Here is a 144,179-nt window from a genome sequence, read left to right as displayed (position 1 = left end):
ATAAAAGCCTCCAACTGCTCTCCCTGCCTCTTGTCTTTGAACCCACTAGTTCATTCTCTACATTCCACATTCCTGATCTTTCTAAAGCTTAAATTGATTAGATTACTCCTCTGCTTAAAAGCTCAATTATTCCTCACTACTCTTAGGATAAAATTTAAATCCCCAAGGGGTCTTATGAAGCATGTCCTCCCCATCCTCACCTGCCTCTGCCACTTCCTCTTCTCTCTCCTGATCCCTACCCTCTACCCTCTACCTACCAGTTGAGGGTGATCCACTAACATCCTGCATCAGAACTACCTTGAGAGACTTGTTAAGAAATCCAGATCTCTGCATTCTAACTAGTACTGGTTGGACCAGAACTCCAGGGGACTCCCAAGGGGAGTCTTTTAAGTGCCATCTGGAGAAACATCAGCCAGGCCATTGAAATTCCTGAGAGAGATGAAATGCAAGGCACCTGGACTGCACTGAGTGAACCTGTTCATTACCCAGAGTAGCCATCAGAGGATGATTTCAGAGGTCAGAGGGGTCTGGTTGGACAGAGATATTGCTGGCTCTCTGTGGCTAGTATGTCTGATATCACCACACTTAGAAATCTGAAAATCCTTTGAATACCCTTGAAAAGTCTCCTTTTAAAATACAAGCTGTTTTAGACATGTAACTTGCAAAAAATTCTTAAGTTAGACCTTCAGAGATCTAGGTAGAGTACAACGCAGAGGATGTAACTTAGAGTCGGATAACCCACGTAAGGCTTGAAGCTGTCTTCACTTTTCTTTTAAACTTGGGCAAGTTGTTTTAATCTCCTGATTAAGTTATAGTTTCCTCATCTGTGGAATGTCACTAATGGTTTTGAGAGGTTTAAATGAAGTGAAGAAATGTTTTGTAAACTGCTGATTGCCATCACTCAGGTTTATAGTTATTCTTCCTCTGGCTTTGGGTTAAGAAGAAGGTGAGTAATAGACCCCAAAATGGGATACTTGGGATTCAGAAAGTATTCTGAAGTGGCTTTCAATGACATCATGGTATATCAAAATTTGTGGAATACAGCTTAGAGAGAGATTTACAAAACTAATATTGAAAATGTTTGTTCTTTAAAAGTAAACTCTTATGAAAATGAAAACACAGGGCACAGAATGGGAGATAATATCTGTTAAACATTTATCTGACAAAAACTTATATCTAGAGTATATTAATAACTAAATAATAGGATGACAAATGACCTAGTTAAAATGGGGAGAATATTTGAACATTTAACCAAGAAAATATATGGATGACTAGTAACCACATGAAAAGATGCTCAGCATAATTAGTTATTATGGAAATGCACCTGAAACCACAATGTGATATTACTACATGTACATGTATAATCACTCAATTGTGACCAACTCCATGTGACCCCATGGACTGTAGCCCACCAGAGAGGTCCATGGGATTATCCCAGCAGATTACTGGAGTAGGTTACCATCTCCTTCTTTAGATACTACTGCATACTTAACCACTAGAATGGCAAACAAAGTTTGATCATATCAAGTGTGGGCAAAGATGTGGGCCAACCAGAACTCTTATCCACTGCTGGTGGGAATGCAAAATATTAGTACAAACACTTAGAAAAAAAGCTTGGCAGTATGGGAACCCATTTGGAACCACAGAGTTGGTATACAGATTATTTTAAACTGAAAACATTTGGGATTCAACAGATGCAGAAAGAAGCCTGCTTGGAACTTTCTTTATCTGACTAAAATGGACACTTCTGAGAAATGAAAATTGCCATAAATTTCCTCTTCGGGGCAGCTTCTATTTCCAGGAGGGAGCCCAAGAATAAACCTGTCACAAACCCTTCCCTGGAGGACAATTATGATAGCAACTGGGGACAAGTAATGCGGGCATGATTTAATTCACCGAATAAAATAGGAATCCATAAAGCCACACTGATATAAATAAGTAAATAAAGAGATATAAATGGAAAGTTTGATTAAAATAGGATAGTTACATAGTTTCAAAGTACCTCCCCACAAAATGAATTACAGAGGGAAAGAGGATAACCTCAGGGTGGAAAATTCTGGCGCACAACCCTCATCAGACGATCTAAGTGAACGTCACCAACGTGAAGACAAATCAAAAGTATGGGACACTTGGTGTGATGGAAAGTATTTCTGTGATTTTCCTGCCACTGGTGAGTAATCTGAATCTAATCATGTGGAAACATCAGACAAAGCAAATAAAGGGATGTTCTTTAAAAAAAAACAAAAAAACTTGTTTATAATATTTGAAAGTATCAAGGTCATGAAGTTAAAGGAAGACTGAAAAATCATGCCAGGTTGTTAGAAACTAAAGGGACATGAAAAATAAATGCAACACGTAACTCTGCATGGAATCTTTTCCTATAAATGACGTATTGGGAAAATGGTGGAAGTTGAATGGGATCTATAGATTTGGTGGTAGCAATGTAACAGTGTTAATTTCCTGATTTTTTTTGCTGTCTATTCTTTTTATTTTATTTTTAATTGAAGTATAGTTGATTTACTAGGTTGCTTTAGTTTCAGGTGTACAACAAAATGACTCAGTAATACACAAATATACACATATTCTTTTTAAGATTCTTTTCCCTTATAGGTTATTACAAAATACTGAATATAGTTTCCTGTGCTGTTCAGTAAATTTCCTTGTTGTTTATCTATTACATTTTTGGTAGTGTGTATATTAATCCCCAACTCCTAATTTCCTGGTTTTGATAGGTGTATTTTGGTTATATAGGTTAATTCTCTTGTTTGTAGAAAATGTGGTATTCAAGGATGATAAGCATCATATTGACAATTTATTTTAAAATGGTTCAGAAAAGTAAAGTTCTTTGTACTACACTTGCAACTTAAAAAAAAATAAATTTGGGATTGTTCAAAACAAAAATTTGAAATATTTTATACCAAAGAATCCAATGGAAAAAAAATTTTATACAAAAGAAATCATCTTGTAGAGTGGATTAGTATAGGGCAAGAGAAGTCAGGACACCAGGTATGATGTTTTGCAGTAAACAATATACAAAGGACAGTTGTTTCAAACAGGATAGTAGCAATAGAAATGAAAAGATGTGGGGACAGTTTTACTGTGCTTAGGAGCAACTGATGGCAGGTGGAGCTTGAAAGAGATAATTCAAGTATGATTTCTAGGTTTGGGGAATAGACATCAGAGTGGTTAGTGATGCCATTTTCTGAGATGGGGGAGACTGGTTTGGAATTGAGTTTGGGAATGAAGCTAAGAGTTCTCATCTAGCTATGTTAAATTGGAGAGTTTCACAAGATGTCCAAGCGAAGATGCTGAGTAAGCAGTTGGAAATACATGTATGGCACTTAGGGGAGAGGTGTAAACTTTGGAGTCACCAACACACACAGCTTCAGCCATAGAACTGAGTGTAATCACTGTTTAAAATAAGGTTCTTGGCTGAAAACATCCTCCAGTATTGTGTTGGCAATTCTGGGTACTACTTCTCATTTTATTCCTCCTCCTCCCTCCCTTCCTCCCTCCCCCTCCCCTCCCTTTCCCCCCTCCCTTTTTTTTCTTTCTGTCTTTAGAACAGTAGTTTTTCCCTCAATGATACCCTTAACCTCAACATTTGAGATTCACTTTTTTAAACACATCTTTGCATTTTGACAGAAGGAAATGGGGAGGCTATTTGTTCCTTACTTTTATGTTATTATTAAATCCACAAATATGAATTTCCTGTGACTTGTGATCTTAAGAACTTAGGACTCTTGAAAGGGGACCATGAAAAATCTGTTCTGTTGGTGACATTTCCACCCTTCTCTTATTACTTAGAGGCTTCAGTATAAGAAATATATTTTAGAAATTCATCTGGAAAGTAGTTTTTTTATTCTGCAATTTTGCCTTCAAATGAAGCTACGGTTCTCCTGGGCTGACATCATAACCATTTCCTCACCCTTGGTTGTAAAGGCCCCTCAGAGAAAATTGTGTGATTGTACGTATAAATCAGGCCAAGGGAAAAGATTGGCTATTTGGATTAAAAAACAATGTTTGCCCAGTGACTGTATTGCTTGTCCTTCATTCTAAAGTGCTTTTAGGAAAAGTGACTGTTAGATTTTTCTCATGTTGTATTTGCCTTTACTTATGGTATCTTGATTTGACTTTTTGAATAAAAATTTCACCAATCTATCTATACCTAAAATACTGCTGGTTCACCCTTGCAGTAAGGAAATGGTGAGAAACCCATTCTTACCCCCTTTTCCAGAAGAATCAGCATCTCAAATCTCAAGTATAAGTTTTGACTTTGGAGTCAGATTGTTAAGGTTTAAACCTTGTGCAAACTCAGTTAAAAACCTGTGTGATCTTGGGTAATTCACCTAAGTCCAAGTTCCTCATTTGTTAAAAGGGTATATTGTGAGGATCAAATAAGTAACTCGTGGAAAATTCTTACACAGAGCTGGTTCATGGTAGGTACTGACTATGGGAACTCTGTCCTTATTATTCACCATACTGTTCTAAAACCACCCTCTTTGAAGGGCCAGATTCTGACCATGTCATAGTTAGAATTTTTTTAAGCTCTTGTAGCATCTTTTCCTAAAAAAATTTAAATTGTTTATTTGGTCACACCAGGTCTTAATTGCAGCACAGGCAATCTTAGTTATGGCATGCGGACTTTGAGGCCTGTGGGATCTAGTCCCCTGATCAGGGATCAAACTTGGACTCCCTGCAATGGAAGAGCAGAGACTTAACCACTGAACCACCGGGGAAGTCTCTCCCATAGCATCTTCTCGAGACTCCTGCAATCATTCTTACCATGTAGTATTAGAGGCAGGGCTGGCCTGCAGCCAGGGTGCCCATGTGTACTGGCCAACATCTCCCTGACTGGTTAGTGTCCATAATATGAAGTTAGTTATATATTTTGAATATTTCCCTGATTATAGATGTTACATTTCTGTCTTCCCTGTTGACTGAGAGCTCCCAAGGGCAAGGTTTGGGCCTTATTGATTCCCAGTGCCTAAGAACATGCTTGGATTCTATATAACTCTTTGTTAAATCAAAAGACGTTGTGGGACTTTGAGTTACCATAGTGGACTTGAGGTGTTATAGGAAAGCTAGGTACTCTGTGGGTGGGTCCATCAAAACAAATAATGTGGAGGAGCGGCATCTAGGGAAGAATGTGGCCACGAGCCCCATTTAAAGTCAGGTCTGTTTGGAGTGCCGCCAGCCACGTCGTGCTCCAGCCTGTGGCGTGTTCCCATCAGCTTTAGCCACAGTCAGGACATTCACTCTCAGACGATTGGAGGTTCATTTGGGAGGCATTTACTGCTTGTCTCCACTGAGGTGTTTAGCAGCGCCAACTGGCCTCCAGCTGCTGCTGAGCAACCTGTGCCCTGTTGTCACATGTGCTTTTCTTGCCTCTATTCCCACCTCCCTGCCTCTATCCACCTTCCACATGTCATGGCTAATTTAAGGGCTACAGACAGCATGCAGGCTCATCTAACGTGTCAGCATAGCTGGAGGAGAGGAGAGATTCTGAGGTGGTTTTCAAAACATACATGAGGGAGACTTCCCTGGTGGCCCAGTGGCAAAGCATCTGCCTTGCAATGCAGGGGACTTGGGTTCGATCCCTGGTCAGGGAACTAATATCCCATAAGCTGCAGGGCAACGAAGCCCACGTGCCTCAACTACTGAGCTCTTATGCTCTGAAGCCCATGTGCCGCAACTGGAGCCTGTGCGCCACATGGAAAGATCTGGCATGATGCAATGAAGACCTGATGCAGCCCAAATCAGTTAATCAATCAATCATAATTGAGGAAGGAATAAAAAATTTCCAACTTGTTCAACTAGTTGAAAAAATGTTCCATACAGTCTTTTAATACTGAGAGGCTTACACATATAATAAAATAATCTTTTTAATTCCCCGGTTCTGTGGTTGGGGTTGTGTTGCATAGCTTCTAGGCCAGAAACATCTCAGCAGTGCTTTTCATTTTGAGGGTATGGAGGTGGGGTCCAGTTGTATGTATGATGGGGGTAGCTGTAATTAGAAACCCCAAGAAGACACAGTAAATACTGATTCATGTCTGAAATGAAAGTGAAAGCTCCACTGATCATACAAACTAATAACAGGAGCCTGAAGGTGGGCACAGGGCCAGGAGGAACTTTGTGAGACTCCTCTGAACCCTAGGACTCACTTCAGAAAACAACATTATCACCATGATAATGAAAACACCTAAAGCCACATAAATAAGGTGCAAAGCAAGACAAAATTTGTGTGTGTGTGTGTAAAATAAACAGAGAAATGGAAAGAGGAAGAGACAAAGAGAAAAACTGAAATATAAATCCTTAAAGTAATTTTTTCTTCCTGGGAAAGGAGACTGAATGAATGGAAGGAAGTTTGGATCAGAAATTAGGAGACTTGGGTTTGGGCCTGAGCCCACAGCTTATCTGCCTGAACCCTGGCTCCATCAGCTGGGAAGACTCCACAGGGTTACTGTGAGGCGATAACTAACAGAGGGTGATGTTGTAGACCTCGACACACTGTCTTAGGCTGGCTGTCTACTCAAAGCTATTTCTATCATGACTAAAGCACATGCCAAGTCTCCTGGCTGCTGGATCATAACAAAAAGGTATAATCATGTTGCTAAGATTATACACCAGTAATTATCTCTTAAAAGGAGATTGATAAGAGAATTAACTCAGCATTCTAAGAACAACCTGGGAACATTTTAGAAAATAAACACTGTAAGATGACCCATGGTAAAAATTTAATAGCAGATGTTAAATTTTACCTTTCCTCCCTCTCTCCCTTTTCCCCTTTCTTTCTTTCTCTTTCTTCCTTCCTCCCTCTAGTCCTTCCATCTCAGGTCACACTCTGTAACTCACTTCTTTAAACAACAATCAAGTACCATCACGTAAGATACATGCTAGGCTCTGGGAAGACTACCAAATAAATAGGGAGTGATCCCTGTCCTCAAGAATCTTACTGTCTACTCCAGGAAGCATTAAAACTGTCCCTCGGCAGTGTATTGGTAAGACAACATCAGAGCCAGGGCACAACATAATCATGCTTTGCCTATACTGCTCTTTCCCCGATAAATGCCACGCCCTTTCCTTATTAGGCGGTGGATTCTGTACAGGACAACTTAAGCAGTCAGTCAGTCAGTCAGTCAGTTCAGTCAGTTCAGTCGCTCAGTCGTGTCAGACTCTTTGCAACCCCATGAATCGCAGCACGCCAGGCCTTCCTGTCCATCACCAGCTCCCGGAGTTTACCCAAACTCATGTCCATCGAGTCAGTGATGCCATCCAGCCATCTCATCCTCTGTCGTCCCCTTCTCCTCCTGCCCTCAATCCCTCCCAGCATCAGAGTCTTTTCCAATGAGTCAACTCTTCACATGAGCTAGCCAAAGTATTGGAGTTTCAGCTTTAGCATCAATCCTTCCAATGAAATCCCAGGACTGATCTCCTTTAGGATGGACTGGTTGGATCTCCTTGCAGTCCAAGGGACTCTCAAGAGTCTTCTCCAACACCACAGTTCAAAAGCATCAGTTCTTTGGCTTTCTTCACAGTCCAACTCTCACATCCATACATGACCACTGGAAAAACCATAGCCTTGACTAGACGGACCTTTGTTGGCAAAGTAATGTCTCTGCTTTTGAATATGCTATCTAGGTTGGTCATAACTTTCCTTCCAAGGAGTAAGTGTCATTTAATTTCATGGCTGCAGTCACCATCTGCAGTGATTTTGCAGCCCCCCAAAATAAAGTCTGACACTGTTTCCACTGTTTTCCCATCTATTTCCATGAAGTGATGGGACCAGAGGCCATGATCTTCGTTTTCTGAATGTTGAGCTTTAAGCCAACTTTTTCACTCTCCTCTTTCACTTTCATCAAGAGGCTTTTTAGTTCCTCTTCACTTTCTGCCATCAGGGTGGTGTCATCTGCATATCTGAGGTTACTGATATTTCCCCCAGCAATCTTGATTCCAGCTTATGTTTCCTCCAGCCCAGTGTTTCTCATGATGTACTCTGCATAGAAGTTAAATAAGCAAGGTGACAATATACAGCCTTGACATACTCCTTTTTCCTATTTGGAACCAGTCTGTTGTTCCATGTCCACTTCTAACTGTTACTTCCTGACCTGCATACAGGTTTCTCAAGAGGTAGGTCAGGTGCTCTGGTATTCCCATCTTTCAGAATTTTCCACAGTTTGTTGTGATCCACACAGTCAAAGGCTTTGGCATAGTCAATAAAGCAGAAATAGAAGTTTTTCTGGAACTCTCTTGCTTTTTCCATGATCCAGCAAATGTTGGCAATTTGATCTCTGGTTCCTCTGCCTTTTCTAAAGCCAGCTTGAACATCTGGAAATTCACGGTTCACGTACTGCTGAAGCATGGCTTGGAGAATTTTGAGCATTACTTTACAGTGGTCCCTCTGAAATGTCTTCACTGCTCACCCAGATTTATATAACAACCTCCTCTTCTTTATTTCTGTGGTACTTGGGGTCACAAAGATCCAGATACAAATGTGGGCTTTGCCCTTTAGCAGCTAATTTACCTGTGTTTTGACCTCACGTGGGTAAGTTACTTGACCTCTTGATCATCAGTTACATTATCTATAAAATGAGGGTAATAATACTCCCCTCCAGGTGGTGGCACTGTGAAGGTTAAATGAACTAATTTAATGTGGATACCTACAACCATTGGTCATCCTTAAAACATGGGTTCAATGAATAAATGATAACATGTATAATGCACTCTGTTAAAAATATTTGTAAAGCTTGACTCCCACACTAGCTCAATGTCTTGCTTCCTACATGCATCTCTGAAGCTTTGTGCATAGAATACTCTTCATAAATATTTGAGGAATAAACTAATGAAAGAATGGATGAAAAGTGATCATAGTAGGCAAGTAAAAGAGATGACAGAGTTAACGTATCACTATGGTCATGATTAAATTATAGTCCTGTGAACTCATTAACAAAGTGGAAGTGTAGTGGGAGCAAGTAATTGATTTTGTTAGAAAAAATAAAGCAAATGTCTATGACCCAGCAATGCTGCTGATAGAGCAGCCTGATGTTTTTGACAGCTGGAGTGAGTTAGCTTCGAGCTGGGTATCTCATGGGCCTGTGCAGCTGCCACAGTATTTGGGTGAAGAAAGTAGTTTTTCCAAAACATGACACCTTGTCATGTTGCCAGCTTGTTTTCTCTCTTAATGACAGAATATTTTAATGTTTCAGGGTGAAAGTACTCCTCCTGTTATAATATGTTTATAATAGATTAAAGTGATCTGTACAAATGTGCTCATCATAATTAAAGTGACTTTGAGATTATGATTTCCTCTATTAATTATTCTTTGGTGGCTTAGCAGGGCAAGAGTTCAAGACATCAAAGATTGCTTTGGTTTTATGTATTACCGCCCCTTCTTTTTACATCCTAAGAGTAACCATTTATTAAATGGATATATACCAAGGTGAAAATACCCTCATTTTCAGAGCTAGTATTATATTAATAATTTCTCCCAGGGCAGGAACAACCTTTGATTAGGGAAAAATATATCTTGATAAATCACTTGGGGGCAAAGTGAGATCCTGTGAGTATGGGATGGCAGGAACTAAAGAAACAAAAAGACAACAGGATTGGACAGGAATTGGAGAGAGAGACAAGAAAAGGGGTGGGGAAGGATGGAGAGAGGAGGGCTGAACAACAGGGCAGGAGGCTAGAGCCCAGGCTGTGGAAACTGCCCAGGGACTTACAGAAACAGAACTGTTTGAACTGCAAGCTGTTTGTACTACAGGGCTGTCTCTGGAAGCCTTCAAAAATTCTTGGGGTGGAAATCATGGGTAGTTGGAGTCCACTTCTGGGTTGATAGACCCAAACAGGGAGATGGTGAGCAGAAAATGAGAGCCAGAGGGAAATTGGCAGAGAAATGTCCCTGGCTCCCCCTGCCCTGTCCCACCGCCTGGGTTTTACAGGAGTCCTGGAGAGAGGTTCAGACTTTCCACATTTCTCTGAACAGAAAATCTTATCTGGACTTTAAGGGAAGGGTGAGTAAAGAAGCAGCTAAGAGTGTGAGTTCAGATCTCTGTTACAGTTCTATATTACCTGAAGAAAGTTACTTAGTTTTTATGTCTCATTTGTAAAATGAGGCAAATCATGATAATAGCAGCTACTTCTCAGGGAGAATTAAATTAGGTAAAACTAGTAAAGTGCTGAGAACAACCTCTGGCACATAGCAAGTATTTCATAAATGTTAAGTAGTAGTTTAGTTATTGTATATGTGAAAACGATCCATTTCTGTTGTGTTTCTGGTCAAAATTATCCCTCTGTTTAGAAGATTCAGGCAGTGAACCCTGCCAGGACTTACCCCTTCCAGGGCACTGATGGGCCTCAGTTCTCTCAGTTCTTGGCAGAGTCTTTTCACTTTACTATGTTTTCAGGGTGGCAACACACAGGCGTTATATGCAGAAAATGTCTTCCTTCCTAAGGCTGGTGGGTCTATGGCTTACCAACACATGGTTCCCAACATTAAAAAAAAATTTATTTATTTATCTGGCTGCATTGAGTCTTCACTGAGGCATGTGGGATATTTGTTGTGTCATGAGGGATCTTTCCTTGTGGTGCACCGACTTGCTAGTTGCAGATCACGTGCTCCAGAGGGCACAGGCTCGGTTAACTGCAGCGTGCAGGCTTTAGTTTCTTTGTGGCATGTGGGATCTTAGTTCCTTGACCAGGGATTGAACTATGTCCTCTGCACTGCAAGGCGATTTTTTTTTTCACTTTTTAGTCACCTATACTTTAAATTTTCCCCCATTCTTTAGACTTTTTATATTGGGGTATAGCCGACTAACAATAATGTGGTAGTTTCAGATGAAGAGTAAAGAGACTCAGCCATACATATACATGTATCCATTCTCCCCCAACAACCCCTCCCATCCAGGCTGGCACATAACATTGAGTGGAGTTCCATGTGCTGTGCAATAGGTCCTTGTTGGCTATCCTTTTTAAATAGAACAGTTTGTACCTGACCTTTCCAAAGTCCCTAACTATCCATCCCCCCAGCAACCATAAGTTCATTTGCTAAGTCTGCAAGTCTCTTCCAGTTTTGTAAGTAAGTTCATTTGTACCATTTCTTTTTAGATTCTACTTATAAGGGATGTTATACAATATTTCTCCTTCTCTGTCTGACTTCACCAGTATGACACTCTCTAGGTCCGTCCATATTGCTGCAAATGATGTTATTTCATTATTTTTAATGGCTGAGTAATATTCCATTGTATATATGTACCACATCTTTATCCATTCCTCTGTCAATGGACATTTAGCTTGCTCCCATGTCTTGGTTATTGTAAACAGTGCTGCAATGAACACTGAGGTGTGTGTATCCTTTTGGATCATGTTTTTTTCTGGATATATGCCCAGGAGTAGGACTGCAGGGTCATATGGTAGCTCTGTGTTTAGTTTTTTAAGGATCCTCCATACTGTTATCCATAGTGGCTGCACCAGCTTACATTCCCATTTGTAAGGCAAATTATTAACCATTGGACCACCAGAGAAGTTCCAGTTCCCAAATTTTTGATGGTGACAATAATGTTTTGAAAATGTGCCTGGACCATCATAGTAATTTTAGAGGTTACAAAAGGCTATGCACACCAACCCTGTGAAAAAAGATACCCTTATTCTCATTTTGCAAATGAGAAACTGTGACTCAGAAAGGTGGGTAATTTATATCACCGGATTCAAGGTGGCTGCAAATTGGAGTCCAGGTTTTTGAACTCATTTTTCATTAATTTTGGGGAATATGAAGGGATGTTATTTATCATCTAAAGTGGCTCTAATATGTGCAAACTCCTTCCCAGAAAGAGAAAAACAGGAGGATAGTTTTGAACTTATTTTACATATCAAAGGAGTTAGTTCTCCCTGTTTAAGATCAGAAGTTTATGCCTGAGTTAAATGCAAACTTCCAGTGCTGATCTTATATTTCCTTCATTTGAATTCTCTTTGGAATTTGTGATTTGCTATAGTCAGGCAACTGATTTATGGAAAGAAAATCATAGACTCCATCCTTGAAGCAATTCTAGCAGGGTTTCCTTTATGTACCAAAATACACAGTTCCCTTGAACTTTCCAACTCCCCTCTTCTCATAGCCCAAAATATCACCCCAACCCTTGTGCCAGAATGCATATTCTTTCCAATTTAAAAGAGAGATGCTGCTGGCTGCTTCAGCGACTCTATGTCCTCTGCTGTCTATTTTTATCTTGTTTATGTGATCATGAGATAACAGGCTATGATCTAAAATGCCTTAAAAGACAATATATTTGGGGAGGAAGGGCTGGTGTATGGTAGGAAAGAAGGGCAGGCAAGGGAGAAAAAGGGCCCCAGTGAGGATACTAACTTTAGCTGGGGAAGAAGCCTGATTGGAGAAGAAACTAGAAACTCATTTTGTAAAATCTCACTTTAAGTATCTGTTAAGAAAACTGAAACTGAGACTTCAAAAACTCAAGTGGAGCTAGAAACCCAGGGCTAAAATAAGTGTCTGTTGGAATAATTGTCTAACATTTGTAGAGTGTAGAGGAGAACGCTATGCTAGGGAGGATGGCTGTTCAGTAATTCTAATGCCTTTTCCCTGGTGATCTGAGCAGGTTAGAACACCTTTGTTTGATATGCCTGTGGATACCCCCGCTGTATGTTTTTTGTTTCAGTTTTTATGGAAGTTTTTCCATCACTTCACTTTCAATCTGTGTGTGTCTTTAGATCTGAGTCTCTTGTAGGCAGCATATAGATGGGTCTCATTTTTTCAGTCCATTTAGCCACTCTGTCTTTTGATTGTAACATGTATTTTATTTACAATAAAATTATTATTGATAGATATTGACTGAATGATTTCTGCTATTTTGTCTTCCAGATTGCTGATCAGTTCTTCTGTATCATCTGATCTGCTGTTGATTCCCTCTAGTGTTCAGGTGATCGTAACAAGGAAAACAGTGGAAACAGTGTCAGACTTTATTTTGGGGGGCTGCAAAATCACTGCAGATGGTGACTGCAGCCATGAAATTAAAAGACGCTTACTCCTTGGAAGAAAAGTTATGACCAACCTAGATAGCATATTCAAAAGCAGAGACATTACTTTGCCAACAAAGGTCCGTCTAGTCAAGGCTATGGTTTTCCCAGTGGTCATGTATGGATGTAAGAGTTGGACTGTGAAGAAGGGTGAGCGCCGAAGAACTGATGCTTTTGAACTGTGGTGTTGGAGAAGACTCTTGAGAGTCCCTTGGACTGCAAGGAGATCCAACCAGTTTATTCTGAAGGAGATCAGCTCTGGGATTTCTTTGGAAGGAATGATGCTAAAACTGAAACTCCAATCCACCTTATGCGAAGAGTTGACTCATTGGAAAAGACTCTGATGCTGGGAGGGATTGGGGGCAGGAGGAAAAGGGGACGACAGAGGATGAGATGGCTGGATGGCATCACTGACTTGATGGACGTGAGTTTGAGTGAACCCCAGGAGTTGGTGATGGACAGGGAGGCCTGACGTGCTGCGATTCATGGGGTCACAAAGAGTCGGACACAACTGAGTGACTGAACTGAACTGAACTGAAGGTGGCATTTCCACACACTGAAGAGTCTGGAAACATACAGGCTTAAAGATAGTGAGGATGTGTGTGTGTGTGTGATGGGCTGGTTCACAGAGCATGTAGAGGTGGGAAAGTGTCAGAGAGTCCTGGTCAAGGGGAAGTTCTGGGAAGTGGGCAATCCCAGAGAGCATTTAACTTCTATGAAGGACAGGTTACTTAAAAAATACATGTGTAAATTCACTTTGTGTTTTCATTTAACACCTTCCCTGGGTTTCTCTCCACATACTAATGTGGGGAAACGAGACACTAATGGATAGGTTTTCTTGTTGTTGTTGTGTAGCTATAAAAGATATATCTTCTACCTTTGACTTTGCAAACTGACTTGTATCACCCTGCTTTACTATCCCAACTGAAAGAGGGAGAAGAAAGAATGACCCCAGAACAGAATGCTGTTCTCCCAACTCTCGATTTCAGCAGTGCAGAACTGGTTTAATGAATTAGGGCTTTTAGATTAAACTGAATCTATTCTCATCACTCTGAATATGTAATTAATGATGCCAATGCCTTTTGAACAAAGAAAGATGGCAATATCTAGTAATACTAATTAATAATATATAGATTTCAAATGTGCTCTTCTAAAGCTTTCAAATCAAGTCTAAAGGATGCTAAGGGTCTTCAAAAGCAATTAGGAGAAAAACATATCAAGTTGACCTTTGCCATCTTCATTAATGAATACTTATTGGATATCTACATATCTTGCTTGGTGTTGAAAAAGGAAAAGAATCTGGAATTTCATGATAGTTGATGAAATACTTATGAGTTCAATGACAAGGTGAAAAAGGGATAAATGAAGCATTTGAAAAATTTTAGAATTTATTGAGGAGATCTCATTAATAGCATCCTGAAAATATGTTCCTGGAACTATTGGATTATGCTTCTGAAGTATCAGTTTATTCCTTTAAAAAGAAAGACAGTTAAACCATGGCAGAATCTTTGGTTAGTATTTGAATGTCAACAACTATCTCTCCCTCTCACTACTCTCTATAACTCAATGCAATTCACTTTTATTATATGTATCATGGGGTAAAGTCCAGTGCTAGACTTTGCTGGGGAGATAGAAATTAATAAGATAAGGTCATTTACTCAAAGAAAAGATCTAGTGGTTAAGAGACTTGGATCCTGAGAAGTCTGACTCCTGGCCGGGAAAACCAATGTGTGTTTTTTGGGTCCAATCTTAAGGCAATCACCAAGGCTCTTCCTGACAGGTTTCACCTGTGCACAGCCTGTGCGAAACAGTTTCTCTGAAGGGAGATGCTGTCAAAGCTTCAGTTCCCTCTGGCTGGTCATGTTCTTTGCATCTGTGCATTCCTGACCCAGGTACCTTCAGTCCGAGGTCTCTTTACTTGTGGACTTGGTCTGAGATCTTCAGATGCCTCTGCGAAGGTCTCTTTTTGGGTGGGGTAGGAGGATGGAGAAACCCTGAAGACACTTTCCCCTTACTCTGACTCAGTACTCATTACGTTCATACTCCCAGCTCTTCCCACCTCTGCCCAGGCCCCAGGAGTCTTTTGTCTGGGGTCCCCAAACAGTAAGACCACCTCCAGATCTGTACTAATTTACCTGACTCTTGAGCAGTGTGCCATTTCAGGGGAGGAGGAACAGGGGGCACTCTATGCTTTCTCTGGCTTGAGCCTCTTGTACTATTTGTGGTAGTGAGTAATTAAAGACTCACTGCCACTTCCATTTTTGCTTGATGGTTTAACTGGCCACTTTGACACCTGAAAGCTTTGCTGAGCTCCTGACATGTCCTGGTCCAGGTTCCATCACTTCCTAGTTGTATAAGATTGGGCAAGTCACCAAACTTTCCCAACCTTCATTATGTCCCAATCTTCACTCTGTTTGTGTGCTCAGTTGTGTCCAATTTTTCAGCCTCATGGACTGTAGCCCGCCAGGCTCCTCTGTCCATGGAATTTTCCAGGCAAGAACACTGGAGTAGGTTGCCATTTCCTACTCCAGAGGATGTTCTCAGCCCAGTGTTGAACCTGAATCTCCCGCCCCTCCTGCACTGGCAGGCAAATTCTTTACCACTGCACCACCTGGCAAGCCTCCCAACTTTCATCTTCCTGCTGTAAAATGAATGCAGTGTTATAACAGTATGCTCCAGAGGGTTTGGGGGAAGATTGCATGAGATGATGCATGTGGCTTGCATATAGTGAAGTTTTAAATAAATATTCTTGTAATATATGCTGCTGTATAATAATATATAATAATATTGACAGAAACGACAACTTTCTGAAAAGACTGACTGGTGAACAGTCATTCTTCACATGCCTTGCACCCCTACTCTGTACCAAGCCCTGGTTCTAAAGAGACATAATGCACTGTGTCCTCTTGGCTCTCAAAGAGGCTTGGAATCTGGAGGAAAGATAGATTTTCAGCCAATGGCAGTTGAAAATGAGGCACATACAGGATGATATAGAAGCTTGGGGATAAAGGTAGTTCATTGGTGAGGCTGGCTGTGAGGCTGAAAGAAATAGAAACTCAACTCAAATTGTCTTAAGTAATTTGAAAATTTATTGCACATGACTATTTTGGAAGACTGCTGCCCAAGGATGCCATCAACGACCCAGATTCTATCTTTCTGCTCTAACAGTGGTGGCTTAATTCTCACAGTGTTTAGTAAGGAGACACAATATCCAAGCACATCCAAATACGACAATGTATAGAAGAACAAGAAAAAATATTTCTTTCTTTGTCTTTTTTCAGGAGCAAAGAATTTTTTTCTGGAAGTCCACTAGCCGACTTCTCTCATCTCATTGGCCAGACATGGGTTATGTGCCTATCCTCTATAAATCACTGCCAAGAAGAATGAAATTACCCTTGGAATCTGGAGCAGGGATGCGATGAGCCTCTCTTGAAGTACGTGGATGCGTGGGGAAGTGTTATGCTAAAATGAAGGTTATGTTAGAATTAGGGACAGGACGCACGTTTGCAGGAACCAGCCATACTCACTTTTGTTGTTGTTCAGTCGCTCAGTTATGTCTGACTCTTTGTGATCCCATGGACTGCAGCACGCCAGGCTTCCCTGTCCTTCTCTATCTCCCGGAGTTTGCTCAAACTCATGTCCATTGAGTCAGTGATGCCATCCAACCATCTCATCCTCTGTTGCCCCCTTCTCTTCTATAGGCACCCAAATGTGCATGAAAGAGTCAAGGAAAACTTACATATGAGCCAGTGCCCTGAGCTGAGACCGAAAGATGTAAATTTTGACAGATGGATGACAAGAATAGGTGTTTTGGTGGTGGAGTGTATACCAAACAGAGGAAAGAGTAAGTGCAAAGTCAAGGAACCATAAAACAGCATGGGTCTTTTACTCCCTTCCAAGATGGAATAACAGATACTAGATTTACTCTTCCACCTGGACCAACCAATAAAACTGGGAAAATATATAGAACAACAGTTTTCAAGACACAGAACAAGGGGCAATAAAGGACAGTGATCCATGAGAGATGGGAAACTAACAAGTCAGTCATGCAATTGTTTCAGTTTACTGATATAAAAGTTTCCAGGTCAAGGTATAGGGAAGATGTGAGATTATAGAGAAAATATGTTTATGTTTCTACACAGTTAAGGATTTCTTAGCAAATTTTACTTAACTTGGAATATATTCTGAGAGCTAGTCTTAGAAGTTAATTTACAACTGTATAGAGTGAGAACTCCAGAGAGATTTACCTACTGCCAGAGATATGTGTTTACATTTCAAGAGGGGATGGAACTTAGAATTTGGATACATCTCTGAGTTGTAAATCTGGAGACATAGGGATTATTTTTCCCTGGAGAAATTTATTTACATTCCAAAGGGTTAGAGCAAGACCTAGGAGATTCTCAGGTGTGGAAGAGGAGGCAGTTGCCTCTTTCTCTTGTATGCAAGAACAGGCAACTTGTTTTCTGTGTTCTTCACTTATGAGTTGACCTTGTCATCCACATACCACAAATGTTTATATCTGGTTCTCATCAAGTTACTTTGGAGGCATGGGGGAGGGACATTGTGCTATTACTCTACTGATTTTGCTGTGAATATAATAAGAAATCCATCTCTGATTCAAAAACATCAGTGTGCATTAAGGAAAAAATTAGTAAAAGTGAATATTAAAACATCACTGACAGGGAACCCAGGCAGAGTTTGGCAGATTCCTAAATTGAAGAGATGGAGCTGTGAGCCTGGGGAGACCAAGGCAGCTAGAGTTTGCAAGACAAAATAATAGAAGGAATTGCTACACATAGGAAGAACCCTGGAGATTTGCAGAAGTTTTCTTTGAATAATCAGGAGATTGCTTATCAGTGCATGTGTGTAAGAAAACTACTCAAGGTGGATGGGTGAAGTTGTTCAGTCACGTCCAACTTTGTGACCCCATGGACTGTAGCCTACCAGGTTCCAACATCCATGGAATTTTTCAGGCAAGAATACTGGAGTGGGTTGCCATTTCCTTCTCCAGGAGATCTTCCTCACCCAGGGATTGAACCTGGGTTTCCTGCATTGTAGGCAGATGCTTTACTATCTGAACCACGAGGGAAGTCTTAAGTCCCACTCAAGGTGGGTAGAGGAGGAAAATTTTTTAAAAGGATTAGGAAATAGTTTCTAGCATTAACACAGTTCTAGAAATGTTTTTTATTCCCATAAGCCAAACTGGCGAGTTTATAGTTTATGGATGATTGTGTAGAAAACTCAGTAGCAGGGATTAATTAACCCTAGATGGGAATACCAATTGGGGTCTGCATAGCAAATCATAAAAGCAACACTCAATGAAGACAAACTATTTCTGAATAACTAAACTGCATCCTGGGCAAAATTCACAAATATTTATATGAGTAAAAAAATACTCAGCACCCAGCAAGTTAAAATTCACAATGTCTGTCATTAAAACAAAGATTACCAGGCATACAAAGAAGCAGGAAAACATGACCTGTGACAAGGAAAATATTAATCAATCAAAACCAGTCTGCAACTGACACAGAGGTTAGAATTAGCAAACAAATACCTTTAAACAGTTACAGTTATTCCGTATGTTCAAACAGTTAAATAGAGAAATGGAAGACATTAGAAAGACCCAAACTGAACTTCTAGAGATGAAAACTATAAAGCTTGGGATAAAAATCACAATGTATTTAATGGCAAATTACACATGAGAAAAGATAAGTAAACTTGAAGACCCGAAAATAGAAACTATCCAAAATGATGCCAGATAGGAAAAAAAATGTTTTAAATGCAAAGAGCATCAGTAGCTATGAGAGAACTTCAAGTGGTTAATATACATGAAGTTGGAGTCTCATAGGAGAGAAGGGATTGGGGGATGGGGACAAAAATACTCATATTTGAAGAGATAGTTGCTGAAAATTTCCAAAATTTAATAAAAACTTTAAATGAAATCTGAATGCAAGAGATATGAAGAAAGCCACGTGGAGGCACATCATCAAGTTGCTGGGGGTTCCCTTGTGGTTCAGTGGTTAAGACTCCCCACTTCCACTGCAGGGGGCACAGGTTCGATCCCTGGTAGGGGAATTAAGATCCCACAAGCCAGGATGTCCAGGAAAAAAAAAAAAAATCAGATTGCTCAAACCAGTGATAAAGGCAAAATCTTAAAAGCAGACAGAGAAAAAGGACATGTTAAATATAGATGAACAAAGATAAGAGTGGCAGCAGGTTATTTGTCGGAAACAATGAAGGAGCATGGTATCAGTATACCTAGCGAATTACAACAATTGGTGTTGCTAGTGCTTAAGGCCGGAGAAGGCAATGGCACCCCACTCCAGTACTGTTGCCTGGAAAATCCCATGGGCGAAGGAGCCTGGTAGGCTGCAGTCCATGGCGTCGCTAAGAGTCGGACACGACTGAGTGAATTCACTTTCACTTTCATGCATTGGGGAAGGAAATGGCAACCCATTCCAGTGTTCTTGCCTGGAGAATCCCAGGGACAGGGGAGTCTGGTGGGCTGCCGTCTATGGGGTCGCACAGAGTCAGACAGGACTGAAGCGACTTAGCAGCAGCAGCAGCAGCAGCAGCAGCAGTGCTTAAGGCATGGGAGGGCATGAGGCAATGAGGAGGAGACTGTGACAAGAGATATGTCTGCTTTGGTTTGCTGAGATCAGATGATAAAAATGTTACATGCCCTATTACAGCTGCTAGAATTTATTCTGGAAGTTATAGGGAGCCACTACAGAATTTTGGGCAGGAAAATGTCATCAGACTTGAAGGTTAGATCACTCTTATGGCATTGATTGCATGGATGTATTAATAAATGGATGAATGAATGAAAGAAGATGGTTTGGAAGATTGAAAGTCTGGAGGAAGGGAGTGCAACCACATGGAAGTTACTGTATTTGTTTAATTAATTCATTTGTTTAAGAGGTATTTGTTAAGTCCTCCCATATCTCAGACTTTAAGCCAGCTCCTTAAGATACCAGAGCAAGCAAAGTAACTATCTATATAAAAGGCATACTACTCTGTATTAATATGTTGCAGACATCTTTTCATGTCAGTAAAAGTACAGTTGTCCCCCTTATCTGTGGTTTCATTTTCCACAATTTCAATTACCCTTGGCCAACTGCAGTACAAAAATATTCAATAGCAGACTGTAGAAATAAGCAATGTATCAGTTTTAATTTATTTGTGCACTGTTCTAAGTAGTATGTGATGAAATCTCTCATCATCTGGTTTTGTCCTGCCTGGGTCATGAATCATCCCTTTGTCCAGTGTATCCCACACAGTAGTCACTTAGTGGGTTATCAAGTCAACTTCCTTGGTATCAGAGTTCTTGTATTCAAGTCACTCTTATTTTACTTAGTAAAGATGGTAAAATCAGTGTTACTAAGAGTAGTAACACTGGCAATTTATATGAGCCAAAGAGCAGCCTTAATGCGTTTCCTTAAAAAGTAAAGAAAAAAAATTATATGCTGAATTTGCTATCATAGGAACAAATCAACCTTTGAAATTGTGAAGAAAGAAAGAGAAATTTGTGCTAGTTTTGCCATAGCACCTCAAGTTGCAAAAGTTGTGGCCACAGTGCAGGATAAATGCTTAGTGAAGACGAAAAAGGCATTAAAATTGTACAGCAAGGTATTTTGAGAGAGAAGGAGAGAGAGAAGGATCATATTCACACAACTTATATTACAATATATTTTGTTGTTCTGTTTTATTGGTGTTGCTAATCTAGTGCTGTGTCTAACATAAATTAAACTTTATCATAGGTATCTATATATAGAAAAATACATAGTATACATATGTGTATATGTATAGAGTATGATTTGGGTTTGGTTTCAGGCATCGACTGGGATTGGAATTTATCCCTTGTGGATAGCAGGGGACTGTCATAGACAGTTTTTGTTTTTATAACAGCTGCATAGTATTCATTCATTCATTTGTCAAATTTTACTGAGTGTCTTCTATGTGTTTGGTTTTTGGGCAAAGCATCTAAGATACAACAATGAATTTAAAAACTCAGTGCATTCATGAAGCTAATATCCTGGGTAGGGGTGAGGACACACATATATATAGGAATGTCACAGAGATCATCCTTTGGTGTGCTGCCAAGATCTTTTTATCTTGGACTCTGCCTTCAAAGCCAGATAGCGGGACCTGCTTCACTGTGATTCTTGGCATCTCTGAACTTTGTGTGATCAATAACCTCATGGTTACCGTCACGCATGGCCAGGAAAGCTAAGTAATTCAAGGAGGTATGAATTTCAGATTTATTACGGACATATAAATTCACTGTCAAATATCAGCAAGCACTTTTTTGGGAGGGAAAAATGTCACTATATGTTTTACATGCTGAAATTTTATCACTTGATTGAAGTATAAATGTATATATATTATAAGGGTAAAATAATTAGTGATGGTGGTCAAAGTTGTTAATTTTATGTAAAAAAGCAAACATTAAGTATTTTCAAATGGTTTAATAAGAAAAAAGATTGACACCTAATAAAATTATGAGAGAATGTGCTATCTATATAATTTTAGGAAGAGTATTATATATATTTCTACTAACATGTTTATAAAAATATTGACTATTACTAAGCTGATAAAACAGTTAAGAGTAGTAGTAATAGTAATAATGATGAGAATACTTAGCTATATAATTATAATCTTTGTAGTTTATATGCTCATATTCATAACAATAAACAAAATAATTTTTGAGATCTGTATTAAAGTTGTAAATATTTAAATATTTAATTTCATTTAGTCCATGGATGTTTCATAGAGATGGTTTATTTGGGATTTCTTCTCATCTTGTGAGGATGGATTAAAAGCAGAATGTTAATTTCAGCACCTCAAAATTTCATAGGGATGAAAGATTCTGTAATCATGCTCAACAACATTCATGAAAACTAATCTTGATTCAGTTCAGTTCAGTTCAGTTCAGTCGCTCAGTCGTGTCCAACTCTTTACGATCCCATGAATCACAGCATGCCAGGCCTCCCTGTCCCTCACCATCTCCCAGAGATCTTGATTAAGACATGCTAAAAACTAGGAAGAAAATGAGTTAGAGAAAAATGAGGTACCTAAAACACAGTTTGTTTATATGACAAGTCTAGAAACACAGACTTTGTTAGAATCCTTTTAGAAGATAATTCCTTAGACTTAGGAACTTGTGAAGCCTAAGCTTTTAAATAAAAGAATTGTGAAAATGACTGTTATAGCCTGTTGAGAATTTTTCATAGTCTATTTCAATTTTCAATAGAAGGATTTTTAAGGTATGCGCATGAATCTTAGATTAAAGTTCATTCTACAAAACATACTGCTGAAAATCTCTTTTTCTGAATTATATCTGCCTTGAACACAAAGGCAGTAACATCATCATTAAGTGTACTACTTTAGTAAACCATACATCAGACATTTCGGCAAGCAGAGACAGCCAGATGTCTTTTTCAAAGTTTGAGAGCCTGGTGGATTAATGATAAATTCAACCCTGTTTCTCTTTGGTAGTTTGCTGAAAGATGTTAAGTCTCTCAACAGCCAACAACATAGTGAGTCTCACTGAAGAAATATTTATTGAATAGAAAATGAGAAGAGAAATTGTCATGTGACATGACTGTGGCACTAGAGAAGACTCTTTGAGAGTCCCTTGGACTGCAAGGAGATCAAACCAATCAATCCTAAAGGAAATTAGACCTGAATATTCACTGGAAGGGTTGAAGCTGAAGCTGAAGCTCCAATACTTTGGCCACCTGATGCAAAGAACTGACTCATTGGAAAAGACCCTAATGCTGGGAAAGATTGAAGGCGGGAGGAGAAGGAGACGACAGAGGATAAGATGGTTGGATGGTATCATGGACTCAATGGACATGAGTTTGAGTAAACTCCAGGAAATAGTGATGGACAGGGAAGCCTGGTGTGCTGCAGTCCATGAGGTTGCAAAGAGTTGGATAGGACCTAGCAACTGAACAATAATGTGATTGTCACTGACAATGAAACTGACATGGTGAAGGCTGTGTGTGATCTGAGAATCATAATCAATATTTTGAATCACACCTTTTGGTGTGTGTTCAGAAAGTAATTACCACCTGGATGAATATAACAGGATTTCAACCCATCAGCAGACAGTAGGCACTGTCAAGATTTCTCTTCAGCCAAAGACAAGTTTCGTGAGCTACAAGAAATCTTTGCACTTCATTGTCAAGAACTTATGCAAAGTGTTCAAACAGGGTACTTAAGAGAAAGGTTCGATAATATTTGACAGACAAAAATATCAGCATGACAGGATTCACTCAGTCAAAGGGTTGCTTGAAGATAAAGTAGTTTGTTTTTAGACCCCACTGAAGAAATGACTGATATGAAGTATATTGATCATGCAGATATTTTACACACTAGGTTACATGATTCTTCTAGCACTAATATGAGTGCTCATGAAGCAAAAACTGATATAGATGGAAAGTCAGAGCTCATTTCATTGTCTCAAAGGAAGTTATATTATTCTGTTGCCATCTTTTTAGATTCAAGGTTTAAAGACAGACTTTTTAAGTGATTGTGTGAAATGGCAAATACATGCAAAAATATTAGAAATATCAGATACCAGCAAGGGCGACAATCTTACAAAAAGCCTCTGAAGTTTGTCAGGAAGCATCTTTCTCAGGCAATGCCCAGGGTTTGTAGAATTTGTTGAGGGACAAGTGATCACTACCCTCAACCAAATCTTCAAATTCAGGAGTTAAGGAGGTAAGTCTTATGTGAGCTACTGTTAGAAAAGAAGGAAAGGACTTTCTTGGTAGTGCCGTGGATAAGAATCTGCCTGTCAATGCAGGGGACATGGGTTCAATCTCTGGTCTGGGAAGATTCCACATGCTCTGGAGCAACTAAGCCTGTGTGCCACAATGACTGAGCTGTGGTGCTGAAGCCCAAGGGCCCTAGAGCCTGTGCTTTGCAACAAGTGAAGCCAATACAATGAGAATCCTGTGCACTGCAACGAAGAGCAGCCCCTGCCTGCTACAACTAGAGAAAACCTGTGCGAAGGCAATGAAGACCCTGCACAGACAAAAATAAATAGATTAAAAAAAAAAAAGATGTTACCTTGGTGATAGCATCACTATCAGCCATGTCCTAAAACAGAGAGTTTGCCTTTACATACTATCCTCATTTAAAAGTGATTTCATTTAAAATGTGTCCTATAGTAATAAGAAATTATAATTCTTATACTATAATGTCAAGGTTTAAATATTTGAATACTTTTACCCTATCACTGACTCGGTGGACGTGAGTTTGAGTGAACTCTGGGAGTTGCTGATGGATAGGGAGGCCTGGCGTGCTGCGGTTCATGGGGTTGCAAAGAGTTGGACACGACTGAGCAACTGAACTGAACTGAACTGAAATAACAGAAAAAATATTTTTGAGATTAAGTTTAATATTTACTTTTTAGCCCAGGAGTTCAGTTTATGTTGTTTAGCCATTACTTTTAATGGATAAAATTAGTGATTTGGGTAGATATGGCAGCATTGGGCAGAGTGAGAAGTGATTAGAGTCTGAGTACATTTTGAGTACAATTGACAATGTTTGTTTATAATTTAGTGTGGGATATGACAGAAAGAGGGAGTCCAGGATGACTTCAAGGTTTTTGGCTTGAGTAAATGTCTATATTGAATAGAATGTCTAGACCCTGAGAAATAGAAGACTGCAAGGGGGTATTTTGGATTGGGTGTGAGAGGTGATGGATGCAGGGGTAGGGTTCTCTTGAACATGTTAAGTCTGATATTTTGAGCAGCCTTCTCAGCATCTCTCCTTGCCCATCTTGACATCTGCAATCAACATGTCCCAAATGGAATGATTCATCATCTCCTTAAACGTATCTCGTGTGCTGTGTGCTCAGTTGCTTCAGTCGTGTCTGACTCTTTGTGACCCTAAGGACTGTAGCCCATCAGACTCCTCTGTCAATGGATTTTTCCAGGCAACAATGCTGGATTGGATTGCCACTGCCTGCTCCAAGTGATTTTGTCTTACCTGCTGTCTTCTCTGTGTCAGTTGATGGCAACTCCATCCTTTCAGTTGACTCTGACCACAGACTTTGAGAGTCAACCTTGAATTCTTCCCTTCCCTCTCCTGTTCTCTCCTCTCTTGCTTCCTTCTCTCCCTCTTGTTTTTTCTTCTTTCTTTCCTTCTGTCCCTCTTTTTCCTTCTTTCCCTTTCTTCCTTCCTTTCTCTCACACATCCAATCTGTCAAGACATCTTGTGGCCTTTACCTTTGTTACCAAACTCAGGTCTGGCTGCTCACCGCTCGATAGCCAGTTCTCGGGAGACAAGGGGAAAGAAAGGTAACTTTATTTTGGAGGTTGGCAACCCGGGGAGAAGGTGGACTTGTGTCTGCGAACCAACTCCTGATTGCTGCTCAAGGAGCAGAAGTTTTTATAGTGGAGGTTCAAGGTTGTATGCGTGGAGGGAGGGAGCAGGGTGGCACAGTCAGCTCTGACAGTCATCTCAGAATCAGTGATGTGGCGGTCCGATGAGCATCATCTTGGTTGCTTTGAGTACAGTTAATCTCTAGTTGCAGAGTGTGTTCCTGCTTCTTGGGGATAGTTCTCGGAATTGTGTGAAGTGGAGTAGCTTATGTCACAGCTTTTGTCTGGTCATCGTGTAGTCATCCTCTCTTCAGACTCATCTTCTTCTGCCTGGTGAGGGGGCTTCAGTATCTGCAAAACAGCTCTCAGGATATGGCTCAGCATATCTGTCTATGACTCTTAAGGAGTAACTAAAGGTCCTTGGCTCTGCTTAATGACTAAACTATTGTGTTTTGTCTTATGTAAAGACTTAGAGTGTGAGGCATAACTGAGCTTTAGGGTGAAGGTAGTGCTTATACCTTTAGGATTGCATCCATAATTTAATCAATTCTCACTGCCTCAATTGTCAAAACCCTGCTTGCTAGCCCAGGCTTCCCTGATAGCTCAGTTGGTAAAGAGTCCACCTGCAATGCAGGAGACCCTAGTTCAATTCCTGGGTCAGGAAGATCTGTTGGAGAAGGGATAGGCTACACACTCCAGTATTCTTGGGCTTCCCTTGCGGCTCAGTTGGTAGAGAATCCGCCTGCAATGCTGGAGACCTGGGTTGGGAAGATTCCCTGGAGAAGGGAAAGGCTACCCACTCCAGTATTCTGGCCTGGAGAATGACATGGACAGTCCATAGGGTCACAAAGAATCAGACATGACCGAGAGATTTTCACTGCTTCCTAGCCACCAGCATCTCTCTCTGGTTGCAAAGGACTCCTAACCAGCAGTGTCCTTGCTTCTCTCTTCCTCTTCTATAGCTTATTTTCAATATGACTAGTAGAATTATATTTTTAAAACATAAATCAACCAGATCATATCAGTCGTGTGCTTAAAATCCTCTAAGGCCTTCCTTATTCAGAGTAAAACTGAATTCTTCTGTTGGTCTATAAGACCCTGTGTAGTCTGGCTCTTTGATCCTCAATCCCCCTGGCCCTGTGTAGTCTGGCTCCTTGATCTCCGATCCCCCTGCCCCTGCCTCTCTGACTTCATCCCCTCTTTGTTCCCTCTTCCTCCTCACTGTTCCTTAAGAGTGCTGGGCACTCTCTCACCATGAGGTCCACCCCTAGCTGTTCCCTCTGCATGAAAATCCTTCCCCTATCTTTGTCCAGGCTCACTCTTCACCTCTCGTGAGCTTTGTTCAGCGGGCACCTTCTCAAGGATGTCGATCCAGATTGGCCCATGGAAAGTGCCATCTTGCACACATACCTAGCCTGTTACACACCCTATCCTCTCACTCTGTTCTCCTTTCTTTTCCTGTTGTTGTAGCACTTTTTTTCTTCTTAACATACTTATAATTTATTTTAACGTATTTTAAATTTATTGTGTCTCCTTCCACCAAACTATAGTATAATTACTGAGGGTAAGAAGTTTTGCCTGTTTGTTCACTGTGTTCCCTGGATCTGGGATAGTACCCGGCATACAGCAGGTGCTCTATAAACACTCACTGAACGTTAAAAGTTGAGGCTGACTCTCTTGAAGCACTCATGTCTTTAATCTGGATGACACTAAGACGCGTGAGAAGCCCAGGCTGATGATTAGTTTGGTTCCCCTTTAAATAGATATTAAAAAATAACTTATTCATTCTGTTTGTTTAGAAGGCAGGCACAGTACAGTAGGGCTATTTGTGGGAAGGACTAAAACAGGAGTGGGGCTCAAATTTCCTTTTCTTATTCCAGGCAGTTCAGCTCTGGCCCCAAATATATCTGCTGCTCCTGCTAAGTCGCTTCAGTTGTGTCCGACTCTGTGCAACCCCATAAACAGCAGCCCACCAGGCTCCCCTGCCCCTGGGATTCTCCAGGCAAGAACACTGGAGTGGGTTGCCGTGTCCTTCTCCAGCACATGAAAGTGAAAAGTGAAAGTGAAGTCACTCAGTCGTGTCCAACTCTTAGCGACCCCATGGACTGCAGCCCACCAGGCTCCTCCGCCCATGGGATTTTCCAGGCAAGAGTACTGGAGTGGGTGGCCATTGTAGAACAATTAAAAAACAGAGCCCTGTAGTCACCCCCACCCTCCTTACACAGGTCATCTTTTGGGGGTCTCACTGTACCCACTCCAAGTGGTATGCATATCCAGTACCCTTCCCAAGAGATCATCTGGCAGGTAGAGATTTTTCCATTTTGGAATAGTCTCCGTGGAATTTAAATTGATGGCCCAGGGAGCTGGCTGTTTTTCTGAACTTAGCCCCAGGGGATCTCATTTTGCAGTGCATTTTGTTCAATCTGATCATTTGAAAAGCCCTAATTTGCCTTTTTTGACATCCTGCTCTGAGACCTCCTGCTTTGGTTCTCTACAGGTCTCAGCAGAAAAGTAGTAATAGTTGCAAAAGGTGTCACTGTGTTTGAGAAAGATGGACACTCTATATACCCTAGGTTTTCCTCAGTGACAGAATGCTCTTATCAGTTTAACTCATCTTTTTGGAGATATAGAGTCTCCAAAGCTGGCAACTACTTTTTCACTATTTTACATCAAATCTACTTTACTTCATTAATAACTTGTTGCTGCTAGCAAGGTCTGAGTAGAACCTAATGTTAACTAGAAGTTCTTTATTGTTTTTGCTTGTAAAAATGGGGAATTGTGAATACAATTCAGGTCTGAACAGTGAAGCTGGTTTCATTTTATTCATTTGAAAAAAGAGGGTGAAAGCTCATTTTCTACAGCTCAGAATTATTTTGAAGCTTACATGAGATGAATTAGTATATGGGTCTAATTATACTCTTTTCCATTTTACTGAGGAGATTCTCTACTGAGCTAGAAAGTAATTAGTATAGGAATAGAATTAGAATTACTTGTTTAGTTGCTAAGTCCTATCTGACTCTTGTGACCCCATGGACTGTAGTCCACCAGGCTCCTCTGTCCATGGGATTTTCCAGGCAAGAATACTGGGATGGGTTGCCATTTCTTTTTCCAGGGGATCTTTTCTACCCAGGGATTGTACCTGCGGGTCTCATGTCTCCTGGATTGGCAGGTGGATTCTTTATTTTTGAGCCATCAGAAATGGCTCAAAGGTAAAGAATCTGCCCATCAAAGCAGGAGAGTTGTGTTCCATCCCTGAGTGGGAAGTCCATGGGTTTGCAAAGAGTCTTACATGATTTAGCAACTAAAAAACAACAACATAGAATTACTTGTTCTAAACTGAGAAGTTGAGGAGAGAAATGGGGTGTGGTTTAAACTTCTTTTGTTTCTAGGGAGACGCCTGTGTTCTTGTCCACTGAATGTGAAATGGGGGTGCATAGGCTAGGAAATCTGTGTAAGATCGGGGTGGAAGAGGGTCTCTTGGACACCCTGGGGTTCCCACGGAAACCCTGCCTCACTGCTTCCGGCCACCTGCCCAACCCCCACTCTCACCTCAGGCTGAGAAAGAGGGAAGCTGGTGAGGGGAGGCCAAGAAGGGAGCCCATAGGTTCCTCTGGAGTTTGAGTATCATTGTCAGCAGCAGAAAAGATATACACGCATACACACACACACACACACACACACACACACACACACACACATATATACATATATATATGCCAAATAGCTTTATTGTTTGGCTTCAAAAAGCTTTATTGTTTCCATTTGGTCCAAGGCTTGAGAGGGGGCTCTCCAGGGTGTTAAAACGCTGCCTAGTGGATGTAAAGAGGGGCTTCAGGCAGATGCCCTGATGTTAGAGGGCTCCTCAAAGGCTGCTGGGCTCCAGAGGCTCCTAGTCTTGCTTGAGGGTAAGACTTTCCAAGAGATACTCGCCCAACCCAGCCTGGGGGCCAGCCAACCTGCGGAGGTATGTCAGGTGGTCACCCATCTTCTTGATGAGTTTCGCTTCCTCATCTAGGAAGTGGTTCTCCAGGAAGTCACAGATGTGGGGATCTGTGTGGGCAGAACCCAGGCTCTGCAGACCCCAAAGGGCCTGGTTCAGATTCTTCTCTATGAGAAGGGTGGCTTCCATAGCATCCTTGGTTTTACCTCACTCATCTAGAGACGCTTCTGCATGTCTAGGAAGGGCATGTGGCCCCTGCACTGATTTTGCATTTTCAAGAGATGCCCTGGGCCGTTGTGCTTCTCCTTGGCCCATTCATGAAAAAAGTGGCCCACACCCTCCAGAGCCACATCATCAAGGTCGAAATAGAAGCCCTGAGAGAGGTAAGTGTAGGAGGCCTGCAGATGCATGTTGCCCAAGCAGTGGAGGGAAGTCTCCACCTAGGTGGAATAATTCTGATGAATCTGGAGTTTATGGTTGATAGGTAATAAGGAGTTAAGCTGAAAAAATGGTGGCTGTTCCCAGTAATTGTGGACAGCTGAGTGGCTGATTCTGAATGTTGTGACTGGAAAAAATGTTGGAGGGTGGTCAGAGGCTGGAGCAAGGGGTGTCCCTGGGTCTGTTCCCTCCAAGCTCTGTTGAAGCAAGAGACAGATACGTGGGACTGCTGAGCACACTTCCAGAAAAGAGATCCTTAACTGCCGGGGTCCAGCCCTGGTGGATCCAGGGAATTCGAAGGGGGGACGGAGTCGGCGTCCTAGGAAAGAACTTATTTAATTACAGCTATAAAGAGGGATTAGGAAAGTATAGTGTAGTAGGAAAAATCAGTGGAGCAAAGAGACTGAATAACTTGGTTTACATGGAATACCAATAAAACCTCGAGACAAGAGGTTTGCACCACCTACGTAGGCCGCAGGTGTCCTCCCATTCTCTCGAAGGAGAGGAGACACTAAGGCCTCCCCAGTCGGATCTTAGAAGCCCAGGCATAATTAGCAGGCTTGGTGGGCATCCACGCTCCAGATGGGAATTCAGCCAGAAAATGAGAGAAAGAATGACATGAGGAGACCAGTCTTTCCAGGAACTGATCCGTTTTCTTTATTTTCCAGGTTTGCTTATATACGTTTTGTTATACAGAGAGATCGAATACACAGTCATGTGGGGTCAGCAGACCTGACCTTTATCAAAATCAGGTGCTTCATATAAATGTACACAAAAGGTCTTAGGTGGCTTTACATCATCTTCTGGCTATGAGGCCTGCTGACATTTTATGGCCCTTTCTTTCTGATAATGGTCAGTCAACCAGAAAACCTATTTTTTCCAGGGGTGAATTTTCTTAAACCAGGCGCCACCCTCCGAAGGCACCAGATAAAGTTGCATTCCTATAGGGTGAAGGTGCAGTGGGTTACAATCGAGAAAGGAATTTACTTAGCCTAAGGTTTAACATGATTAATCTTAAAGGTTAATACTTATTTCTCCTATATGCTAGTTGTGTTCATTAATGTGTATAAGGGCAGCGGATATGGAGACTTAGCAGCAAATATTGGCCCAACAAATGAAAAACCCTTCATCAATATAATTCCTAATCAACCCACTATACTATACTAATAATTTTTCTAACTTCTCAAAAGAATCTGTATTTAGAAAGTTTAAAGCATCTCATGCCTCTCACAGTTGGGAGGCTGTGAACCATCGCATGTGGCCGGACGAGCCTGTCAGGCAGGCTAGAGAACTTTCAGAGGAGTTTGTGAACTGAAACACTCTTGTCACGCCCAGGAATTTTATTAGCTGGAGCCCTAAGTTAACTCCTTCTCCGAGAGAGGTGGTAGGGGACAGCCCCCTGTAAAGTCAGAGGTGTAGGTGAGAGCATAAAGCAGTAAAGTAGGCAGACTCTGGTTTTGGGGGTAGATGCTCAAGAACAGGGGGTCTCCTGAGGCTCGATCCCGCTGTTGCATATGCCGAGCCTCCTTCCTCGTGACCTTTGCCACGGGCAGAGTTCCTCACGCTGGCTCCCAGCACTTAACCCCTAATTATTTCTTCTCTCACCCCTCACATGTATCCAACCTCTTTTTTCTCACCAGTCTTAAGGCTTGTGTGTCTCTCACTAGCTCTTTGCTCCTCATGAATCTTTGTGGGTGCACGCTAAGTCGCTTCAGTCGTGTCCAACTGTTTAGTCACACACCATAAACTGAAAGTAACAAAGGCTTGAGGCTGGTTAAAGTACTTCCAGTTACTTGTCTCTCAGGCGATGTCCTCCAGGGAAAATTCTAGTAAACTCCTGTTTATCAACATTTTTCTGTCAATAATCACTCTACCTCCCACCAATGGATTCTTTTTAGAATCCATACTCCACCGGCTTTGGCTTCTGTTAGTGCAGGTCATCAACCCCTGTGAATAAGGGAATCAATCACATGCCCTCCTCAGCTATAATCAACCACAGCCCATTGTCTGTCCTTTCGTTCTTCTTCCTTTTTGGCACCTTAGAGTTTAAGAACCCTATTCTTAATGATTCATTTAGAGAACAGAATCTAGAATATCCTGTTTCGATGAGAGCCATAGTCATCCCATGGGATTAACTTGAGATGAAGCCAGGATATGAGTTAGGGAAAAGAGAAAAGAAAGAGAAATTTAGACCTTGGAGTTATTAGAAGTCAGGTTTATGATATGGGAGGTGTGTGAATATGTGTGTGTGTGTGCTCGTGCACGTGCACACAAAATGAACATCATCCCACTGGATTTAAGGTGCTAGAGGACAAACAAGAGAGAGAAAGAGACCCTCCTTCCCTACTCACTGAGAGCAGACAGCCTGCAAGGAAGCAACAAGAGAAATATGGAAAATTTTCCTGGAACTCCATCTGGGCCTGCTTTAGGAGAACGAAAACCATGTGTCTTTCTCTTCCATGTTACAGAGTTGCTGGGGAAGAGGTGACATGCTTTGTATTCTCTACCCCCAAAGCTGGGTAGGTCTTTCTCAAATGAGCTGAGGACGTTGCACTAAACCTGAGGTCTGTGTCTGAAAGGTTATTCTCCATTTTTCTTCTTTATGTTAAATCGAGACAATCAGCTTGTGGATTTTGCAAGTCATCATTGATCCCACCCCATGGCAGAGGAGTCAGCAACAGAGCCATCTTGAAAACCAGATGCTTGAAAATAAGACCAAATAACACATCTGTTGGGTGAAGTTATGGAAAGGATTACATGATGTTAAGTGCTGCATTTGGAAACTGTGGAATTTAGCATATTTCTTACATTTTTCATAAAATTACTTATTTAATAAGCAACTAGTAAATGATTAGGTTTATGCCCATAAATATATGTATGTGGTACCAATTCCAACAGTACAAATGTGTTTCTGATGGAAGGCAAGTTTCCCTCTCATTCCTATCCCTGCAATAATTTAGTTTTCTCTTCTGATGCAACTATAGTTACCAAGAAAAGTAGTTTAAAAATATATGTGTGTGTGTTAAGTTACTTCAGTCATGTTTGATTCTTTGAGAGCCTATGGACTAAGGCCTGCCAGGCTCCTTTGTCCATGGGATTCCCCAGGCAAGAATATCGGCATGGGTTGCCATGCCCTTCTCTAGGGGATCTTTCTGACCCAGGGATCGAATCTGCATTTCTTATGTCTCTTGCCTTGGCATGTGGGTTCTTTACCACTAGCGCCACCTGGGAAGCCCTTAAACTATACATAGGAGAAAATTATTCACTTTACAATAGCCAAGACACAGAAGCAAACTAAATGTCAGATAACAATGGAAGTGGATAAAAATGTGGTAGTAATAGAATATTCAGTTCAGTTCAGTTCAGTCGCTCAGTCGTGTCCGACTCTTTGCGACCCCATGAATCGTAGCACGTCAGGCCTCCCTGTCCATCACCATCTCCCGGAGTTCACTCAGATTCACATCCATAGAGTCCGTGATGCCATCCAGCCATCTCATCCTTGGTCATCCCCTTCTTCTCCTGCCCCCAATCCCTCCCAGCATCAGAGTCTTTACCAATGAGTCAACTCTTCGCATGAGGTGTCTGAAGTACTGGAGCTTCAGCTTTAGCATCATTCCTTCCAAAGAAATCCCAGGGTTGATCTCCTTCAGAATAAACTGGTTAGATCTCCTTGCAGTCCAAGGGACTCTCAAGAGTCTTCTCCAACACCACAGTTCAAAACCATCAATTCTTCGGCTCTCAGCCTTCTTCACGGTCCAACTCTCACATCCATACATGACCACAGGAAAAACCATCGCCTTGACTAGACGGACATTAGTCGGCAAAGTAATGTCTCTGCTTTTGAATATGCTATCTAGGTTGTTCATAATTTTTCTTCCAAGGAGTAAGCGTCTTTTAATTTCATGACTGCAGTCACCATCTGCAGTGATTTTGGAGCCCCCCCAAATAAAATCTGACACTGTTTTCACTGTTTCCCCATCTATTTCCCATGAAGTGATGGGACCAGATGCCATGATCTTCTGAATGTTGAGCTTTAAGCCAACTTTTTCACTCTCCTCTTTCACTTTCATCAAAAGGCTTTTTAGCTCCTCTTCACTTTCTGCCATCAGGGTGGTGTCATCTGCATATCTGAGGTTATTGATATTTCTCCTGGCAATCTTGATTCCAGCTTGTGTTTCTTCCAGTCCAGCGTCTCTCATGATGTACTCTGTATATAAGTTAAATAAGCAAGGTGACAATATACAGCCTTGATGTACTCCTTTTCCTATTTGGAACCAATCTGTTGTTCCATGTCCAGTTCTAACTGTTGCTTCCTGACCTGCATACAGATTTCTCAAGAGGCAGGTTAGGTGGTCTGGTATTTCCATCTCTTTCAGAATTTTCCACAGTTTATTGTGATCCACACAGTCAAAGGCTTTGGCATAGTCAATAAAGCAGAAGTAGATGTTTTTCTGGAACTCTCTTGCTTTTTCCATGATCCAGCGGATGTTGGCAATTTGATCTCTTGTTCCTCTACCTTTTCAAAAACCAGCTTGAACATCAGGGAGTTCACAGTTCACGTATTGCTGAAGCCTGGCTTGGAGAATTTTGAGCATTACTTTACTAGCGTGTGAGATGAGTGCAATTGTGTGGTAGTTTGAGCATTCTTTGGCATTGCCTTTCTTTGGAATGAAAACGGACCTTTTCCAGTCCTGTGGCCACTCCTGAGTTTTCCAAATTTGCTGGCATACTGAGTACAGCCCTTTCACAGCATCATCTTTCAGGATTTGAAGCAGCTCAACTGGAATTCCATCACCTCCACTAGCTTTGTTCGTAGTGATGCTTTCTAAGGCCCACTTGATTTCACATTCTGAGATGTCTGGCTCTAGATGAGTGATTACATCATCATGATTATCTGGGTCATGAAGATATTTTTTGTACAGTTCTTCTATGTATTCTTCCCCCCTCTTCTTAATATCTTCTGCTTCTGTTAGGTCCGTACCATTTCTGTCCTTTATTGAGCCCATCTTTGCATGAAATGTTCCCTTAGTATTTCTAATTTTCTTGAAGAGATCTCTAGTCTTTCCCATTCTGTTCTTTTCCTTTATTTCTTTGCATTGATCGCTGAAGAAGGCTTTCTTATCTCTCCTTGCTATTCTTTGGAACTCTGCATTCAGATGCTTATATCTTTCCTTTTCTCCTCTCTTCTTTTCACAGCTATTTGTAAGGCCTCCCCAGACAGCCATTTTGCTTTTTTGCATCTCTTTTCCATGGGGATGGTCTTGATCCCTGTCTCCTGTACAATGTCATGAACCTCATTCCATAGTTCATCAGGCACTCTATCTATCAGATCTAGGCCCTTAAATCTATTTTTCACTTCCACTGTATAATCATAAGGGATTTGATTTAGGTCATACCTGAATGGTCTAGCGGTTTTCCCTACTTTCTTCAATTTAAGTCTGAATTTGGCAATAAGGAGTTCATGATCTGAGCTACAGTCAGCTCCTGGTCTTGTTTTTGTTGACTGTATAGAGCTTCTCCATCTTTGGCTGCAAAGAATATAATCAATCTGATTTCCGTGTTGTCCATGTGTAGAGTCTTCTCTTGTGTTCTTGGAAGAGGGTGTTTGCTATGACCAATGCATTTTCTTGGCAAAACTCTATTAGTCTTTGCCCTGCTTCATTCTGCATTCCAAGGCCAAATTTGCCTGTTACTCCAGGTGTTTCTTGACTTCCTACTTTTGCATTCCAGTCCCCTAGAATGAAAAGGACATCTTTTTTGGGTGTTAGTTCTAAAAGATCTTGTATGTCTTCATAAACCGTTCAACTTCAGCTTCTTCAGCGTTATTGGTTGGGGCATAGATTTGGATAACTGTAATATTGAATGGTTTGCCTTGGAGATGAACAGAGATCATTCTGTCGTTTTTGAGATTGCATCCAAGTACTGCATTTCGGACTCTTTTGTTGACCATGATGGCTACTCCATTTCTTCTGAAGGATTCCTGCCCGCAGTAGTAGATGTAATGGTCATCTGAGTTAAATTCACCCATTCCAGTCCATTTTAGTTCGCTGATTCCTAGAATGTTGACATTCACTCTTTCCATCTCTTGTTTGACCACTTCCAATTTGCCTTGATTCATGGACCTGACATTCCAGGTTCCTATGCAATATTGCTCTTTACAGCATCGGATCTTGCTTCTATCACCAGTCACATCCACAGCTGGGTATTGTGTTTGCTTTGGCTCCATCCCTTCATTCTTTCTGGAGTTATTTCTCCACTGATCTCCAGTAGCATATTGGGCCCCTAATGACCTGGGGAGTTCTTCTTTTGGTATCCTGTCATTTTGCCTTTTCATACTGTTCATGGGGTTCTCAAGGCAAAAATACTGAAGTGGCTTGCCATTCCCTTCTCCAGTGGACCACATTCTGTCAGGCCTCTCCACAGTGATCCGCCCGTCTTGGGTTGCCCCACAGGCATGGCTTGGTTTCATTGAGTTAGACAAGGCTGTGGTCCTAGTGTGATTAGATTGACTAGCTTCTGTGAGTATGGTTTCAGTGTATCTGCCCTCTGATGCCCTCTTGCAACACTTACCATCTTATTTGGGTTTCTCTTACCTTGGGTGTGGGGTATCTCTTCACGGCTGCTCCAGCAAAGCACAGCTGCTGCTCCTTACCTTGGACTAGGGGTATCTCCCTACCGCCGCTGTTCCTGACCTTCAATGTGGGATGGCTCCTCTAGGCCCTCCTGTGCTGCGCAGCCACCACTCCTCAGGTTGCTCCTCCTGCCGCGGCCCTGGCCTCAGGTGTGGGTGGCTCCTCAAGGTCACTGCCCCGGCCTTGGGTGCTAGGTGGCTTCTCGTGGCCGCCCCTGATGTCGGACGCAGGGTGTCTCCTCCCGGCCGCTACTGGCCTTGGACATGGGGTAGCTCCTCCCGGCCGCCACCCTGACCTCGGACACGGGGTGTCTCCTCCTGGCTGCCACTGGCCTCGGACACGGGGTAGCTCCTCCTGGCCGTTCCTGTGCCGTCGCAGCCTGGCACTCTAGGCCGCTGCCCCTGACCTCGGATGTGGGGTAACTCCTCTTGGCTGCGCTTAGTGAGCCAGCTCGCAGCCGCCTGTGCTTAATATTACTCAGTCATAAAAAGGAATGAAATAATATCATTTGCAGCAATGTGGATGGACCTAGAGATTGTCAAACAGAGTGAAGTAAGTCAGGCAAAGAAAGACAAATACCATATGATATATCTTATATGTGAAATCTAAAACACAATAATATAAATGAACTTATTTTAAAAACAGAAATAGAGTCACAGATGTAGAAAACAAACTTAAAGGTTACCAGGGGAAGAAGGGGGGAGAGAAATAAATTGAGAGATTGGGATTGACATATACATAAAATTGTATATAAAATAGGTAACTAATAAGGACCTACTGTATACTACAGGGAACTTATGCAATATTCTGTAGTAATCTACATGGGAAAAGAATCCCCCAAAGTAGATATATGTATATGTATAACTGATTCATTTTGCAGCACATCTGGAACTCACACAGCTTTGTAAATCAACTATACTCCAATTAAAATTACTAAAAAAAGAGAAAATTATTTACACCTTAGTTATTTGATTTAAAATTGGAAATAGCCTCTTCTCTCTTGAATGACAACTGCAGAAATGGTTTCTTGTTTGATTTAATCATTCCCTTGTGTTTGATATTTTTCACCCTATTTAATATAACTGTCTTTAACACAACGTTCCTAGAGTTCAAAATTATCCCTATTCTGGGATAATGCCTAGAAATACCTTAAGGGTACTGGAAGTGTCTCCTGCTAAAAAGTGAATCACAGGATTTTCTTTCAGACTTCAGACTTATGGACAAAAACTTGAACTTCCTAATTCAGCCCAAGTACAAAGCAATTAAAGGATTAAAATGGAGTAGAGTTTTGAAAATCACAGGAACCCAAACTAACTCTTGCTCTTAGCTAAAAATGTTTGAAATAGCTTCTTTCATTCTAATAGCAGTTCATAGGAATGTTTGCTCTCAGGTTAATTGGGTGTTTTACTGTCTTTTTTTCCTAGGGAAAGAGAGTGTGGTGACAGTATTTTATGAATTTTTTTTTGTTTGTTTTAAATCACAAAACACTCGTCAGACTTCCCAGTCTGTTCCCCGTGTCCTTTGTACTGAGGTTGTTAAGGGAGGAAGTGATTACACTGAAGAGAGGAGACTAGGTTTGCTGCCCTGGGTCCTCTGTCTAACTTGTTTCTAGTCATTGCAGTCCCAAAGAAGGGCAGTGCCAAAGAATGTTCGCACTACCATGCAATTGTACTCATTTCACCTGCTAGTAAGGTTATGCTCAAAATCCTTCAAGGTAGGCTTCAGCAGTAATGTGAACTGAGAACTTCTAGATGTCCAAGCTGGGTTTTGAAATGGTAGAGGAACCAGAGATCAAGTTGCCAACATTCATAGGATCATAGAGAAAGCAAGGAAATTGTGGAAATACATCTAGTTCTTCTTCATTGACTATGCTAAAGCCTTTGACTGTGGATCACAACAAACGGTATAAAATTCTTGAAAAGATGGAATACCAGACCACCTTACCTGCCTCCTGAGAAATCTGTATGCATGTCAAGAAGCAACAGTTAGAACTGGACATGGAACAACTGACTGGTTCAAAACCGGGAAAGAAGTACATCAAGGCTGTATATTGTCACCCCGCTTATTTAACTTATATGCAGAGTAACTTATATGTGAAATGCTAGGCTGGATGAATCCTAGGCTGGAATCAAGATACCCGGGAGAAATAATCAACAACCACATATATGCAGATGATACAACTTTAATGGCAGAAAGTGAAGATGAACTAAAAATCCTCTTGGTGAGGGGGAAAGAGGAGAGTGAAAAAACTGGCTTAAAATACAACATTCAAAAAAACTAAGATTATGGCTTCCTGTCACATCACTTCATGACAAATAGAAGGAGGGGAAAGTGGAAGCAATGACAGATTTTATTTTCTTGGTCTCCAAAATGACTGCTGATGGTGACTGTAGCCCCTTGAAATTAACAGACGTTTACTCTTTGGAAGAAAAGCTATGACAAACCTAGGTAGCATATTAAAAAGCAGAGACATCACTTTGCCAACAAAGGTGCATATAGTCAAAGCTATGGTTTTTCCAGTAGTCATGTATGGATGTGAGAGTTGAACTATAAAGAAGGTTGAGTGCCAGAGGATTGATGCTTTTGAATTGTGTTGCTGGAGAAGACCTTAAAAGTCCCTTGGACTGCAAGGAGATCAAACCAGTCAATCCTAAAGGAAATCAATCCTGAATATTCATTGGAAGGACTGATGCTGAAGCTGAAGCTGAAGCTCTTATACTTTGGCCATCTGATGTGAAGAACCGACTCATTGGAGAAGACTCTGAAGCTGGGAAACATTGAAGGGAAAAGGAGAAGCGGGTGGCAGAGGATGATATGTTTAGATGACATCACTGACTCAATGGACATGAGTTTGAGCAAACACCAAGAGATAGTGAAGGACAGAGGAGCCTGGTATGTTGCAGTCCATGGGGTTGCAAAGAATTGGATGTGACTTAGCAACTGAACAACAACAACTGCTGCCAGGGCACTGGAGTAGAGAATTAACATCCCTGAAACTGTGTGATTATGAGACAATAAAAAGTTTATGAAATTGGACTTCTGGTTTCCAATCCAGCATCAGGTGTGTAAGGAACTTGGAAGTTGTCACTGCCACTTTCACAACAATAACAATGAAAAAGTGTGTGACACACTAAAAAGTCAACAACTCATATCCTCCAGAGACTTGTGGTCACAGGGCAAACTGCTGCCTCCCAAATTGGAGAGAGGTGGATACACAGGATCATAATTTACCAGAGCAGAAATCCATGAGCAGAAACGTTTGCAGGAACAAGTGCAAGGGTAGAAAAACTGAAGGTGGCATTAGTGAACTGCTGGAGGCTTGGTGTGGACAAGTTTGAGAGTAAAAACTCCACAGGGTTTAGGCTTAGTGAGTTTTATGTCTAGGAGTTTTACTACTTTCTCACAGTGAATAATTGGAATAGCCATTCTGAAATATGCCTAGAGTATTCTGTTCTTCACAATGCCTACATCAGGGAAAACTATTTCATAAGAGCCCAACAGACTAAAGTTTTGTCAGAGTCTAATCCTTCTGGTGTTGGAGAAGACTCTTGAGAGTCCCTTGGACTGCTAGGAGATCCAACCAGTCTGTTCTAAAGGAGACCAGCCCTGGGTGTTCTTTGGAAGGACTGATGTTAAAGCTGAAACTCTAGTACTTTGGCCACCTCATGTGAAGAGTTGACTCATTGGAAAAGTCTCTGATGCTGGGAGGGATTGGGGGCAGGAGGAGAAGGGGACGACAGAGGATGAGATGGCTGGATGGCATCACTGACTCAATGGACATGAGTTTGGGTGAACTCCGGGAGTTGGTGATGGACAGGGAGGCCTGGCGTGCTGCGATTCATGGGGTTGCAAAGAGTCGGACACAACTGAGCAACTGAACTGAACTGAACTGAACCCTTCTGGAAGAAAGGAAATAGCCAGTCCTGCCCTTTGTAACCTTGTTGTATCACCTAGGGAGTAGAAAAACAAACTGAGAAGCCCTTGTGAAAGTCTTAACTCTGGGACACAGGCTCACTAACAGGCTAAGACCTCTTTGTAGAACTGCCAAATGCTTTTTCTCCCTACGTACTTTACCACCATGTCAGTAGGACTCCTATAAAGTAACAAGGGGTTTCATCTCAAAGAACTGTATGTCTCAGATCTTATTTAAGAGGAAGTCTTTAGGGAAACTCAAAGACAACAGGGGCTACAAAAACACGGATGAGAAAATTTTAGCCTCTGATACCTACTTTAGCTTCAGCAAACACTAAACACACCTAATTCCTAGCCAGATAAAGCACACAAAAGACCTATTTACTACATTTCCTTTTATGCAGTGAAGTTTTAATTACAAGGCATACTAACAGACTGGAAAAAACACCCCAAAACAACAATGCCCACAGTATGACCTGATGGAGCAAGCATCAGAATCAGCCTCAGATATGGCAGAGATTTTGAAATGATCAGACCTAGAATTTAAGACACCTACACTTCCCAGGAGGCCCTAGTGGTAAAGAATCCATCTGCCAATGCAGGAGACCCAAGTGTCATGGGTTTGATGCTGGGGTCGGTAAGATCCCCTGGAGTGGGAAATGGCAATCGACTCCAGTGTCTTGCTGGGAAAATTCTATGGGCAGAGGAGCCTGGTGGGTTACAGTCCATGGAGCCACAAAGAGTCAGTCAGACATGACTGAGTGACCGAGCATAGGTTTAATATGCTAAGGGGTCCAATGGAGAAAATGGACAATATGCAAGAATAGATGAGTACTAATAATGCCCAGGTCTTTTAGTTATACTTGGAGGAAGGGGTATGGAAAAGTATATCAGTTCCAGCTTCCTGAAAGTAGAACTCTTAACTATAACTTAAAAAAAAAAACCAAAAACTTCATCTTGTTTTTCTTCATCATTTGTTTCCTCTGAGTTTCTATTTCTGAGTATTTATTTCTTTTTTTTTAAATGCTAAAAACTTTCCTCAGAGGTATGGTGATCCTTGGCTGTCTACTCTTATTTAGGATTGAGTCCTATAAAACTGAAGCAATCTAAATGTCCATCAATGGACAATGGATAAAGAAGATGTGGTACATATACAGAGTGGAATATTACTCAGCCATTAAAAGGAATGAAATCGGGTCATTTGTAGAGATGTAGATGAACCTAGTCTGTCGTACAGAGTGAAGTCAGTCAGAAAGAGAAAAACAAATATTGCATATTAACACATATATGTGGAGTCTAGAAAAATGGTACAGATGAACATATTAGCAGGCAGGAATAGAGATGCAGACATAGACAATGGACATGTGGACACAGGGGGAAATGAGAGGGAGGGATGAACTGGGAGAGTATCAATGACATATACACCCTACCATGTGTTACATAGATAGCCAGTGGGAAGCTGCATATATACCCTACCATGTGTTACATAGATAGCCAGTGGGAAGCTGCTGCAGACCCTGGGGAGCTCAGCTTGGTGCTCTGTGATGACCTAGATTGGTGGGTTGGGAGTGGTGGTTGGGAGGAAGGCCCAAGAAGGAAGGGATATATGCATACATAGAGTATATGTATGATTATAGCATATGATTCACTCTGTTGTACAGCAGAAGCTAACACAACACTGAAAAGCAATTATACTTCATAAAAAAAAAAAAGAAGAAGAAAGAAAACTGGTAAGACGTTACATCAGAGAGGTGTGGGACCTGCCCCTCATTGTAAGGTTATTGGACAGGGATCCAGCCATTTCTTGAGAGAATGTGCAAACTTATTAAATGCCAATTTCTAAAGGTTTTTTCTCTTAAGAGTGTCTGTTATTTCCAGCCGGTCATCCTCAAATATCCTATCTGGGGTTGAGCCTGACATTCTAGTAGCTGAAGGAGGCAGAGAGTTAACTGTCCCACTATAAGAATTCAGACTTTTATTTCATCTCTTTGCTTGGAGTGTAGCTCCTCACTCTGTTCTCTCCAGGGTTGTGCTATAGTTCCCTCGGCTCATGAAGTGTAAAGGTGATGCTGGTAGAGGCTTTTTCTGGTCTTTGATCATCAGAGCACATACATCACAGCAGAGTCATCGCCTGTTCCTGTCTCCACAGGGCTGCGAGACAATTCTCTACCAATCATGGTTTCACGTATTCTACTGTCTTAGGAGCAGAGGCATAGATAGTTTATTCTGGATAATCTTTTCATATACCAAGTAGCCTTGGATGATAGTGTCTGTCTCTGGAATAGAGAGAAGATTAGTTTGATTCTTAGTGTAATAAAGATAATACCACTCTCCAGAATGAAGACTGGGCAGGTTTCCTTGTAGCCTCCTTAACGTACTGAGGTTTACTAAAATGGAGCAGCTCAGCTGTGTGCTATGGGCAACACCCATTTGTGCTGTTCCATTAGTCCCTGTGGGACTGTGAAACAAGGTAAATCAATGTGAGCATGGAGATAATGTTGCCTGCTGTGCTCGGAGTGATAACATCTTTAGCCTTTGTCCCTGGTGACTCGTGTTTTCTGCTGGCACATGTGGAACTGTGGCCATTTAACTCATAAGCTCACAAGTAGAGTAAAATCTCAGAGGCTCAATTCTATGGTGTTTTCTATTGCTACCATACCATGTATGGGGCTCAGGAATTTTATGAGCCTGTCTCTCTTCTATCTTCCTTGATACCTCCTTTAGTTGTTGCAATTCTGGCCTTTCTGACTCCTTTTTGACAACTAGACAGCTGGGTTGAATCCTGATGCTCTGGGACCCACAATCTCTCCCTCTCCCAGCTTGGGAATATCTCTTTTCATTATAAGGGAAATCCTTGTCCTTTCATGTTTATTCAAGCTGCTCCTTCTACTCTCATACATTCACATATCCTAAAGATTTAGGTTTTGCAAAACAAAAGCCAAAAACATCTTCTGATAATTTTCTTCTTCCAACCCTACCACTCAGCTCACTGGAGACAAAGAACAGCCTCTCTGATGTCTGGGTGTGGGACAAGAAAGGGAAATTCAGGGAAAAAAAGGTTCCTGTGCATTACTATCTCAAAATGCCATTCAGTCACATTTATTCTGTGCTTAACAAGTGTCTCCAGTTCTCATGCATGCTCTTTCTCATATTACTAGAATCCAAGTAATTGGATATTACACCTACCCTCCTGCTGACTTTTCCATGGGAGTTCAGTAATTCTCTAACAACTTGCAGAGAGAACAGAGCCCTCTGTGCATGGACATGTGCTCAGTTGCTCAGCTGCGTCTGACTGTTTACGACCCCGTCGACTGTAGCCCACCAGGCTCCTCTGTCCATGGGATTCTACAGGTGAGAGTACTGGAGTGGGGTGCCATGCCCTCCTCCAGGGGATCTTCCTGACCCAGGGATGGAACCTCATCTCTCACGTCTCCTGCACCAGCAGGCGGGTTCTTTACCATCAGCACCACCTGGGAAGCTGAGGATAAGAGTCCTCCGAGGACAAGACAAATCTTGAAGAAGGAAGCAAGTGAAAGGGTCTATGTTTTTCTGGGAAAACAAAGAATGAGATGAGGAATGGATAGGGTAGAGATATTTAGTTTCATCTGAAAGACTGAGGAGGGGGAAGCTGGGGATGCCATCCACTGGGTTTGAGCAGTATGGGACCAGGAGGGTTAAAGAGAAAAATTATTCATCTACCCCTTGAGGAGATGGCCTTTGACCCCAATTCAGGAAAAAATGGCAGTAGGGAAATCATGCTTAATATTCAGCTGGAGCTAGAAAAATAAATGTGTAAATGAGAGTTGGGAGGAGGATGCTAAAGGGCTTATAATTATGTCATTTTGTGTCCCGGACTGACCCAGTGACTTCTTTGAAGGAATTGTCCTGAGTTACCCTCTTTGACATTAGGTTTCAAAAAATAAGTTAATGTTTTCCCAATCATCTTTCAAATTAAGACATTTAGTAAATTCACTAAATTTATACATTTAGTGAAGAATGTCTTTGGACCTATGCTTTGAGAAAAGTTATCATCTCAGTATTTTGACAGTTAAAATGAACGCTTAATTCATCCAGAGCCATATAATCTGCACTTCGATTTCCAGCTTGTCCTATGGCTGTTGGAGGATCATCTTCCCTTAGGGACTTCTGCATGGAGGGCAATCAGATTTCACCATCTTGAGACATGACCTCAGACCTCTAACTCATGGACAGAAAACTGGCCTCCTTAATTGAATGCATCACCACAGAGAAATGAAGGGACTAATACTCATACATGATTAAGCATGTAAAATGAAATTCTTCCCGAGTCTAATCTAAAGGCTTCTTTTTCACTAAAATAGTTGATTACTTCTCATCTTTTTGATAGATTGTAGGGATATTTTCCAGGTTTGGTTGATGTCTATTTTGGTCTTTTATCAGTATGGGGCTTAGAAAGGAAAGAAGATGTAATTAAAATAGTAATCTGATTTCAGTTTCATCATTAAAATAAGGTTTCCTTGTGATTCCCCAACTTCTGTGTTTCCTTGCCCCTACTCCTTACTCACTCGGTGCTGAGTCTTCTGCAAGTATTCAGGTCTATGGTTCTCTCTCTGTTGTAGCATAATTTTCATGCCAGTTTATGTCAACAAAATGTTTCCTTTCACTCTGTGTAAAAAATCCTGTTCCCCACTAGCAATACAGAAAAGAAGAAAGGAAATAAGTGATTGGGAGGAGAAAAATCCTGTTTTGCCCCTTTAGAATATCTGGATTTCATTTATTTTTGTCCTGAGTCAGATCCAGAGAACCTAAGGGAGAACCACATGCTGGTAGGTGGGAGAGGTGATGGCAGAGGCAGAAAAAAGCAGAAAGGAATCTTGGTTTTGGGGAGCTGGATTCATTTGCTGAGCTTCATAACAAAACACCAGAGAGTGGGTGGTTTAAAGAACAAAAATATATTTCTTTACAGTTCTGGAGGCTGGAAGTCCAAGATCAAAGAGTTGACTGGTTTCATTCTGAGGCCTCTCTTGCTTTGTAGATACCCATCTTCTCTCTCTGTCTTCACATAGTCTTTTCTCTGGGTGTCCGCAGGTCTGTGTCCTAACCCCTCCTCTTATAAGGACACCAGTCTTATTCGATTGGAACCCACCCATATGACCCTATTTCCCCTTAACTATCTCTTTTAAAATCCTCTTTCCAAATACAGTCACACTTTGCAGTGCGAGGAGTTAGGACTTCAATAATTTTGGGGAAACACAATATTCAGCCTGTGGCCTTCTCTGGTGGCTCAGACAGTGAAAAATCTGCCTGTAATGCAGGAGACCTGGGTTTGGTCCCTGGGTCAGGAAGATCCCCTGGAGAAGGGAATGGCAACCCACTCCAGTATTCTTGCCTGGAAAATTCCATTGACAGGGGAGCCTTGCAGGGGTTGCAAAGGGTTGGATATGACTGAGTGGCTAAGAACACACACACACAGACACAACACACAGACAGACTGTGACAAGGACCTAGAGGTGGAGGATGAGGAGCTGGCAAGGTCATGTGGCTTCTTTTGTGTGTTGGTTGGAGGAGAGAAATTCACCTATCTGGGGCCTGAGGACATGATACAATTTCAAGTATATGGTCTCAGCCCTTCTTCTAGTATAGTTTAAGAGCTTGAGGGTTACAGATATTCTACTTATAACTTAAAAATTTACCAAAAATGATGGGAAGAAGTAAGGATGATTTGGGGTGAATTATTTTCTTACAGTGCTTTGAACATCTTTTTCTCTCCGATCCTTTAAAATGGAGATGTTATAGGAAAGCAAAATGACTTTCACATTTTGGAGATGAGAGGAATTGTCATTTCAGTTGCTTTAAAATCAGTGATTCTTTCCACCACTAGGGAGTCTTACATTATTCCCTTGGGAATACCTGGAACTAGTGTTTTAAAAAATCTCCCCTGGTGATTCTCATGTGTAACTGTACTGAAAGGCCAACAAGTCATAGTCTCTTTGGTGTTCTACTGTCTTCTCAGGAGAGAGCAACGTGGAGACTTCTAGAATCTGGAATGGGTGCAAATCCTTCTAGGAGAATTCCTATGGGGAGGGAGATCCACGTGTGCCCAGAGATAGTCCGTGTTTTCTTTCCTTTGCAATGCACAGAATACTCACCTTGTACTCAAGAAACACACATTTTGTCTTCAGACAGATCAAACACACATTTGATTGGGCAAAAAATCATGGTAAGGATCAGTGAGATTTGCAAACATAAAGCATGTTTTCTGTTTCTCCAATGAAACATGTAAAATGGCCTTTCCCACTTTGTACAAGTTTGTAGACATGTTTCTAATGTCATTTTGCTCATCTTTTTGAGGTAGACATTCTCTCCTGGTTCGTGTTTCCAGGCTGACCCCACCTTGGAGCAGAGAGAGATGGGTATGAGTGCCCCAGTCGTGGGGAGGGCCGCAAGAGGAAGCTCTGGCTTTTCAACTATCATCCATGGTTTCTCGCCTTACAGCAGCATGTAGACCTTTAGTTTTAAGATCTAGAGGGACTGTAGAACCTTTCTTAAGGAATGAACCAGGACCACATTCCAAAGACTGAGCCAAAGGACAGGTTGCCATTAGATATCAATTTTGAAAGAGTGTAACATTTTCTATAAACAGGCATAACAAGATACTCACTGGTATATTGGTGGGGGTGGGATGGAACAAAAGACGATGTCTTCCTCCATCTTTTCTCTAGAACAGGAAATTTCATAAATGCAGAGTCAAATAAAGTTCTCTTTGGATCCCCTCTTCTTTTTTTGACTTTAAAAAATTATCTCACTTCTGCACTCATTTTCTTTCCTCCCTAGTGATTTTCAAGACCAAAATGTCCTCTGTAACTTATTTAGTTTGAAAAGGCAGTTGTTTATAATTCCAGAAATTAATTTGCACTTTGAAATTAAAAGGCCTGGTGTGCTGATCTTGACACATCCCTGAGCATCTCCACCTGAGGCTCTGCAAGCCTGCCCAAGCATGGCCTGGAGCAGGAAAAGGGCGGGGGAGGGCTCTGTCCGTGGGTCTGTGAGGTCTTTTCAGCCTGGACGGCCAGAGAATTGAATTGGGATCTTCGAGAGAGTGTGAGTGTAAAATGGTGATGACATGAATGTAATTTTGAAATTTTAAAATACTCTATTAGGGACTTCTCTGGCAGTCCAGTAGCTAAGACTTCTGCAGAGGATGTGGGTTTGATCTCTGGTAGGGGGCGTCTAAGATCCCACATGCCTCATGGTCAAAAGACCAGAACATGAAACAGAAGCAATATTGTGACAAATTCAATAAAGGCTTAAAACAAACAAACAAACAATGTTCTGTAAGAATCCAACTTTCATTCAGAATATTTGAAATGGTCCCTTCATCTCTGAATATGAATTTGGGATGTTTCGTAGGCAATCTTGTTGCCTATTTTGGGTTTGATGTTCTCTTTTGTCTCTGCTATCTCTTCCTGAAATGTTCTTAGGTTCTTAAGCTACCCACTTCCATTCTAGTGGGGCCTGAATAGTAGTATTTCCCCCTCATAGGGACTGGCCTGGAGATTTTTCCTCCTGGTTTATGATAAAGAAAAATGTGATAAAATTATACTGACGTTGCTGTCCCCTAATCTACAAAAGTAATCAGTCTCTTGTTTATATAGCCATTTGATAAAGCTATCATAGCCCATGAGACATTTTAATTTGGCCTAAAACTAAACTGTTAAAAATTTAGCCTTTTTTTTTTTTTTACCCCATCTGATAATCGTATTCAAATCCTAGGCCTTTTTATCCCTTCCTTTACTCTATCCTATTACTATGGGTATCATGAAGAAAAGTTTGCATATAATGCTGGTTAATTAAAAAAAAGAAGTGTTTTAATAATTTGAGTTGGCTAGTGCCAAATTATCTTCACTAAGCATCCTGTTTCTACCCTTGCTATAAACTTCAGTCCCCACTAAGGTATGTACAGAGACATCTACCTGTATAACTGTCACCAGCATTTGAGTCTGTCTGAGATGCTCCATAACAGCTGAATAACAGCTGTTATCAGCTCACAGATAACAGCTCATCAGCTGTTGAATGAGCAAGGGACCCTTTGATAGAGCAATGAATGTTGTGGGCAAGGAGTGAATGAGAGGAATCTTGATTCTGAATGATTGAAAATGGAGTTTGTTAGTGGTGGTGGTCGGAGAGGTGGGGGTGATGATAAGAGGAATTTGAAAGATTTATTTTCTCCATCTTCACCATTATTAGGGATTTTGGTGAAAATGATCTCTACTATGGGATAAAAAGCACCTCTATTTCTTCATTAGAAAATCACCTCTGTTCTTGGACAGAAATGTGGATCATTCAGAGACCATGTTTATGTTATGGATCTGGTTTTGAAAGACATGCACAGTATTGTAAACCTTCCCTTGTTGTTTTGGGAGGAGAATCAGGGAAGAAAAGACTGAAGGAAATCTCCACTTTCTCTAGCTGGTGGGGCCTCCAGGGAGGGTGGAGGCTGGGCAGTGACATTTTGATCTCAAAAATTATAGCTTGATTTTTTGTTTGTTCTTCAAATGAGGACACGAAATGAGTAAAAACAAATCACCAAAAGTGACTTTGGTTTTCACTGGGAGGAAATTTATTATATCAAATGTTTTATAATGAAAAATCCAGCTTCACTGTTTTGTATTGTCTGTCCTAAATCTCTACTTTCTAGACTTTCCAGGTAAAGGGTACAGCTTTTAGCCTTTCATCACCAGTCATGGAAGAGAATCCTCCCTAAGGGACATCATTCCTATGGGGAGAAAAATGAATGACAGACAAGAGCTTCTGTACCCAGAGTAAATCCTATCTGTAACATATCCAAGCCTGACCCCTGACCCTTGAAAAGAGAAATGGGCTTTTAATAGAGCCCACACATAGAATAATGAGAGAGCTAATGTAAGCTCAAGATCAATGAAAGAAAATCAAAATTTAGGAAACCTAAGTTCTTCCCATTGCTTAAAACTTAAGAAAGAAATTTTCCTCATCTTGAAGAGTAGAAAGAAGTTGACACCTTGTCTTTATGAATCACAAACAGAAGCCCTCATATTATAAAATGGTAATTTACAATCAGAACTTATCTATGACATTTCTATCTTTTAGCTTTACCCTAAAATGGGAACAGTAGGATTCCCCTATCCATGTAGGGATTCTAACTTGGGTGAGGTTTAATATTAGACTAGTGGTATATGCACAGAAGAACTTCAAGATCAAGAATAAAGTGTGCTGGTGACCTCAATGGAAAGGAAATCCAAAGAAGAAGGGATCCACATATACATATAGCAGTAAAGAGTCCATCTGCCATGCAGGAGACACAGGTTCAATCCATGGGTTGGGGAGATCCCCTGGAGAAGGAAATGACAACCCACTCCAGTATTCTTGTGTGGGAAATCCCATGGACAGAGAAACCAATCCTCTGTCCACCTGACTTACATGTCATATGGTCACAAAGAGCTGGACATGACTTAGTGACTAAATAACAATAGCTGATTCACTTTGCTGGATGGTAGAAACTAACACAACTTTGAAAACTAAATATACTCCAATAAAATTAATTTGAAAAGGAATCAAGTGTGCTCTAGTCCTTTATTATGGATTTTCATATTGAGACATTTCTTTTCCTTAAAGCAACAGTTATTATGTATAAAATTAAAGAACTAAAACATGCTCCACAGCAATAATCATGACATTTGAAAAAATAGGACACAAAGAAAAAAAATCTCTCCAAGGAAATCTTCCTGAGAGTTCATCTTGAATATAAAACTGTTACAACCCAAGGTACCTACCGAGGGTAGAGGGCAGTGTGGAGGCAGAAGAAGCAGTGGGAGGGAACAATTCTGTTCTTGACACTGGAGTTGGTCAGGGCAGACCCTAGGGTTTTTCTCGTCTTTGAATAGAGGACATGGAATATCGTTTCCATGGTCCAGGAAGAATTGTGACCTAGGGAATAAGAGGGAATATATTCCGTTTCTCACTTCCCTTCTATGTTGGCAAAATTGCAAGAATTTCAGCAACACACTGGGTTTCTGAAGGTGAAAGTCATGTGGAACACTGATTGAACTGAACTCAGATCTGGAAAACTAGGAAGTACTATAACTCTCTTGGTTATATAGACTTATTTTTGAAGTTATTACATAAATATGTAAATTATGTATAATATAAAAGATATCTTTTAACCTAAAAGTGCAATGTATACATTTATTTCTTTTTATTATCTTTCTAAAATGAAAAGATTTTCTGTGACAAAGATAAGATTGTTGTAAATATATAACTATATATACATATAACTAAAGATAGTTATATGTATATATATATATCTATTTTTATATATATGGAGAGAGGAGAAATGTTTTGCCAATGAGATATTTAGTAAGGTTCAAGTTAACTCTCTGTGTACCGTTCCTTCTAATTTCCCTTCACTTCTCTACTTCCAGATCCATGAGATATCTCATGATTACATAGAAATCCTTTCCCTACAGTTCTTACCTCGCCATTCTCAGAATGATTCCCTAAAGTCTCCCGTGATGGACCGAAGTCTGGCCTCTGACCTGTGAACAGAAAACTGAACTCCTTAATGTGATTTCTGCTTACAGTATTCATTGGGCAACTCTAATCCTTAAATATTGCATTATCTGTGTAGGAGACCCACTTATATCCCTTCTTATGTTTAGTGCATTTTAAATTGTCTCTTTTCTTCATTTTGTCTTTTATTATATAGCTAATTTTACTTTGTTTTCTTTTGCAATTACTCTCTGTCCTAAATGATATGACTCTAATGGTCTTGAGGATTAAGTCTTATAACCTTCTAGGGTCTGATGGGTTTCTCTCTACTTTCCCAGTTTCCTGGGATATGCGTGATGCGTTTCACAAATGGAGAAGAGAGAAAGTCAATGTCTGTGTTAGTTACTTTTTTTTTTTTCAGCCTCAAACTCCAGAGTCTATAAAAAGAGCCCAGAAGCAAATTCTGTGCAGAGTCACTTCTAAGAATACCAGGATAAAAATTGGATGAAAGAAAGTTATATGAAGAAAAGGATAAGTGAGAGGAGGAAGTGTTGAAGAAAATTTCAAGTCAGGGGGAGCTAGAAATTCTAGTTTGGACAGGTGGTGGGAGATGGAAGTCCCTCCAATGTATCTTGCCCTTAGGGTGGGGAAAAATGATACAACCCAGGAAGGAATGGTCCCTAGGAAGCCCAGTGACTGAGAAAAACCAATGGGACAGGTTGGGTGGAGACCCACCTATTACCATGTTGATGAGACCGTTGGATGATTACTTATAGACTCTCCAAAGGCATCTGTCAGCTGAAATAGCTGTAGTTAGGAATGCTTGAAAAGGGTTCAGGGAACACTCCAGTAGCCATGAGAGCATGTAGGACCCAGATCTTGGCTTCTAAATATTATTCTCCACTGAAAGAATACAGGGCTGTTTTGAGAAGTGGCTAACTCAGAGTCTGGAACAGAAAAAGTGCAATGAGAACAAGGAACATTTCTTGTGCCAAAATGCAGGGAAGTGCTCAGAGGAGGGCGGGCACGTGCAAAGGACAAAGGAGGAAGTTTGAAGGGGCTGCCACTGGCCAAATCTGGGACAATTCAAGCATCCTAATGACTGTAGTAATGGAGTATAGCCCAAAGAATAAAATAAAAATCCTTGAGTCTATACTAACATAAGTAAATGAATAAACAAATAAGAGGGGTTGAAGAAATTTTTCTTCCTTATAGTAGAATTCCAATTAACAAAGTCAAAAAGATGATGGAGTTAGAAAAATCACCTCTTGGCAGCCACTACAATGATAATCGTTTAGGCAAAAATCAACGATGACTCCTAAAACCAGAGGGTGAAAATATGATGAAGTATCTCCCCATGATACACTTACTAATTTCAAAGAAAGTAGGAGAAAGCAATGGCATCCCACTCCAGTTCTCTTGCCTGGACAATCCCATGGACAGAGGAGCCTGGTGGGCTGCAGTCCATGGGGTCGTGAAAAGTCAGACACAACTGAGCGACTTCACTTTCACTTTTCACTTTCATGCATTGGAGAAGGAAATGGCAACCCACTCCAGTGTTCTTTCCTGGAGAACCCCAGGGACGGGGAAGCCTGGTGGGCTGCCGTCTGTGGGGTCACACAGAGTTGTACACGACTGAAGCAACTTAGCAGCAGCAGCAGCAGTGTGTTTAGAGTGGAGAAAACCATCATACACCATTTTTTAAAGGATGTTTTATTTATTTGTTTTATTTTTGGCTGTGCTGGGTCTCCGTTGCTGTGTGGGCTTTTCTCTAGTTGTGGCCAGCTGGGGCTACTCTCCAGCTGCCAGTCACAGGCTTCTCACTGTGGTGGCTTCTCTTGATGCGGAGCATGGGCTCTAGGGTAAGAGGGCTTCAGAAGTTGTGGCTTGTGGTCTCGGTAGTTGCAGTTTCTGGGTTCTAGAGCTCAGGCTCAGTAGTTGAGACACACAGGCTCAGTTGCCCTGAGGCATGAGTGATCTTCCTAACCCAAGGATCAAACCCATATCTCCAGGATTGGCAGGTGGATTCCTACCCACTGTGCTACCAGGGAAGCCTCTGCATAAATCATCTTAGAAATGGGACTCATCGACATTGTGTGCCACCTGAGGCCATAACAACATGTCTATAATGTTTTTGTCAAAAGTACTTACTCTGAACCTAATCATCAGGAAATACCAGATAAACTCAATTAAGGAACAGTGTACAAAATAAGTAGCTTAAAATCTTTAAGCTATCAAAGTTATAAACTACAAAAAAGAATGAATGGTTCTAGATTAAAGACGATTGAAGAGATATGACAACCAACTGTAACTGGTGATCCTGGATTTACTTCTGGACTATTTAAAGTGCATTAATGGGACAGTTGGCAAACTCTGTTCAAGATCTGTCTACATTCATGTAACAACACTAGTATTATTAATAATGATAATGGTATTGCATCCATGTTAATTTCTTGATTTTGATGATTGCTCTGTGATTATGTATGAAAATAGGCTTCCTTGGTAGCTCAGATGGTAAAGAATGCCTGCAATTCAGGAGGCCCAAGTTCAACCCCTGGGTTGGGAAGATCCTCTGGAGAAGGGAATGGCAACCCACTCCAGTTTTCTTGCCTAGAGAATTCCATGGACAGAGAAGCCTGGCCAGTTATACAGTCCCTGGCATTGCCAAAAGTCAGACATGACTGAGTGACTAACACTTTATGCATGAAAATATCTTTATTTTGGGGAAATACAACTGAAGTATTTAAAGATAAGGTGACATTCTGTCTAAAACTTACTTACAAATGTTTCAGAAGATAAATATTATATCAATGGATATAAGAGAACAATAAAGCAAAATGTGATAAAATAATAACATTTGAGGAATCTTGGTGTTGTATAGTGGGAATTCTTTGTCTTATTTTAAGAACTTCTCTCCCTGGAAGTATGAAATCATTTCAAAATTGTTACTCTATAAAGGCCTTAGAGCTTCCCTGGTAGCTCAGCTGATCAAGAATCTGCCTGCAATGCAGGAGACCCTGGTTGATTCCTGGGTTGGAAAGATCCCCTGCAGAAGGGATAGGCTACCCACTCCAGTATTCTTGGGCTTCACTGGTGGTTCAGATGGTAAAGAAACTGCCTGCAATTTAGGAGACCTGGGTTCGATCCCTGGGTTGGGAAGATCCCCTGGAGGAGGGCAAGGCAACCCACTCCAGTATTCTTGCCTGGAGAGTTCCCACGGACAGAGGCACCATCCATGGGGTCACAAAGAGTCAGACACGACTGAGCGACTAAAAACAGCATAGCACAACACATAAAGGCCTTAGCGAGGCAGTTTTAAAAGTGTCAGTTCTGAAGTCATAGGTAATGTAGCTTTTTAAAAAATTTATTTTTAATTAGAGGATAATTATAACATTGTGATGGTTTCTGTCATACATAGACATGAGTTGGCCACAGGTATACATATGTCCTTCCCCTCTTGAACCCTCTTCCTACCTCCCTCCGTCCCCATCCCTCCAGGTTGTCACTGAGACTGGCTTTGGCTTCCTTGTGTTACACATTCAACTCTCACTGGCCATCTATTTTACGTATGGTAATATATATGTTTCAATGCTATTCTCTTAAGTCATCCCACCCTCTTCTTTCCCTACTGTTCTCTATGTCTGGGTCTCCTTTGCTTCCCTGAAAGTAGGATCTTCATTACTATCTTTCTAGATTCCATATATATGCATTTATATATGATATTTGTCTTTTTCTTTCTGACTTACTTCATTCTGTATAATAGCTTTATATAATGTTGGGCTAGAGATTCCAGGGATAAAAGGAGACAAGTTTAAAATTTAAAGACAGGGTTTCTGGACTCTGGGGAAGATTACATTTCTTTTATAATAAAAAACCGAATGATCAAAAAAATAGGACAAAATATATTCTGCAAGTGTGAAGACAACAAAAATGTCAGGTTTAACAATAAGAATTGTGGATGAAAATGATCTAAAAATGTAAATACAGTTTGTAAGCATATATTTGTTACAAATGTGCTCTAATAATAATGTTTAGAGGCACCCATCTCCTTACTGTCATTAGTATGATGTCTGGGGTCTGTCAAGTCAGAGAGAGATGAGAGATTTGCAGAATTCAATCAGATGCTACTTAAATATCTATAAGATTTCTGTGGGAGCCCACAGAAAAATATGAAAAGTGTTCAGAATGAAACCAGGCAGTAAATGGATTAGTGAAATCTAATCAGGCACTGAAACAATCTTGGTGGGGATTTGCAGACTCAAATCAGATTGAAGAAATAGAAAATGTGTAACTTGAATTCAGGGGACCATGGAGCTGACCTATTTGGAGGGCATGGGCTCAGAATTCCTCTTGGCAGAGGGGCTCAATGAAAAAGGTCCCTTTGTCCTTCAATGGCCTGTGGAAATTCAGTTCTGGCCAAAGCCTTTGTCCAAAAAGCAACCTCAGTACACTCAGACTGTCACTGCAATTCACTTAAGATGTCATACTCTAACTCCATTTCTTTGTATGTACACAAAATTCATTTCACCCAAGGGAAGCATAATCTTAGAGATAATGTGTGCATGTGTGGGCTTCCCCATGGCTCAGTAGGTAAAAAACCCGCCTGCAGTGCCGGGATGCAGGAGACTCATGTTTGATCTAAAATCATAATAGTAATTTTTTTCTGCTAATTAAGCTAGACTAGGTGCAGATTTGGATTTAAAGAAAATTGAATACATTATACACATCAGCCTTGTGATTCTTATTTAAAATATGTAATTCAGTAGCTGATTTAAACTTATGATTTTAAGTTAAAGGAATTGAATATTTTACTAAGTTTGTAAATATTATTGACTAACAGAGCTTAGAATTCCCTGTATTTTAAATTTGACATATTGAATTTTGCTAAATTTTTAAGGGCTTTGAAGGTTTTCCTTATCAGTTCAGTTCGGTTCAGTCTCTCAGTCATGTCCGACTCTGCGACCCCATGAATTGCAGCACGCCAGGCCTCCCTGTCCATCATCAACTCCCGGAGTTCACTCAAATTCATATCCATTGAGTCGGTGATGCCATCCAGCCATCTCATCCTCTGTCATCCACTTTTCCTCCTGCCTCCAATCCCTCCCAGCATCAGAGTCTTTTTCAATGAGTCAACTCTTTACATGAGGTGGCCAAAGTACTGGAGTTTCAGCTTTAGCATCATTCCTTCCAAAGAACACCCAGGACTGATCTCCTTTAGAATGGACTGGTTGGATCTCCTTGCAGTCCAAGGGACTCTCAAGAGTCTTCTCCAACACCACAGTTCAAAAGCATCAATTCTTCGGCACTCAGCCTTCTTCACAGTCCAACTCTCACATCCATACATGACTACTGGAAAAACCATAGCCTTGACTAGACGGAGCTTTGTTGGCAAAGTAATGTCTCTGCTATTTAATATGCTGTCTAGGTTGGTCATAACCCTCTGTGAAGACGTACAAGGCCTTTTAGAACTAACACCCAAAAAAGATGTCCTTTTCATTACAGTGGACTGGAATGCAAAAGTAGGAAGTCAAGAAACCCCAGGAGTAACAGGCAAATTTGGCCTTGGAATATGGAATGAACCAGGGCAAAGGCTAATAGAGTTTTGCCAAGAAAATGCACTGGTCATAGCAAATACCCTCTTCCAACAACACAAGGGAAGACTACACATGGACGTCACCAAATGGTCAACACCAAAATCAGATTGATTATATTTTTGCAGCCAAAGATGGAGAAGCTCTATACAGTCAACAAAAAACAAGACCAGGAGCTGACTGTGGCTCAGATCATGAACTCCTTATTGCCAAATTCAGACTTAAATTGAAGAAAGTAGGGAAAACCACTAGACCATTCAGGTATGACCTAAATCAAATCCGTTATGATTATACAGTGGAAGTGAGAAATAGATTTAAGGGACTAGATCTGATAGACAGAGTGCCTGATGAACTGTGGACGGAAGTTCATGACATTGTACAGGAGACAGGGATCAAGACCATCCTCACGGAAAAGAAATGCAAAAAAGCAAAATGGCTGTCTGGGGAGGCCTTACAAATAGCTGTGAAAAGGAGAAGCGAAAAGCAAAGGAGAAAAGGAAAGATATAATCATCTGAATACAGGGTTCCAAAGAATAGCAAGGAGAGATAAGAAAGCCTTCCTTAGTGATCAATGCAAAGAAATAGAGGAAAACAATGGAATGGGAAAGACTAGAGATCTCTTCAAGAAAATTAGATATACCAAGGGAACATTTCATGCAAAGATGGGCTCGATAAAGGACAGAAATGGTATGGACCTAACAGAAGCAGAAGATATTAAGGGAACGCATGTACACCTGTGGTGGATTCATGTCAATCTATGCCAAAACCAATACAGAATTGTAAAGTAAAAATTAAAAATAAATAAATAAATTAAAAAAATAAAAAAAAAATAAATAAATAAATAAAAAAAAAAAAAAAAAAAAAAAGAAGAGGTGGCAAGAATACACAGAAGAACTGTACAAAAAAGATCTTCACAACCCAGATAATCACGATGGTTTTCTTTATGGCAGCATTCAAAAGGTGCTTTTGAAATATGTGATTATATAAAATATGTAAATGTAGTAAAATGTTTGTGTGTTAGTTGCTCAGTTGTGTCTGACTCTTTGCAACCCTATGGACTGAGCCCGCCAGGCTTCTCTGTTCCCTGGGATTCTCCAGGCGAGAATACTGGAGTGGGTAGTCATTTCCTTTTGCAGGGGATCTTCCTGATCTAGGGATTGAACGCTGATCTCCCACATTGCAGGCAGATTCTTTACCATCTGAGCCACGAGGGAAGCCCAGTAAAATGTTTAAGAGATCTTAAATTTAACACAGAAACTAAACACATTGAGCTGATCAAAGATTAATCAAATATTTGATTTGACTTCTTGGGAGTGACTATTGAAATTATTTCATTTTTTAAATTTATTTTTTCTAGTTTTATTGAGAAATAATTGACATATTATACTAGTTTAAGATGTACACCATAATGATTTGATGCATGTATATGTTGCAAAATGACTACCACAAACTGTTTAGCCAGTAGCCATCATCTCACAGTCACATTTTTTTCTTGTAGTGAGAACTTTTAAGATTGATTCTAATGGCAATGTTCAAATACACAGTGACAAATTGTTGGCTGTAGTCAGCATGCTGTTTACTTTATCCCCAGAATTAATTTCTTGTATAGCTGGGAGTTTGTACCTTTTGACCACCTTCACCCATTCACCTATCCTCCACCCCTGCCTCTGACAATCACCAATCTGGTCTATGTTTCTGTGAATTTAGTTTTTTTAGATTCTGCATGTAAGTGAGATCATAGAGTGTTTGTTTTTCTTTGAATTATTTCATTGAGCAAAATGTCTTCAAGGTCCATCCATTTATAAATAGAATAAAACATAAAAACTGAAATTAAAAGCTCAGGGAAAATTATGTTTCTGACTTGGTTACTTTAATAAACTGAATAATAATTAGGGGAAAAAAACCAAAACCATCCTGAGTTGTTGAAGTAGCAACTCAGAAAAACCACATTGACACCTACAATAAATCTCATGCAGACAAATTTAAGGAAATTTATCTTTGAAATGGAAAGTGAATTTATAAATAAAACATTAACAACAGTGAACTAAAATGCCCATTAAGATATTTAAAGATGTATAATGTATACCAAATGTTCAAATGAAACTTGTTATTGGTGAAATAAACTACACAACACATGGAAATATACATAAATACCTCTTTGCTTCTCCAAACCTAGATTTTATCCCTAAGTAGTCATGTCATTGAAAATAGAAAAGGAATAAATAAGACTAGAAACCAGATGTAATATGCTTCATTATCATTCATAAATGTGAAATTCTGGCATAGATAAACTATATGGAAAGCAAGAAAATGGATGCCAGGTAAGTCCAAAGTCCTATATCAAATTAATATAGAATATCTGGGGAAAAGTTTTTTTTTCCAGTGAGGTCAATACTTTTATATGAAGTAACAAAACATAGGCTCAAGGTGAAACTTACATACTATTGAGGGTGCACTTTATTTATTTAGCCACAGGCTTATGGAATTTCAGTTCTCTGACCTGACTGAACCCAGGCCACAGCAGTGAAAGCCCAAAATTCTAACCACTAGGCCATCAGGGAACTCTCAAGTGTACACTTTACAAAGGAAAACAAAAAAGGATTTAAATCAAAGGATTGTAGTAACAAAAATTGCATGTCTTAATTTAAAATCAGGACAGAAATAAATTCCTTTAAAAAGAATACAAAATAGATGAGTGTACTAGTTAGGAGGTTGTTGGCGTTCAGTTGCTCAGGCGTGTCCAACTTTGCAACACCATGGACTGCAGCACGCCAGGCTTCCCTGTCCTCCACTGTCTCACAGAGTTTGCTCATACTCATGTCCATTGAGTCAGTAATGCCATCCAACCATCTCATCCTCTGCCTCCCATTTTCCTCCTGCCCTCAATCTTTCCCATCAGCAGGTCTTTGCTAATGAGTTGGCTCTTTGCATCAGGTAGCGGAAGTATTGGAGCTTCAGCTTCAACATCAGTTCTTGCAATCAATGTAGTTAGGAGGTAGATTCAGTTCAGTTCAGTTCAGTTCAGTAGCTCAGTCGTGTCCGACTCTGCGACTCCATGAATGGCAGCACACCAGGCCTCCCTGTCCATCACCAACTCCCGGAGTTCACTCAGACTCATGTCCATCGAGTCCGAGATGCCATCCAGCCACCTCATCTTCGGTCGTCCCCTTCTCCTCATGCCCCCAATCCCTCCCAGCATCAGTCTTTTCCAATGAGTCAACTCTTCGTATGAGGTGGCCAAAGTACTGGAGCTTCAGCTTTAGCATCCTTCCTTCCAAAGAAATCCCAGGGCTGATCTCCTTCAGAATGGATTGGTTGATTAAGTTCATGTAAAAGAGAACCCAAGTTACAGTGGATTGAACCATTTATGTTATTTTTTGATTGATATACAATCCCAAGGGAGGGGGGCCAGGGCTGCTACAGGAGCGCTGCTCTGTGAGATACTCCAGAGAACCAAGCTCCCTCTGCCGCTTCTCTGTCTGAACGTTGCTCTCAGCCACATGGTCTGAGTTATCTTGCCACCAAATTTATAGTTTAAGCTTCAGGTCCGAGGAGGACAGAAAGAGATGGTTCTCCTCTTAAGGGTACAATCTGGAAGTGGTGTGGTGCGCATCACTTATATCCACACCCCATAGCCAGAACTCAGTGACATGGCGCTACCAAACTGGATGAGAGGCTGGGAAATGTCGTCTTTATTCTAGGGACCGAGTGAGCCCAGCTGGAATTCTATTGCACTGGGAGAGGGGAAGAACGGATTGCTGTTGTTTAGTCACCAAGTCATGTCTGACTCTTTGCTACCCCTTGGACTGTAGCCCGCCAGGCTCCTCTATCCATGGGATTCTCCAGGCAAGAATACTGGAGTGGGTTGCCATTTCCTTCTCCAGGGGATCTTCCCAACCCAGGGATCAAACCCATGTCTCCTGCATTGGCAGGAGGATTCTTTACCACTGAGCTACCAGGGAATAATGGACATTGGGGAACAATTAGCTGTGTCTGTAACAGTGAACAACCTGAGATTGAAAAAGGAAGAAGAAATACACCCAAAGAGAGAAAGTCCTTTGTCCCTTTGCATCACCACCGCTGGGCTTTGAGGTTCATGCTGCCGCATTTCCCTGATAGTGCCTGAGAGTGGGGATGGGGATGCAAAAGGGATTTCTCAAGATATTTGGATCATGCACAGGTTCTCAGAGACAGATCTGGCTTGTGATTAGACTAACCAGTGTTACCAATACTGAGGGTTATTTATAGAAATTTAAAACTGTTTCTGTCTAGGGAAAAGTCTAATTTTTTGAGAGGAAAACTGCCTGTATATAAGATAGAGTTCAACACTATGCTGTCAGATTGGAGGGTGGTTTGGAGGAAGGGAGGAGAGGAAGAAGTAGTGGATGGTGAATTTTATTTGATTAGGACCTTCTGAAGGAGAGTGATAGGGAATAAGAATGTTTCAGTATTAAAAGAATCTTTCCTCTGAGAGCAAGGGAGGACGATTGTTCGGAATAGTAAAAACAGCAAACATGTAATGTGTTTTAGGAACTGTTTAGAAGCTTCGCTTGAATGCACTTGATTCTTACAATGACTGTGAATTAAGTACCATTATTATTAGCATTTTGCAAAGAGGATAAATGGGGCATCAAGTTATTAATTAAGGACATACACATGGTTGAAACTAGAATTTGAACCTAAGCATTCTGGTTTCAGTATCTGTGCATGTACCTGCTTTACTGCATTACTCAGCAACCTTTTTTATTTTTGTCTTTTAATTTTATATTGGGGTATAGCTGATAAACAGTGTTGTGACAGTTTCAGGTGAAGAGTGAAGGGACTCAGCTATACATATACATGGATTCATTCTCCCCCAAACTCCCCTCCCATCTGGGCTGCCACAAAAACATTGAGCAGAATTCTCTGTGCTATATAGTAGGACCTTGTTCATTATCTATTTTAAATATAGCAGTATATATATGTCCATCCCATGCTCCCTAATTATCCCTTTCCCCCCACCCTTCCCTGCAGGCAACCATGAGTTCTATCTCTGTGAGTCTGTTTCTATTTTGTAAATAAGTTCATGTGTATCATTTCTTTTTAGATTCTGCACATAAGGTTTGTCATACGATATTTCTCCTTCTCTGTCTGACTTACTTCATTCAGTATGACGATCTCTAAAACCATCCATGTTTCAGTAACCTTTTTTAAAGAAAGGAAATCATCTCATGTTTATCCCAGTCCAGACTGTGCATAATTCAATGTTGGGAAACACGGCCGTCATGCTGAAAGCCTAGGCTAGGATAAAAACTGGATTGTGAGTTAACAGGAGGTGGGGTGTGAGAGTGAAGGAGTTCAGCGAAAAACAACCTTCAAGAAGATAAATTGTCTTTCCTGAAGCAAGGAGCATCAAACCAGGGTTCACAGTCCTGGCCAATATCCCTGGATATTCTGGTCATTTTCTCTTTCGTTAACTCGGGCAGTGCACTTAGCCTAGTGCTAGAAAACTTTCCTTTTGTAAACTTCCCTGTGCCTCAGTCTGTGCATCTATGAACTGGAAATACTTCTTATCCCCACAGGCATATTGTAATAGAAATAAATGCTGGAAAGTCTTTGGAGATTTTGATCATAGCATTTAAAGCAGTCACTCCAAGTAGTCACATTAGTTCTATAAAGAATGGATTACCCAAACAAGCACACACGTGTCTGATAAATGCCAGAGGTCCTGGCAAAAGCATAAAGTAGTGAAGAAGAGATGAGTGGAGAACTATAGAAAGATACAGTTTTAACTACAGGGACAGCTGGTTGTTTAGTGATGGAGGAATAAGGCTTAGAATGTGCGTGCTGGCTTCAAACTTTTCAAGTACATAATCAAGGTGGTTGATAATTTATTGGCCTTCTTCATAAGAGAACAAACATGAAGCTACCACAACCCCTACCCAGGAGGACTCTGAATGTGATAGTGCCAATCCAAATTCTCTGGATTTCTTGATTCTGTTAGCACAGAAACATTTGGGAGGTGCTGGGTTTTGGGGGTTGAGGCTGTTCTTTTTTTAGGGCAGCTTTCCTCTGTGCACAGATATTTAACTAATATGTGTAAAAGGTAACATCACCAAGCGGTGAGCAGGGACGTTTGGGATCATTCAGCTTTGACTTGATTTCTGGTCCCTCCCATCAGCCAAGTGACCTTGAATAAATGACTCATCCTCTCTACACTTCCCTGACTATAAAATGAAAATAAGAGGCCCTACCTCTTTAGATTGTTGGGAGGGTTATGAGTGTGCACGCTCAGTTGTGTCTGACTCTTTCCAACCTCATGGACTGTAGCCCGCCAGGCTCCTTTGTCCATGAGATTCTCCAGGCAAGAATACTGGAGTGGGCTGCCATTTCCTCCTTCAGGAGATTTTCCCATCCCAGGGATCGAACCTATTTCTCCTATGTTGGCAGGCAGATACTTTACCACTGAGCCACCTGGGAAGTCCCTGAGAGGGTTACAGGAACATGTAAAGTGCTTAACACTGTGATGGAGTGCTAAAATCACATTAGCTATTATTTGTAATACTATCACTTGCTGGAGAAAACTCTTGAGAGTCCTTTGGACAGCAAGGAGATCAAAACGGTCAATTCTAAAGAAAATCGACCCTGAATATTCATTGGAAGGACTGCTATTGAAGCTCCAACACTTTGGCTACCTGATGTGAAGAGCCAACTCATTGGAAAACACCCTGATGCTGGGAAAGATTGAGGGCAAGAGGAGAAGGGGGTGACAGAGGATGAGATGGTTGGATGGCATCACTGACTCAATGGACCTGAGCTGAGCAAACTCCAGGAGATAGTGAAGGACAGGGAAACCTGGTTGCTGCAGTCTATGGGATCACAAAGAGTCTGATACGACTAAGCATGTGTCGTGAATGCTAACAACAACTCTTAGAACAACACTCTTAGGAGACCACTCAGCAAGGGGCTACACAGAGCTTGTGATAATACCAGCTACCCATGTGTCTTCCATGAGCATCTGCAAAAGATATGATTGATTACCCAAACTGTGGCAAAGTTTCTGTGTCTATGGCAAGACCTGGGGATAGGAATGTGAGTCAGCCAAAGCAATCTATAACAATTTTGAAGTTCCTGGCACATGTTGGAGCTACAGAGTAGCTTGATGCTTATGAGAAAATCTTGCAACTGTTCTGCTATAATTATATGTAAATCCGAGACTTGGCACTAGTACATTTCCATTTAGCAAATGTGTCTAAATAAATTGATCTGCCTTGTGTAAGACAGCATGGATAGCTCCAACCATTAGTGTTTTTCTGCCACTGGGTTGATTTTTGTCTAGCCTGGTGTAATTCCAGGCAGCAGGCCATTGTCCCAAATGCATTTCTGATTGATTTTCTGCCTAACAACTGACAACTTAACTTTTCAGCAGGAGGTCTGAGCTCAGGCCTCCTTTTTAATGCTTCAGAATGTAATATGATCCTGATGGATGGTTCTGAAGAACAACTGGCTTTTGTGATGGAAAAGAAAGTGTAAGACTTGGTTCCCAAACACACACTGATTTCTTCCATATGGACTACATTACTGTAAATTAGAGAAGAGTGGGGGTGGGGAAGAGGATGGTTGCTTTTATGGGAAAGGTCAGGATTTAATTCTATCATTATCTTCTTGCTTATAATTTAAAGTCCTCTGCTCCCACTTGAAGTCAATGATTTATGAAAGTGCTTGGTGAAGGTGGTTGCATAATATACTTGACTCCTTATAACTTTGCAAAGGCATTTAGAATCCTATTTTTAAAACCTGATTTTAAGCAGGTATCAGCAGTCATAAATTGTTTAGTAGTTAGTTTTGGTGCTTTATGATACAGCTTGAATTTTGTCTGAAGTAGATGTGATTCTAGAGACTTGATTCTAATTAAACAGGCTACTGTTGGCTCTTGAGGGTTTCTCCAACCAGCAGTTGCATTAGATATTTGCATCCAAGTCATTCCTGCAGGATGGAAGCTTCTTGGACAAACCTCCAAGTCAATCAAAAGGATTACCAGGATATTAATCCCAAATATTAAATCCCCAGCTGTTGGTAAACATATATGAGCTATGCTTCTAAATTATCACAGTTGAGTGACTCTTGAGTTTAAAGTTCCTTTTAAGTGGCAGATGGAATTCCAATTGGTTTAACTACTTTTAATTCCACAGGAGTCTGGGTTCTATCTAGGTGGTCAACCTAGAAAAATCTAATGGTAAAGTCATATTAATCAGTATCAATGAATATATAACGGGTTCAATCCCTGGGTTAGGAAGATATCCTGGAGAAGGAAGTGGCAACCCACTCCGCTATTCTTGCCTGTGAAATCCCGTGGACAGAGGAGCCTGGTGGGCTACAGTCTATGGAGCTGCAAAGGAGTCAGACATGACTTGGCGACTAAACAACAACAAAGGAGAAACATACCAAAACTTGATGTTCCGTTTTCCAAGCCTTTGTTTATGCTGCTTCTCAGTCCAGACAGTTTTCCTCCATTCTCGTCTCATATCTCAATCCTTTCAAATTCACTTCATAATCCACTGTGGAGTCCTGGTTACTTTGTCCCTATGACCTCTTCTGTTTTTCACCAACTAATACATTTGTGGTCTGCGCCATCCAACTCAGTTTATAATTATATTATGTTTCATGTGTCTCTCTTATTAATATTTGTACATTGGCTCTTCCTCTCTCAACTGCAGTTCCTTGATGGCAGGGATGTTATTTCATACCGTCCTTCTCTCCTTAAAGGTGTCCAGCTCAGTGCCAAACATCCACAAACCAAGCATTGATATACAATTTAAAACATAACTATTGGGACTTCCTGGCACTCCAGTGGTTAGGACTCCACGCTTCCATTGCAAGAGGCATGGCTTCCATCAGGGGTCAAGGAACTAAGATCCTGCATGCCACTCAGTACAGCCAAAAAAGAACAAAAAGAAACCCCCGAACTATAATTATTGAAAACTTTTGCAAAATATCAAAAACTTGAGAGTTTTACATTTTAAGCACTTATCAGTTGATACCTTAATTGGAAATTAACACTTCTGCTGGGAGAAAGGATGGCACAAATAGGGCTATGCAGAAGGACAAGATGGGTTTCACTTACCTTATATTGTTGTCTTTATTTCCCCGGATCTTTTAGAGCAGACACAGTAGATCAGTCAGAGAAAGCACCTCACTAGATATTTCAACAGAGAGAATTTAACATAAGAAACTGTTTAAACAACTGTTGGAAACTGGAAAAGCCAAAAGTGGACACTAGGGTATCACAGATATAGTAATGGCAGGAAGTACTTCCACCCACAGTCCTGGGTGAACCAAGCGAAAAGATTATGGTGATGAGACCCTAGAAGCTAGGAGGAGAGTTCCCATAGAATTGCTAGCGGGGGCAAGGTGAGATGGTTCTGAGAATGACAAAAAAAGATACTGGAACCTGGGACCCACTGCCTTGCCAGGGCATAAAGCCTTTGCTGAGGGTACTGACTAAATAGCAAGCAAACAGGGAGGAACAAGATCGGCTCCTCTTCCCTAGCCTTCCAGCCTCTGTTTAGTGCTCCCTCTCGATAAGAACCTATAGAAACAGCTGGTAAAGGAAGAAAGGTTTCAGAACCCCAGCCACAGCAGAGGAGCAGAGGAGCAGAGGAGACCGAGATGAATTTGGAGATAAGAGTTAATAGCTTTATAACTGGCACAAACAGTAATAGTACGTATTTCTTTCCTATCTCATGGGAGGTTGAAGAAATGATAAAGAGCATAGAAACACACCTGAAGCACAGGTAGGAGACTGACAGGCTCTCCAGGTGTTTGCCAGAGCTGAGAGGTGTGAGGAGGGGGCAGCAGTTCAGGGCCCTTTGCTGAGGGCCCAGCCTGCTCACACCCATCTTCAGAGGCAGCCCTGAGCGCCTTCCCTCCTGCCTTCTTTCTATCCCTCTAGTGACGGTGTCCTTCCATGGCTAATGTTTGGGGGTCTCACTGGCTTTACAGGCTTCCCTGGTAGCTCAGATGGTAAAGAATCCACCTGCAATGCAGGATTTGATCCCCAGGTCAGGAAGATGCCCTGGAGAAGGGAATGTCTTACCCACTCCAGTATTCTTGCCTAGGAAATCCCGTTGACAGAGGACCCTGGTGGGCTATAGTCCACTGGGTCACGAAAAAGTCAGACACGATTGAGTGACTAAGCACACTGGCTTTAAAGAGTACATGAGCTGTCACCTCACTAATCTCCATGTTTGTGGAGCCTCCTCCACCTTCCCTAGAAAGAATATGATGGAAAAGAAAATAGTGTAAGAATATGTCTTACACTAATCTGGAGGAGCTCTGGTTTATTAAATCAAATGTTAGTGTTCCCTGAAATTCAGCTCTGAAAGCGCCCTATTAATAGCTACTCAGAATTGACTGCAACAGGAAACACACTCTGAGAAGTGTGATTATTCCTTCGTTATGATTTACCTACTTAATATAGATGGTGGCACCTTTATTAGAGGGAGGAGCTTATTCTACATTAAAATAAGCTGACAGTAAAGAGAACATCTACTGTATTGCAAATGGGATTGCCCTGGTGGGCTCAGATGGTAAAGAATCTGTTCCCAAGCCAGGACACCAAGGTTCGACCCCTGAGTCGGAAGATCTCCTGGAGAAGAGAATGGCTACCCACGCGAGTATGGAGAATCCCATGGACAGAGGAGCCTGGTGGGCTACAGTCGATGGGGTCACAAAGAGTCAAACGTGACTGAGTGACTAATACTTCAATAAATACTTTAACTTCAAATTGTGACTACTCAAATAAGATCAAACATGCATCCAGGAGTTTCTGGATGGGAATTCTTCAAATAAACCAGTCTGGAGCTTCCATACTGTCACAGGGCCTGGCACATATGGTTTAGTTACTAAGTTGTGTCCTACTCTTGGGACGCTGTGGGCTGTAGCCTGCCAGGCTCTTTGTCCATAGTGGGCTCTAAAATTAATCCACGTTCACAGGTGCATCTCATCTTCCTGAGCACACTGCTGAACTGTGGGCCCTCTTCCAGGCAACAAGCTGTAAACTAAGCCACTTTCTCAAGGAATCTTCATGGAGATTTCTTCATAGCAGAAGTGGACTTCATTGTGAAAAACCACTCTGAATCTCTCTGTTTTCCAGGGTTGGAATTTTGGTATAATGGTCTTAACTTCGATTAAATGGTTGCTGTGTATAAAAGACATTACTTTGCCAACAAAGGTCTGTCTAGTGAAAGCTATAGTCTTTCCAATAGTCATGTATGGTTGTGAGAGCTGGACTATAAAGAAAGCTGAGTGCCAAAAAATTGATGGTTATGAACTGTGGTGTTGGATAAGACTCTTGAGAGTCTGTTGACAGACTGCAAGGAGATCAAACCAGTCCATCCTAAAGGAAATAAGTCCTGAATATTCATTGGAAGGACTGATGCTGAAGCTGAAACTCCAATACTTTGGCCACCTGATGCAAAGAACTGACTCATTGGAAAAGACCCTGATACTGGGAAAGACTGAAGGCAGGAGGAGAAGGGGACAAGAGAGGATGAGACAGTTGGATGGCATCACTGACTCAATGGACATGAGTTTGAGCAAGGTCCAGGAGTTGGTGATGGACAGGGAGGCCTGGCGTACTGCAGTCCATGGGGTCCTAAAGAGTCGGACACGACTGAGTGACTGAACTGAACTGAACTATGTATAAGGAGCTGTTTTAAATTCCTTCCTGGATCAGGTCATTCGGTTCTCACAACTCTAAGAGAAAATGCTTTTATTAGCTTCCATTTGGCAGCTAAGAAAACTTAAGCAAAGCAGGATTAAGCCAGGGGTCCCCAAGCTCTGGGATCTAATGCCTGATGATCTGGGTGGAGCTGATGCAATAATAATAGAAATAAAGTGCACAATAAATTTAATACACTTGGATCACCCAGAAAGCATCCTCCTGACCCACTCCATGGAAAAATTGTCTTCCAATAAACCAGTCCCTGGTGCATAAAAGATTGGAGATCTCTGGATTAAGCAACATTTCCTAGGTCAAGCAGCTGGTGGCAGTGGAGCCAGGATTCAAACCCATGTAGGATGGCCTGAGAGCCCAGAGTCTTCTACACTATACCCTGTGCCACACTGCCTCCTGGGGCAACCAGGTTCCTATTGTTGGCAAAGAGGGAGCTATACCAATGGAGCTAGATGGGCAAAATTTACCTCTTAGTCATGGAGGAATGTCCAATGTGTCCACATTTCAGAACACACTGGTACTCTCCAAGGTTATTAGCATCTGTAAGGGAGAGGGGAAGAGAAATGAAACAATTAAGCACTTACTATGCAAGTAAGTCTGTGTTCAGCATTTTCACATATCCTACAAGTCAGATATTATCAGACCCATTTTTCAGATAACAGACTTGGGGGTTCAGAGACAGTAAGTAACTTGGCCAAATCACTGAGCCAGTAAGTGACAGAGCCGATGTGTGAGTCCATAGGTCTTGTACACTCATGTTCTAGCTGCTCTTAACACTTTGAGTTTCATTCAAGAATTGCTTAAACCTTCCGCAGCACCCATACATCATATAAAAAAGATCTTATAGAATAAGCAAGAGAAGGATCCCTTTTCTTCTTTCAGTTTTTAATTTAGCTTCTTATTCATATGAGCCCCACCACCTGTATCTGTCTCTGGCCTGAGCCCCTATCTCACTGCCTGCATATGCTTCTTCTAATTGGAACCCATAGAGGTCATTCTTTCGCTGTACCTATTAACTTCTGTTTAATTTACAACATTGCCCTATTAGAATTGTGAAGATTATTAACTTGGATTTTCAAATCAGATTTCCTGCAACTCTGCTCAAGGCAACCTTATTTTCCCAGTAGAACAATCATGTATTTTCAGTGAGTGGTCATAAATATCGAAGAGTTAGTTCCCAGCTAATTTAAAAGAATAGAGGATGAAACATCCTTCAAATTTCATTCTGATCTAATTTTGGTTGAATAAGCTGTTTGCAAAGGTCACATTTGAAAGCAATGTTATAAAAAGCACTAAGGGGGATATTTACAGGTTTGGTTCTGTGTGTTTGTATGTGTGTGTATGTGTGTGTTTGAATGCATTTCTACATTTGTAAACAAAATGATAAATTAAGAAATGAGAGCATTAAAATAACTGGAGAGAATAAAATGCCAAATTCATTTTTCATAGTACTAGATGGTGATCGTTGATTATCCTACCAATCACCTGAGGTCCTGGAAGCGTCTGAGGATTTCTGAATTACCAAAGAAAGAATAAAATCTCTCCACTTGGTTTTCTGTTCAGTTATGTTTTCTTATGTTTATAAGTTCTGCGAGTTAGAGATGATCGAAATTTTATAGATACAATTCAGTTCAGTTCAGTCACTCAGTCGTGTCTGACTCTTTGCAACCCCATGAGCCACAGCACGCCAGGCCTCCCTGTCCATCACCAGCTCCTGGAGTTTACCCAAACTCATGTCCATTGACTCAGTGATGCCAGCCAGCCATCTCATCCTCTCTCGACCCCTTCTCCTCCTGATAATTTTCCTTCCAAGGAGTAAGCGTCTTTTAATTTCATGCAGTCTTTATTTAATGTCACTGCAGTCACCATCTGCAGTGATTTTGGAGTCCCCCAAAATAAAGTCTGACACTGTTTCCACTATTTCCACTGTTTCCCCATCTATTTCCCATGGAGTGATGGGACTGGATGCCATGATCTTCATCTTCTGAATGTTGAGCTTTAAGCCAAAATTTTCACTCCCCTCTTTCACTTTCATCAAGAGGCTTTTTAGTTTTGCTTCACTTTCTGCCATAAGGGTGGTGTCATCTGCATATCTGAGGTTATTGATATTTCTCCTGGCAATCTTGATTCCAGCTTGTGCTTCTTCCAGACCAACGTTTCTCATGATGTACTCTGCATAGGACAATATACAGCCTTGATGTACTCCTTTTCCTATTTGGAACCAGTCTGTTGTTCCATGTCCAGTTCTAACTGTTGCTTCCTGACCTGCATACAGATTTCTCAAGAGGCAGGTCAGGTGGTCTGGTATTCCCATCTCTTTCAGAATTCTCCACAGTTTATTGTGATCCACACAGTCAAAGGCGTTGGCATAGTCAATAAAGCAGAAATAGATGTCTTTCTGGAACTCTCTTGCCTTTTCCATGATCCAATGCATGTTGGCAATTTGATCTCTGGTTCCTCTGCCTTTTCTAAAACCAGCTTGAACATCTGGAAGTTCACGGTTCATGTACTGTTGAAGCCTGGCTTGGAGAATTTTGAGCATTACTTTACTAGCATGTGAGATGAGTGCAATTGTGCAATAGTTTGAGCATTCTTTGGCATTGCCTTTCTTTGGGATTGAAATGAAAACTGACCTTTTCCAGTCCTGTGGCCACTGCTGAGTTTTCCAAATTTGCTAACATATTGAATGCAGTACTTTCACAGCATCATCTTTCAGGATTTGAAATAGCTCAACTGGAATTCCATCACCTCCGCTAGCTTTGTTCGTAGTGATGCTTCCTAAGGCCCACTTGACTTCACATTCTAGGATGTCTGGCTCTAGGTGAGTGATCACACCATCGTGATTATCTGGGTCATGAAGATTTTTTTGGTACAGTTCTGTGTGTTCTCACCACCTCTTCTTAAGATCTTCTGCTTCTGTTAGGTCCACACAATTTCTATCCTTCATTGAGCCCATCTTTGCATGAAATGTTCCCTTCGAATCTCTAATTTTCTTGAAGATATCTCTAGTCTTTCCCATTCTGTTGTTTTCCTCTATTTCTTTGCACTGATCACTGAGAAAAGCTTTCTTATCTCTCCTTGCTATTCTTTGGAACCCTGCATTCAAATGGGTATATTTTTCCTTTTCTTTTCACTTCTCTTCTTTTCACAGCTATTTGTAAGGCCTCCTCAGACAGCCACTTTGCTTTTTTGCATTTTATTTTTCTTGGGGATGGTCTTGATCCCTTCTCCTGCACAAAGTCGTGAACCTCCATCCATAGTTCATCAGGCACTCTGTGATGCAGAATAGAATCAGAATATTATTGATAAAGATATTTTAAAATCCAGGTGACCCCCAACCTATAACTGTTTTTGAATTAAATGAAGTTTACTAAACCATGATTGAGATAGTGTAATCTATCTCATATTTAAATATTCTAACTTATGTGTCTTTACCATATTGCCATGGAACAGCTGTTTAAGGCCAATTTAAGTGTTTCTCCTATTTATCTTTTTCCCATTCCACCGCTGCCTACCTGGTGCAAACACTTCTCTGTGCATATATGTTCATATGTGTGTGTTTTAATTGAAAATAAGCTTCTTCTTTTCCTTCCAACAAATGTTTTAAAATGTTTAGTAAACAGCTACAATTCTGCGGGGAGGTTTGTTTACATGGATGAATAAGACATTTGTTTTCTGAAAAAACAGTTATATTCTTACAGTGAAATGTTACTTGACAATAAAAAATAATAAAGTACTAAAAAAAAGAAAGAAAGAAGTAAGAAAACAAGCTTCCTGCTGGCATTTGTAGTTTCTCAGCTGGCATTAGAAAAAGGTGCCCGCCTCTGGATAAATTAGAAAAAGTGGTTTTTCCTTCACTTCCTCTCTCAGGTGGGTCCCTTTCTATAACACCTGTGCAACTCTGTGCATTTGAATGTAAATTGTGAAATATTTATAAGCCCTTAAAATTTATGCCTGACTTAGTAGATGACCTCATAATTGGTCTTCTTGCCTTCAGCTTTTTGCCTTTCCAATTTGTTTCATAACTGCTTCATTATCCTTTATCTTCAAAGAGCTTCTGCCATCTCATCTCATGCATTACCTTCAGTGTCTCTTTATGCCTCATCTGATGTTCAGAACCCTCCAGAGTCTGGCTACCTGACTTCCTTTTGTGACCTTAACTCTCATTCTTCTTTGGTGTGGACACTACTCTCTTGTTAGACTGGTTTAATTAGCATTTACTGAGTATATTTTGTCATATTATATTATATCCACCCCTAAAAAACCATTCATCTCATCTGGAAGCTTCCCCTCATTTCTGATGTCTAGCTAATTTCAAGAACAAAAGATGGGGTATCCTTCAAACTTAGGCAGTGCCCTGCATCCTGGCACCAAGTTTTCATCAATTTACTAAATTAATTTTCCTTGCAGCTAAGTATATATGTGATTCTGACAGTGTGAAAAATTCTGCTGAAACCAGCACATCCCTAAGTCAGTATGAAGGAAAGAGGACAAATTTAGCAAAAAGTTCAAGAAATTTGCTTCCTGAGAACATGGTCAGGATGGTAAACAAGTCTCCTTTGGGAGGGATACCATGCTGAGAGGTGAATGAGAAATAAGGAGATAATTGTAGAAGAACTTTGTAATTTAGAAAAATTGGCTTTAAATAAAAAATGGTGTTAACTTTTTAGGACCTTCAGGTATGTTGGTGAAAAATGCGAGTTTTAGAGATGGAACAGTGAGGACAAGAGAGATTAACTACTTCTAATCTGGTGCAGACCTTTGCATCCTTAATGAACCAGATGATTCAGGTCAATGTATGGCAAACACCACTACAATACTGTAAAGTAATTAGCCTCCAATTAAAATTAATTAATTAATTAAAAAAAGAAAGCCTACCTTGATTTCTTTTGCCCATGACAATGTATCCTTCCGCCAAGCACCAATCTCACAGATTGTCTTGCATCACTCTGTAGATGATGCCAGCATTCTGCCCACACATCTCCACCCAACCCAGAAGTCGCCTCTGCTATGCATACTGCATCTCCCTGCCTGATGGTGTCCTCCTACCTTGGTGCATCTCTGGTCCCTGTGCAGTGTAGGTTAGAGTGTTGGGAAATTAACATCTCAGGAGCTACCCTCAAAAAGCAGGAGACAGAGTTGACAAATACTGCATTTGCTCACCCTGAAGTGGGTTACTCGTATCCCATACAGTCTCTCAGAAGGTCTGCGGTAGCACTGAACCTGTACTCCACAGTGCTCACCTGCTCAAACTGCACATCCTACTTGATTCCCACTGCATCTTGCTGCCCCACTTTCTCCCACCCCTTCCTGGAATCATCTTCCAAATAAGTCCTTTACGCCCAGATTATTGTTCCCGATACCTTCATTAGTATTATGTCTCATTTCCTTTCTCCTTTTCTTCTTACATGTTTTGTGTCCTTGAGGATGATTTCAGTCCAAAACCACAACATACACCCCTCATACAGCACCGATGGTCATAATAGCTAATGACAATGAATTTGTTGATCAAATTAACACTGGAATGAAGAAAGCCCTGGTGGGTTTTTCTGAGAATTGATTCTAATGGAATTTTGAATATACGGAAATTTTATTTCTGAAGTACAGAATTTCCTCTTATACTACTTTCTAAGAAAGGTTTTAAACATCAAGTGACTTGATAGATCTTTTTTTCATACCTGACTGCGTCCTTTGCAGCCTGTTGTTATCTGTATCATTTGGATGCAAGAGCTGTTATTAACTCTCTTGCTGTTTGTATATTTCAGCCTGTCTCGGCCTCAGGCAGAAGCTGACAGAATTAATGGGGCCAAGGCATGGCGAGGGCTCCAGGTGGCTGACAGCCTGGAGATCCCTCAGACAGGGAGCCAACTTGCTCTCTCTTCTAGAATAGCATTATGCACAACACTACCATGATTTCCTGGCAGCATCTAGAAAATCTGATTACAGGCACATCCAAGGCAGGTATTTTTCCATCTTATTTCAAGTCTATCTCTTTTGTCCTGGCAGAGACTTGTCTAGGAGAGGGGTAGGGGGGAGAGTAGCTTAATTGCCATTTTAGAATGCAGGCGGGCACAATATCAAGGCAAAGACTGCCTTCTAGCTATTCTCAGTTTGTTCTTTTATGACTATTAGACCTTCAGGGCAATTTAAAAATTTGCATTTATATATGTTGTGTTCTTGTCACGAACCCTGGTAAAAGGGTGAAATACACAGGATTCTGTTATTATTCCTTGGGTGAAGCCATGCCAGTTAGTCCTAATCAGTCTCCCTGAGGCAATCTAATAGTGAGTTTCATATCTTGCATTAGTTCAGTCTTGGGTACACTACAGTGTCATGGCCATCTACCATTTTTAGTGGTTGGCGGTTCAGAGATCTCAGCTACGACATTGTACCCAACACAGTGCTCATCTGAGTGTGCATTTCCCTTTTTCTCTCCCCTCCACTCCCTTCCCTCCTCTTTTCTTCCCCTCTGCCTCCTTTTTATTTTTAAGCTCCTTTAAAGGGGTCAGCTTCCTTACAAGGGGATTGGCATCTTACTCCTAGGAATAAAATTTAAAATGTTTCTTGTTGGTTTTGATTACATTATTTCAACTAACCAGCACAATAATACTCACACATATTTGGCTCTCAACAAATATCTGTCGAATAATTTGATCACATGAAGAATGGATCTTGGCAACCAAGTATAAGATGAATATCTACAGGTACACAACTGTGCCTTCTGTGATCACTTATCCTTTGAAGGCTATTGCTACCAGTGCATTTTGTGGGCTTCCCTGGTGCCTCAGCTGGTAAAGAATCCACCTGCAATGTGGGAAACCTGGGTTCAGTCTCTGGGTTGGGGAAGATCCCCTGGAGACGGGAAAGGCTACCCACTCCAGTACTGTGGCCTGGAGAATTCCATGGACTGTATGTATATAGTCCATGGGGTCACTATGAGTCAGACACAACTGAGTGACTTTCACTTTCACCATTGCATTTACCAGCAGAAATTGCAATGGTTAGTTACATCTGAATTTAGAAATCTGTGACATTCCATCTGAGTTTATGATCAGATAAGAAGAACCTAGAGCAACAGCTTGTTTTTATGTCTTAAGAAAAAAATGTGCCTTAAATAGAAGGCAAGAAAGCTGTACTCTAGTTCTGGTTCTGACACTAAAAATCTATGATGTTTTTGCTGCAGGGACCTTATTTGCAAAATGAGGAGATTAGCAGCAATGACCTGTGTTGTCTTCCATCAAAGAATCGATGACTTTATGATCTTCTGAAAGATTGAGGAGAGACAGGCTTTAAGAATTGCTCTTGTTTAAAATATTCAGTCTTCTGACAACAGAAAGTAAGTTACTAACACCTGGTAACCAGCATAGTTCTCAGTTGTTCTTTCATTTGACAGGAGGGTCTTTCAAGTCACCTGCTTTGAAAGAATGTGGTTTCTACCCTTAGATTGTTTGCTAATTGTATTGAATGGCTGGGCAGGAGAGAAGATCGGAAACTTCATTTCCTGAAACATTTCTTAAGGGAAAAGAGGAAATTAACTTATTCTCATGTTTTGTTGTCAGGAACACATTTACTTAATCCCTTCATCACACAGTATGATTACTCATTCTTTTTTTCAGCTCTGTAGTTCTGCTTCAGATACTCAACTGGAGTTTCCAGATGGTGCCTTCTGTAAGGTACGGTGCTTCTTTCCATAAGCAATCTTTACTCTCCTTCCCTCCCACGTACAATATGTTTCCTACATACTTGGCTTTCCAATTTTCTCTTTTACGTTTTAAAAATAATAGCTGATGGTTTTGATTTGTTCTTTAACTGATGCTTGACACGTGTGTGAGTGGTGTTTTGTTCCTCTATCCCAAGTGACATCACAGTCTCGGCGAAAATCTGCTTTAGAGGTTGATAGGGAATTCTTCCATCAGTCAGTGCTAGGTCAGTGACAGTGATAAATCCATCATACTTGCCCTTCATTTTGGTGTAGTTAAGACTGCACAGCATCTTTTGGCCCCTCCCCTCGTGTACAACCTGGGTTTGAAGGAGCAGAGACAACTGTGGCTTATGCTGTGAGCCAGGAATGGGCACATTTCATTTTACTGATTTATATTGCCTTACAGCCACAAAGCCAGCATATGCCATTTTTTAAAAAGGTTTAAGGGAAGGGATTTGCTGGATATGGTGGGTGATGTTTATTATAGACCATCAAGGAGCATCTGCCATTGAAATTAAGGTAGGAAAATGGAGATAAGCATCACTGGCCTCACACTGTGAGTCAGTTCCTAGCAGGATTTATGCTGGCAGTCTTTGATTTTAAAGCCCATTCAAGTTTTCACTGTTGAGACCTAGAAGAGTGGAATGGGAGAGCAGAGGGACGCTCAAGAGGAAGGGGATATATATATATGTGTATATATATACATCATGAGGATGAGATGGCTGGATGGCATCACTGACTTAACAGACATGAGTTTGAGCAAACTCTGAGAGATAATGAAGAACAGGGAAGCCTAGTGTATTGCAGTTGTCCAAAGAGTTGAACATGACTTAACAACTCAACAACAAATTACTGATTCGTGCTGTTGTATTTACAGCATGATAAAGTAATTATTCTACAATTAAAATAAATAGATAAAAATAAAAATGGATAAAACCCACTGATTGTTCCATAGACCCACAGTCCACCACCCTTACAATCACAGCCACCCCTACCAATGCTAGAACTTCCAGTTTTCAATCTGACAACCATCATTTTGGTGACAGCATCTTACCATTCTCTCTTCACCCTACAATCCTGATGTCATTTTACTTCAGTTTTTAAAAAATCATCATGACCAATATTTTTTGATGAAGCTGTCTAAAATAATAATACTAATAATATTGATTGTGTTCATCTTGCTTTATATATGCTAACTCATTTAATCCTCACAACTTTATGAGTTGGATAATATTATTAACTGCATTTGATAGATACAGAAATTGAGTCTGTAGAGTTAAATAACATACCCAGAGCCATACAGCTAGTAAGTGGTGGAACTTTGGCATCCAAGTATAAGGTAAATACGTAACTGTGCCTTGGGTTTTAACTTAGGCTTAGAATCAGAATTTTTGTCCACTATACTAAACAAAGATTTGTTCACTGGGAATACTTGGATTTGAAGTTTGAAGGGGTTTGTCACACACAAACACACAGAAGCACTACTTTGGACAATACCTGGTAAATTTGCAAAGTGTGTTTCCCTTTGAATTTGTCAAGCTAGGGTAAACTATGTATCATGAACAAATGAACCCTGAACTATCAGTAGTGGCTAAGCATTACTGAGGTTTGTTTCTTGCTCCTAGAAAGCCCAACAGAGTGCCTGGCGCTCCAGGGCACTGCCTTCCCCTACAAGTAGCCTGGAAATCCCAGTTGTCCATAAGGCTGCTGATGCAAGGGAAGAGAGCAGGGAAAACTCATATACTTAAAAAAAATTTATATTTACCTGCCTTCTGAACAGGTATGTGTTTATTTGGCTGTGTTGAATAGGTCTTAGTTGTGACACGTGGGTTGCACAGGCTCGGTAACTCTGGCTGGTGTGCAGGCTCTCTAGTTGTGATTCCTGCCCACAGCTTCAGTAGTTGTGGCACAAAGGTTTAGTTGCTCCACGGCATGTGGGATCTTAGTTCTCCAACCAGAGATCAAATCCTTGTCCTCTGAATTGCAAGGTGGATTCTTAACCACTGGGAAGTCCTCAAACTCACCTATTTTAAGGTCCTCAAGTGGAGAGTGACACACTTCCCATCTGGCCACATCCATTAGTCAGGAACAGGAATAGGGTTCCAACCCAGCTACAGAGAGATTGGCACATGTAGAAAGGAAAAACACATGCAATGTTTGAGGGTACTCTCATCTCTGAGAGTCAAACATAATCCATTCAAATAAGTAGCTCAGTCATAATTGAATGCTAGGAGACCCTGAACAATTCTAGTTTAAGAATCCAAGTTTCTTACTCATTAGTGACAATTCTTTTTTTATCTTAAAAATGTATGTATGGACTTGATAAACTCTCATGGAATATTGTAGTACCTCAAGGCTTGGGCTGCTGCATGCCTAATTCGTGATTTATGCCGTTAACCATAAGGGGGAGGAAACAAGGCATGAAATCTTTCTATCTTGCTTCATCATGTCAATTCTTACTCTTTGACATTTCTATATATTGGAGACTAGAGGCAATCCCATTTCTCAGAGCTCCACCTGAGTAAAGAAGAATTATAGCTAGATCTCACTATTGTCATTTTCATTTGGGTATAACAGGGAAACATGCTTCTAGCCTACAGGGAAAAAGAAACCATGTTATGTCCACAGAGCTTGCTGAAGGGCAAACCTCTCTTTGTCCAACATTCCTTATCCTTTGGGAATATATCAAGGAAAGAAACTTCACCAAGAGAAAGCTGGAAAACTAGACCTAGAGATATTTGATTTCTATTTAATGTTACTTCCAGTAGAAAATAAAAAGCACTATGTTGTAAATCTCTCTAATATTCTGTTTATTATTGACTGCCTTAAACTAGAGCCTGGCAAAGAAGAAGGTGTTGACTCTAATCTTTGGGTAAATAAAAGGCGCCGGAAGTTCTCAGGGTGCTTCCCAGTCTTTGTAGACAGTACCACAGAGGGCCGAGCTGCTGGGCTTTATGCTCTGGCCATCTCAAGGTCAGGCTGCATTGGTTCCTGGTGTGACCCTCTAAGAAATCACCATGTTATTCTGTCCCACATCTTAGTCTTGAGTGCTATGCTAAATGAAGAAGGCATGGACCTCCAGGCTTTGCCCCAGAGCTAGAACTACATCTCTTGGCTCAAACTTAGCAACCTTAAATACTGGCATCCCTCCAAAAAAAGATATAGTGTAACCTAGAGTAAATGTGTCTTGCTTATCTCTTTTCTGAAGGAGATCAGCCCTGGGATTCTTTGGAAGGAATGATGCTAAAGCTGAAACTCCAGTACTTTGGCCACCTCATGCAAAGAGTTGACTCATTGGAAAAGACTCTGATGCTGGGAGGGATTGGGGGCAGGAGGAGAAGGGGACGACCGAGGATGAGATGGCTGGATGGCATCACGGACTCGATGGACGTGAGTCTGAGTGAACTCCGGGAGATGGTGATAGACAGGGAGGCCTGGCGTGCTGCGATTCATGGGGTCGCAAAGAGTCGGACACGACTGAGCGACTGAACTGAACTCTCTCTCAAATAGATAAGGAACTGATTGTCCTGCCTGTAGGTTTTCTGCTGGAGTTTCCACCTTCTAAAGTTCCTTTCCTGGAGATGGACATGTGGAGAATGGATAGTTATTTCCTCATCATCCTTGCTCCTTGTGATCATCCTTGTTTGATTGTGACTAAGTCACAGAACTATTTTCTGTACTGTTGTAAACATCTCATGGTACAAACTATTTTCAGGAAGATAAGTTGCTCATGAATGGTTTTGTAAACTAGCTTGCTGTCTGCATCTTCAGACGCTTCTCTTTAGCCTTTTCCAGTTACCCTGTGATAGCTATAATTTCTCTTTCACTATCAATCCCTCTTTCCCAGATGTACGAGTCTCCAGTCCTCTGTCTTGTTTACTCCTGGCCCATCAAGTCAAGTTTATTTTCAGGAGAAGTGCTCTAACTATGGCAAACTCTTCTCTATGAAGTGCCTTAAAGACACTCACATGCATTTACAATGCAGAAACATTATGTTGTTAAATAATAGGCTTATTTCATCTGTTTTTATTGTGAGTCAGTCTTTGGTTCTGTTTGTACATATGCTAGAACCACTTGAAAACTTTAAACAGTGTAAATGAAATCAGAGCAAATAGAAACAAACTCTGTCTTTGTCAAGGCAGACGTTCCTGTAAATATGAAACTAGGCAAACATTACGTAGAGATGAATGACCAAAGCTAGAAAGGAAGGTCTCGGAACTAAAACAAACAAAGAGAAGCATCTTTCTTTAATGTCCAGTGAAGCTGAAAGGGAAAAAAAGTTTCTTTTTCTCCAGCTTCATTGAAGTAAAATTTACAAACAAAATAAAGTGTATAATGTGAAGATTTGATAATTGAACTCATCGCAACAAAGAGCATAAAAGTGGCTACAGGAGTCTAGAGAGTGGGAGAGATAGGGAGAGTTTAGCAAAAGGGCACAGTTACAAGATGAATAAGGGCTAGTGTATAACGTTAGACTACTATTGATAACACTATTGAATAATAGAAATAATCGTGATTCAGTTTCAGAATAAGAATGTGGGAAGACTAGTGATGAAAATAGGAGATATCTAAGGAGCTGAACTAAGAAAGATACAAGCATAGTTAAGATTGAGAAACAAAAGGAAATCTGATTTTAAAAGTTTAGCTGTGTCCAGCTAGTTTAAGTGCCAGAGTGGTCGCACAGTAGTAGTATTTTTGCAAATAAGTTAAATTTTTTGTTCTATCTATTTTCCATCACTCTGTTTGCCTAATGTAAAGTCCAAGGATCAAATGAAAAAACAAAGGCTCTCATTATAAACCTCAGAGTGGACTTAGGAAGAAGTATCGAGCTTGTCTCTTACACATGACTAGGCTTAACCAAGGGTAGATGGGGCCAGACCATGTGTGCCATCAGCCAGCGAACCAGCCCCACTCTAGCGTGACTGAGGCCATAGACATTCCTGGGATTCAGCCAGTAACAGAGCCAAGTGTTTAAACAGTGCAGCCCGTTTGTGAGAAAATTCCAGTTGGAGGATTCTTTAGTGACTGCTTTGCCATCACGTATGGGTTATATTATAAGTACTGTCAAATGTCTGTAGTTATTTAATTAATGTTTTTGTTGCCTTTCCAGTAGGCATTTTCACTGGATATGGTTTTGCATTCCTGTTGGCTATGGGGTAGTTCTAAGCTTCAAAAATTACTCTGGAAGAGAAGAACATTCTCCCTTTCCCCTTGTCATTTCATTTCTCTAAAGCTGGGATCTCTTAGTTTACTAACGAGGGATTCTTTTTCTGCAATGGGAAGATTACTGAACAGACCCGGTCATATTTTCCCATAAATGGCAACATGAGCTGTCCTGAGATTTATTTTTAGATACTGAATTAGTCTTAGAATGTGAGTTCTGCTCTGTGGGAAAGAATGACATGACCCTGCTAAGATGTGAACTCTGCTTTTTGTCGCCATGGTTACCATTTGATCATCCTAACTTGCATATTTGGAGTCCAAAGGAATAAATCTAAATAACATCCTCTACAGAAGACAGGAATCAAAAATACAAAACATGTTGTTCTTTGTACGAGTAAATATGAACGTGCATGGACTGTAGGACAAAAATACCTGCAGAACAAAAAAGAGCAGAAATATGTGTTGCCAGAAAATGCAAAATTTGGATGGGTCTTAACAACTTATTGTTTAGGAAATGCAGATTTCCGAACTGCTTAGTAAAAGTAAGAATATGCTGATAAATGCAACAGCCCAAATATTTTATGGAGTGGGCCATGTGAATATTTTTACCTGCATCTTGTTGCAATTTTAAAAATCATATAGTGTCTAGCCCAATATCTTGTTATCTGAATGACTGCACTGGCATCATGCTTCCTTTGCTCTGCTTATGAAAAACATCAACCTGAAAATGGAATAAAAATAGACTTTATTAAAAGTTATAAACATAATCTTAAGATATGCTGATTCTAAAACATCTGAAGCATGTTCACCATTCCATGATAATTCATTCAGTCCCTACCTTTTGTGAGCACAACTCAATGACATCAATGGCAGGGTTTTTATTCTCTCAAAGCTACTTTTTATGGAAACTAACTGAAGAAAAGAAATATACATATATATATATATACACACACCCATACATATATAACTGAATCTGTATATCTGTATACCTGAAACCAACATAATATTGTATACCTGAAACTAACACAATATTGTATACCTGAAACTAACACAATACTATAAGTCAACTATACTTCCATTAAAAAACAGAAATAAATGCAAAAAAAGCATCTAACAGTGTATAGTACATAGTGAATATTCAATAAATAATAGTTATAATTATGAAAATCCCTACTTTTCAGTGACTAAATTTCATGAAAAGAAAATAATCATTAATACAAAGCCTCCCTTTCCCCAGTCGCTACTTACAAGGAAGCAGTCAAATTTATACCCATAGAATTTTAATGTTGAAGAGAAAATCACCTAACATTCTTATTTTACAAAGCAAACTTTATTCCTTTAGTGGCAATCATAACAAAGTTGCATATTTGAATATATTTTACAGTTTGGATTCTTCTTTGAACCTAGTGCTCACTAGGCAAAAAGATATGTTTAGAGTATGAATTCTGCTTTCCTGAGAGATGAACTTTTAGATTCCTCTGTGTTTCAGGGATTATGAAAGTTCTAGTCAGCAAACATTTTGAGTAAACTGGCTCTATTCTGCATCCCTTGTTTTCTGTGGCATTACCAGGAATTCATGCATGTCATGCTGTGCTCATGATGGAGTTTAAATGAGTAAGGACCTTGGTTTCTCTTGAAGGGAGTTCAGTCCTAGAACACATGTGGAAGGCTGATCCAGGATTTCATTTCACTGGGCTTAATGACTCATTCAGGAAACAATGGTGCTGGACAGTTCCCTTCCAAACAAGCTATGAGTGACCAGGACCATGTCCAGGATTTGGTGGGTCAGAATAATTAAAAAGATGATGTTACTATGGTCTTGGGCAGTAACTTTCTCCTTTGATTCATTATCCATTTCCACATGAAGTGATGCTTTTTCACTTTTATCTGAAACGGATCTATTTTTGTAATCTTGTTGAATAATAAAACATTTGAACGTTGAAGCTAGGACTTTGGAAATAGTGCCAGCTGTTTCTGGAGTGGCCAGGAAATGAGATTTCTTAATTCAAGCTCAAGTTGTCCTAATGTCCAGAAAATGAGATTTTTAATTCAAGTTCAGGCTGTACACTTAGCCCACATATACCACTAGTCTTCTCCAGGGCAGTGATTCCACCATTCCTTTGTGTTTGGCATAGTTGTTCCAGGACCACTGTGTGTGTATGTGTGTGTGTGTGTGTGTGTGTGTGTGTGTGTGCACGTGTGCGCACATGTGCATCTAGAAATTTGAATTTTAACAAGCATATCAACTGTTTCCGATGCAGGTGATAACTGAGAAACAGTGACATTTAAAGAATGAGCTTCTATTTTGCATTTGTCTATTCTATCAAGGAGGGTGTTCTAATTACTATTGCTGTGCAATGTGTGTGCTAAGTCAGTTCAGTTGTGTCTGACTCTTTGAGACCCTATGGACTGTATCCCACCAGGCTCCTCTGTCCATGGGATTCTCCAGGCAAGAATGCTAGAGTGGGTTGCCATGCCCTCCTTCAGGGGTCCTCCCGACCCAGGGATTGAACACTTGTCTCTTACCTCTCTTGCATTTGCAGGCAGGTTCTTTACCCCTAGTGCAACATAGGAAGAAAACCACTCTGAAATATAGTTGCATGAAACAGCCATTTTATTATGCTCCTGGATTCTGCAGTTCAGAAATTCAAACAAGGCCCAACAGGGACAACTTTTCTCTGTCTCATGATGTCTCAGACCTCACTAGTGAGACTTGAAGGCTGAGGGTGACTCTACTGCTTTGGGATAGAATCCCTTGAGTCTTCTTTATTCACATTTCAGGTAGCAGGCTGTTGGGCTAAGACATCAACTGGGCTCTTGGCTATAATACCTTCACATGGCCACTCCAGGTTTCTCTTCATGGGATAGAGTTTGGGCTTCCTCACAACATGGCAGGTGAATTCCAAGAGTGAATATCTCAAGAGAGAGTAAGGTGGGCATGTGTGTTATTTTTACAGCCTAACTTGGAAATCACATAATGTCACTTCTAGCATACTCCACCAGGTTGAAGAAGTTATAAAGATCTGTCCAGATTCATGGTATGTCAAGGGGACATTATAAGAGACCACATGGGATGGGAGTATTGTGGCTATCTTTGGAAGGTAAAATCAGCCACTGAGAACATTCATAACACTTTTATTACTTCATTTTCAAATCACTGGTCTTCCCTGGTGGCTCAGACAGTAAACAATCTGCCTGCAATGTGGGAGACCCAGGTTTGATCCCTGGGTTGGGAAGATCCCCTGGAGAAGGGAATGGCTACCCATTCCAGTATTCTTGCCTGGGGAATTCCATGGACAGAGGAGCCTGGTGGTCTATAGTCTATGGGGTTGCAAAGAGTTAGACATGACTGAGCGACTAACACGTTTCATTGAAAAGTTAGTAAAGGCAAATAGAAGCCCAGTATAGTTGAAAAACTAATGGAACACTTTTCTTGCTGTGAGTGAGTTAAAAATCTCTTCATCCAGAAAAATTACATCCCATGGTACTGAGAAAACTCACAAATCATATCACTGAGACATTGCACCAATCTTGAATAAATATGAAAGATAAGAAACATTGGCACACCAGGAAATTGGTATATATCATTCTGTCCACATGAGGAAAGATGGGTGCAATATATGGTAGGCCAAATAAGATTCTATAATCTAGTAAATTAAGAGCTAGATTTTAAAAATCCAGGCCAGGGATGACATATAAATATGTTACAAAGATGCTACCACTTTCTTACCTGGTATATCCATGGAAGATATTGCTAAATAATCTGATCATGGCCTTCCTGACTGCTATGTTTGGACTGAGCCTAGAAATATTATCAAAATTATGCTCTAGGCAACCACTGCCAATTAATTGTTATTGATGAATGTGAAAGTGAAGTCACTCAGTCGTGTCCGACTCTTTGTGACCCCGTGGACTGTAGCTTACCAAGCTCCTCCGTCCATAGGATTCTCCAGGCAAGAATACTGGAGTGGATTGCCATTTCCTTCTCCAGGGGATCTTCCCTACCCAGGGATCGAACCTGGGTTTACCGCATTGGAGGCAGATGCTTTAACCTCTGAGCCACCAAGGAAGCCCATTGTTATTGATACATGAATTAAAATCTGCTTTTTATTTAGAAGCAAAAAGTGGAGTTCCTAGTCCTGATATCATTTCAATAAAAGTAAATCATGTCATACTAATTTCATTTATTTTTTTCTTTGTTAAAGTTGTCAGAGTAAATTACTGCGATAGACATGGTGTTCTTTGGCTTGTAGCAAGGATTTTGACACATTCTTGCTCATCGTGTTCTTACAGAAAAAATGGAAAAACAGTAATTGAATGTAATGACAATGAGAGAAACCAGTTATTGGTAGGACAAACCCTCACTAAAGGTGATGACTTAAACTTGGAACATTCTGCTGTATTCAACATTTTTTAAGATCAAAGATGAACAAAATTTAAGAGTATACTAACAACATTTAGAAAGGATATGAGGTTGAAGGAGAGCATAGTTTGGATGACAGAATAAGAATTCAAAAATATCTTGATATAGTATACCCAAGAAGATGAATTCAACAGGATATTTAGTTTTGCAACTGTTTTTCCCCACAAAAGTATAGATCATATAGACTTGACTTTGCAACAGCATATGTAAAGAATACTTCAACTCAACCATGTGAAATGATCTCCAAAACTATCTTCTGTAATTTTAGAGTTTGTTGAAGTTCTTTCTAGAACAAAGATGGTAACAGTTCTGCTCTATAATTCCTTGCTCAGACCACAGCTGAAGAGTTCATTGAGTAGTGAACACCAATTTAAAGTGCTAAGAAAAATCAGTATTATCCAGGATTTGTGTCTCATGGAGGCAAGAAAGCTCAAGATTCAGTTCAGTTCAGTTGCTCAATCATGTCCAACTCTTTGCAACCCCATGAACCACAGCACACCAGGCCTTCCTGTCTATCACCAACTCCTGGTGTTCACCCAAACCCATGTCCATCAAGTTGGTGATGCCATTCAACCATCTCATCCTCTGCCGTCCCCTTCTCCTTCTGCCCCCAATCCCTCCGAGCATCAGGGTCTTTTCCAATGAGTCAACTCTTTGCATGAGGTGGCCAAAGTATTGGAGTTTCAGCTTCAGCATCAGTCCTTCCAATGAATACCCAGGACTGATCTCCTTTAGAATGGACTGGTTGGCTATCCTTGCAGTCCAAGGGACTCTCAAGAGTCTTCTCCAACACCACAGTTCAAAAGCATCAATTCTTCTGTGCTCAGCTTTCTTTATAGTCCAACTCTCACATCTATACATGACTACTGGAAAAACCATAGCCTTGACTAGATGGACCTTTGTTGACAAAGTAATGTCTCTGCTTTTTAATATGCTGTCTAGGTTGTCATAACTTTCCTTCCAAGGAGTAACTGTCTTTTAATTTCATGGCTGCAATCACCATCTGCAGTGATTTTGGAGCCCAAAGAACTAAAGTCAGCCACTGTTTCCACCATTTCCCCATCTATTTGCCATGAAGTGATGGGACCAGATGCCATGATCTTCGTTATCTGAATGTTGAGCTTTAAGCCAACTTTTTCACTCTCCTCTTTCACTTTTATCAAGCGGCTCTTTAGTTCTTCTTCATTTTCTGCCAAAAGGGTGGTACAATTGCACTCATCTCATGCACTAGTAAAGTAATGCTCTAAATTCTCCAAGCTAGGCTTCAGCAATACATGAACCGTGAACTTCCAGATGTTCAAGCTTGTTTCAGAAAAGGCAGAGGAACCAGAGATTAAATTGCCAGTATTCACTGGGTCATTGAAAAAGCAAGAGAGTTCCAGAAAGACATCTATTTCTGCTTTATGGACTATGCCAAAGCCTTTGACTGTGTGGATCACAATAAACTGTGGAAAATTCTGAAAGAGATGGGCATACTAGACCACCTGACCTGCCTCTTGAGAAACCTATATGCAGGTCAGGAAGCAAAAGTTAGAACTGGACATGGAACAACAGACTGGTTCCAAATAGGAAAAGGAATACGTCAAGTCTGTATATTGTCACCCTGCTTATTTAACTTATATGCAGAGTACACCATGAGAAATTTTGGGCTGGATGAAGCACAAGCTGGAATCAAAATCAAGCTCAAGATATTTCATCTAAATTTAAGTCATGATGGTAAAGCATCTGCCTGCAATGCGGGTGACCCCAGTTCTATCCCTAGGTGGGGAAGATCCCCTGGAGAAGTAAATGGCAACCCACTGCAGTGCTCTTGCCTGGAAAATCCCATGGACAGAGGAACCTGGTAGGTTACAGTCCATGGGGTGGCAAAGAGTCAGACACAACTGAGTGAGTTCACTTTCGCTATAGGCAAATCGTTGGGTTAAAACTTTACTTTTAAAACTTTCATTAACCCTTACACTGATCCTGTGAGGTAGGTATTATTTTGGCCATTGTACAGATGAGGAAATGGAATCACAATATTTAAATAAGGTACACAGCTCTAAGGGCTTCCCAGGTGACAGTAGTGGTAAAAATCTCACCTGCCAGTGCAGGAAATGTAAGAAACTTGGGTTAGATACCTGGGTGGGAAAGATCCCCTGGAGGAGGGCATGGTAACCCACTCCAGTATCCTTCCCTGGAGAATCCCATGGACAGAGGAGTCTGGCGGGCTATACTCTAGGTGCAAAGAATTGGGCAAGACCAACGTGACATGGCATGCACATAGCTATAAAGTGGAAGAGCCAGTATTCTGACAAAGTCTGTGTCCCCTAGAACCTTCAGAATGTCTGAGACTGTAGTTCATAAAATCCTATCACACCTATGATTTGTATGAGGATCTTATAAAAAATGCAAATTTTCAGGCCCAGATAGTATGAGTCAGAAAGTCTTGGATAACCTTTTTGAAAATACTTCAGCATAGACTCTGAGATATGAACATGTGTGTCTGATTTAGTTTTAATCTAGACCCTTGTTGTGGTTAATTGTCTTAATCAGAACTATATACTCCACTGTGATTAGCTGGCACTTATATATGGCAATTATATTCATCTCCAATGAATACTAGAAATTCTATTATTTGACAAATGAATATCAGAACTGGGTATTTCTTGATGCAATTTTTAGTTTTCATTATATGTGGATTTTTTGGCAGTATTGTAGAGACACTCACTGACCTGTATACATGGGAAAGAAAAATATAGCTGGTCCAGCAGTCTGCATCCTCAGAAATGGCACCCAGAGGTTGACTCCTTGATGGCTTTGAGAGAGTCAATTCCTAGGCAGGTTGAAAAGAAGTCCATGGTCCTTGAGGAGGAAAAAGGGGTCTGGGGCTTCTGGAATTCTTAACGAGGAAAAAAAGGACAAACGTCTGTTTTTTTTTTTTTTTCCCTTTCTCTGCATCCCTTAGTCTTAGTCACACAAAACTTTCTTTAAGCAGAACTGATGATTACACAACAAAACAACTCAGTTTAAACTCTGTACTAAGGATTATGTAACAACAATGTATCCTGCTTGAGGACAGTCTCTCCTTCTTGAAAACCTTACTAATCCTGTTATCTTAAAATGTAAATTGTGGGAGTGGGTCTGGTAAGATCTTTACAACCTTGAGACATTCTTTTGATTTAATAACCAATTAAAAAAGTATATAGCTCCCTTGCTAAGACTAGCAAGGGGGGCACTCTCTGTCCCCATCCTGATGTCTATGTCAGAAGCTTTCTCTGTCCCTTTTTCACTTTAATAAAACTCTGCTACACAAAAGCTCTTGAGTGATCAAACCTGGTCCCTGGTCCTGAAGCTATATCTTCTTCGGAGATCATGAATCCAACATCTTTCACCTTAAGCTATCATCTTGGGGGCTTGTCCGGGGTCTTCAGGACAGGGTAAGAACACTCAGAGATCTAGTCTCTCTGCTTTCTCAGTACACACGTTTTCTTCTTTACTTTGCTAACTGTACAGTGTTCTTGTGTGAATGAATGACATGCCCTGTGCGAAGCAAGTGATGAGCCTGCTCTGAGGTTTTGCAGTACCTCGTAATGACTGAAGGCAGCCCCCAAGAGGGGAGACTTGTTGGGCATTTATACCTACCTGCCAATGCCAGAGACACCCAACATTCCTGTGAGGGAAGCGGCCAGAAATGGGCAAAGCATGTGGACTGAACTTTCCTTTCTCGGTCATCTTTTCCTGATCTCTTTGACCATTTCATAATTGCGTAGGGAATTAGAGCTTCTAACTTAATCTCTCGGATCACAGACTTTCGAGGGACTTGTGATCCATGCCAATACTGTGTACTTTTACTTAGACCCCAAGCCTTGGTAGTCACGGGGAACCCAGACTTACTAGGAACACATTTGGAGCAAGGTGGAACTCTAGCTTCAGCAGTGTCTCTCTTTTGGCTGCTTTTAGGCCAGAGTCCTAAAAGTGGGGTCAGAGTCCCCAAAACGAGTCCTTGCCAAGCTGTACTTCTGAACAGTATGGATGGAAGCACTGCTAGGGAGCACGAGGTTTCTAAGAACATCGGTGGAGAATCCCAGATTGGAAGTACAGTGGGCTTCTTCCTTCGATAGTGGTAACTGTTAGGGAATCAGAGGAGGCTCTCTGGTGGCTTTTGTCTCAACTCCTTAAATATTCCTTTTGTGGAATCTGTGGGAATGAACTGTAAGGACTGGCCTTAGTAGTTGAACCACTCTTTCCTTGCTGGCCAACCCTCCACCACCTCTCTTGCTATATTGGTGTGGTGACACTCAGAAGGGACCTCTTGGTTGTTCTGCATCCCTTTATGACTCACTGCTTCTACTGTGGTCAGGACTGCACTTAGAAATGTGCACAGACACATGTGAGATGGATGCTTCCCCTAGTAGTCCTAGCTTGGGAGGCATTCTGGAAGGCTACTCTGTTGCACCCTGGGCAGCATCAGAGGAGGAGTGAAAATCAAAGTCTTAAAGGTGAGTAACTGGAAATCAATTTGGGATGCCATCAGGTCTACCCCTGGTGCATCTCTACCCTGCCATGGTGGTAGGGAGGGACAAATAAGGTGCCTGCATTGGTAAGAAAAAGACTAAGTCTGACCAGAGAAGGAAGTTTTGGGGGAAACTCTGTCTACAACCCCATTTAGAGCAGGGAGGGAAGTCTCCGGTGGAAAGAAGCCACGGCTATGGATGCCGCTTTTTTCTCTCTTACAGATGGGAGCTAGCAGTTCCAGAACCACTCCTTTACAATATATTTTAAAGAAAACTGGGGCAAGCTTTATCCCCAGAATTTAAAAAAGACATGCCTGATCTTCTTTTGTGATACTGAATGGCCACAGTATTCTTTGGAAGATGGGGAATGCTGGCCAGTTGAAGGGTCTCAATTATAATACTCTTTTATAATTAGACCAGTTCTATAGAAAACAAGAGAAATGGGTAAAAGTGCCATATGTGTTGCACTTTATCTCTCTGCGAGACATGCCAGACTTATGTCCTAAGAGTACAGATTTGGGTGAGAAACCTTCAGCTCCTTCCTGTCCTCTTACTTTGCCCCTGTATCTGGGGCTCTCAACTGAACAGGCCGAGAATCAGGACACCCTTCCAGGAGGGGTTGCCTTAGTTTAGGTAGAATTTCAAACAGTCCCAATTATGGTCGAGACTGTTTAGATCCAAAAAGTACATAGAAGCCTTTATAGGACTAACTTTACTTTATGAGCTTATTTGGAGAGATATAATGTATATCTTGGGATAGACGCTGATGTCTAACTCAGAAACTCGAGTTTTAGGGAAGCTCCTACTTTTGGAGATGAATAGCTTGAACATGAGACAAGGGGAAAGAGGGAACATGAAATGCCCTCCTCCCTACTGGGAGCCAAGCAGTTCCCATAACAGAGGCAGACTGGGGCTATAACATGGCTAAAAGAAGGTGGGATCAGAGTCACTTGTCAGATGTATTCTTAAAAGGCTCAAGTGAGTGCACACTGACTTTAAACTATGCTTAGTTGACTGACAGAACAAGGAGAGAAGGAAACTCCTGGTAAATTTCTAGATAGACTATGGGAGGCTCTTCTCAAGTTTACTGACATTGATTCCAAAAGTTTAGAGAGAGAAATGACCTTAAAAGATAGATTTCTCACTCAGTCACTTCCAGATATCTGCCATAAGATACAAAAACAGGCATTTGGACCAAATCAATCTTTAAAAAACTGCTACAGCTGGCTCAGATGGTATATTATGGTAGAGAATATGAGGAGGAAAACAAGAGCCAGGCAAAAGACTGAAGCCCCAGCATGGCTGTTAGATCCACTCTGAAACAGCCTGAGGAAAGATGCCCAGAGGGACCCAGGTGAAAAGGGAAGGACTGGTTATTACTGTAGAAAGGAGGGGTGTCTCAAGCTGGATCTAAGCTGCCCCTGGCTCCATGTCCAGTCTGCAGAGGACCGCATGAGAGAAGAGACTGCCCTCTGAGGTGTAGGCCCCAGGGGTTGGACTCTCAAGGCAATTGGGACTGAGGGTGCCTGGGAGTCCCCACAGAAGCTCCCATCCTAATTACACTTGAGGAACCCCAGGTATTAATAACTGGAAGCCAATTAGTCAATTTTCTTTTAGACACTGGGGTAAATTTCTCTGTGCTCACTGAAGCCCCTGGTCCACTTTTCTCCCAATCCACTACTGTAATGGAACTGTTGGAGAAGGCAATGGCACCCCACTCCAGTACTCTTGCCTGGAAAATCCCATGGACGGAGGAGCCTGGTAGGCTGCAGTCCATGAGGTCGCTAAGAGCTGGACACAACTGAGCCACTTCACTTTCACTTTTCACTTTCATGCATTGGAGAAGGAAATGGCAACCCACTCCAGTGTTCTTGCCTGGAGAATCCCAGGGACGGGGGAGCCTGGTAGGAGGCTATCTATGGGGTCGCACAGAGTTGGACATGACTGAAGTGACTTAGCAGCAGCAGCAGGATGAACCAAACACTATTATTTGTCATCCTTTAAGCTGCAACTGGGACTCTGTGCTGTTTTCTCATGAGTTTCTTATCATGCTGGAGTCTCCTTCACCCCTTCTGGGGAGGGATAAACTGAGCAAGGTCCAGGCCTCTGTTTTTATGAATATGGAGCTTACTCTTTCTCTCCCATTAATTGAACAAAATCCAAAATCCTAAAGTGTGGGCTCATGGAAAAACTGTGGGTCGAGCACAAAGTGCTGTTCCTGTTGTTATCAAGCTCAAAGATCCTCACCTATTTCCACATCAAAAGCAGTATCCACTAAAGCCTAAGGTTAAGAAAGGGTTAAAACCCATCATTGAAAATTAAAGGAACAGAGGCCATTAATTGCCTGTAATAGTTCATGCAACACTCCTATTTTGGGTGTAAAAAGTCAAAGGATAAATGGAGATTTGTTTTAGATATATGAATAAGTGCCTAATTTTTATACTGTATTGTCTGAAAATCCTGAACAAGCCAAATATTTTTCAGTCATTGATTTGAAGGATGCTTTCTAGCATTAAACCTATACTAAATCATCCTCTACCTATGACTTTAAGACAATTAAGAGGATTCTTGGGCATTACAGGTTATTGCCACATTCGGATTCTGGGTTATGGGGAACTTACCCGGCCTTTATATAAACTTATAACTGAGACTCAGCAGGCCCAACCGGCAAGCTGGTTTGGTACCCAGAGACTCAAAAGGCTTTAAAGCTCTTCAAACAACTTTGAGCTTGCCCACAGGATCAGAGTTTAGTTTGTTTATTACTGGGGAAAAAATTAAAAAAGACTATGGCTACATTGTTTAAGAGTAATTGCTATTGTTATTCTGCTAATGCCTAAAGCTAATAATATTACTAACGGGCAAAATCTTACTGTGCTGACTTCTCATGGTGTAAGTGGGATCTTAAACTCTAAACAGTGCTCCACCTTTAAAGCTGCTGTAACTCAAGGGGCGTTGAAACCTCTAGGAATAGAATATCACTTACACTGTTCCTGGGGACCCCAATCTTCAGGGAAGGTAGAAAAAGCTAATGACATTATTAAGAGACATCTGCATAAATTAATTCAAGAGACTCAGGACAATTGGTTTAAAGTTCTATCCATAGCTTTAATGAGGGCTTGGACTGCCCCTGAAAAGGAAGGAGAGTTCAGTTCAGTCTCTCAATCATGTCCGACTCTTTGTGACCCCATGAACCACAGCACGCCAGGCCTCCTGTCCATCACCAACTCCCGGAATTCACCCAAACTCATGTGCATTGAGTTGGTCATGCCATCTAGCCATCTCATCCTCTGTCGTCCCCTTCTCCTCCTGCCCTCAATCCCTCCCAGCATCAGTCTTTTCCAATGAGTCAACTCTTCACATGAGGTGGCCAAAGTATTGGAGTTTCAGCTTCAGCATCAGTCCTTCCAATGAATACCCAGGACTGATCTCCTTTAGAATGGACTGGTTGGCTCTCCTTGCAGTCCAAGGGACTCTCAAGAGTCTTCTCCAACACCACAGTTCAAAAGCATCAATTCTTCGGTGCTCAGCTTTCTTCACAGTCCAACTCTCACATCCATACATAACCACTGGAAAAACCATAGCCTTGACTAGATGGACCTTTGTTGGCAAAGTAATGTCTCTGCTTTTGAATATGCTATCTAGGTTGGTCATAACTTTCCTTTCAAGGAGTAAGTGTCTTTTAATTTCATGGCTGCAGCCACTATCTGCAGTGATTTTGGAGCCCCCCCAAATAAAGTCTGACACTGTTTCCCCTGTTTCCCCATCTATTTCCAACGAAGTGATGGGACCCGATGCCATGATCTTTGTTTTCTGAATGTTGAGCTTTAAGCCAACTTTTTCACTCTCCTCTTTCACTTTCATCAAGAGGCTTTTTAGTTCCTCTTTGCTTTCTGCCATAAGGGTGGTGTCATCTGCATATCTGAGGTTACTGATATTTTTCCCGGCAATCTTGACTCCAGCTTGTGCTTCATCCAGCCCAGCGTTTCTCATGATGTACTCTGCATATAAGTTTAATAAGTAGGGTGACAATATACAGCCTTGAAGTACTCCTTTTCCAATTTGGAACCAGTCTGTTGTTCCATGTCCAGTTCTAACTGTTGCTTCCTGACCTGCTTGTAGGTTTCTCAAGAAGCAGGTCAAGTGTTCTGGTATTCCCAACTCTTTTAGAATTTTCCACAGTTTGTTGTGATCCACACAGTCAAAGGCTTTGGCATAGTCAATAAAGCAGAAATAGATGTTTTTCTGGAACTCTCTTGCTTTTTCCATGATCAAGAGGATGTTGGCAATTTCATCTCTGGTTCCTCTGCTTTTTCTAAAACCAGCTTGAACATCTGGAAGTTCATGGTTCACGTATTGCTGAAGCCTGGCTGGAGAATTTTGAGCATTAGTTTACTAGCATGTGAGATGAGTGCAATTGTGCAGTAGTTTGATCATTCTTTGACATTGCCTTTCTTTGGGATTGGAATGATAACTGACCTTTTCCAGTCCTGTGGCCACTGCTGAGTTTTCCAAATTTGCTGGCATATTGAGTGCAGCACTTTCACAGCATTATCTTTCCGGATTTGAAATAGCTCAACTGGAATCCCATCACCTCTACTAGCTTTGTTCGTAGTGATGCTTTCTAAGGCCCACTTGACTTCACTTTCCAGGATGTCTGGCTCTAGGTGAGTGATCACACCATCGTGATTATCTGGGTTATGAAGATCTTTTTTTTATAGTTCTTCTCTGTATTCTTGCCGCCTCTTCTTAATATCTTCTGCTTCTGTTAGGTCCGTACCATCTCTACCCTTTATCAAGTTTATCTTTGCATGAAATGTTCCCTTGGTATCTCTAATTTTCTTGAAGATATCTCTAGTCTTTCCCATTCTGTTGTTTGCCTCTATTTCTTTGCATTGATCGCTGAGGACGGCTTTCTTATCTCTCCTTGTTATTCTTTGGAACTCTGCATTCAGATGCTTATATCTTTCTTCTTCTCCTTTGCTTTTCACTTCTGTTCTTTTCACAGCTATTTGTAAGGCCTCCCCAGGCAGCCATTTTGCTTTTTTGCATTTCTTTTCCATGGGGATGATCTTGATCCCTGTCTCCTGTACAATGTCACAAACCTCCATCCACTGTTCATCAGGCACTCTGTCTATTGATCTAGTCCCTTAAATCTATTTCTCACTTCCACTGTATAATCATAAGGGATTTGATTTAGGTCATACCTGAATGGTCTAGTGGTTTTCCCTACTTTCTTCAATTTAAGTCTGAATTTGGCAATAAGGAGTTCATGATCTGAGCCACAGTCAGCTCCTGGTCTTGTTTTTGCTGACTGTATAGAGCTTCTCCATCTTTGGCTGCAAAGAATATAATCAGTCTGATTTCAGTGTTGACCATCTGGTGATGTCCATGTGTAGAGTCTTCTCTTGTGTTCTTGGAAGAGGGTGTTTGCTATGACCAGTGCATTTTCTTGGCAAAACTCTATTAGCCTTTGCCCTGCTTCTTTCCGTATTCCAAGGCCAAATTTGCCTGTTACTCCAGGGGTTTCTTGACTTCTTACTTTCGCATTCCAGTCCCCTATAATGAAAAGGACATCTTTTTCGGGTATTAGTTCTAAAAGGTCTTGTAGGTCTTCATAAAACCGTTCAACGTCAGCTTCCTCAGCGTTACTGGTGGGGCATAGGTTGGATCACCGTGATATTGAATGGTTTGCCTTGGAAATGAACAGAGATCATTCTGTCGTTTTTGAGATTGCATCCAAGTACTGCATTTCGGACTCTTTTGTTGACCATGATGGCTACTCCATTTCTTCTAAGGGATTCCTGCCCACAGTAGTAGATATAGTGGTCATCTGAGTTAAATTCACCCATTCCAGTCCATTTTAGTTCACTGATTCCTAGAATGTCGACGTTCACTCTTGCCATCTCCTGTTTGACCACTTCCAATTTGCCTTGATTCATGGACCTAACATTCCAGGTTCCTTTGCAATATTGCTCTTTATAGCATCGGACCTTGCTTCTATCACCAGTCACATCCACAACTGGGTATTGCTTTTGCTTTGGCTCCATCCCTTCATTCTTTCTGGAATTATTTCTCTATTGATCTCCTGTAGCATATTGGGCACCTACTGACCTGGGGAGTTCCTCTTTCAGTGTCCTATCATTTTGCCTTTTCATACAGTTCATGGGGTTCTCACAGGCCAGAATACTGGAGTCAGTAGCCTTTCCCTTCTCCAGGGGATCTTCCCAAACCAGGGATTGAACTCAGGTCTCCCACATTGCAGGTAGATTCTTTACCAGCTGAGCCACGAGGGAAGCCTGAAAAAGGAAGGACAGTCTCCCTTTGAATGTATCTATGGAAGACCCTTCTTACACACAGACATTGTTTAAGACCCTGAAGCCTTAGAATTAACTATGTGACTCAGCTTCAGCCTTTCGACATACATTATGGAAACTCTGGGAGGTGACTCCTGACCTAGACTCTGAGTCAAATAAACCACTGTTTGAGCCAGGCACCAAAGTCCTGAGAAAGACATTGAGATCTGGAGGGCAATCTCTCAGCCTGTTTCAAGAACTAATTTGGAGACTTCTTGTTCTCCTGACTCTGACTAGGTAGTTGGGTGAATCTTGCTTTCTTTATCTCCAATGAACTGTCCACAGAAATTTCTATTGAGTTCTCAAGGGAATTGAAACCTGGAACTCCATTGGCTTTTGCCAAACTGGTGGTGTGATTGTTGCTTGTTTGCTGGGGAATGCTGCTGTGTGTGTGCCAGGATTCAGTTTGACACTTGCTTTCAGGAGTAATCCATAACTTTCACCCAGAACTAACTTGGTGTTTACCAAAGACCCTGTGAAAATTGTGCATAACCACAATTGTCTTAATCAGAAATTGGTCAGAATCTGAATTATTAGAAGCTAGTTAGGTGATTCTGATTTGAGAAGTGCTGAATTATATTTCTTTCCCTGTTTAAATGGAGGACCAATTGCCATTTAGTAGTGGGATGTGAGAGTGTTTCAAACATTGGATAAGGGTCAGAGTTCTTTCTTTTTTAAAAATGTCCTTTATAATCTTGAGATTTAATCAACTGAAAAAGAGATTTAATAAAAAGTATTTGCTTTGGTTGGTAAAAAGAAAAAAAGTTTTGTGATCCTCGTCTCCTTAAAGCCCCATAACCAGATAAAGTTTTCTAAGTGTTTCAGACAGAACCACTGCAAAGAGGCCCCCTTCTATGATCCAGTGAACTTTACGGAGTCCCTGTAATTTCACAAGTAGACACAATTAAGTGAGTCATTTGCTTTTTTTCTTTTGAAAAATGTCTTTTCTATCTTTAAATGATGTCAGGAAGCTAGATATATCTGGTGGAAAATAATGTTTCATTAAAATGCTGTGCTTATGATACTATTATTATTGTTTGTGCTTGAAATTATGTTAAGTATGACATTTTAAGACTAGCCTAGGGGAAAAAAAAACATGGCCTATCGGTTTTTTTTTGCAAATTTCTCATGATGAAAAAGCATTGGAATGCTTTTTGGAATAAGTCTTATAGGAACAGATAACATCAATTCTTGAAATAGTTAAGCCTATTCCTGCATACCCAGACAATAAATGCAATGAAAATAATATGCCTTACAAGTAACGGGAACTGTATTAGTGTTTGTGGGCAAATTTTTTCATATAGAGAAAGTGAAGAAAATATTAAAGGTGGCAAAAGTTGAGCCAACAAATAGCAATGATATTACAAAACTAGTGTGTGAAGCTTCTGAATATTAAAGAATACAGAGGCTTCTGAGTCTTGAGAGATTAATAACTAGGAGAAGTAGAAGACAAAGTCATTTCAGTGTAGAAGACAGAATTATTAGGGAAGACACCCCTTCAACCTTCAATGGAAAAATGCCAGTAGCTGAAATCCAAGGAGGCCATTTTCTGCCTGAGAATTTGTATTGAAGAGAGAAAGGGAATCATTAAGCCAGCAGTGTTGGGGGTGGTTTCAAAATTTAAAGTGATGCCCTTTATTTTCACAAGCTCAAATAGGTTCCATCAAATTCATCAAGCCCATTTGCATCTCAGCATTGTTCAGTAGCAAATGAGATCATGTTTATCAGAGATTGTGCAAAATTTTATTATGGCTACTCAGCCATCAAATGAGGATAAATTATATTGCACATAGTTTTACTAGGTGTAATGATAGGATATTTGAGTTATTTGAATATCAAAATACACCATGGAATCTAGTTTCATGATAATCGATGAATCTGAACACTCCCCGGACTTCTCAAATCTTACCTACAGATGTTAGTAACTACATACTGTTTTGTTACTTTCTTCCTTCTGGTTTTCTTTAACAATACTTACTGCTCTTTGAAGAAATGTACATAGAAAACGATATAGTTTTTTTTTTTTTTCAGGGAAGAATAAAGGCTGCTGATTTGATGTAATAGATTACCCAGATTGTTGATGTTTTGACACTGATTATATGTTTGATGCCAAATAAACTACTCAATTTAGTTTATTGGATGATTAAAAGCAGGCTGGTTATTTGGTGATATGAAAAGCAGACAAAAATTTTACTAAAATTTTCATTTCTTAATCAGTTGCTTGGGTTTTTCCCCTTCTAAAACTGTAAGTTGTATTAAAGAACTTCCTGTTTTGTATGTTGTGGTTTCCCCAGAAAGCAGAACATTATGAACAAGAATAGTTTAACAATGAAAAAAGGCTGGAAAATGAGGGGGTGATGTAGGTGTACTATATCAAGATGGCAGAAATGCTGGCTCACTTTCTTTATTTAGAGCTAACAAAAGATACTGTTCAATCACACTATCCTGTAGAATATTTCTTTAACCCATCATGACTTTAATGCTGAGATACTGTTATCTTTAAAGTTTTCATCTTCCAAATTGTTTCTCTGTTCATCTCATAGCATGTTATGTTTAATAGATGCTAGGTTTGTGTGTTTTTTTCTTTTTTCTTTTTGTAAATGGTATTTATGGAGACTATTTTTGTAAACCCCCTGACTCTGCTGTGGTAGCCTGATTCTTCAGATGGCTCCTGCTGTTTCAAAGGCTGTTATACACCAGGAGCCAGTCTGAAATCACTTGGCTGTTGAAATCACAGGGACCTCAGAGATGGTCTTGTCCAACCCCATTTCACAGATGGTGAAACAGAATGAAAGAGGTTGGATGACTTGGCTTGTGCTTGTTGTTGGCAAACTTGAGCTAGAGCCTGGTTCTGTTAGTTTCAATCCAATGATTTTTTTTCCCCTCTCTTAAATTAAGCTTTTATTTTGATATTGTTGTATATTTGCATGCAGTTGTAAGAAACAGTAGCGATCCCTTATATCCTTCACCCAGTTCCCCCCCAATGGTAAAATCTTGCAAAGCTATAGTATTGGTACAATAGTACAATAATAATGCTATAATAGTACTACAATAGTACTGTCTACAACTGTAGACCTTGATGAAGTCAAGAAACAGAATTGTTCTGTCCCCACAAGGATCCCCCATGTTGCTATTTTACAGCTACACCTACTTTATTTCCACCCCTCTCCAACTCACTGTCTAACTGCTGGCATCCATTCTTCTCCATTTCTCTAATTTTTTCATTTTAATAATTTTATATAATTGGAACCACAAGGTATATAACATTTTGAGACTCACCTTTTTCCACTCAGCATAATGCTCTGGGTATTTATCTGAATTGCTGTGTGTATCAGTTTGTTTTATTGCTGAGGAGTAGGGACGTACCACACCAAGGCTTTTTCTTCTGGATGATTTCTCTTCCAATTTTGGGAAATCTCAGCCATTTGCACTTTGAAGGTTAAGAAACACGTTTTACAGAAATAGTTCAGTTTTGATAATCTTCCTTTTGTGTTTGGAGGGACTAAGGAAAAGTAATTGTGAAGACATCAGAGATCCATAAGTTAGTATAAAGAATGTTTTGGTGGTGCCCCAGCTTCCTTGTTTTGTGGTGAGTTGTTGGGGGGGACTTTGGGGAGGGCCTTCAAACTTCAGAAAGTGCTTCCTACAAGTATGATGAGAAGAGACCATGTCCGTGGTCTCATCCGCATGTCACAGAGGGGGTTTTCGGGCACCAGTCATCATTACTGCAAGTGGAGTGTGGCCAGAAGACATGATTTAGCACCTGTCCACTTTCCAATGTGCTGTGCATTTTAATGACCTGAAATTTGAGATTTGGCTCCTGTCTTAAACTCTAAAGATAGGTTCATTAGAAAGGCAAGATGCTCATAGGTGAAGAATGTGTTTTATTTCTCTTTAGATTTTTTTTGATGTGAACGATTTTTAAAGTCTTTAATGAATCTGTTACAATACCACTTCGGCTTTTTGTATTTTGGTTTTTTGGCCACAAGGCATATGGGATCTTATCTCCTCAACCGGGGATCAAACCCACATACACCCTGCGCTGGAAAGCAAAGTCTCAACCACTGAACCACTAGGTAAGTCCCATGTTTTAATTCTTGAATTAAATTTTAGTTCAATTCACAGTGAGCTGCATGGCATTTATCTCATGGACATTTGGAGGTATACTCAGTGGTCAGAAAAACTTCTAGAATTTCAGAACTGTCAACCAGGAGATGGGAAATCACAAAGCCATACCTCAACCCTTCTCTCCACAGTGTTTTTATGTGTTCTAACCATCTGTAGGTGACTTGAAGAGATAGTCATGGAGGAGGAAGAGTGGTTTACAGAATACTAGGATTAAAGTATGGGGTTGGGGAAACAGTTTTTTGAAGGACTATTAGACAAAAAACCAAAGACTTTGGGAACATAAAACAAGTAAGGGGGGGGCTATGATACAGCTTGCAAAAATCTGATAGACACCTATGAATCATTCATATTGATGTATGGCAGAAACCAAAACAACACTGTAAAGCAGTTATCCTCCAATTAAAAATAAATAAATTTTAAAAGTTTGATAGGTAATTTTTAATAAAATGTTTATTAGTGTAAAGTGAAGTATGCGTGTGTTATGAACTCTAGAAAGACTGGGGCAAAAGGGTGGGGTGGAGGGAGCATGGGAGAGGGCCACGTGTAGGTCATGAGAGACTCCCATGGCCAAGCAGGATAGATCTGAGGCACTAGAAGGGACTAGAAAGAACTAGAAGGAAAATACTGATTCATTTGGACTTTTATTTTCACATCAGCAGTTTTAATTTGAGGTTGCCTGTCTGAGACTCAGTAATTTAATGTCTTTTTAATGCCAGTAGATTTTCCTGCCAGTGCTGTGGAATCCGTTGTGAAGCTGAAGGGGTAATCAGGCTGGTATTAAAAAATGAACAGTTTGGAGAATCATCTCTGTAACTTCTGAGGTCAGAAACAGTTTATCATGATTCAGAAAGCCATGTTGCTGGTATCCCCACTTGTTCTGATTTCAGCTGGCTGTCACTGTGGTATGGGCTGGCTTTGAATTTTACTCGTAAACACTTAAATATGATTTTTATATAACTTGTTCCTCTCTCTAGGATCTCTCACTCCCAGAAGGCTGTGCTCATCGAAGTTAATGCCAGTCTTCCTGGAGTACACAGTCACAACCCAAGAAGTCATCAAAACATCTGGGCTGCTGGTTGGTTGAGGTAGCTGGGTACGATGTTTCATGTGACATTATTACAAATTCCCTGGCACTTTCCATGTTGAATGCTAAGTATGAAGAGTTCATTCAAGTGCCCTCTGGGAATCTGGCTGAAATCACTCTATTCTCAACCTCCCACAAGTCCAAATGGGCTACTTCTGGGTCCGTTAGCTGGCTACTGTGGAATTGCTGCTGATTATTTACACAGCGGGGCTTCCCTGCTGGCTCAGCAGGTAAAGAATCCTCCTGCAATGCAGGAGATACAGAAGGTATAGTTCAGTCCCTAGGTCAGGAAGACTCCTTGAGGTAGGAAATGGCAACCCACTCCAGCATTCTTGTCTGAACAATCCCGTGGACAGAGGAGTCTGGTGGGTTACAGTCCATGGGATCACAGAGTCTGACATGACTAAGCACTATTATCTCTCTATTTACACAGTTCCTGTCTCCAGGCTTCAGATTTAATGGTGAAGCTTGTTGGTTTTGTAAAGCATCCTAGAGAAATTGGTGTTCTCCAGAGGTGATTCCCAGGGTCAGAGAGGGTAGGTAAATTCTCCAGGTAATGGAGATGATGCAGAAGAGAATGGAGGGAAATGAATAGCTTCTTTGGGGCTGTGTTTAGCACCAGCTCCTGGCATTTCAGATGTAGAAAGGAATTGGTGTTAGTTTCCCAAAGAAGGAATTTGCATTTGCTCAGTAGGTAGGATGGGAACTCATGGCTAAAGGAATTTTGAATTGATAGATGCTATGTACCTGAAAAACCAGTCCCTTTCCCACCTCTTCTGGCGCTGGTTTTTCACTTTTCCTTGCTCTCAGTGTCTTTTCAAAGGGAAAAGGGGCATAAAAGAAGCAGTATAGAAATTAAGAGCATAAAATGTAATAAAGCAGACTCTTTGGGTTTTAAACCAAGCTTTACTATTTACATTGTGCACATGACCTAACCACTCAATGCCCTAGTTTTCCCACATCTGTAAAGTAGGAATAATAATACCCAATTCATGAATTTTTATAAAGATTAAATAAGTTTATAAATATATGCCATTGACTATTATTGTATAATAACTCCAGATTTATTGTGTTAAAACAAGAACAGTTGTTTTACTTTGTTGCTCATGGTTCTAGCAGTTGATTGGGTTCAGCTTCATCATTCCTGCTGAGGGGCTGTTTTGCAGTTGCAATCAGATAGTGTCTAGGGCTGGAGTCATTTTGACCTCAGCTAGGGCTGTCAGTTGGAACACTTCCATTTGGACTCCCCTTGTGGCTTGGGCTCCCTTACAGCATGGAGGCTGGGTTCCAAGAGCATATGTTCCAATAGACATACATGGAAGGTATATCACTCTCAATGAACTAGCCTCAGAACTCACATGGTGTCTCTTCTCCCATATACCTTTGAATGAAGTAGCCATAAAGGTCCATTCTGGTTCAATGGGAAAGGTCACAGATCTTACCACTGAATAGGATGAGTGTCAATATCACTCTGTAAGGAGAGTATACGAGTTGGGGTAGATTGTGGTATATCCCTTGAACAACCAATATGCCATAGAATGTAGACCACATAGAACAGTATCTGGCTCAGGTGAATGCTCAGGAAGTATTAGTTACATATGTATTGGATTTCAAGCCTGCTGATCCTCAAATGGAATACCTACCATAGCTTATCTCAGCCTCATATCTGAGGAAGGTCTAGGAGACAGTTACTTTTGTTGCTGTTGTTGTTTCTGATGCTAAGTCATGTCTGACTCTTTTGTGACCCCATGGACTGTAGCCCACCAGGCTCCTCTGTCCTTGGGATTTCCTAGGCAAGAATATTGGAATGGGTTGCCATTTCCTTCTCCAGGGGATATTCCCAACTCAGGGATCAAATCTGTGTCTCCTTCATTGGCAAGTGGATTTTTTTTTTTAAACCATCACAAAGAAAGCTGAGCGTCGAAGAATTAATGCATTTGAACTGTGGTGTTGGAGAAGACTCTTGAGAGTCCCTTGGACTGCAAGGAGATTCAACCAGTCCATTCTGAAGGAGATCAACCCTGGGATTTCTTCGCAAGGAATGATGCTAAAGCTGAAACTCCAGTACTTTGACCACCTCATGTGAAGAGTTGACTCATTGGAAAAGACTCTGATGCTGGGAGGGATTGGGGGCAAGAGGAAAAGGGGACGACAGAGGATGAGATGGCTGGATGCCATCACGGACTTGATGGACGTGAGTCTGAGTGAACTCTGGGAGTTGGTGATGGACAGGGAGGCCTGGCGTGCTGCGATTCATGGGGTCGCAAAGAGTCGGACATGACTGAGTGACTGAACTGAACTGATAGGTCATCAGGGAAGTCACAGTTACTCTTAACCCTGTGGTTTTAATAATGCTGAGATATACCTGTGTCTATGGCTCTGTGAGAGGGAACTCTTGGGTCTGAGGCTACTGTATCCTTTGGCAGTGAACCTAGAGGTGAAGGAGAAGGAATAAGTTCAAGTCACCCCAGAAAATGTCCCTGGGTCATTTGGTCATAGCATGATGATGGTGATGCTATGGATGGTGATGTCCATTTCACCACAGCACAGGTCACCCATCACTCTCCAAGAGACCCATCATAATTAATCTCCAGAAGGAGCTGACCACAGTCCCCCACTCATGTCCACTGAAGCTTATAAGCTTAGGATAAAGTTGAGTAAAATTTTCTTTGGCATTGTGCAGCATCCCTCTGAGTTTGAATGGCTCCCGAAGCCAATCCCCTTGTGGATGTCCTAGGAATCGTTTGTTTGTCTTTGGGATGACCCTCATCTGAACCTTAATCTCAGAGGTGAATCGATTAGATCACTTAGTCGTGGGAGCCCCAGTCCAAAGCCAGAGCTTTAGTGCTTCTGTTGCAAGCAAATGAAACTGAGGAAACAGCTTCTTATGGGCCATCTGCTTCTTTATGGAACAAGTAGCACCAACAACAAGCCTTGCCTCCCCGGAAAGCGTTGACAGATGGAAACAGCTTTCCCCACATGTGTGTGGAGCCTCCACAACTTCTTTATCTTTTCCTAATATAATACTTGCCAATTTAAAACAAAAAATTAAACAGTAGCCTTGTTCCTCTTTGCAGAGTAAGGAATCTATATGGCTGAACCAGAAAGCAAGACAAGTAGAAACTTTCATCCTTGTGTCCTTGTGTGCCTATTTAGTCGGGTCTGACTCTTTGCGACCCCATGGACTGTAGCCCACCAGGCTCCTCTGTCCATGGCATTTTCCAGGCAAGAGTACTGGAGTGGGGTGCCATTTCCTTCTCCAGGGGATCTTCCCGACCCAGGATTTGAAAATGTGCCCGCTTCATCTCCTGCATTGGCAGGCGGATTCTTTACCAACTGCACCATCTGAGAAGCAAAAACTTTAGAGCTGCCCTAAAAATATTCAAATGTGAAAATCAGCATTGTCTCTGTAAATAGCATTCAGCTGTGTGTAAATTTACCTAAGGTTTCTGTTACTTATGTATAACTCTTCTAAGACCCTCATGGGGATTTGGGGACTAGAGTAAGTACCTGGTAAATTTGCTAGTAACTCAGTAGTTCATTGTTAAGTCCTTATGGATGGATTGTATTGGCCTAATATTAATATGGGGGAGAGAGTAAAAGTAAACAGCCCAGACCTCCAAAGGAGAGTCTTCCATTGGCTTGTTCCATCTACTGATCACCTCAAAAGTCATCCTGTGAAGAACGGCCTTTCTGTGGACCAACTGAAGGAGAAATGAAAGTGTCAGAGAAGGTCATGGGCTGCTGAATGATTCTGATTAACTCATGGTCATAGAGCAGAGGCCAATCAAGGAGGAAGGTGATGTAAGGAATAGGAATTAAAAAATAATAAGACAGCATATTGTATGTGATGTATTGCCATCTAAAGACTGATAATATCTGATTATTGTTCTGTGCTAAAATTTCAGACTGAAATTCTTATTCCACACCAAGATGAAAATTAATATGTACTATTTTTACAGCATCTGCATCTTGGCTTGATTTCACCCAAAAGCAACATTGAGATAAGGACTTGGGTGCAAGTAGTTTATTTGAGAGGCAGTAAGCACATGTGAGGAAGTCAGAAAAAATCAATAAAAGTGTGTTAATGAGCTGTGGGCATCTAAGTCTCAGCCCTCCTGGGAACTCTTTAGGGAACCATGTATAGCACATCTCAGAACAGCCCCACATAGAGATAGGAGTCTGGGACATTTAATGTACCTGTTGGTTAAGGTTTGTCCCTGAGAATATTCAATTTACACCTTTCTTTCTTCCTTCCTCTTTTCTTTTCTTTCTTTCTTTCCATTGATGCATCCATCTATATACTTTAGACGTATATTAATTGACTAGACTCTAGTGATAATATAAAAACCATGCCCAGTTAAACTTTGATTGAATATATCTACATTGATGAATGAATAAACATCAATGGAACTAACTATTCAAAAAAGCACAGGTGACCTTTCCACACTTTATTTTATGAAACAGTATTATCTCAACTGTCTGAAAGAAGGGGAGAAGATGTTTCACCCCTCTACTAATACCATCTGGTCTCCAGACAAAATCTCCAGAGTTCATTCAAAAGGATAAGCAGCCATTTATTCCCGTTCCATGGATTTTACTTTTGAAAGAGCCAATGTATTATACTTTCCAAAACACACTACTGGATCCGTTCAGAACCTGAAACTTTTAGAAAAGAACAAAGCACGATGCATTAAGGGACTGAGAGTATTGAGTCTTGAGAGATTTGGTCCCCTTGAATAAGACTAGGGAATTAGGCAGAGAGACCAGAAGCTTTATATCCTGGATATTGTCATTTTCAGTGTAATCAAGTAATTTGAAGTATCAAAGAATCTAGCAATAGGATTAGAGGGTCATTTTAAAAGCTGAGTGCTGAAGAATTGATGCTTTTGAACTGTGGTGTTGGAGAAGACTCTTGAGAGTCCCTTGGACTGCAAGGAGATCCAACCAGTCCATTCTGAAGGAGATCAACCCTGGGATTTCTTTGGAAGGAATGATGCTAAAGCTGAAACTCCAGTACTCTGGCCACCTCATGGGAAGAGTTGACTCATTGGAAAAGACTCTGATGCTGGGAGGGATTGGAGGTAGGAGGAGAAGGGGACGACTGAGGATGAGATGGTGGGATAGCATCACTGACTCGATGGACTGAGCGACTGAACTGAACTGAATAAAGCTGCATATGATGAAGACCTGTGCAACACAAGAAATGAGAAAGAGGGATTTTCTTATCATGTGGCTTTCCAAATGTTGATCTAAAAACCAGCACTCAGGAAGATAGGTATTCTGGCAAACATGGAGGACTCTTTCCTCACTGGATGATGACTATAAAAAGAGAAAAAACAGAAACAATAATATAGAATCTATGGAAAGGTGAGGGAAGGGAAATATCCTGAATTCTCAAAGAAAGTATATAATTTCAAGAATGTAGATGGGAGGTCCAAGAAGGAGGGGACACACATATACCTATGGCTGATTGATGTTGATATATGACAGAAACCAACACAATATTATAAAGCAATTATCCTTTAGTTAAAAATAAGTAAATTAAAACAAAAGAATGGAAGCAGCATGTACCTAAGGATATGTAAAGATATTTATGGGTAAGGAACCAGAAGAAGTTTTAAATAAATTGGAGATTCTCAATATCATTCAAGAAGACTCACACTCTAGGAAGTAGAAATAAAAATTATCACAAGGAGAGGAAAGATCAAGATAGGAAGAAAATGCATGTATAGAAAAATAACAAACTCCTTTTTACAAAGGGAAAATATGAAATCAGAAATACATGTCTTCTTGTTAAGAGAGAGTTTACTTTCAGTTCAGTTCAGTTGCTCAGTCGTGTCTGACTCTTTGCGACCCCATGAATCTCAGCACGCCAGGCCTCCCTGCCCATCACCATCTCCAGGAGTTCACTCAGACCCACGTCCATCGAGTCCATGATGCCATCCAGCCATCTCATCCCCTGTCGTCCCCTTCTCCTCTTGCCCCCAATCCCTCCCAGCATCAGGGTCTTTTCCAATGAGTCAACTCTTCCCATGAGGTGGCCGGAGTACTGGAGCTTCAGCTTTAGCATCATTCCTTCCAAAGAAATCCCAGGGTTGATCTCCTTCAGAATGGACTGGTTGAATCTCGTTGCAGTCCAAGGGACTCTCAAGAGTCTTCTCCAACACCACAATTCAAAAGCAGAGACATTACTTTGCCGACTAATGTCCGTCTAGTCAAGGCGATGGTTTTTCCTGTGGTCATGTATGGATGTGAGAGTTGGACTGTGAAGAAGGCTGAGCGCCGAAGAATTGATGCTTTTGAACTGTGGTGTTGGAGAAGACTTTTGAGAGTCTCTTGGACTGCAAGGAGATTCAACCAGTCCATTCTGAAGGAGATCAATCCTGGGATTTCCTTGGAAGGAATGATGCTAAAGCTGAAGCTCCAGTACTCCGGCCACCTCATGGGAAGAGCTGACTCATTGGAAAAGACCCTGATGCTGGGAGGGATTGGGGGCAGGAGGAGAAGGGGATGACCAAGGATGAGATGGCTGGATGGCATCATGGACTCGATGGACGTGGGTCTGAGTGAACTCCTGGAGATGGTGATGGACAGGGAGGCCTGGCGTGCTGCGATTCATGGGGTTGCAAAGTGTCGGACACGACTGAGCGACTGAACTGAACTGAACTGACATATATACATTGGTTTAGTTGCTAAGTTGTGTCTGACTCTTTGAGACTCCATGGACTGTAAACCAGGCTCCTCTGTCCAAGGGGTTTCCCAGGCAAGAAAACTGAAGTACGTTGCCATTTCCGCCTCCAGGGGTCTTCCCGATCCAGGGATCGAGCCCTGTCTCTTGCGTTTCCTGCTTGGCAGGCAGACTCTTTAACCACTGAACCACCTGGAAAGCCTTACCTTGTGTAAGATTGCTAGTGGGAAACTGCTGTGTAGCACAGGGATGCTCTGTGATGACCTAGCGGGGTAGGATGGGGTGAGGAGTGTGGAACAGAGGCTCGAGGGAGAGGATATGTGTATACATACAGCTGATTCACTTTGTTGTACAGCAGACTTGAACATAACATTGTAAAGCAATTGTACTCCAAAAATAACGTAATAAAAAAAACCCCAGAAAACAAAGATAGACATTTTGGCTGGTTCCATGTCTTGGGTGTTGTAACAGTGCTGCGGGGTGGTATATATATATGTGTGTATTATATATATACACACACATATATATAATTCTATCATATATATATGTGGATGGAATATACATATATATATATATGGATGGAATGTTACTCAACCATAAAAAAATGAAATAATGCCATTTGCAGTAACATGGATGAATCTAGAGATTATCATACTAAGTGAAGTAAGTCTGACAAAGACAAGTATATGATATTATTATATTTGGAATCTTGAAAAAAAAAGGTAGAAATAAACTTAGTTGCAAAACAAAGATACAAATAAACTTAGTTGCAAAATGAGAGAGACTCACAGACATAGAAAACAAACTCAGATTACTGAAGGGGAAGGGTGCTGTACATCTAACAGGATGGCTGTTTTCGTTGCTCAGCTGCTGATTCGTGTCCTACTCTGTGACCCCGTCTCAGAGTCTCTGTCCTTCACTCTTTCCCAGAGTTTGCTCAGATTCATGTCCACTGAGTTGGGATGCTATCTAACCTTCTCTGCCTCTGCCGCCCCCTTCTTCTTCTGCCTTCAATATTTTCCAGTGAGTCAGGTCTTTGCATCAGGTGACCAATGTATTGGAGCTTTAGCTTCAGCCTCAGTCTTTCCAGTGAATATTCAGGGTTGATATCCTTTAGGATTGACTGGCTTGATTTTGCTGTCCAAGGGACTCTCAAGAGTCTTCTCCAGCACCACAGCTCGTACACCTAACATGATCCTGCAAATCAACTATAATTTGAAACAAAAATAAAACAGCCATTTAAAAATAAAACAAAGGTAGTAAATACTCAAAACATGACTCCATAAGTATTTTACTACATGTTACTATTATCCATGCTCTCAAGATTATGTTTATTGTAACTCTATAGAGGAAATACTATGTAATAATATGCTGTCACTCATCTCTTCCTTACTCTGGGCTCAGTGATGTCACAGTGGTAATTCGAAATCAGTTATGGTCATTAATACCAGCAAAATCAATAAATGCTACAAATAACTAGTGCTCTGTGCCAGATGAAAGAGTTCTTAATGTTGTTTATTTATTTCACTTAAGTTGGAAAGAAAGTCCATTTTCACTTAAGTTTGAAAGACTGTCCCTTCATCTAGTTATGTTACAGTGGAAAAGAAATAAAAAAGAGGTTCTTCTCTCAAGAACTTGCTTTCTTTTGTTTATTGTCTAGACTGCAGAAAGTAGATGGAGAAGGCATTAATAATGGAGATTAAACTTGAAAATGTACTGTGTCTCTAGTCATTATATTGTAAAACAGCACAAAAGAAATTGAAGAAACATTCTTCCAGTATTCAAAAATTATATAATGAATGAGAAAAGAATTAGTTCAAGTTCGACATAAGTTTTTATGGTTTCACTTTCTTCTTACTTATTAACATAAAAGAAACTATCAACCAAAATTCATGTTGATGGCAGTTTAGTCACTAAGTTGTGTCTGACTCTTTGTGACACCACGGACTATAAGCCAGGCTTCTCTGTCCATGGGATTTCCCAGGCAAGAATACTGGGGCTGTGTTGCATCCATGTTGGAACTACACTATTTCTTGATTGCAATCATAGGAGATCTATATAACAAGTGTTCAGTAAATGTTAAAAAAGTCATTCAGTAAGAACCAATTAGTTATATGGCCTTATAAATTTTATTAATATTTATTACTTATAATCCCCAAGAAAAAGAAATGCAAAAAGGCAAAATGGTTGTCTGAGGAGGCCTTACGAATAGCTGTGAAAAGAAGAGAAGCAAAAGGCAAAGGAGAAAAGGAAAGATATACCCATTTGAATGCAGAGTTCCAAAGAATAGCAAGGAGAGATAAGAAAGCCTTCCTTAGTGATCAGTACAAAGAAATAGAAAAACAAAACAAAACAAAACATTAGAATGGGAAAGACTAGAGATCTCAAGAAAATTAGAGATACCAAGGGAATAATGCAAATATGGGCTCAATAAAGGACAGAGATGGTATGGACCTAACAGAAGCAGAAGATATTAAGAAGAGATGGCAAGAATACACAGAAGAACTGTACAAAAAGATCTTCATGATCCAGATAATCATGATGGTGTGATCACTCATCAAGAGCCAGACATCCTGGAATGTGAAGTCAAGTGGGCCTTAGGAAGCATCACTATGAACAAAGCTAGTGGAGGTTGAATTCCAGTTGAGCTATTTCAAACCCAGAAAGATGGTGCTGTGGAAGTGCTGTACTCAATATGCCAGCAAATTTGGAAAACTCAGCAGTGACCACAGGACTGGAAAAGGTCAGTTTTCATTCCAATCCCAAAGAAAGGCAATGCCAAAGAATGCTCAAACTACTGCACAATGGCACTCATCTCACACGCTAGTAAAGTAATGCTCAAAATTCTCCAAGCCAGGCTTCAACAATATGTGAACTGTGAACTTCCAGACGTTCAAGCTGGTTTTCGAAAAGTCAGAGGAACCAGAGATCAAATTGCCAACATCCATTGGACCTTCAAAAAAGCGAGAGAGTGCCAGAAAAATATCTACTTATGCTTTATTGACTATGCCAAAACCTTTGACTGTGTGGATCACAATAAACTGTGGAAAATTCTGAAAGACATGGGAATACCAGATCACCTGACCTGCCTCCTGAGAAATCTGTATGCAGGTCAAGAAGCAACAGTTGTTCCAAGCATAGAACAACAGTCTGGTTCCAAATTGGGAAAGGAGTATGTCAAGGAGGTATATTGTCACCCTGCTTATTTAACTTATATGCAGAGTACATCATGAGAAATGCTGGACTGGATGAGGCACAAGCTGGAATCAAAATTGTTGGAAGAAATATCAATAACCTCAGATATGCAGATGACACCACCGTTGTGGCAGAAAGTGAAGAAGAACTAAAGAGCCTCTTGATGAAAGTCAAAGAGGAGAGCAAAAAAGTTGGCTTAAAACTCAACATTCAGAAAACTAAGATCAAGGCATCTGGTCCTATCACTTCATGGCAAATAGATGGGGAAACAATGGCTACAGTGGCAGACTTTATTTTTGGGGGCTCCAAAATCACTGCAGATGGTGACTGCAGCCATGAAATCAAAAGATGCTTGCTCCTTGGAAGAAAAGTTATCACCAATCTAGACAGTATATTAAAAAGCAAAGACGTTACTTTGCCAATAAAGGTCCATCTAGTCAAAGCTTTGGTTTTTCCAGTAGTCATGTATGGATGTAAGAGTTGGACTGTGAAGAAAGCTGAGCGCTGAAGAATTGATGCTTTTGAACTGTGGTGTTGGAGAAGACTCTTGAGAGTCCCTTGGACTGCAAGGAGATCCAACCAGTCCATTCTAAAGGAGATCAGTCCTGGGTGTTCTTCGGAAGAACTGATGCTAAAGCTGAAACTCCAGTACTCTGGCCACCTCATGGGAAGAGTTGACTCATTGGAAAAGACTCTGATGCTGGGAGGGATTGGGGGCAGAAGGAGAAGGGGACGACAGAGGATGAGATGGTTGGATGGCATCAGTGTCTCACTGGACATGAGTTGAGCAAGCTCCAGGAGTTGGTGATGGACAGGGAGGCCTGGCATGTTGCAGTCCATGGGGTCACAAATAGTTGGACACGACTTGAGTGACTGAACTGAACTGAACTGAACTGAATCATTTATAATGAGTATGCTACTCATCCTATCATTAAATTTTACAACAAGTAGTCAGGTTTATACACATTGTTCTTCGAGGAGCTTGTTTTTAAACATTTATAGGACATGGATTCGTGAATCTGAGTGAACTCCGGGAGTTGGTGATGGACAGGGAGGCCTGGTGTGCTGCGATTCATGGGGTCACAAAGAGTCGGACACGATTGAGCGACTGAACTGAACTGAACTGAGGACATGGATTTGATCTCTGATCTTGGAAGATCCCACATATCACAGAACATCTAAGCCTGTGCACCACAACTATTGAGCCTGTGCTCTAGAGCCTGGGAGCCACAACTACTTTGCCCACATGCTGCAACTACTGAAGCTGGTGTGCCCTAGGGTCCCTGCTGGACAACAAGAGGACCCCCTGCAATGAGAAGCCCATCTGCTGCAACTAGAAAGTAGTCCCCACTCTCCACAACTAGAGAAAATAGCCCACGCGGCAACAAAGACCCAGCACAGCCAAAAATAAAGAAATAAAATGATTTTTTAAAGTGATCCTTTTTTTTTTTTTCTGAGAAGTAAGAACTAAAATGATGAAACATTGAAGATGAAGGAGATAGAAAGAGCTAGAAGGGATCTCCTGATGAGAGTCTGTATGCTATGATCTAAAGTGAAAGTGAAGTCGTTCAGTCGTGTCTGACTTTTTGCGACCCTGTGGGCTGTAGCCCACCAGGCTCCTCCGTCCATGGGATTCTCCAGGCAAGAATACTGGAGTGGGCTGCCATTTCCTTCTCCAGGGGATCTTCCTGACCCAGGGATCGAACCCAGGTCTCTCGCATTGCAGGTAGATGCTTTAACCTCTGAGCCACCAGGGAAGCAAGTGGTTAAATTGTCTCACGTGTTCTTGGTTCATTACCCCTCCACTTAGGGACTTCCCTGGTGGCTTAGACGGTAAAGCGTCTGTCTACAATGCGGGAGACCTGGGTTCGATCCCTGGGTCGGGAAGATCCCCTGGAGAAGGAAATGGCAATCCACTCTAGAACTATTGCTTGGAAAATCCCATGGACAGAGGAGCCTGGTAGGCTACAGTCCATGGGGTCGCAAAGAGTTGGACACGATGGAGCGACTTCACACACACACAAACCCACTATCGTCTGGTCCATATTTTACTATCAGAGCCATTCCCTCATATAAATGACTTTGTTGGCATGTGATGTTTTTACATCTCTTGTAAAGGGTCCCTTCGTTTCTCCTGAAAATTTCTATTGCTTCATCATTCAGTCTGAATTGCCTTATATTCCTCTTAATGGGCTTATCTCCAAAGGGTATTAGCTAGATACATATTTGAATGTATGTGACGTGCTTTCTTTATGTCCTTTTCTTATTTGCTTTTTCTGGGTTTATTTCAATCCAAGATTATTGGAGGCTCTTCAGATTTAACTTCCAGCACTTCCCAGTTTGGGCTTGATTTTTTAAACCATCTTGACAGTCTCTAAGTGTACAGATCAGTGGTGTTAAGTTCATTCATGTTGCGCAACTGATCTCCAGAAATTTTTCATCTTGTGAAACTGAAACTCTATACACATTAAATAACAACTTCCTCTTTCCTTTTTAGGTTTAATTTTACATTAAGGAATAGCAACATGTAACAAAACAAGTCTCAAGGAAGGAAACAGCTCCCAATTCCTAGACTTTATTCTATGTAAAGATGGAGATGTTCAGTTCAGTTCAGTCGCTCAGTTGTGTCTGACTCTGCGACCCCATGAACTGCAGCACCCCAGGCCTCCCTGTCCATCACCACCTCCCGGAGTTCACCCAAACTCATGTCCATCGAGTCAGTGATGCCATCCAGCCATCTCATCCTCTGTTGTCCCCTTCTCCTCCTGCCCCCAATCCCTCCCAGCATCAGAGTCTTTTCCAATAAGTCAACTCTTTGCATGAGGTGGAGATGTTAGGATGGTTATTTTTAAATTATGGAGAAAAGGCAAAAAGATTTATTTGATCTGAAGAGAAACCAGGATATTTCTTTTTTTGAGAACATTTTATTGAAGTATAGTTGATTTATAATGTTGTATTAATTTGTACTGTACAGCAAACTGACTCAGTTATTTATATATGTATATATAATATATATCTATTCTTTCTCTTAGGATGTTGAATATAGTTCTCTGTGCTATGCAGTAGGACTGTGTTGTTTATCTATTTCTATATAATGGTTTGCATCTGCTAATCCTAAACTCCCAGTCCTTCCCTTTTGTACCCCCCCACTCCCTTGCCAACTACAAATATGTTCTCTATATCTGTAAATCTGTTATTTTTTGTGTGGATATGTTCATTTGTGTCATATTTTAGATTCCACATATAAGTTATATCATGTGGTAAATTACAGAGAAAAAGCTCATCTGTTAGAAATTCTAATCTCTTTGGATGCAACAGTCATCACATATGGAATTCAGTATCTACATCTGTGTGTGTGTGTTCAGTCACTCAGTTTTGTCAGATTCTTTGAGACCCCATGGACAGTACCTGTCAGGCTTCTCTGTCTATATAAATTCTTTTTCAGGCAAGAATACTGAAATGGTGTGCCATTTCCTTCCCCAGGGGTTCTTTCTGACCCAGGGATAGAACCCACGCCTCCTGCATCCCTTGCATTGGCAGGTGGATTCTTTACCGCTGAGCCACCTTGGGAAGCCTATATCTATATCTATGTCTATGTTTATATCTAAATCTATATGCTCTATATCTCTACTTATTGAATGATACACAGCCTCTGAATCATCAATATTTTAAATAAAAGACCACGATAGCCATGAATGATGTGCAGCACAATGGACCCAGACCATTTTTGCAGGAATTCTAAATGCATTTGTAGTCACAACACCCACTCCTCCTGGTGTTCTAACTTTATGTGATTTCTATCTATGAGACAGCCCTACATCTTTGCATTCCCAGAGGAAGCCTGCCATCTGTTCATCAAACTTAGAGTAGTTGGAGGGAGCAGCTGCAGTTTCTATCTGGATTTGAATGTGGGTGTGTTAGTCATTAAGAAAAAAATTTATGCTCATTTATGTTTTGAGCCATAGCTGTGCCATCAGTTGACTCCAACAAAACTGTCAACGCCAGTCTCAAGCGAGCAAGCTCTGAATTCTGTAAGCTGACAATACTTTCCTGGTAGACGTTGGGCAATTCATATCAAATTCTTTCTAGTTGTCTCCACCTAAGAATGGAGAGCTTTTTTAAAAATTTTTTTTATTTCACCTTTTCTTCTTGTGGAGAATAAAGAGGTAGCTCTTTGAACTGCAGCACATCAGGCTTCCCTGTCCTTCACTGTCTCCTGGAGTTTGCTCAAACTCGCATCCACTGAGTCAGTGATGCCATCCAACCTATTCTCTTTTTTTGTGTGTGCTCCTTATTTATTTATTTATTTTTACTTTACAGTACTGTATTGGTTTTGCCATACATTGACATGAATCCACCACGGGTATACATGAGTTCCCAAACATGAACCCCCCTCCCACCACCCTCCCCATATCATCTCTCTGGGTCATCCCAGTGCACCAGCCCCAAGCATCCTGTATCCTGCATCAAACCTAGACTGGCGATTCGTTTCTTACATGATAGTATACATGTTTCAATGCCATTCTCCCAAATCATCTCACCTTCTCCCTCTCCCACAGAGTCCAAAAGTCAACCTATTCTTAAAATAAACATTAATGGATTGTGTTCCACCTAAAATTAGTGTCTCACTTATCATATTTTGGGAAACACTGATCTAAGCCAGCTCCATCAATTTGTACCTGTGGAAACTGAGCTTCAGAAACTATAAGCGACTTAATAAATCCTTTAGCTAATTAGAATCCAGAGTTTCTGACTTCGGTTTTGTCAGGTGTGGAAAAGTAAATGGGAAAAGCACTCTGGGTGGCAAATCTATTTGGAATTAGGAGAATTTGGGGAGATTAGATAGCTGAGAAACATAGTTTGGGAAAATTGTGGAGGAACTTGGATGCTAGGTGTAGGAGTAGAAACTTCTCTTTGGTTTAAGACATCTTAACCCTGGGATCCAAGGAACATCTAAGATTGTATGTGAAGTTTAGTGGATTTATGCACATGGGTGTTTGAATGGTACAGGAAGAGTCCTCCATAAAAAGTTAACAACTACTTCTCTCTGCATCGGAAGCTATTTTGGTTGTCAAATAGGGGAATATGCGTGTTTTAGAAAGATCACTCTGGTACAAATTGAGAAATAGAATGGGGTGAGGGTAGCCTTAAAGAGAGACAACAGGAGACAACTGAAGCCATTCCATTCAAGGACGTTGTGAGTCATCCCTTTAGGTGGACTCAGGAACACAGATGTACCAGTCCTCTCAGTGAACCAGAGAGGACTTACCTTTGTGTTCTTCCTCTATTTCTGAGGATCACCCAAGGAAACAAACTGAGTGAGAAAGTCATGTAGTGTAAATATCATCCAAACAACTCTTGATGTTTTGTGTGTGCGATGACGGGTGAAGGGTAGGGCAAAGAAGGAAGAGGGAAAATGGGAAAAGGAGGAGCTTCTGCATTATGGGAAAGCTGCTTATTTCGCAAGTAATAGGGGCACATGGGGAGGGAAGTTTTCTGTTGCTTTTGCTTTAGGGTTAATAATTTTAAAGCAGATGTTAACACCTACCCTTTGAGAGTGCTATAGTGCCCTGAAGGCGAAACATTTAACAAAGTAGTCCCATGAGTCCCCGGCCATGCTGGGCGCTTCTGCAGCTTCTTTTTCTTGGAAGGCACAGCTGAAAAAAAATTATTTGTGTTGAAACATTGAGCAGTGCAGAATGAGGATTTTTTTCATTCATTTACCAAATATTTATGGAGCATCTATTATGCTCATGGCTCTGATGGGCACTAGAGCTGCAGAGAAAGAGAAGTCACAGTCCGCATCTTTAAGAAGCTTTCAATATATTAGGAGTAGCAAAACAAATGAATGCATTTATCTACATACACACAATGGACTATGGACACATTGCATAACAAGTTAAATTAAGAAATAAAGAGTCATACATCTGATGACTTATTATATATAGTCTTGTGATAGCTTTTCTCGGGAGGAGGACTGGTGCTTTTATTCTCCCCAGAGATCATTATCCTAATTTTCATTGCAGTTTTATTGAAAAACTGAAAAAAATTAAAGCAAAAACAGACTGTATAAGGGATGATAGAGAAGAGTGCACATAGAAGGAGACAGTCACTTGGGGACTTACTGATTAATGACAGAGCCTTCAGTTTGAATAAATAGCTTTGCATCTACCTCAGATTGTTACTGATGGAAAGCCACGAAATTATTATTTAATATGTTGGAGGTGACATCTATGTTCAAGAGACTGCTTCATAAATAACAGGCTCCCATAAATAATGAAGACCTAGTCTGCTTTAGAAAATTGCAACTGAAAGTCTTAAGTGGCTCTGAGTGAGAGAAGATAAAAGACAGAACTTTCAGTAAAGCTATTCGTGGCTGGACTTAGGAAATGATGATGAAGGAGGCCATGGTAACCAAAAGCTAAGATTGAAGTTGGGGAAATGTAGGCAAAAATTCAGGCTGGGAAAAATCTCAAATACATTTTCTCCTCTTCAAATACAGGAGATCAAATATCGCAATGAGCTTTTTCGACTTCTTAGCAATACCTTTAATATCTTTCTCAAAGATGTTTGCAGCTGACCTTCTGTGTTACCATCCTCATGACTGCAGAAGGAAGTCTTCATAATGACATTGATATGAATAATGTCAAGCTCAGGATGTTGATAGTATCTGCATCTGTCAGCTATTGCTGCAAAACAAATACTAATATTACTCCAAAACTAAGTGGTCAGCAATGATAATCACTTAATATTATAGCTTTTATATCTACAGACTAGCTCTGGGTTTGGCAGGAGGTTAGATTTGGCTGGAGTGGCTCTGCTGCATGTGATTCTCCTCCCCTTGGGAAATATCTAGATATGTACTTTTCATGGTGATGGCAGAGTTCCCACAACACAAGTAGAAAGTGCTCAAGGTCTCTGAGGACTTAGGAACATAAGTACTTCCCCCTCATTCTATTGGCCACAGTAAGTCATATGGCCTTTGGACTTCAAGGAGATCAAACCAGTCAATCCTAAAGGAAATCAACCCTGAATACTCACTGGAAGGACTGAAGCTTAAGCTCCAATACTTTGGCCACCTGATGCAGAGTTAACTCATTGGAAAAGACTCTCTCTGATGCTGGGAAAGACTGAAGGCAAAAGGAGGAGGGGTGGCAGAGGATGAGATGGTTAGATAGCATTACCAAGTCAATGGGCATGAATCTGAGCAAACTCTGGGAGATAGTGAAAGACAGGGGAGCCTGGCATGCTGCAGTCTATGAGTCGCAAAGAGTCAGATGTGACTTAGTGACTGAGCGACGACAACAACAAATCGTATGGCTAAACTCAAAGTGAAGGAGTGAAAGGATACACTTTATCTACATACAGGAGGAAGTATGAAGTTATATGCAAAGGGTGTGTATATAGGGAAGTGAATATAGGGTGGTGAAGAATCAGAGGATATTTTTATGTCAAGATGGGAAAGACTTGGACACAAATCTCAGCTCTATTGTCTATCATTAAATGCCTCAGAGAGGTTGCTTAATCTTTCTGAGTTTTTGTTTACTCATCTTTAAAACTAAATAATAAAATGTTCAGATTTTGTTTATAAAACTTCTGGAACTTAAAGTAAATGATCTTTTCTTCTTTTTCCTATTTTGTGTATAATGGCCATATGTCTGCTATCATCAGATTCTTATAATGATGCTCATATCCATTCTTTTATGCTGCTCATGACTGCCTCTATCAGCTTTCAAAGATATGTTACTGACAAAAAAACAAGGAAAAAAGGAGAAGGTGGAATAGTTCTCCAGGAATGTAATATCTAATGATCCTAACCTGAGGAGGTGAGGACATTCTCTTTTGGGCTTCAGGTGACTGTCAACATCATATAACAGCTCATGCTCCTACCTGGAAACCTGAAGGATTTACTTTCTTGAATAATTAGTATGTTTCCAATATGTATTCCAATGATTAATATCAGAACACTGTTCGATATCAGCAATGACAATAATGTAAGCCCTACTTCCTTGCCCACTTCAATGTGAGGTCTTCTATGGAATGTATAACTTCTGGATGATTTTGTGAGGGTCTCCTAGGAAGACAGTAAAATTCAATGATTAGAAACTCTCATTAAGTTGAGTAGCTAACTGTGTCCTATCTTTTATCTTGTTCTCTTGTAGCTCAGTTGGGAAAGAATCTCCTGCAATGCAGGAGACCCAGGTTTGATTCCTGGGTCTAGAAGATTCCCTGGAGAAGGAAGTGGCAACACACTCCAGTATTCTTGCCTGGAAAATCCCATGGACAGAGGAGCCTGGGGGGCTTTAGTCCATGGGGTTGCAAGAGCCAGGCATGATATAGCAACAAAACCACCACCACCACCAATCCTCAAAACAGCTCTGGAAGGTACATACTTATTTTACAAATGCAGACTTTTAGGCTTAGAGAGGCTGGGTAACTAGCTCAAGGTCATACAATTAGTTATTTCTGGTAGCTAGTCTCACAGTTCAGTTCAGTTCAGTCGCTCATGCCCCACTCTTTGCGACTCCATGCACTGCAGCACACCAGGCTTCCTTGTCCATTACCAACTCCCGGAGCTTACTCAAACTCATGTCCATTGAGTCGGTGATGCCATCCAACCATCTCATCCTCTGTCGTCCCCTTTTCCTCCTGCCTTCAATCTCTCTCAACATCAGAGTCTTTTCCAATGAGTCAGTTCTTCGCATCAGGTGGCCAAAGTATTGGAGTTTCAGCTTCAGTAACAGTCCTTCCAATGACTATTCAGGACTGATTTCCTTTAGGATTAAGTTTTTGGATCTCTTTGAAGTCCAAGGTACTGTTAAGAGTCTTCTCCAACACCACAGTTCAAAAGCATCCATTCTTTGGCGCTTAACCTTCTTCAAGTTCCAACTCTCATATCCATATATGATTAGTGGAAAAACCATAGCTTTGACTAGGTGAATCTTTGTTGGCAAAGTAATGTCTCTGCTTTTTAATATGCTGGCTAGGTTGGTCATAGCTTTTCTTCCAAGGAGCAAGCATCTTTTAATTTCATGGCTGCAGTCACCATCTGTGCTGATTTTGGAGCCCCTCAGAATAAAGTCTGTCACTGTTTCCATTGTTTCCCCATCTATTTGCCATGAAGTAATAGGACCAGATGCCTTGATCTTAGTTTTCTGAATGTTGAGTTTTAAGCCAATTTTTTTTACTCTCCTGTTTGACTTTCATCAAGAGGCTTTTCAGTTCTTCTCTTTTTGCCATAAGAGTGGTGTCATCTGCATATCTGAGGTTATTGATATTTCTCCCAGCAATCTTGATTCTAGCTTGTGCTTCATCCAGCCCAGCATTTTGCATGATGTACTCTGCATATGTTAAACAAGCAGGGTGACAATATACAACCTTGACGTACTTCTTTCCGAATTTGGAACCAATCTGTTGTGCCATGTCCAGTTCTAACTGTTGTTTCTTGACCTGCATACAGATTTCTCAGGAGGCAGGTCAGGTGGTCTGGTATTCCCATCTCTTTCAGAATTTTCCATAGTTTGTTGTGATCCACACAGTCAGAGGCTTTGGTATAGTCAATAAAACAGAAGTAGATGTTTCAGAAGTGAGCTAGCCTCACCTACAGATCCAATTCTAAAGTATATTATTAAGTGCTTAAGAACAAAAATCTGGAGTTGAATTCTCTGGTAGCTCAGACAGTAAAGAATCTGCTTACAATGCAGGAGACTCAAATTTGATCCAGGGTGGGGAAGATCTCCTGGAGGGGGAAATGGCAACCCACTCCAGTATTCTTGCCTGGGGAACCCTGTGGACAGAGGAGCCTGGTGGGCCACAATTGATGGGGTCGCAGAGTTGGACACAACTGAGTGACTAACACTTTCACTTTTCAAATCACAGATATTATCTTTAATGTCAAAAAGAAAAAATACAACCTATCACCAAACACTAAATACAATGAGTGTCACAAACATTCAAGCCACAGTAATTTTGCTTATCTGTAAAACAATTTTAAGGCCCATTTGGAAATGATTTGAATGATCCAGTTCACTTTGTAAATCAGAGGGAATCCTGAACTTATACTTTCCTCTTTTCCTTGTGAATTTCCCTGAGGCAAGTAGAAGCCTTCTAAATTATTTGGTATCTTAGGCTATATGCCAAATTGAGATAATTCTTTTCCAAAATGGCCATTTAGCAAGGAAAGATTTGAAAGCATGGCTAAAGATTTTTAAGATGATAATCTGGTAGAAGAGACAACTCTCTAAAGTATTTCTCTGTTTCTCTCTCTCTCTTTCTCTTTGTCGTTTAATCTTTGCTTTCCAACATCTCTCTTTTAGTTTGTTTCTTGCACCAACTCCTCACTCAAGGAAGTTACAAAGTTAAAACTGGGAGTCTGGATAGAGAAGTGATTTGAAGTAATGAGCTTTGTCTTGGGCCAACTGGTAGACCCCCTGGTGCCTTATCTTTGCTTTCTTGAGCAAATGCCCAACATAACTTGTGTGGTTTGAACCCAGTGGGGGAAGGAGCAAGAAAAGTTAGTGAAATGTGAAGATTTATAGGAGAGCAGAGTGTGGAGAAGTGTTTGTATCCAGATGTGGGGTGAGTCATGTGTATTTGTACCCAGATGTGGGGTGCTGCTGCTACTGCTAAGTCGTGTCAGTCGTGTCCAACTCTGTATGACCCCATAGACGGAAACCCACCAGGCTCCTCTGTCCCTGGGATTCTCCAGGCAAGAACACTGGAGTGGGTTGCTATTTCCTTCTCCAATGCATGAAAGTGAAAAGGGAAAGTGAAGTCGCTCAGTTGGGTCCGAATCTTAGCGACCCCATGGACTGTAGCCTACGAGGCTCCTCCGTCCATGGGATTTCCCAGGCAAGAGTACTGGAGTGGGGCGCCATTGCCCTCTCCGATGTGGAGTGAGTGTATGCCAAATGTGGGGTGAATGAGCTCCGACTGCTGAGAACCAGATCTAGTTCTTAAAAGCAAATACTGAACAAGTTGTTTTCTTCTTGGATTTTGTGGCATTACAGTCCTGGTTCTACTCTTTGTCTCCTTTTCAATCCTATATCTTCTTTTCAGTTCACTTTACACTTATTTTGTTGAGAAATCTTATCTCCTAACAAAGTTTTGCATATAATTTATGATCCAACAATGTAACGTCTTTTTCTGTTTCTAGCTTGGATCTTTCTTCTAAACATCAGCTTCCCATATACAACTGCCAAACTGATCACCCCACCCAGGTACCTCACAGGCATCTTAAATGCTACATGTTTGGAACTTGCTTATCCTCCTTTCATCTGCCTGTTTTGGCCTGTGATGTCTTAATAAATGCTAACTCCATCTACCTGGTTGCTCACGTCAGAAATCCAGGAGTCATTCTTCCCCTTATTTTCTCTTTTAAAACAGCAATTTAAAGTTTATTCCAGCTATAATACAGGTTTCTCTGGCATGCTTCAGAGCCCATTACCAAGACATTCTGTTGTACTTTTCTGTCTGATTTATGCATCTGTGCAATTTCTGGCACCAGGGCATCATCTGAGTTTGGACCAGACAGTGGTGATAAAATGAGTGGCATAACTTTAAAAATAGTTAAAGCAAGAGACCACTGTGTTTCTAAGACAAATGCTCTCATTATTACTTCAGATTTGGGTGATAAATTAGAATCATTACCACTTAAAATTTTAAATATTATTTAAAGTTTAATATTATGTTAATATTCAGATGATAGATTCTTGCTGTAAGTGCAATTGTTAGAAAGAACATACATTGATAAGGGCTGTCATTAGGGCCTGTAACTGTGACTTGCAAATCAGTCATAGGTCAAATGGCTATGTTCCTTATTAATGGTTTTAGTGTCGTGGTGTGTGTTTTTCTCTAGTTTTTCACTCCCTTCATATGGATGTTTCAACTCCAGAGTGGTGGATAGATGTGCTTCTGCCTCAAGCCACCTTTGCTGAACTCAAGTGCTAAATGGATGGTAGGTTGGTGGGAGAATGAGTTGAGAGTTGGCTCAGGGCTGAGGGCAAAGAAGGGAACGTGGAGACCTTCATATAGTGGGAGTCATCTCTGACACTTCCCACCCCACCCCCATCCACTCTTCACATCCAACCCATCACTTGACCTGGCAAAATCAAGGTCAAATCCACCAGTCTTCCCTAGCCCACCAGCCACCATGATCTCCCTGGACCACTGTCATAGTTCAGTAGCTATCTGGTGGGGAAGGGGAATTCTTCCCTCTTTCATTCTTGTCCACCTTGATCCATTCCTTAAACTGTAGCCAAAGTGAGCATTTAAAAAACATAAATCAAACTATTTGCTTCCTTCTTCAAATAATTTCATGGTTCCCCACTGAACTTATGATAGAATCCAAAATTCTTACTGTGCCCTCCAAGGCCCTTTATCATCTCACTGATTGCCAGAATCCCTTACCAAGAGCTCTCCCTTTTCCTCTTTACACTCCAGCTACGTTTTCTTCGATACACCCAAGGCTTCTCACCTCCAGTGAGGGGCGTGCTGCTCTTTGTCAGGATGCACTTCTGTTCTCTGTAGAACTAATTAACTCCCACTCCTTGGGGCTAAGCTTAAATATCACTTCCTCAGAGGGACAGTTCCTAAATTTATTGATTTAAATTGTCACCCTCTGTTGTAGTCTCACACAATACTTTTCTTGATAATGCTTAGCAAAACTTATAACTTCTACTTATTTATGCAGTAATTATCTCCCCTACCAGCCAGTGACTCTAGAGGGCAGAAGCAGTATCCACTTGGCTATCATTAGCACATGTTTAGCACGTCGTACATTGGCAATACACGTTAGTTGAAATAAAGGTAGTATAATTTTTATTATGAATTGAAATATACATTTTTTTTGTGTAGTGAAAAAAATCTAACTTTTAGGGGGAATCTTTAAAGAATTTATCCTGTAAGTTCTCATATAAAAGACATTTTTAGGTAGTGCAACCAATAATATATGCAGTTAGATTTATAAGAAATGTGGAAATATTCATTAAATTGAGGTTAAAATTGAATATTGGCTCTTTTAAAAAAATATTTATTTATTTGGCTGCATCAGGCCTTAATTGTGTCATTCAGAAACTTTTGTTGTGGCACACAGGCTCCAGAGCACATGGGCTCAGTAACTGTAGTTTGAGGGCTTGGCTGCTCCCGCAGCAAGGAGGATCTTATTAATAGTTTCCCGACCAAGGATGGAACCTGTGTCCCCTGCATTGCAAAGTTGATTCATAATGACTGGACCACCAGGAAAGTCCCTTTTGGCTGTGATTTAATCACAGAAAGAAATACTTGTGTAATTGGTACCTTGAAGAACAGGGCTCTTGGGATATATTGAAAAAGTGTAATTTTTGTCTGTTTCAAATATATTCAGTGGAGCAAGTGTTTCCCTGCCCTGGTTTACTTTTACATACTAACAATAAACCATAATTGTACAATCACAATTTGTTTCCATTCAGAAATTAAGATATCCAGTTCCAAGCTATGATCCAATCCTGAACTTGATTTAAAGATAAAATGTTTTCACTTCCCTGGCTGGTAATTTTCTTCAGAGAGGAAGGGAGGGAAGGGGAGGTTTCACCCTTGTCTCTTCTTTCCCAGCCCTCCTTTTTCCAACCCTCTCTCTTCCCTTTTTGAGAATTCTTGGGTGCATGTCCTGTGAGGTGGGCAATAGAAACATATATATGGAGAGGGGGAGAGAGAGAGAGAGGGAGAAGGGGAGGGAGAGAAGAGGAAAACAGAGAGAGGGAGAGAGAGAAAGTTATTTTAAGGAATTGGCTCATGCTATCATGGGAGCTGGCAAGTGCTTGCTACTTGTTATCTCCTGTCATTTTGATGATAGTCATTCTAACAGTGTGAGGTAATATCTCATTGTGGTTTTTATTTACATTTCTCTGATAATTATTGATGCTGAGCCCCTTATCGTGTACATGTATGTCTTCTTTGGGACAGTGTCTACTCAGTGCCATTATCCATTTTTAAATCAGATTGTTTTGGTTTTTCTATTGAGTTGTAAGAAGTCTATATATATTTTGAGTTTTAATGGCTTATCAGATGTATGATTTGCAATATTTTCTCCTATTCCATAGGTTGCTTTTTATTTGGTTGATTTTTTTTTCTTTTCCTGTGCAGAAATGTTTTAGCTTGATGTGGTACCTCTTGTTTATTTTTGCTTTTGCTTTTTGGTGTCCAAAAAATCATTGAAAAGACCAATGTCAAGGAGCTGACCCCCTATGTTTTCTTCCAGGAGTTTTATGCTTTTGGATCTTAAATTTAAGTCCATTTTGAGTTGATTTTTGGTGTTTGGTGTAAGATAGTAGTCCAGTTTCATTCTTTTCATGTGACTATCTAGTTTCTTCAATATCATTTATTGAAAAGACTATCATTTTCTCACTGTATAGAATGGATTCTTTGTCATGAATTAATTGACTATATATTCATGGGTTTATTTCTGGGCTCTTTATTCTGTTCCACTGATCTATGTGTCTGGTTTTATTCCAGTACCATACTGTATTAGTTACGATAACTTTGTTATATTTTGAAATTAGGAAATGTGATATCTCTAGCTTTGTTCTTCTTTTAAAAGATTGTTTTGGCTATTGTGGGTCTTTTGTGGTTCCATATAAATTTTAGGATTATTTGTTCTAGTTCCATGAAAAAGACAATTGGAATTTTGATAGAGATTGCATTAAATCTGTAGATTGCTTTGGGTACTATGGACATTTTAACAATATATGTTCTTTCAACCCATCAGCACAGACTTTATTTATGTGTTTTTCAATTTCTTTCATCAGTGACTTGTAGTTTTCAGTGTACAGATCTTTCACCTCCTTGGTTAATTTATTGCTAAGTATTTTATTCTTTTTGATGCAATTATAAATGGAATTGTTTTCTTAATTTCTCTTTCTGATAATTTGCTATAATTTACATATGTCAAAATCCAATCAAAGATTGAAGTTATCTGAATGGGGGTTATAGACTCTAAGGTAACTTGAATATTAATAATAATATGAGCAAATTTATGAGATGTAGGTTATGTGGCCTTCTTCTTTAAATTTTGTCACTGTCGAAACTTTGATTATAAGTGGGACCCTTCCTATCAGTATAACAAGACAAAGATTTAGTCTTATCCAAGGCTGATGTTCTCTGATCATTAAGAAACTTCAGCAAACTAAGGAACAATAAATGCCCCTTCCCTCCAGTTGTTTGGAAGGAGACATTTGCTTCCTTACTGGAAATGCTGGAATATTCTCTTATTCTCTGTTTACTCCTAAGGTTCATTCTTCTCTTAGCAACTTTCCTTTGTGTGCTAGGAGGTTGACGCGTATCAGTAGGACCAACCAGGCTCCTTTCCTTCCTGAAGTACAGACAGTGCCAGAGGAGACACAGGCAAAGTGTTTTTTTTTCCATATCTTCCCCCCTGCCAGGCTTCAGGCTGGTAGTGGCTGGGTTCCCCTTCCCAGACCACAGGTCATATCACGTGATTGTCCAATAACTACAAGTCTTACTGCATTTTGTTAACCGCTTCATTTCTTAAGACCTAGGTCTGATATTCAGCCTGTCTTGCTGACTCTGTGGCTCTTTACTATTCTTGTAGGTTACCACTATTTGTCAATAGTGCCTTATCTAAACTCTTCTTCATTATCCTGTTTGACTGTGCCATCTGTATCCTGCCAGCACCCTAATGGATTACATAATTGGTATCAGGAGGGGCGCCTGTAATGAGCTTTTAAAATGAGTTTCTTGGATTGAGAGTCTGACTTATTCAATGAATATAGGAATAAATGTTTTCCTTGCTGGGGGAATGGGACATGGGTGATGTAGCAGCATATGATGGAGTACAAATGGAGGGCAAGGTCCTGGGAGGACAAGGTATCCAATTCTTCCAACACAATTTATTGAATATCTTTCTTTACTGATTATAACCATCTTCTTCACCATAAACTAAATTCTTCTGTATACGGAGGTATGTTCCTGGGCTGTCTATTTTGTTCCATTTATTTAAGTAAGTCTCACACAATCCCCTTATTTTATTGATCCTCTATGTAAGCCAAGGACAGAGCACTGATTCATAATCATAATAGCCTCCACTTCGAGGCTGGTACAGACACTGTTCTACGTGCTTGAGGTACGTTAACTCATTTTATCGTCACAAAACCCCTATAAATAGAAGCTGTTATTATCTATGTTCCAGGCCAGATCCTGCAGCCTGAAAGCAGAGGAGCTGAGATTTGAGCCTGGGAGGTCTGGATTCTGAGTTTGCACTCCTAACCACTATGTGATACTACCTCTAACCATGAATGAGAGCATCTCTTTGGGGGACTACAAAGATAAAGTCCAGATGCACTGCTTCTGATGATTGAAATTAATCAGATAGAACTTAAGCAACCTAGAAAAGCTGAGAGTTATGATTCTCCTAAGACTGTCTCTTTCAATTATCTGTTTCTCAAGTAACCTTCTAGTTACTGTCAGACTTCATCTGCATCAGACCAGCAAATCAAGTCCCAAACATTTTCTACCTGCCCATCTTCCCTGCTGCTCATATCACGGAGTTAGCCAAGTAAATTCATTTTTTTTTCTGCTGCAGTTTTCTCACAAATTGTGACTGGCATCTGTATATTTATGAAGGTTCTATTATGTTACTAGATTTTCATTGTATGATTATAGTAGGTCACAGATTGCATTGATAAATGCCGTGATGAGAGACATAATAAACATCATCCATTTGATGGGGTAAAGTTCTCTTTCATTTTCCTGGTCCATAATACAAGGATTAAAACACTGACTCACAGTGTTGGGGTGAATATTAGATCATGCTTGTGAATGCAATTAATAGTGTCTGGCATATGGTAGGTATTCAAGCCGTGTTGGTAGAGTCTGAATCATTATAGGCTATGGTTATTATAGAGCTCAGACTAAAAAGGAGGAGGAGTCATGGAGCTATATATATTTATTGAGCATTTTCCATAGTTCAGGCACTATGCTTGGTGATTTATATGCATATAGTTTGATATAGTGGGATTTGTTGTTCAGTCACTCAGTCGTGTCTGACTCTTGCAACCCCATGAACTGCAGCACACCAGTCTTTTCTGTTCTTCACCATCTCCCAGAGCTTGCTTAAACTCATGCCCATTGAATCAGTTATGCCATCCAACCATCTTGTCCTCTGTTGTCCCTTGTCCTCTTGCCTTCAATCTTTCCCAGCATCAGGGTCTTTTATAATGAGTCAGCTCTTTGCATCAGGTGGCCAACATTTTGGAGCTTCAGTTTCAGTATTAGTCCTTCTAATGAATATTCAGGATTGATTTCCTTTAGGATTGACTGGTTTGATCTCGTTGCAGTCCAGGGGACTCTCAAGAGTCCAAGGTGACTTTATAAGGTAATTTCCCCATGCGGTACAAAATCACGGTCCAAATATGTGCTGCTTTGACATCTGGTGAAATGAAGGCAAGGGGGGGCACCTTGAATATCCTAACAATAAGTTCTCCTCCCACTCTACTCCTCAGGTAAGCTTCCTAAGCCAAGTAACCCTTCTTATTAGCTACGGGACCAACTACACTTCCCATTTATCCCCAAGTAGCAGGCTGCATTTCCTGGCCAGCTCACACAGTTATTCAAACCAGCCAGTCTTTCAATGGGAAACAGCGGGTGTGTTACCCTCTGGACGCTACAAAGGTTAATTCCAGCAGTACCTGCTTGTTCAGTCTGTCACTGAATATAGTCCCCATATGGCCTGTGAGGAATGTGGTGTTCTCCCTCCATCTGAGCTCTGAGTATCTGTGATTAACAAACTGCTATGATTCATTTCTCCTGTGTTGGGAGTTAGCTATCCCCATAGCCTGAAGACTGGAATTCCTCTTCCACCAACACGGGGAATATGAGGTAGTCCAAAACCCTAGAAGAAATTGAACTGAATGAGTCCCACTGATTACCCCAGATCATTGCTTCTCAGTCTTTAATATGGAAACAATGACCTGGAGATCTTAAAATGTCTGTTCTGATTTAGGAGGTCTGGAGAAGGTCTTGAGTGGAGCCCTAGATTTTGCCTTTGTAAAGGGTGATGCCGCCGCTCCTCAGACCATCCAGTGAATAACAAAGCCCCAGGGAAAATAGAATCCAGACCAGGGAGACCTGGAATGTTCGCTGCATCACTCATCAATGACCTTCCGAGTATCTGGGAATCTGGCACTTCAAGGAACAACTGATAGTGCCTTCTATTAATTGGGACATTCAGTCCAAGGGATTGGAAACTGACTAGGATCTGTGTAAGATGAAACAATTCACTGGAACCAGAAGAAAGATACTACTTAGAAGTCACATAGCAAGGAGACCTGCATGTAGCTGGGAGGAAAGGGACTCACCAGTCTCTGCCTTGCTCTAGCCACTCTGTGATCCAATACTACTGCTATTTTAAAGAAGGAAATATTGGTCTCCACAAAGCTTATCACTAGACTTCTAGGATTAAAGAACTTCACTTATATCTATTAGTTTTTTGTAAGGTTCATTGGGAAAATGTCTCATTCAGGGAGAGGGGGAAAGGAATCAAAGGATTTGTTGCAAAGGGCCCTAATAACAAGCAAGCCAGATACTTCTCACTGTGAAAGACAGGAGGAGAAGGAGAGAAGCAGAGGAGAAGGGCTGGATGAAATTGAATCATGTTTTCTCTTGGAAGTTGACCTCAGTGAAAATCCAAAAGCAGAGACTCCCAAGGAGTCCTTCTGCTCCCAGGAGACAGTGCAGATTAGATTGGCCTTATGCTTAGCATACAGGCCTTGATGCTAATTTCTCTTGGCCTTCTCATGTGATTCTTGTCAGCCTGGCCCTCATTTGTTAAGCGTGGTTTAATTATGTGCATAATGGCTCATTATTTTTTATAAAGGAAACAGCAAAGGAAATAATTATGCAAATGAATGAGGTTTGTTGTTCACTGTGGAGTTGTGGGCTAATTGGACACTGGTACGAAAAACACCACTGCCAAACACAGTGCCAGAAAGAATCCCTCTAATCTCTACCTCTGAGATCTCTTTCAGCCCATCAGTACCTACAAGCTAAACTTAATGTCTAAGAACAAAGATAAAATGCCAGAAAAACTCACCTAGTGTAGACAGATAGGTTAGCAGGTCCCCAGGAAAAGAGAACCAGGCATGGTTTTCTCGACACAAGAGAAGTCGTTTTGGCCTAGGCCATTTTTGGATCTAAGCCTGATATTTCAAATATCTGGGAATTTGACACATCAAGGAATGACTGACAGCGCCTTCCAGGAATTGGGACATTCAACCTGAGGGATTGGAAACTGAGTATTATGTGTGTAAGAGGGAATAGTCCGCTGAAACCAGAAGAAAGAAACTGCTTAGAGATCACATGGCAAGGAGATGCACACGTAGTTGGGAGAAAAAGGACTTACCAGTCTCTGCCATGCTCTAGCCACCTTGTGATCCAGTACTCAGTTCAATTCAATTCAGTCGCTCAGCCGTGCCCGACTCTTTGTGACCCCATGAATCGCAGCATGCCTCCCTGTCCATCACCAACTCCCGGAGTTCACTCAAACTCACGTCCAATACTACTGCTATTTTAAAGAAGGAAATATTGCTAAAAAAGCTAACAGAAATAAGCAAACTCTTTAATCCTAATGCCTGTCCTTGAACAGGTCTCAGTAATTAATGGTCTCAGGGAACAAAGGAGTATAGGAACAGAGAAAGGGCAGTCAAACAGCAGTGCTGTGATAAAGCAGAGCCCTAGTTCTTTCTCAAGAGATGATAATGTTGATCCTCCTGACGTCAGTCAACTAAAGTTTGGACTCTGTGAACCTTTGTCTCAATTCTCTGCTGAATTCTCCTCTGCTCAATATGCATGTTCCCTTAGCTTAAACTTCCCCAAGTAGTGTTTTGAGAAACACTACTTTGGGAAAGTCCCCTGGTATCTTATTTGCTGCAAGTAGTAAATCCTTTCTTTTCCCGATCTTTGGCTTCGTTGTGTATTGGCTTGACACCCATCAAGAGGCAAACCCAGTTTTGGGGTAACACTAGGATAGAGCTTTGATCAGAACAGCTACTCTTCCTTGCTAAAGTTGAAGGCTGACCACACTGCCCAAGATCACGCTTCTTCAAGCAGCACCTCCTTTTGGCTTAGTCTTCGATTTCTGTCAAACAGGAAAGATTTGTGTGTTTGGACCTAGTGTTCTTTGATCTCTGCTTTGGAAAATCTCATTCACTCACTCACTCACTCGTTCATTCATTCATTTGCCTCTTTTAATTCCATCTACTGATAGTTAAGTGACTCACGGAATTTGGCTCCTTCGTGTCTTAATCAGTGTCACCTCTTCTTGACATAGCTCATGTGTCACAGATGGCCTTCTTTCAGTCTTAAATATTCCAACCTTCTTTGATTTTTGGCCTTTTACCTACAGTTGATTAATTCCCCCCACCTCCCACGTAACCCCTAATTCTGATTTATTAGATTTAATCAGGAATAGATATATGCTTCCATGTTACCCTGTATTTCTCCCTTAGGGCATTTATAACATTTGAAATTAATTACTGTTGTAAAACGACCTAGGCTCATTTGGCCATTTATAATTATTATATCTTCTCCAGAACTCACAAAAAGCAGGGATATTACACTGAAGGCAAATCTAATGGTTTCTGCACAACAAATATCATCAGGCAGGCACAAAACTCATCACACAGCCTGTTCTGTACGCTCAACGAAATCCTAGCACTCTGTCTTTTCATGAACCCAGACCAGCTCTTAATTAAAGGGTTCATTTGAGGCAAATGTGAAAATATTCTACCAGCAGGATTCAGCTAAATTTGAATCAGTATCAAACACTGCCTAAATGGTAGAATATGCAACCAGAAGAGATACCAAGGCCTAAGGCGTCATTTCAAATGATAGAAAGCTACCAGATTTGCTAGATTCCTGCAGTTTTTAATGTGATGGTGGTAGAGTTTGTACAACATTCTTAGTCATTTCCTAAAACTGGAAGATCATTTATTTGACAAAAGAAAAATTATCTCCAATATCCATTATACCAAGTAACATATTTTCTGCTGTTGATCAAGTATTAATGTAACTGATACTTGATGATAACTGTCCCCGGAGGGTGGATTTTGATTAGAGTTTTTCAAGTACCATGCCTGGAGTGTGTATTTCTGATTAGAGTTGTTCAGATATTAACCAGCCACTCCCAGGATATAAATTAAAATGTTACACTGTTGGAGGGAATGCAAACTAGTACAGCCACTATGGAGAACAGTGTGGAGATTCATTAAAAAACTGGAAATAGAACTGCCTTATGACCTAGCAATCCCACTGCTGGGCATACACACCGAGGAAACCAGAATTGAAAGAGATACATGTACCCCAATGTACATCACAGCACTGTTTATAATAGCCAGGACATGGAATCAACCTAGATGTCCATCAGCAGACGAATGGATAAGAAAGCTGTGGTACATATACACAATGGAGTATTACTCAGCCATTAAAAAGAATACATTTGAATCAGTTCTAATGAGGTGGATGAAACTGGAGCCTATTATTCAGAGTGAAGTAACCTAGAAAGAAAAACACCAATACAGTATACTAATGCATACATATGGAATTTAGAAAGATGGTAATGATAACCCTGAGACAGCAAAAGAGACACAGGTGTATAGAACAGTCTTTTGGACTCTGTGGGAGAGGGCAAGGGTGGGATGATTTGGGAGAATGGCATTGAAACATGTATAATATCATTTATGAAGTGAATCGCCAGTCCAGGTTCAGTGCATGATACTGGATGCTTGGGGCTGGTGGACTGAGATGACCCAGAGGGATGGTATGGGGAGGGAGAGGGAGGGGGGGTTCAGGATGGGGAACACGTGTACACCCATGGCGGAATCATGTTGAGTATGGCAAAACCAATACAATATTGTAAAGTAATTAACCTCCAGTTAAAACAAATACATTTATATTTAAAAAAAAGAAAAAAATAAAATGTCCATCTATATATCACACAGTATAAGCAATTTAAAGTAAATTGCAGACAATATAGCAGTTGTTAAATTTGCAGGTTCACATCTGGTTTGCTTATTGGAATATAAGCTCCACAGAGCAGTTCAGTTCACTTCAGTTCCTCAGTTGTGTCCAACTGTTTGTGACTCCATGGACTGTAGCTTGCCAGGCTTCTCTGTCCATCACCAACTCAGAATTTGCTAAAATGTGTCCATTCAGTCGGTGATGCCATCCAACAATCTCATCCTCTGTTGTCCCCTTCTTCTGCTTTCCATCTTGCCCAGCATCAGAGTCTTTTCTAATGAGTCAGTTTTTTGCATCAGGTGGCCAAAGTATTGGAGCTTCAGCTTCAGCATCAGTCCTTCCAATGAATATTCAGGGTTGATTTCCTTTAGGATTGACTGGTTTGATCTCCTTGCAATCCAAGGGACTCTCAAGAGTCTTCTCCAACATCACAGTTCAAAAGCATCAATTCTTTGGCACTCAGCTTTCTTTATGGTCCAACTCTCACATCCATACATGGCTACTGGGGTGACTTATTCGTACATATACCCAGAGTCTTTGCAGTTTCAGACCCACAGCAGGTGACCAAGAAATGGGGGTTTGACTAAATGGGGTCATCTGCCAACCTCTCCCCCTTCCTTCCCAATTATGCTTCCTTACTTCCCATTTACTTCTATCATTTTCTTTCTTCCCTCCCTTCCTTCCTCTCCCTCCTACTCTCTGTCCCTTATTTTTTTTAATCTCTCTCCTTTTCTTTCTTCTTCTTCTCTCCTCTCACTTTCTTTTTTCTTCATTTGTGTTTCTGTCCTGTCATTTCCCTCTCATTTTCTCATTTTGTATGGGAAAGTTATGTGACTTCTTCAGAATTCTGATTAAATATTCTGCCATTGTAGAACTAGAGTGTTTGAAGACTTGCTTCTGCTTGATTTAGTTGCTTTGAGGCTTTGTATTTTCTTTGTTTCCTGATCGTAAAAGGAGAATAGTAGTGATGCCTTGGTTCAGGGGGCTGCTGTGAGAACTGGAGTATTGCCAGCATGCTTAATTCTCCATATCCGCCCCCCAACCCATCTCTAATTTAGCCCTAGTCCCCATTTCATTAATTATTAGCTTACCTTAATTTCCTCAGCCATGATGTCATTTATTTCTTTCTCCAAATGGTCTTGAGAATATGAAATTGTAGAATCTTCTTTGCTGGTTTTGTTTGTGTGTCTGTGTGAGATGTGTGGGCAGGGGCTGGCAGTCAAGGAGAATTGCTTTGTTACACTCTTCTTTCCTTCCAAGCTGAGTTCTCTTAGACAAGTCAGTTAACCCCTTTCAGGTTTTGTTTTCCTACCTGTGAGAGAGAGTTCTCACATAGGTGTCGTGAGGATGGAATGGCATTAGTATTTGTGAAGACAGCTGGTCCAGATAGATGCTCAACAAAGAATGGAATTGGAAATAATCTTTTCTAACCAATTGTAACATCAGGGTTCAGCCAGGAAGCTGACCTTTCTGAGCTATGGATAAGGAATAATTATAAGAGGTGGACCCTATAAAATTGTAGGAGGCTGGGAAAGTACAGGTATGAAGGCTGAGTTGGAAAATTGCAGAAGACATCATCCAGTCAATCTGAAAGCCAGGCATAGCCAGCTGCCAAAGTGAGACTGAAAGGGGAGCTGATGGGAAGGATGTGGGGACCTATTTGCCTGTCTGGATCCACAACCACACGTCTGCTGAGGCACCTGGGATGTCTGTTAAACAGTAGGGTGAGCAGTCATGTCCAAGAGCTTAACTTTGACAAGAGGAGAGTGACGATTATGTGGAGCTCATTGACACCTCCATCGGTCTGTCACTCATGTCTAAACTTGAGGACCTTAGAACTAATGGCTGATACTCCATTCCCCTCTTCCAAATCTCATGCAAATTCCAATTCCCATGCCAACTCTAACTCTGTATAATACCCAGAATTCTGGGAAATGTAGTTTCAGCTTTATCATGTTGACTTGGAAAAACCACCACACCAATCTTTTTCATTTTACAGCTAACTACTTTTGGCTTTGATTTAAATTTTTTTTCAGTAAATGCTAAAATGCTCCTTAAGCATGATCTTAAGTTTATTGAGCTACATAAAATAATTTTCTAACTGGCTCAGGCTCTCTGCTTTGCACTTGAAATGCAACGTCACATAGGAGAAGGGTTTTTAGTGTAACGTATGTTAGCTTCCTTACAAATGGGAAAGGGAGGTTTTTATTGAGTATAATTTGGGTTTAGATTTCAAACATACACTAGCAATGAACATATCTAGGTTCTGAATAGTTTATTCATTTGCTTGTTATTTATCTCCACTGCTAGATTTTTTTTGGGCCTTGATGCATATCTTATGAAATCTTAGTTCCCTGACCAGGGATAGAACCCAGGGCTCCTACAGTGAAGGCATGGAGTCCTAACCACTGGACCACCAGAAAATTCCCTACCAGATTTTAAGTTTCATTGTCTATCTTGCCATCTCTTCTCTGAGCCTCTTGGGACTGTGACATGAGAAACCTGGGCCCTTTCAAACCTGTTCTTTTATATTGCCAGTGGGCCCAGAACACTTATATGTAAAACTAAAATAGTAAGTGCCATCTCCAATTTGCAGAAGAGAAATAATTTCTAAGGGTCTTAAGTGCTTAAGGTTAGGTCCTTAAATTTTTCTTAATGTAAATTTCCTCCCTTACTTGAGGTTACTAGCACACCTGTGAGGCTGCTTACTTCAGGAGTTCCATGTAGTTTAAAGCATTAATCATCCTCCTTGTTAAGCCATGGAGAATGGAAAGATGAATAAGATGCTGTCTCAGGGGAGTTAAAATCTAGTGTGTTTGGGTGGAGGGGGAGCAGAAATGATAAGGTAACTTTAGGAGAGAGGTGCTCTGTGGGAAAACACGGCCAGTACTTAAAGAGGAGAGGGCAGAGATCAGGAGCAGCAAACCAGTTGTCACCCCTCTAGGATTTCACCAAGCAAGAAGCACATTACAGAAAGCAGGCAGAGTGTTTATTCCCAGCAGAGGAAACTCAAGGAGAGCTGAACATTTAATTAATCTTTTAAAAGCCCTGGTTGAGTGAACTGAGAAGTTTCATTCTTAATTTCACAAATTAAAGGCTGACAAGAATGGATATACTAGAGGAGAGAGAGCAAGCAAAATAGAATGAGTTTGTGACTGCAAAGGTAAATAGTTAAGGGGATGAAGTTTATTTCTAGCATCACTGTTTATTCTCTGGGATCCCCTAATCCCCTTGACCTGGGGTCTCGGTAACATTCTGCTATCTCTGGTCACTCCCCTGGCTTTGATGACATTTGTGACTCATCAGGACTCTTTCCCCCATTAATCCTTACCTGTTTTTGTCATATTCTTTTGAACTCCTGCTTATTAAAATACCTCTTTACCAGGGACTCACTATCAGCATTCAAATACCTTACATACGTAGAGTTCCTCAAAGTTTGCTAAGTGTTTTTAAGTACCTCACATACTTAATCAACTTATTTAAATGGATTAATATATTAATAAATTAGTCTCTCTAGGTAACATATTAGTCTCTCTAGGTAACGAGGCTACTAGAAAGAGTACCAGACTCCCTTATGTCCTCTAGCTTTTTATAGCTAGCTTTTTTTTTTTATATATATACCTAGCTTTGCATAGCTTTTTATGCTTTGTAAAGTGTTTCTCCATCTGTCTTTGAAAAGACTCTGGAGTAGTAGGAAGTGGGTATTGGAGATATTGGAAGGGAAGGTATCTTAAGGCAGAAAGTCTTTTGGGGCCAGAGCCACAACTTTGCACAACTCCAGGGGATGCCATTGACACTGTTGACCTTGGAAATGACACCCTTGTCTCTGTGCAGGACACTACCTGTGAGTAGCCAGACACAGTAGCTCTGGTTGTTGGCTTTGATTCCCCTGGTGTGTGTGCCCAAGAAAATGGCCTACACCTGCTAACCAGGAATGACTGGGAAGGGGCTGGATGGAGGGACTCTTAACCCTATACTCCCCAGGATGGAATAACTAAAGGCCCCACAGTAACCCTTCTTCCCCAAGCCCAGGGGGCAGTCATAAAATGACACTTGGCAGAGACATTTTTCTCTTGCTCATAGTAAATATTCTTGAAGTTATGATTAGAGCAGAGGTCAGAGATATAAATCCATATAAATCACAGTAGGATTTTTTTCTTTTCCTTTTAATGTACAATTCTTTCTAGGCAGCTGTCATCTACAGCTCAGTTACTATGCTCATGTTGCCAAGGACCTGTACACAGGCTGCTGTGATTTTCAGTTTTCCTGATGAATTCAGAAGGTATCCTAGTTTTAGAACTAGCTTGAGTGCTATGCCCTGGCTGTCAGAGACCCTTCTTATCAATCTTTTACCCCAAAGTGGTATTTTCAGGGCTTTGTGGTGCTTCTGCTATCAAGTCACTCACTGTGACATTCCTGCTTCAGAAGGCCGGGAGGTCTGAATGGGCTCCCCAGACCCCTGGCTGTCCCAGCAGTTTATTAAGAAGTCCGCAGAAAGTGTGATAACTTTCAGGAGAAAAACATTTTGTCCACATCTATTTCACGTATTTGCAATGTAAGATTAATTACAGGCTTCAGAGAAACCCTGTTATATTCCTGCTGCTGCTGCTGCTAAGTCGCTTCAGTCGTGTCCAACTCTGTGCGACCCCTTAGATGGCAGCCTACCAGGCTCTTCCGTCCTTGAGATTCTCCAGGCAAGAACGCTGGATTGGGTTGCCATTTTCTTCTCCAATGCACGAAAGTGAAAAGCGAAAGTGAAGTCCCTCAGTCGTGTCTGACTCTTCGAGACCCCATGGACTGCAGCCTATCAGGCTCCTCCATCCATGGGAGTTTCCAGGCAAGAGTACTGGAGTGGGTTGCCATTGCCTTCTCCAGTTATATTCCTAGCAAACCAAAATATTCTGAAAGCCTTGGTTGTGTCAGAAGGCCATGTGAGTCAGCTGTCTCTCCTTACATTTCGTTCATCTTCATTACTGTGCTTGTGTGTGAATTTCAAAAAGTTTGCAATTACTTCTCCACCTGCAGACAGATTTTGTCCCAGACTACATAGGGGGCAAAAATACATGACAGAAGCAAGAGTTCTTTAGACTCCTCTCTCTTCGCCCAGGTCAGGGATGCAGAGGCATGAGACCTTTTCATATTCTTGGCTGGAAGCACAGAGACCCACAGAGAGAACATGATACAGCCAGGAGGGGCTGTATCATATTATAGCATTCATTTGTTATAAGCCAAATGAATCCAGCAGATGCGCCTCACAAATCCTTGAGAGGAAGGTCCATAGAGCTGCTTGATATGAGGCTGTTTTTGAAAGTTTGAAAGGAGGAGGGCTTGGGGGGCTGTAGAAGCCTGATCTGTAGTCTCAGCTGCCATAGCCTTGGTTAGAACAGAGATTCCTTCTTTTTGTATCTGTTTACAACTGTTTTCTTTAAACATTGCTCTAACATTCACAAGCTCTCTACCTACCTCACACCTAAACTGGGCCCAGGTGGCTCAGTTGTAAAGAACCCGCCTGCCAAGCAGGAGACACATGTCTGATCCTTGGGTTGGGAAATCCCCTGGAGAAGGAACTGGCAACCCACTCCAGGATTCTTGCCTAGGAAATTCCATGGACAGAGGAGTCTGGTGGACTACAGACCATGGGATCACAGAAGTGTCAGACATGACTTGGTGCCTAAACAATAACAAACTGGATGGGAGTCCATTATAATGTACTGGGCATAGAAAATTTGGCAAATGGAATGCTTTTCCCCAACTGTTCTTTACAATTGCATTTTATTTGGTGTTTTTGTTCATGTTTGTTATTTTTGATTTTGGCTGCTGCATGATATCTTGATTTTATCAAAACTATTCAAAAGCTTAAGAAGATTTATCAAAGTATAACGGTAACAATCCTGGAGGAGGGAATGGCTGCCCACTCCAGTATTCTTGCCTGGAAAATGAACAAAGGAGCCTGGTGGGCTACAGTCCATGGGCTTGCACAAAGGCAGACATGATTTAGCAACTGAACAACAACAATGATGACAATAGTCACATCGATACTGTAACTCAGGATGTATGAACAGACTTCTTAATAGAGAATGTGCATATAATGAACATACATTGTGAATTTTCATCAACCAGGTCAAGAAAATCCATGGAAAAGATGATTTTTCACACACAGAGAAAGGTATTGTTAGAAAGCATAACACTAATTATCTGATATTTGAGTGTTACTGGACTGACAACTTAGTTTACCCTAGTATTTAGTGTATTATACATTGAAAAACATCAAACAGAGGCATGAAGACATAGTAGCTTTTGCATCTTTTAAAAACAAGTATAACAATATATCCCCTAGGAATCATTTCAATTGCATTTAAGAAATTAACCCCTAAGTAACAGTGACTTGAATGGAGAGAAATTGATTTCTCTTTCTCGAAGAAGCCTGGAAGCAGGCAGTCTAGGGTTGATAGAGCAAATACAGGGTGTCACCAGAGCCCCAGGCTCTTTTCCCTTTATTCTACCATCTTAATACCTAGCTTCTGTTCTTAGAGTTACCTCATGGTCAAAGATAGCTGCTGGAGCTCCAGACATTACAATCCTACTCCAGTCAGTAAAAAGAAGTAGAGATAAGCACACCCATTCCTTTTCAAGAAGATTTCCCAAAGTCCTACAAAACACCTCTATTTATATTTCACTTACTGGAACTTAGGCACACGATCATCCTAACTGTAAGGAAAGTAGTCAGATATTCCTCCATCTGAGCAACTTATCATCCATCTGAAATGTAAGGTTCTGATACTAAGGAGGAAGGGGAGAATGAGCATAATATAGCAGTTTTTTCCATAAACGACTTCTAAAGCAAACTGATGCATTTTCCAAGGATAAGCCACAATGATGCTTTCTAGTAGAATACCAATAAATTTTATTGCTAAAGGCAAAGAAAAGACCAAAAAGAAAGAATCTTTAAAGTAGTACTACTCATTACAAAAATGAGCATTTATTGTACAAATCACAAGAATTTGTAAAACTAGTCACAAAGTTAATAAATATCATGTTTGAGGATTATTGGTAAAACTCCCTTATGACATGGTTCTGTTGTGTATTGCTCAGTATCAGTGAAATGTAATGGGAAGGGGTAATTACTATCACAAGTGTATAATAATAGTAAATATTTTACATTGCAGTTCTATAAAATCATTGATTTCGGAGTTTTAAAAACCCCTGACAAGTGTAATATTAAGGGACAAGTGAGGAAAAATTGTTTGACAATTTTTTGTTCTTTTTATTCCTAAAAACCCATGATGTAGAAGGATTTGATTCCATTAGTTAATAATAACTTTGTAAGTCATGGTGTAGATAGGAAAACATACATTGAGATAAGTGCTGAAGGAGGACCAGCCGTGTTTATAGTGTGTAAAAAAGATTTCACTGAAATGTGAAATTGCTTACTGTTTTATTCACGTAGAATAGGTGGCCATGAAGGAGGCCACAGGTTTTCATTTTAGAGTGAAATTTATAAATACAAATAGCGGCTACTTAGTGCATTAAGTGGAGAAGGCAATGGCACCCCACTCCAGTACTCTTGCCTGGAGAATCCCATGGGTGGAGGAGCCTGGTGGGCTGCAGTCCATGGGGTCGCTAAGAGTCGGACACAACTAAGTGTCTTCACTTTCACTTTTCACTTTCATGCACTGGAGAAGGACATGGCAACCCACTCCAGTGTTCTTGCCTGGAGAATCCCAGGGACAGGGGAGCCTGGTGGCTGCCGTCTATGGGGTCGCACAGAGTCAGACACGACTGAAGCAACTTTGCAGCAGCAGCAGTAGCAGTGCATTAAGTTAAATGTATTCAACTTATGCAAGAAAAATTGGGTATCTAGTAAAACCTGCTGATAGTATGCGGAACACAGAGAGCCTGTGCCCGTGGTGGCGGTGGTATAGCTGTTCAACTTGTTCACAGTGGTGAAGTGGGACGCTGTGTAGCTGACACCATGCCTTGGCCTTGTGAGACCTCAAGCAGAGAACTGAATTGTATCTGCCTGGTCTTCTGACCTATAGAACTGGGTGTTGCTTTAAGCTGTTAAGTTTGTGGTGATTTTTGCAACAATGGAAAGCAAATACAAATGAATATGATTTGTTCCAGAGGATAAGAAATAAACCCTAACAAGATTCAGGGGTCCACAGCACCAATGTAATTTTTAGTCTAATGTTCTAGAGCACTCTGGAACATTCTTTCCAGTTATGGCAGTTGATTGCATCTTGAACTTCCCACCACCAGGAAAGAACACAGTGCCTGATATGTGCCTCTGATTTCAGGGGGCAGCACCCTCGGAATGTTAACTCAACCCATTTACAGGGTAACATGGAAGATCACCAGTTCGGTGTGGGTCTCAGAGTAGAAAAGGGATCTGTGGTAGGTCCAGCTGATGGACACTTCCACACTGGGTTTGGAACCTATTTCAAGTATGAGTTTGCCTTTTCTGCTTGCATAGCCTCGGCCAGCGTTGCTAACCAAGGGGTTAGACAGTACTCGATCCATAAACATTGGATCCCACATAAGGTTACATTGGATCCCACATAAAGTTACATTGGATCCCACAGAGACCTACATCATGTAACAAAGCAGGTGAGCAGTGTGCTCGAGACCATGGAGTCTATAGCCCTGTCACATACCCAAGCCCCACAGGCTGCTGGATTGACAGGACGTGGGTGGCATGCGCTTTTGGAGAGAACACTCTGCAGGTGAAATGCTATCCTCAAAGATGGAGCGGACACCTCAAATCATCACATATTATATGGTGCTGTGTTTGCAAGATGTGGAAGGCATGGATCCTGGAAGCAAAAGGTGAAAGTAATAGTGACCCCACTTATCATCAGCCCTCGTGCCCCCTTTAGGGGATCTGTGTTTTCCTTCTCTGCAACTTTGAATGCTAACATTTCATAGTGTTGGTTTTTAAAACCCATCCACCTTTGGTGGGTTGAATGGGCCCACCAAGGAACACAGCAAAATCCTATTTGGGTTATTAGTAGGATTAAGCTCATCCTTGATTATCTCAAAGATCTTGTCCCAAGAGTCCAGCAGGTATAGCAAGTAGTCACCATACTGGCAGGAGTAATTGACCCAAACACCAGGCAGAGGAAGGGCAGCTCTTAACACATGATGAGTAGGGAAGAATATATCTGACACTCAAGTAATCCCAGTGTAGATAATAAATGTAGCCAAAAACACAGTCTGGGAACATTATGGTGATCAGAGGCAGACGGCCACTCTTATTCAAAGATAAGTGTCTGGGTCAGCTCCACATCTAGCCACCTAGACCAGCAGAGGTGTTCACTGATGGCAAAGAGACTCTAGAATAGATGCTGGTCGTCAGTCAGGATAAGTGTCTGTTACTCTCTGTTCAATGGCAGGGATGGTAGTTTTCCTCACTAACCTTCCTTTTGTAAGACTCTTCCAGGAAAAGTAATCAAACAGAATACTGGAGGAGCTTCTCCCAATATTAGTTATATAAAGCAGGTGGGTCCCAAAGAAGTGATGAGCTGCCAACAGAGGGTGCCACCCATGGCAGACCCCCCTCCAACTTGTTGCATCATTCCCCCAGCTGGTGAGAGTGTTGGTGGCAGATAACTCGCGACTGAATTCCTGTTCTGGAACTTTCTTGAGGATGGAGAGAGCTGCTTTCCAGAGAGGAGCCTGCAATTAACACCTCAATTTGAGGCAACTTTGAAGGATGACTTCAGCTCCAGAGTTTCCTGTGGGATTGACTAAGAGCTTTGTGGAGATGGCATTACATTTCAATTCATCCTTTCCCCATTCCCAAATCATTCGCCAATAAACCTCCTGCAATCTCTATGTTAAGGTATGATTCTTGGATTTCTGACCTGTGACAGAAGGTTTGTGCCAAATTATATCCCAGTAGAAATACATGAAATGACAGTTTCATCACAGAATTTCTGGTATTGAATACCTTGCTTTTTTTATAGTTAGGGATTTCCCCCCCTTGTTGCTATCTATATTTATGGTGCAAAATGGTGCCCTAGTTTTACTTGGAATTTTAAAAATTACTCACAAGTTTGAAAAGACCGTACAAGTTCATTTATGGAATATCTGTAGGCATGACTGTGGCTGGATCTGGTCTTCATATATCATCCGGGTTGACAGCTATTTCTTTGTCATTTTTCATACTTCACATGGTCCACAGTAGAAGATTTGAAGTATGCTGGTCTTGTTTACCATCATATAAGACAATACTCTGTCCTCCAATTTCCCAAATTCCTAGAAGGGCCAATTCATGAAATTGGGTTGGGAATATGCTCAATATAAATACAATTTTTGTTAGAGGATTGTAAACATACCTCATAGCTTCTCTTTGTTTGTTTAAGCTTTTCAAGCTTGTGACTTCAGCTTTTCCAAGGCCAGGTTATTTTCTCTGGATGCAGGGCCACGTATTTTAGGACTAAATGTGCAGACATATCACTCAGCAGCCATGGTTCTGTACTAGAACCCCCTTCAGATGGATAAAATCTTCAACTTTTCTCTAACTTCATTAGGAAAGATTAAACAATCTTAGGCTATTTAGAAGCCTTTACAAAAGTCAGAAATACTTTTATAACTCTCAAAACTGCTACTGACATTTTAAAAACTTGATTATGCAAAGAACTGCATCTCTGGGACGTGGAATTACCCACTGCCAAAAATAACTCAGTTGAGACCTAGGATCTTTTCCCTAGCTCCCAGAGAAGCCCTGCTAGTAGGATTAGTTAGCAGACCTGAATCCCCATTTTGAGCAAAGACATCACATGTGATTAATGAGATATTTGGAAACAGACACCACCTGACTTAGGATGGCTTAACTTGA

General features: G+C 40.8%; 1 pseudogene; it reads right to left on the bottom strand.

Moving 5' to 3' along the window:
• Positions 1 to 29,253: 29,253 nt before the first annotated feature.
• LOC120861611 lies at positions 29,254 to 134,448 on the bottom strand (annotated as a pseudogene).
• Positions 134,449 to 144,179: the final 9,731 nt, after the last annotated feature.

Source organism: Oryx dammah, unplaced genomic scaffold (genome assembly GCF_014754425.2).
Source record: "Oryx dammah isolate SB20612 unplaced genomic scaffold, SCBI_Odam_1.1 HiC_scaffold_3, whole genome shotgun sequence".
Classification (NCBI taxonomy): domain Eukaryota; kingdom Metazoa; phylum Chordata; class Mammalia; order Artiodactyla; family Bovidae; genus Oryx; species Oryx dammah.
Note: the sequence above shows the minus strand (reverse complement) of the source record. Positions and strands in the feature narration are given on the sequence as shown.